This window comes from Pyrus communis, chromosome 12, assembly GCF_963583255.1.
Source record: "Pyrus communis chromosome 12, drPyrComm1.1, whole genome shotgun sequence".
Lineage (NCBI taxonomy): Eukaryota > Viridiplantae > Streptophyta > Magnoliopsida > Rosales > Rosaceae > Pyrus > Pyrus communis.
Window position 1 is genome coordinate 2090370 of NC_084814.1, and position 122806 is coordinate 2213175.

General features: G+C 37.0%; 1 pseudogene; it reads right to left on the bottom strand.

Annotated features, from left to right (window-relative positions):
* Positions 1–50798: 50798 nt before the first annotated feature.
* On the bottom strand, positions 50799–121527 carry LOC137711287 (myb family transcription factor PHL11-like; annotated as a pseudogene).
* Positions 121528–122806: the final 1279 nt, after the last annotated feature.

The following is a 122806-nucleotide window of genomic DNA, read 5'->3' on the forward strand; positions in this document are numbered from 1 at the left end:
CATTTTTTGTTGGCCAAAAATCGCTCAATGGAAGGATGTAAAATATTCAATTTTGGCGGAGAACGTAAATAAAAAGTAATGTAAACATACATTTTAATTCATTAATTCATTAATTCCATTTAACTTCCTCTAATTATTATACACATTTTAATTCATTAATTCCATTTAACTTCCTCTAATTAGTGTATTTAAACGTTTTCAAAGCCGATTTGTCCTATTTTGATCCCAAGATTAACAAAAAGGGTCATTTCTATCTAGTTCTCTTGAATTAATCATACTTAATACAACTATAGTAATGTGAATAGAGAAAAATGGTGTGGGCTTATCATTGATTGTAAATACTATCAAGCCCTTTTAAGTGGCAATACTGGAGACGCTTACAAGGGGGATTCTTATAGTCACCGACCAGGATCATAGCGATATTTTCACAACGGAGGTTTCACCAAATAACTCTGAATACGTGAATATAAAGCACTTTGAAACCAACTTATACTTGACAGGGGCACAGAATGAACAAGTGTGGTGGATCGTGGCCACCGCTCACACACCAAACGAAAATAGGCATAATCAAAATTGCACATTGTTCAAGCCTGAGTGTGTCGGACCAAATGACTTTTGAATAAGACATGCGTTCATTCAACATTATTTAAAGGCCTTACAAGGTTATAGATGGTTAGAAAGTCCTCTACGCAATCAGCTCAAGCCAGAACCCTAAGAGGGAGGAGAGAGACTGCCACACAGAGAGAGGGAGAGAGAGATGTGTTAGGCCAAGCTTTGGGCTTTCTATTGGGCCAAGTAGGCATATTCAATCTCTATGCCCCCCAACCCATTACATCCTCCAAGGCATAAAGTCGACATTTGAGGAATTGGCAACTCCTTCCCACGACATGAAGATGAGTATCGCCAACCATGGGAAAAATGAGCCAATCACCGACTTCAAGAAGGACAAGGTGTTCGCTCCGAAGGCAAGACTAGGAAGAACTCGTCCCATCAGGATCTTCTATGGGTTTAAAAGGTATGTTGTATGCGGTCAATGCAATCAAGTTTCCTACGAAAGTGGCATTAATTGTCATCACTAGTTTTTCTTAATATTTTGTTTCTAAGTATTTTAGTTCACTGTATTGCGTGTGTGTTAACCAACAATCACATATCATATTAGCTACGTGATGATGTCCTTTGTGTAGTAGTGTGTTCAATAAAAGTTGTGTTTGTTAGGAATTCATTCTTTTTTTTTTAATGGCGTAGTATGACTTTAATTCCATATTTTGAAAAGTACTAAATAAACTAATTAAGAAACCGAGAAAGGAACTAGAAACTTTTTACTCTATTCTAAATAAGGGAAAAGAGAAGTTTGATATCTTGCATCTACTTAGGGGTTTTATCAGATGGAGTATTACAAGGCAATCCATTTTGAAGCATCTTTAACCAAACAATATGACAGGCCCGAGAAGATTTCGTGAATATAACCTATAAAACTTTCGTGGATGTGTCAATAGTTTTCAATTTTCCGTAAAGTTGTCCATATTTCACATAATATCAGCAGTTAATAGTTTTATGTTTTTAAAATGCAAATGGCTTCCATAAAATGTTGAAAGGGGTGATTAGGTACTCATTAGTATTTTTTTTTTTTTGAACAAACAATATTATCATTATTAATGGAGAGGGGGTTGGACTTAGACTCACAATAGACTAGCTAGCAATAATGTGGTTCGAATTCACCTTCGGCAAGAATTGAACCTAAAACTGCTCACTAACAAGTAAAGAAGAATATCACTAGACCGTAATACTAAGTGACAGTATTGATTAATAATTAACTCCGTAAAAAACTTCCTAAGCTAATTTCAAGAATTTCAAAGATTGTAAGGGGTGATTGTTATTGCAAATATTACTTCATGTTCTTAATTTCTCTGAAAGGAGGCCAAAATGGAAACGGAATGTTCAAACTCTTGACTCTTTAAAAAAAAATTATATAAGCCAATTCCATGAATTCAAGTAATTTTGAAGCTGTCACAACTGAGAAGATTTTGCCCCTTGAAGCAATTTGATTAGTCTTCATCAAGTGAAAAGATATAAAAACAAGGTAAAATTAGGTTTTGATTTACATTTTCAATCTAAGGTGGATATTTTACATCTCTTTTTGGAGATGCTCTAAAATGCCTTGACATTAAAATTTTACTTTTTTTGTTGGCCAAAAATCTCTCAATGGAAGGATGTAAAATATTCAATTTTGACACTAAAATTTTACTTTTTTTTTACATCTTTAACGGACTTTGTCAGTTATAGAGGAAAAAAAAGTACCAAACTTACACCCCCTTCATTTGATTTGAATCCACATTCACATCTTTTGGAAATTCAAAATGAGAAGTAAATGTGCTTTTACGTCTCATATTTGCATCTTTGCACTAGAGATGCCGGTGTACTTTTACAACTCTATATTTCTATCTTAATTTTCTCTAAAAGGAGGCAAAGACGGGAAGGGATTGTTAAAACTCTTGGCATGGAGGAGGGGAATGCTTGAACTCTTGGCTAAGTTCAAAACTCACTAAGCCAATTCTGTGAATTCAAATAATTTTCAAGTGAATTTTTGCAAATTTTGATTGTTTTTGCAAATCTCTATTTTGTGTCTTTTCTTTGGGATGGGGGCCAGAATGGAAGGAAAATGTTCGAAACCCTTTGCTTGGGTGTGGAATCAATGCTTAATAACATTAAAATTAAACATTTTCTTATCCGTTTTACACAGTTGTGGAAAGATTTTCTCAATCAACAAGTGAATGATTGAACGCTTGAATGTGTCTTCGTGTACATACAACATGATTAATCCATAATATCAACTATTCAATGACTTCAGCTATTCAATGACGTAGTATGACTTTAATTCCATATTTCGGAAGAAACTAAATAAAATAATTACGAAACCAAGAAAGGAACTAGAAACTTTTTACTCTTTTCTAAATAAGTGAGAAGAGAATTTTGATATCTTGCATCAACTTAGGGGTTTTATCAAATGGAGTACTACAATGCAATCCTTTTTTATGCATCTTTAACCAAACAATATGACAGACCCGAGAAAACTTTGTGAATATAACATATAAAACTTTCGTGGATGTGTCCTAGTTTTCAATTTTCCGTAAAGTTGTCCATATTTCACATAATATCACCAGTTAATAGTTTTCAATTTTTAAAACGCAAATGGCTTTCATAAAAAATTCTAAGGGGTGATTAGGTACTCATTAATATTTTTTTGTTGAACAAAAGATATTATCAATAATAATGGAGCGGGGGTTTGGGCTTAGACTCACAATGGACTAGCTAGCAATAATGTTGTTCCAATTCGACTTTGCGCGAATTGAACATAAAAGCTGTTGTTGACAATTGAAGAAGAATACCACTAGACTGTAATACTAAGTAACGGTTCTCATTAATAACTAACTTGGTAAAAAACTACCTACGCTAATTTCAAGAATGTCAAAGATTGTAAGGGGTGATTGTTATTGCAAATATTACTTCATGTTCTTAATTTCTTTGAAAGTAGGCCAAAATGGAAACGCAATGTTCAAACTCTTGACTCGTTGAAAAATTGACATAAGCCAATTCCATGAATTCAAATAATTTTGAAGTTGTCGCATCAAAGAAGCTTTGGCCACTTGAAGCAGTTTGATTAGTCTTCATCAAGTGAAAAGATGTAAAAACAATGCAAAATTAGGTTTGATTTACATTTTCAATCTAAGGTGGATGTTTTTGTATCTCTTTTTGGAGATGCTCTAAAATGCCTTGACATCGAAACTTTACATGTTTTGTTGGCCAAAAATCTCTCCATGGAAGGATATAAAACATTCATTTTTGGCAGAGAATGTAAATGTAGACCTATAAATTTCATTGCATACAAATGATGCATCACAAAGCTCCACGTGGCATATGACTCATCACAAATGGACAAGTCATCAATGACATGGCATAAATCAAGCAAGGGAAGTATAAAACATTCCCAAAAACTAGACAATCAAGGGAGAATCTCTCTTATATTTGGCAAGGGATCAGAATACTCTCAAAACCGGAAAGGAAGTTAAGGCATTTTCATAAAGCAAGCAAAAATTGAAGATTGCTCACAAAATAGGCAACAAGGCCTCATAATTTTGGCAATGGGAGTAAAGATGGATGAAATTAAAAACATCCCTAAATTCTCCCATGGATGAATTAGGACATAAATCAATGCCAAATCCACCCAAAGGTAAGCTTTGAAAAGCCTATAAATACAAGGTTCTTCCACAGGCATAGGGATTGAAAAATCTCTACACAGAAGGACCTCTGCCAAACCTTTGAAGACTAATACGTTTCCAAAAGCTCTTTTTGAAGAACATTCAACCAAAGTCGAAGCTTTATCTCGACCAATGCCGAAGCACTTCCTTGAAGAATCAACAAGCGCTCATGCCAATTCCTTCAAGACTTTGTTGCAAGCTTTTAAACTTGTAGCAACATTAGTTCCAAGATAAAGTCGCCAGGGCTCTTGAAGCAATGAAATCCCGCATCAAACACCATCTTTGCCTCACTCTTGAGGTGAAGACCATCTACGCATTGTTTTCAAGCTTAAAACTTGAAGCAATCATTCAATCATTTGTTCAAGAACATGTCATCACAACCCTTGAATCAACAATCAACCATCTACATCAAATTTGAAGAATGAATCAAAGGAAAATTGTAAATAGAGATAGTAACCCACAAATTCAAGCCAATACAAATCTACTTTGTACATGTATTCTTGTTTCATTCGTTACAGAATTTTCGTGTTTACAAATTTGGCACGCCCAGTGGGACATCTCTGCCTCTCATCTTTGTCTTCAAATCCGCAAAAAGTATAAATGGCATCAAGAAAGGATCAAGTTGTTCCCGCTACCAACGTCAAGAAGGCATCCTTACCGCAAGTGGTGGCACTTTGGGCGTCACAAACCAAAGCAAGGCAAGAACTCTCTATATTGTGCCTTTCACCCCTCCATAAACTCTGTGGAAGGAGCAAGAGCACGTGAGGCACGAACCTGTGATTTCCTTGGCCTCACTAAGAGCGTAAAAGGAAGAAAGCCCAATGAGGTACCCCGAGTCTTTGACTTTTGATGCTGACTTAAGTAGCTCGCATCCCGTAGCCAAACAAGTCATGACTACTGGCGCAAAATCCATCGAGGAGTAGCTGGCTCAAATGAGCGAAGCAATTGTAAGACTTACAAGGACCGTGGAGAAAAATGACTTACAAATTGCTACACTCGTCAACCGTCTAGATAAGAAGCACGACGACAAACCTAACCCGAAGGTTGATCCACCAAATAAGGAAACCGATGAAAAGGAAGAGCATCTAGTGGAGAAAGCAGAGGAGAAGCTAGACCAAGCAATAACGCTTATAAGATCTCTCTCTATTCAACAGTTGCAGAAGATGATCACTAGCACCATCAAGGCGCAATACCAAGGAAGCTCGCATAATTCCGTGCTATACTCAAACCCCTACTCCTAAGAAGATTGACGCCTTGAGGATGCCAAGGGGTTATCAGCCGCCAAAGTTCATGCAATTCAATGGAAAATGGCAAACCTAAACAACATATTGCCCATTTCATTGAAACTTACAACAATGCTGGGACGTTGAGAGACTACCTCGTCTAGCAATTCATGCGCTCATTAAAAGGTAATGTCTTAGACTGGTACACCGACCTCGAGCCTAATTCCATTAACAGCTAGGACCAGCTCGAAAGGGAATTCCTCAACCGCTTCTACAGTACTCGACACACTATAAGCTTGCTGGAGCTGACAAGTACGAAGCAATGGAAGGATGAACGGGTCATCGACTACATCAACAAATGGTGTTCATTAAGTCTAGATTGCAAGGATCGACTTTATGAAACCTCCGCCGTTGAAATTTGCATTCAAGGCATGCTTTGGGGGCTACACTACATCCTCCAAGGCATAAAGTCGAGGACATTTGAGGAACTGGCAACTCGTTCCCACGACATGAAGATGAGTATCGCCAACCATGGGAAAAATGAGCCATTCATCGACTTCAAGAAGGACAAGGTGTTCGCTCCGAAGGAAAGACTAGGAAGAACTCGTCCCATCAGGATCATCTATGGGTTTAAAAGGTATGTTGTATGCGCTCAATGCAATCAAGTTTCCTACGAAAGTGGAATTAATTGTCATCACTAGTTTTTCTTAATATTTTGTTTCTAAGTATTTTAGTTCACTGTATTGCGTGTGTGTTAACCAACAATCACATATCATATTAGAAGTGCGATGATGTCCTTTGTGTAGAAGTGTGTTCAATAAAAGTTGTGTTTGTTAGGAATTCATTCTTTTTTTTAATGACGTAGTATGACTTCAATTCCATATTTTGAAAAGTACTAAATAAACTAATTAAGAAACCGAGAAATGAACTAGAAACTTTTTACTTTATTCTAAATAAGGGAAAAGACAAGTTTGATATCTTGCATCTACTTAGGGGTTTTATCAGATGGAGTATTACAAGGCAATCCATTTTGATGCATCTTTAACCAAACAATATGACAGGCCTGAGAAGACTATGTTAATATAACCTATAAAACTTTCGTGGATGTGTCAATAGTTTTGAATTTTCCGTAAAGTTGTCCTTATTTCACATAATATTAGCTGTTAATAGTTTTATGTTTTTAAAATGCAAATGGCTTCCGAAAAATGTTCAAAGGGGTGATTAGGTACTCATTAGTATTTTTTTTTTTTTAAACAAACAATATTATCAATATTAATGGAGAGGGGATTGGACTTAGACTCACAATAGACTAGCTAGCAATAATGTGGTTCCAATTCACCTTTGGCGAGAATTGAACCTAAAACCCCTCACTAACAAGTAAAGAAGAATATCACTAGACCGTAATACTAAGTGACGGTACTCATTAATAATTAACTCCATAAAAAACTTCCTAAGCTAATTTCAAGAATTTCAAAGATTGTAAGGGGTGATTGTTATTGCAAATATTACTTCATGTTCTTAATTTCTCTGAAAGGAGGCCAAAATGGAAACGGAATGTTCAAACTCTTGACTCTTTAAAAAAAATCACATAAGCCAATTCCATGAATTCAAATAATTTTGAAGCTGTCACAACTGAGAAGCTTCGGCCACTTGAAGCAATTTGATTAGTCTTCATCAAGTGAAAAGATATAAAAACAAGGTAAAATTAGGTTTTGATTTACATTTTCAATCTAAGGTGGATATTTTACATCTCTTTTTGGAGATGCTCTAAAATGCCTTGACATTAAAATTTTACTTTTTTTGTTGGCCAAAAATCTCTCAATGGAAGGAAGTAAAATATTCAATTTTGACATTAAAATTTTACTTTTTTTTTTACATTTTTAACGGACTTTGTCAGTTATAGAGGAAAAAAAGTACCAAATTTACATCTCCTTCATTTGATCTGAATCCACATTCACATCTTTTGGAAATTCAAAGTGAGAAGTAAATGTGCTTTTACGTCTCATATTTGCATCAGTGCACTAGAGATGCCGGTGTACTTTTACAACTCTATATTTCTACCTTAATTTTCTCTAAAAGGAGGCAAAGACAGGAAGGGATTGTTCAAACTCTTGGCATGGAGGAGGGGAATGCTTGAACTCTTGGCTAAGTTCAAAACTCACTAACCCAATTATGTGAATTCAAATAATTTTCAAGTGAATTTTTGCAAATTTTGATTGTTTTTACAAATCTCTATTTTGTGTCTTTTCTTTGGGATGGGGGCCAGAATGGAAGGAAAATGTTCGAAACTCTTTGCTCGGGTGTGGGCTTAATAACACTAAAATTAAACATTTTCTTATCCGTTTTACACAGTTGTGGAAAGATTTTGTCAATCAACAAGTGAATGATTGAACGCTTGAATGTGTCTTCGTGTACATACAACATGATTAATTCATAAATTCTACATGTACAAAAATCAAAAGAGTTCATTTTCCACATTGTTTCTATCGGTTACCCGCCATTGTCCCCACAGTAGTTAAAGCCCAACAATAACATCAACTATTCAATGACTTCAGCTAATTAAACAACTTAGTTCTTGAAAACATGGCAAATACATATATACCTCAAAAATATTTTATTTGTTATTTTGTGTAAGGAGAGAGAGATTAATTAATGACAAATAGAAGCTATTCTACTTCCATTGCATAGGATTTGTTTTCGGTATTTCAATCGGAACAGGATCCCCTCCTGAGCTTTAGGAGGCTTAGCCTCCTGAGCAACCCATCCTAGTCGTTGAAATTTGATCCAACGGCTGAAATTATTATAACTTTTAGAGGGGCCCCTCGTTTGTAGCCGTTTGATCAAATTTCAACGACCCAGATAAATAAAACTCTAAATAATAAACGATGCATTCTGTCAAAGAAAAAAAAAAGTTAAATAAAAGTATACAAATAAAAAATAGTCAAATTTTTTTCTCGTTTTGCAAACATGTATGATATATTATAGCATTTAGCAACTTTTCTTATGCTTCAATTCTCATCTGAAACTTTCTTCTGAACCTATTTTAAAAAGTAGCAACAACAATTAGAAGATGAGCCGTATGTATGACTCACGGTCCGATTTACTTTGGTCCAAGATCGACTCAATTTTGTGCATCGAAAAATTTGAATAAAATAAAGTGTAAAAAAATAAAGACGACAGCAAGTAAATTTTCGGGGTGATCCGAAAGATATGGATGTCAACAAAATATCCAAAGCACCACTAGAGGAGGGCTGTTTATACGAAATGCATAAATAGGAATGCAAAGACGAGACGCTTATATCAAAATGTCCCTTTTAATTAAGAAAAAAAATCAAAGACAAGGTGCCTATATCAAAACATTCCATTTTAATAGCAGTTAAGTACTCATAAACCAAACTGTAATCAAACCGGAGCTTATAAGTACTAGTTTCAGGTACCCTTGTTGTGAAAAGCTTCTCATAAGCAACAGGTAACTGATTGAGCACTTAAATATGTCTTCATGTACATACAGCACTGATAGGAGCATATTCATGCGACTTAATTAGCTTGTTCTCGTGCATTTATGTTGTGTTTACTTAGCTATTTTAGTGTTTAAGGCTACTTTTGTGTGTTTTCAGATTATAAGGCCAAAGTGTGCAAGAAGATGCAAATTGGAGTATTTTGGAGCGAAAGAGGAATGAATGAGTTGAAGATTTGAAGAAACGACGAATTCCTACTCCAACGATGAATTCTTACCAAAACGAGGAATCCTACTCAAACAAGGTTTCCTACTTGAAGTAGGAAAGTTAACCCTAAGTTTCCCGTTTTGGTAACCTTTCCTAAACTTAAACGTCCGTATTTTCTAGCTACTTTGAAGGCCTTGTAAGCACTTTAGGACACAAAACCAAGGCCCTAGCCCAATTACACAACCTAGCCGCACCCTTTAATCTTTCCCTCTTTAATTTCTGATTTTATTTCCTAAATTCTAGAAGCCTTTGAATTTATTTTCGTTAATAAAAATAAGCTAGGAACCAAACATATTTAAAACCCTAGGTTTTACATACTTAGCCGCACCTTTCCATATCCTCCCCTTTAATCCGTAGCCTTCCATTTTATTTTCATTTTTATAATAAAACAAAACAGCCATTGCATCCAAAATTACCCACCTTGGCCGTGCATCCTATCACCAAAACCTAAAGCCGTGCATCCCATTATGAATTAAACCTAATACCCCAAAAATAACATGCTGCCGTGGACTCCCATTATTCAACCCTAGGCCGTGATTATTCAGCCACATATTGACGAAAAGCTTTTCAGCACAATTGACATCACAGCCGCATTCCCCTTCCATTCCAGCAGCCTCCCATTATTGCCGTGCCTTCCTCCACCTTCCCAGCCACCTTCCAAACCTTCCAAACCTTCCAAACCTTCCTACACCACCCCATAACCTTGCCGCACCACCAAACCTCCCTAAACCCATTCCCAAACCAGAAAAACATCCAAAACTCACCTAGACTTTCACTGCCGCAGCAAGGAGAAGAAGAAGGAGGGCTTAGACGCGCAGAAATTCAAGTGGATTCGTTGTGCGTTCTAGGTGTAATCCATCCTTTGTTCTTTATGTTTAAATTCAATTTTATTTTTCTTGTTGTGAACATGAGAGGCTAAACCCCTATTTAGCTAGGGGGTGATTCGAAACCATGTTTATGCTTGCAATATGATTTGATTACTTTTGGTTGGAATTTCATGAATGGTGATTCCAATTTGTTTAACTGCTTGATCGATAACTTATTTATGTATGTTGATTGAGAGTGCACGCTTAATTTTCATGCATGAATATGACGCTAGAATATAAGTGAATTTCACCTAATAGTTATGAACTTATATTCACAAGTAGTGGAGGTTGCTTATAAACAATCGCGTTAAATAAATTCTTGGCATAAGTTTCATGCAATCATAGTAACGAATGCCTCGTCAACACTTATAGTTTTCATGATGCTTAATGATTCTTGCTTGTATCTCTATTATGCAATTCATGTAGGGAACTTGTGGGGAATGCTTTGGGTTGTCGCATGCAATCATCCAATTCATTAACTTAAGGAAAACTTGACGGTTAATTTAAGCGGACCTAATTAACCCGGGGTGTTGAGTTTCATAATTCATCGAAAGACCAACTAAAAATCAAATTGTATGCAAGTGTGACATGTGTGGAGAAGAACCTTCTAGCTAGCATTCATCCATATTTTCATCACATTCATATTTACATTCTGCCTTTAAATTACAATCTGTGTATTTAGTTTAATTTCGTCAAAACCTCAATCCCCCTTTACCTTAGTGTCTAATTTAGTTAGAAAGTGTCTTAGTTTGTGTTTATAAGTGTTTTGTATTCTTTGAGTCTTTTGATTTGTTTTAGTGTTTTATTGTTTAGTTTTGTATTCTTTGAGTCTAGTTTAGTGTTTTAACGTTTGTTTTACATTTTTGAGTCAGTTTCCAAGTGATTTAGTAATCCCTCCTAATCCCCGGTCTAGAACGATCCCTACTTGCATCTTTACTACAATTGTCACAAGAGGGTTTTAATTTGTGTGCTTAATTAGGTCGCATCAAATTTTTGGCGCCGTTGCCGGGGATTAGCAACTTTGCTAATCCCTTGGTTCTTTTCTTTTTGGTTTAGTTGTTTTCGTTTTAGTTTCTAACTTAGTGTTGTTTTCTTTGTTTGTTGTTACTTTTGATATTTGATTTAGTTCTCTTTCTTTGGATTTTAGGTACTAGAGAAGTAAGATATGGATTTTGCTAGCATTCAAGCTCAATTGGCAAATCTTACTTCTCAATTGTCGCCGTATGCCGAAAGGACCACAATGCAGAGTGTCCCTACATTTGAGCACTTAAATATGTCTTCATGTACATACAGCACAATCAATTTATGAATTTCACACGTAGGAAAACTAAAAGAGTTCATTTTCCACATTGTTTCTTTCACTTACCTGCATTGTCCCCACATTAATTAATGCCCTGCAGTGAGATCAGCTATTCAATCAAATCTGGCGTCAGTCCAGGGACTTCGGCTAATTGAACAACTCGGTTGCTGAAAACAACGCAATTTTATGTAATTGTCTTTGAGACAATGGATTTGGGTACATGTGAAAACTCTAGGATTAGGGCTCTGTCCTAAACAACATATCAGATAACAACACTAGGACTCTTCTATATGAATTAAACACTAAGAACTAATAAAAAATTGCATTATTTTGCTGAAAGAACAATAAAATAAAAACTCCTTATATGCGAAACCATTATTAGTGTGAACACATAATGTGAATAGAGAAACATGACGTGGGCTTATCCTTGATTATAAATAGAGTAGCAGGTTCGAAGCTATGAAGCGGAGCAAGTAAATCACACGAGAAAGAGAGAAGAGGGAAGGGAGAAAAAAAAGAAGAGAGAAGTGAGAGTGATCATCCCATTTAACATGGCACCAATACTACCAAATCCTTTTGCGTGGCAATCTAACCGCAACAACAAGTTCTTGCGCTTAGATGGAGAAAAACGAGATGGGACTCTCAAATTCACCCAGGATGACACCAACTATGTTTTCAAAACGGTGGATGCACGTAAATCTGGATACGTGAAAATCCAGCTCACTGAAAACATGTTATTCTTGAAAGGGGTGAAAAGTTCAACTTGTGAAAATTCCACATGGTTGATCGAGGCCACTGCTGACAATGAAACGGATGATGAAGATTCCGTTTTGTTCGAGCTTAAGAAATCCGAACCAACCAACGACACAAAAGTGACCTTCCGAGTGCGCCATGTGAACAGCAACCTCTATTTAAGGCCAGACGAATTTGAAGTCCTCCGCGCAGTCAACGAAAAACCTGACGCTTACGATGAGGATCTCTTTACAGCCATTGGGCGTTCATGATCATAACTATCACATGATGTTTGTGGGTAACGTCTCTGGAAACCCTCACGAGACTTCACTCGTCCCATTTGGGTCACCTATGGGTTTAAAAGGCTTGTTGCATGCGCTCAATGCAATCGAGTTCCCTGCGAAAGTGGCATTAGTTTTCATCACTGGTTTTTCTTTTTCTTTTTTTCTAAGTATTTTAGTTTCACTGTATTACGTGTGTGTTAAACCGATAAAACAGATCGTATGAGCTGTGTGGTTATGTCTTATGTGTTGTAGTGTTCAATATGAGTTGTGTGGTTATGTCTTATGTGTTGTAGTGTTCAACAAAAGTTGTGTTTCTTTATAGTTCTTACTTTTACTGATGTATGTATGACTTTAATTCCATATTTTGGTAGCTTTGAGTACTAAACAAACTAATTAAGAAATCGAGAAGGAGTTTGGGCGGTTGTGGAGGTTCTTGGGGGCGAGGTTGGGTGGTGCGGGTCACGCACGGGTGGTTGATGGGGGAGAAGAGAAAAAGATGGGATTTTTGGATTGAAAGCCTTCTGAAATCCATGGAAAAATGCATGTGATTAGCTCTTCTGGGTAAGTCGCTTTTGTGGGTTTCAGTGTAGGGTTTATCAGAGTGAAGCTCCCATGGAATTTTGCTTTGAGATTTAGAGGATGCGGAAGAGCCACGATGCTAGAGAGAGAGAGAGAGAGAGAGAGAGAGAGAGAGAGAGAGAGAGAGAGAGAGAGAGAGAGAGAGAGAGAGGGTCTTTGAGGTTTGCTATTCTGATCTGGCCCTTGTGGGTTTAAGGCTGTGCCGCAACGCAGAAGGCACAAGCAACAACCATGTCAATGTGGTAAAATCAGGGTGAGAGGGAGGAGAGACACTGCCACACAGAGAGAGGGAAAGAGAGATGTGTTAGGCCAAGCTTTGGGCTTTTTATTGGGCCAAGTAGGCATATTCCAACTTTAGATGCTCCCAACCCACTATGTATTTATCTTTTTTATTGCATCCCTCAATTTATTTTTATATTTTTAACTTTGATTGTTGAAGAAGATTAAAATTTAATAAAAATTGGGTGGTAAATTACACATTCATTTTAATCCTTTAATGTGTACTTAATTCAAATTTATATTATTTTTTTTGTTTTTGTATTTAATAGATATTTTATTTAATCCCTCCAAATTAAATTTTAAATTTATTATTATACACATTCTAATTCTTTCATTTTATTTAACTTCCTCTAATTAGTGTACTTAAACGTTTTCATAGCCAATTTGTCCTATTTTAGTCCCAAGATTAACAAAAAGGGTCATTTCTGCCTAGTTCTCTTGAACTAATGATATTTAATACAACTATAGTGTGAACACATAATGTGAATAGAGAAAGATGGTGTGGGCTTATCGTTGATTATAAATACTATCAAGCCTTTTTAAGTGCCAATACTAAAGATGCTTACAAGGGGGATTCTCATAGTCACCAACTAGGATTATAGCGATATTTTCACAATGGAGGTTTCACCAAATAACTCCGAATACGTGAATATAAAGCACTTTGAAACCAACTTATACTTGACAGGGGCACTGAATGAACAAGTGTGGTGGATCGTGGCCACCGCTCACACACCAAACGAAAATAGGAATGATCAAAATTGCACACTGTTCAAGCATGAGTGTGTCGGACCAAATAAATTTTGAATAAGACATGCGTTCTTTCAACATTATTTAAAGGCCTTACAAGGTTGTAGATGGTTGGGAAGTCCTCTGCGTAATCAGCTCAAACCAAAACCCTGAAGGAGTGGATCCTTTACAATCATGGGGAGTTGAAGATCATAACTATCACATGATGTTCGTGGATAACGTCTCTGAAAACTCTTACAAGACTTCATTCGTCCCGTTAGGATCATCTATGGGTTTAAAAGGCATGGTGCATGCAATCAAGTTTCCTGCGAAAGTGGCATTAATTGTCATCACTAGTTTTTCTTAATATTTTGTTTCTAAGTATTTTAGTTCACTGTATTGCATGTGTGTTAACCAACAATCAGATATCATATTAGTTGTGTGATGATGTCCTTTGTGTAGTAGTGTGTTCAATAAAAGTTGTATTTGTTAGGAATTCATTCTTGTTTTTAATGATATAGTATGACTTTAATTCCGTATTTCGAAAAGTACTAAATAAACTAAGGCCAAATCGAATAAATAGTACTCGTGGTCATAAGGTATTCGGATAATTGCCCATGTGGTAAAAAAATTCGGATATATACCTTTGTGGTAAAATCTGTTAGGATTTGTGCCCAAAACTTAACCTTCTTCTTCCTCCGTTAGTCTGCATGTAAGTTTCTTCGCCCAAACAGCTGCGCTCTCTTGAGATTGTTTTCCGCAAAACCTTAAACAATCAGAACGAATCAACAAACACAACAGAAACTCACTTTCTTCTCTATCTCTCACGGTCTCACCCGGGATCACAGCACGAGGGTAAGAAGGAAATATGGGTTCTTTCCCCAAATCCCTAAATTCTGAAGCATGGGTATTCATCCTCTGCGTTGTAGTCATGGCGCTCCTCCTCCCCCTCCCTACCAGCCGATCTCCGTCATCAAGCATCTATGACCACCTACGGAAAACAACATGCAGAAATGATGCAGGAATTGTTTTGTTTGCTTTCTTTCCAGTTTCAAGGAGATGTCTCCAGCATCATAAAGAGGACTAGAAAAGAAACCAGGCACCTTTAAAGCTTTCGACGGGTGCTGCGAATGCAGGTTCTGGGTTCCAACTTTTGCACACAATCTACTTTTGGGATCCCTTATTGCAGACTAACGGAAAAGGACGGAAGTTAAGTTTTGGGGCATAAATTTGAATAAACTTTACCACGAGGGTTCAAATCCGAAATTTTTTACCACATAGTCTATCATCCGAATACCTTAGGACCACAAGGACTATTTATCCGATTTGGCCATAATCTAATTAAGAAACCGAGAAATGAACTAGAAACTTTTTACTCTATTCTAAATAAGGCAGAAGAGAAGTTTGATATCTTGCATCAACTTAGGGGTTTTGTCAGATGAAGTATTACAATGCAATCCATTTTGATGCATCTTTTACCAAACAATATGACAGGCCCGAGAAAACTTCATGAATATAACCTATAAAACTTTCATGCATGTGTCAGTAGTTTTCAATTTTCCGTAAACTTTCGTGGACACCCCATTCCCCTGGTCTTAGGCTTGCTCACGGTTGTTTTATCATTTTGCAAGTTGCTCAAGTTTACTCGGATTTGTGCTCAACCACCACTCATGAAGGTGTGCATATTTGGTTCCAATAATTGGTTCTTTCATTGGGAGCCCCATATTCCTCTCGATCAGACCACTCCACCACCTGGTATATCAAAAAGTTCAGTCAATAACGAAAGCCCAACCATCTCCCCAGACGACACCCATCAAGGGCACAATGGCATCACCTCCATTGAGAAGATGTAGGAAGATGTCATGGATATTTGTCTATCCTTGGATGTCGTTCGACACAACTCGCTAACGAAAGAACCCATCCAACTCATTGATATAAGGGCCCACACCAAAGATCTCCAAGAATTAGTTTCTCACTTTGAGAACCTAGCTACTCGAAGGATGGAGGTGATCAATTTGACATTTGCAGAGTCATCTCGAAGTTCCTTCCTAGAAAAACATTGTAAGAAATCCAAGAAGCTTCCTGAGCTTCACCTAGTCCAACGCCCAGGGTTATAGCGTCCTTTGAGATTAATTGCATATATGGGGAACAAGAATACCTAGAAAACACCAAAAAACAAATGAAGACAGCTTGCAAGAAACCAAGACTGGTTACCAACATCAACAAACTGCTGGCCATTGACCCCAACATCTTGATGTTTTTTGATCCAGATGTGGAAAATGTCCACTTGCCTCATGATGATGCCATCGTCATTAGGTCTAGATCTCAAACGCCTTAGTCCTCACACTTCACATTGAAACGACTCTTCGATTATGCCCTCATCATTACACTTCACAATGAGACGGCTTTTTGAAGATGCATCGACTGTTATTGAAAATTCCCTTCAATCGCTTTCAATTGAAGCCTTGTCGAGAGATCGTGCTTGTCGACAAAAAGGTCACCTTCTTTAATATTCGGTTTCTAATCCGGGTTTCCGTCGACACCATAAGCTTGCCTTTTCACACAATTATCATAATTGTCATCAATTTATTAGGATCTTCTGCAACTGTACTTGTCTTCCGCTTCATGTTTCGGACAGATGCACCTCCGTAGTACGTACGTTGGCGGCAGAAGAAGTCAGTACTTCAATTATTGCTTCAAAGCATAATGGGACCTTAGTGGGAGATCGGTTCATACTCGCCGACATGTCGAGTATCGAAACATATATAGGTGTCACCCTTGTAACAATAACTGCCCAACTATACTCCAAAAATATCGGATGTCACTATCGTCCCAAATAGTCACATGTTTGTTTCCACGCGACCCCCTTGGAAATGAGTAGGCAAGAGTAACCATGTCAATACCAGTACATGCGATCTTCAAAACAATCTCCAAAAAATCCATCAATTTTATGGATTTAGACACAACAACTCCTTTTTCTTCACTGCCTACATACTCTTTTTCCTTATCAAATGTAACTCACCTCCCACTATGACAAAGCATTACATGTATTTCCCTTGCACCAGCCTGAAATTACATATAACATCCGTGCATCAGAACTAGCGAACATCTCACTTGTTATATTAAGTTACAGCCATGCAAACCATTCACACTATATGCACACTGTATGCACCCAATACCTACATGACAATTTTTTTTTTCTTTTCAAACTTCTGCAATTGGACACTTGAAACAGAATCTGGAACATACCTCGTATTCTAGCACGTCAAAAATCAAAATTTTTCCACAACCCATAACCCCCAACATGAAACAAAAACCCTACTTTAACTTCAAAATTTCGCTACAAATAACTCATATATTCCATAACTAATTGATATAAGAACTTAGAATTAAACAACCCACCTTAGTAGCCTCCAAAACTGAGACGATGCCTGGGGTGCCACAATATGCTGGCTGAAGCTTCAGTGACCAGAAAAAATGAAAACTTTCCGGCCAAAACTGGAAAATACAATATTAATTTGAGCTCAAACCCGGAAACCTCTCCACTTCCCTCATTTCAAAATCAAAGCTCATAAATGTAACATCAACCCAAAACCCCAATAGCTCACAATTCTCACTCTCCACATCCCCAACTTCAAAAAACATAAAATGACTCCATTACTTGTGATTTTTTGTTATTTATATTTGGGTATTTTTTTCATTTCGGTTTTGTGAACAGTGTGCATGGAGTATGCATAGCCAATTTGTTCTATTTTGGTCCCAAGATTAACAAAAATGGTCATTTCTGTCATATTCTCTTGAATTAATCAGACTTAATACAACTATAGCATGAACACATAATGTGAATAGAGAAAGATGGTGAAGGCTTATCCTTGATTATAAATACTATCAAGCCCTTTAAGTGGCAAATGCTGGAGATGCTTACAGGGGGGATTCTCGTAGTCACTGACCAGGATCCTAGCGAAATTTTCACAACGGAGGTTTCACCAAATAACTCTGAATACGTGAATATCAAGCACTTTGAAGCCAACTTGTACTTGACAATGGCACTGAATGAAGAAGTGTGGTGGATTGTGGCCACTGCTCACATACCAAACAAAAATAGGAATGATCAAAATTGCACATTGTTCAAGCCTAAGTGTGTCGGTCCAAATAACTTCGGAATAAGACATGCGTTCATTCAACAAGATTTAGGCCATACAAGGTTGTAGATGGTTGGGAAGTCCTCTGCACAATCAGCTCAAACCAGAACCCTTAAGGAGTGGATCCTTTACAATCACTGGGAGTTGATGATCATAACTATCACAAGGTATTTGTGGGTAACGTCTCTGAGAAACCTTTCCAAGACTTCACTTGTCCCATCAGGGTCATTTATGGGTTTAAAAGGTGTGGAAATTTTCAGGTCGACAAGCCGAGGGCCCACTCCAACAACACCGATACTGTCCCCACTTAACCACCTGCACAATCCTCAGGTGTGGGGTTTTATCACAAAAGGCCTCGGTGTTAATTAGAGAGGGGTATTTCTATTTAAAGCACTCTTCTCTTCTCCCTCTGTCCGATGTGGGACTGGGCATTCCAACAAAAGGCTTATTGCATGCACTTAATGCAATCGAGTATCCTATGAAAGTGGCATTAATTGTCTTCACTAGTTTTTCTTAATATTTGGTTTCTAAGTATTTTAGTTCACTGTATTGCGTGTTTGTTAAACCAACAAACACAGATCGTATCAACTGCGTGATTATGTCCTTTGTGTAGTAGGGTGTTCAATAAAAGTTGTGTTCGTTGGGAATTCATTCTTGTTTTTAATGACATAGTATGACTTTAATTCCATATTTTGGAAAGTCTAAAGAAACTAATTAAGAAACCAAGAAAGGAACTAGAAACTTTTTACTCTTTTCTAAATAAGTGAGAAGAGAAGTTTGTTATCTTGCATCAACTTAGGGATTTTATCAGATGGAGTACTACAATGCAATACATTTTATGCATCTTTAACCAAACAATACGACAGGCCCGAGAAAACTTCGTGAATATAACATATAAAACTTTCATGGATGTGTCCTAGTTTTCAATTTTCCGTAAAGTTGTCCATATTTCACATAATATCACCAGTTAATAGTTTTCTATTTTTAAAATGCAAATGGCTTTCGTAAAAAATTCTAAGGGGTGATTACGTACTCATTAATATTTTTTTGTTGAACAAACAATATTATCAATATTAATGGAGAGGGGGTTTGGGCTTAGACTCACAATGGACTAGCTAGCAAGAATGTTGTTCGAATTCACCTTTGCGATAATTGAACATAAAACCTCTTGCTAACAAATGAAGAAGAATACCACTAGATCGTAATACTAAGTAATGGTACTCATTAATAATTAACTTGGTAAAAAACTTCCTAAGCTAATTTCAAGAATGTCAAAGGCTGTAAGAGGTGATTGTTATTGCAAATATTACTTTATGTTCTTAATTTCTCTGAAAGTAGGCCAAAATGGAAACGGAATGTTCAAACTCTTGACTCATTGAAAATTTGACATAAGCCAATTCCATGAATTCAAATAATTTTGAAGCCGTTGCAACTGAGAAGCTTTGGCCACTTGAAGCAGTTTGATTAGTCTTCATCAAGTGAAAAGATGTAAAAACAAGGTAAAATTAGGTTTTGATTTACATTTTCAATCTAAGGTGGATGTTTTTACATCTCTTTTTGGAGATGCTCTAAAATACCTTGACGTTGAAACTTTACATGTTTGGTTGGCCAAAAATATCTCCATGGAAGGATGTAAAACATTCATTTTTGGCGGAGAATGTAAATGTAGACATGTAAATTTCATTGCTTACAAATGATGCATCACAAAGCTCCATGTGGCATATGACTCATCACAAATGGACAAGTCATCAATGATATATGGCATAAATCAAGCAAGGGAAGTATAAAACATTCCCAAAAACACGACAAACAAGGGAGAATCTCTCTTATATTCGGCAAGGGATCAAAATACTCTCAAAACCGGAAAGAAAGTTAAGGCATTTTCATAAAACAAGCAAAAATTGAAGATTGCTCACAAAATAGGCAACAAGGCCTCATAATTTCGGCCATGGGAGTAAAGATGGATGAAATTAAAAAAATCCCTAAATTCTCCCATGGATGAATTAGGACATAAATCAATGCCAAATCCACCCAAACGCAAGCTTTGAAAAGCCTATAAATACAAGGTCCTCCCACAAGCATAGGGATTGAAAAATCTCTACACAGAAAGACCTATGCCAAACCTTTGAAGACTAATACATTGCCAAAAGCTCTATTCGAAGAACATTCAACAAAAGCCGAAGCTTTCTCTCGACCAAAGCCGAAGCACTTCCTTGAAGAATCAACAAACACTCGTGCCAATTCCTTCAAGACTTTGTTGCAAGCTTATAAACTTGTAGCAACGTTAGTTTCAAGATCAAGTCGCCAAGACTCTTGAAGCAACGAAATCCCGTATCAAACACCATCTTTGCCTCACGTTGGAGGTGAAGACCATCTACGCATTGTTTTCAAGCTTAAAACTTGAAGCAATCATTCAATCGTTTGTCCGAGATCAATTCATCGTAACCCTTGGATCAACAATCAACCATCTACATCAAATTTGAAGATTGAACCAGAGGAAAATTGTAAATAGAGATAGTAACCTACAAATTCAAATCAATACAAATCTACTTTGTACACGCGTTCTCATTTCATTCGTTACAGAATTTTCGTGTTTACAAATTTGGCACGCCCAGTGGGACATCTCTGCTTCTCATCTTTGTCTTCAAATCCGCAAAAAGCACAAATGGCATCAAGAAAGGATCAAGTTGTTCCCGCAACCAACGTGAAGAACAAAGGCATCCTTGCCGCAAGTGGTGGCACTTTAGGCGTCACAACCCAAAGCAAGGCAGGAACTCTCTATGTCGTGCCTTCCACTCCTGCATAAACTCTGTGGAAGGAGCAAGAGCACTCAAGGCATGAACCTGTGATTACCTTGGCCTCACTAAGAGCATTAAAGGAAGAAAGCCCGATGAGGTACCCCGAGTCTTTCACTTTTGATGCCGCCTCAAGCAGCTCGTGTCCCGTAGCCAAGCAAGTCATGACTACTGGCACTAGAAAACTTCGTGAATATATGGCAGGCCCGAGAAAACTTCGTGAATATAACCTATAAAACTTTCGTGGATGTGTCAATAGTTTTCAATTTTCCATAAAGTTGTCCATATTTCACAAAATATCAGCAGTTAATTAACAGTTTTCTATTTTTAAAATGCAAATGGCTTTCGTAAAACGTTCAAAGGGGTGATTACGTACTCATTAGTATTTTTTTTTTTTTGAACAAACAATATTATCAATATTAATGGAGAGGGGGTTGGACTTAGACTCACAATAGACTAGCTAGCAATAATGTGATTCGAATTCACCTTTGGCGTGAATTGAACCTAAAATCTCACACTAACAAGTAAATAAGAATACCACTAGACCCTAATACTAAGTGACGGTACTCATTAATAATTAACTCCGTAAAAAACTTCCTAAGTTAATTTCAAGAATTACAAATATTGTAAGGGGTGATTGTTATTGCAAATATTACTTCATGTTCTTAATTTCTCTGAAAGGAGGCCAAAATGGAAACGGAATGTTCAAACTCTTGACTCTTTAAAAAAAAATCACATAAGCCAATTCCATGAATTCAAATAATTTTGAAGTTGTCACAACTGAGAAGCTTTGACCACTTGAAGCAGTTTGATTAGTCTTCATCAAGTGATAAGATATAAAAATAAGGTAAAATTAGGTTTTGATTTACATTTTCAATCTAAGGTGGATATTTTACATCTCTTTTTGGAGATGCTCCAAAATTCCTTGACATTAAAATTTTACATTTTTTTGTTGGCCAAAAATCGCTCAATGGAAGCATGTAAAATATTCAATTTTGGCGGAGAATGTAAATAAAAAGTAATGTAAACATACATTTTTTTTTTTTTTACATCTTTAACGGACTTTGTCAGTTATAGAGGAAAAAAAAGTACCAAATTTAGATCTCCTTCATTTGATTTGAATCCACCTTCACATCTTTTGGAAATTCAAAATGAGAAGTAAATGTGCTTTTACGTCACATATTTGCACCTTTGCACTAGAGATGCCGGTGTACTTTTAGAACTCTATATTTCTATCTTAATTTTCTCTAAGTTCAAAACTCACTAAGCCAATTCTATGAATTCAAATAATTTTCAAGTGGATTTTTGCAAATTTTGATTGTTTTTGCAAATCTCTATTTTGTGTCTTTTCTTTGGGATGGGGGCCAGAATGGGAGGAAAATGTTCGAAACTCTTTGCTCGGGTGTGGGATCAATGCTTAATAACACTAAAATTAAACATTTTCTTATCCGTTTTACACAGTTGTGGAAAGATTTTCTCAATCAACAAGTGACTGATTCAACGCTTGAATATGTCTTCGTGTACATACAACATGACTAATCCATAAATTCTACATGTACAAAAATCAAAAGAGTTCATTTTCCACATTGTTTCTATCGGTTACCTGCCATTGTCCCCACATTAGTTAAAGCCATGCAATAACATCAACTATTCAATGACTTCAACTAATTAAACAACTTAGTTCTTCAAAACATGGCAAATACATATATACCTCAAAAATATTTTATTTGTTATTTTGTGTAAGGAGAGAGAGATTAATTAATGACAAATAGAAGCTATTCTACTTCCTTTGCATAGGATTTGTTTTCGGTATTTCAATCGGAACAGGATCCCCTTCTGAGCAACCCATCCTAGTCGTTGAAATTTGATCCAACGGTTGAAATTATTATAACTTTTAGAAGGGCCCCTTGTTTGTATCCGTTTGATCAAATTTCAACGGCCTAGATGAGTTGCTCAGGAGGCTTAGCCTCTTAAGCTCAGGAGGAGATCCGGTTCCATTTCAATCTACTAAGAAGTCTTACTTTTTAAACAATTTTTACTGGTCGATTTCTTAGAATCAAATCTCCAATGTTAATTACCCGTTTCTTAATAACAGGCAATAATAAAGCGCATTAGTTCAAACATGCAAATTTATGTTAATTAACCGTTTTTTGAGAATGATTAGAGTAATGTCACAGCTGGGAAGCTTTGTCAACTTGAAGCAGTTTGATTAGTCTTCATCAAGTGAAGTTCATCTCCTTAGGAATAGCAGGCAATAATAAAGCGCCCACGTGAAGCGTAGATTCTGTTGAGAGAACTCCCGGGTTCTTCTTCTTCTTTCATAACCCGAGCTTGGGGAAGGAAGAGATACGAGAGAGAAAATCCACAGATTGTAGTTAAATTATTCTTTCAAGGAGGCCATAAATCAATAATCCTTATCATACTGGCTTAACAGGCCAGTTGTCATTTGATAGCTACAACACCTGCTCCTGCTTTATGTGTCCCAAACTTGCGTTTGTTTAGATGAAATATAGATAGAGATGGGAGTGAATTTAGATAGGAGATGGGGTTGTAAATAAATAAAACTCTGAATAATAAACGATTCATTCTAGAGGATGCGGAAGAGCCACGATGCTAGAGAGAGAGAGAGAGAGAGAGAGAGAGAGAGAGGGTCTTTGAGGTTTGTTATTGTGATGTGGCCCTTGTGGGTCTAAGGCTGTGCCGCAACGCAGAAGGCACAAGCAACAACCATGTCAATATGGTGAAATCAAGGTGAGAGGGAGGAGAGAGACTGCCACATACAGAGAGAAAGAGAGAAATGTCTTAGGTCAAGCTTTGGGTTTTCTATTGGGCCAAGTAGGCATACTCCCACTCTATGTACCCCCAACCCACTACACATTCAGCTTTTTTATTGCAACCCTCAATTTATTTTTATATTTTTAATTTTCATTCTTGAAGAAGATTAAAATTTAATAAAAATTTGGTGTTAAATTACATATTCATTTTAAACCTTTAATGTGTACTTAATTCAAATTTATATTATTTTTTTGTTTTTATATTTAATAGATATTATATTTAATCCCTCCACATTAAATTTTAAATTTATTATTATACACATTTTAATTCATTAATTCCATTTAACTTCCTCTAATTAGTGTATTTAAACGTTTTCAAAGCCGATTTGTCCTATTTTGATCCCAAGATTAACAAAAAGGGTCATTTCTATCTAGTTCTCTTGAATTAATCATACTTAATACAGCTATAGTAATGTGAATAGAGAAAAATGGTGTGGGCTTATCGTTGATTGTAAATACTATCAAGCCCTTTTAAGTGGCAATACTGGAGACGCTTACAAGGGGGATTCTTATAGTCACCGACCAGGATCATAGCGATATTTTCACAACGGAGGTTTCACCAAATAACTCTGAATACATGAATATAAAGCACTTTGAAACCAACTTATACTTGACAAGGGCACTAAATGAACAAGTGTGGTGGATCGTGGCCACCGCTCACACACCAAACGAAAATAGGAATGATCAAAATTGCACATTGTTCAAGCCTGAGTGTGTCGGACCAAATGACTTTTGAATAAGACATGCGTTCATTCAACATTATTTAAAGGCCTTACAAGGTTATAGATGGTTAGAAAGTCCTCTACGCAATCAGCTCAAGCCAGAACCCTAAGAGGGAGGAGAGAGACTGCCACACAGAGAGAGGGAGAGAGAGATGTGTTAGGCCAAGCTTTGGGCTTTCTATTGGGCCAAGTAGGCATATTCAAACTCTATGCCCCCCAACCCATTACATCCTCCAAGGCAAAAAGTCGAGGACATTTGAGGAATCGGCAACTCCTTCCCATGACATGAAGCTGAGTATCGCCAACCATGGGAAAAATGAGCCAATCACCGACTTCAAGAAGGATAAGGTGTTCGCTCCGAAGGCAAGACTAGGAAGAACTCGTCCCATCAGGATCTTCTATGGGTTTAAAAGGTATGTTGTATGCGCTCAATGCAATCAAGTTTCCTACGAAAGTGGCATTAATTGTCATCACTAGTTTTTCTTAATATTTTGTTTCTAAGTATTTTAGTTCACTGTATTGCGCGTGTGTTAACCAACAATCACATATCATATTAGCTATGCGATGATGTCCTTTGTGTAGTAGTGTGTTCAATAAAAGTTGTGTTTGTTAGGAATTCATTCTTTTTTTTTAATGGCGTAGTATGACTTTAATTCCATATTTTGAAAAGTACTAAATAAACTAATTAAGAAACCGAGAAAGGAACTAGAAACTTTTTACTCTATTCTAAATAAGGGAAAAGAGAAGTTTGATATCTTGCATCTACTTGGGGGTTTTATCAGATGGAGTATTACAATGCAATCCATTTTGAAGCATCTTTAACCAAACAATATAACAGGCCCGAGCAGACTTCGTGAATATAACCTATAAAACTTTCGTGGATGTGTCAATAGTTTTCAATTTTCCGTAAAGTTGTCCATATTTCCATAAAATGTTGAAAGGGGTGATTAGGTACTCATTAGTATTTTTTTTTTGAACAAACAATATTATCATTATTAATGGAGAGGGGGTTGGACTTAGACTCACAATAGACTAGCTAGCAATAATGTGGTTCGAATTCACCTTCGGCGAGAATTCAACCTAAAACTGCTCACTAACAAGTAAAGAAGAATATCACTAGACCGTAATACTAAGTGACGGTATTGATTAATAATTAACTCCGTAAAAAACTTCCTAAGCTAATTTCAAGAATTTCAAAGATTGTAAGGGGTGATTGTTATTGCAAATATTACTTCATGTTCTTAATTTCTCTGAAAGGAGGCCAAAATGGAAACGGAATGTTCAAACTCTTGACTCTTTAAAAAAAAATCATATAAGCCAATTCCATGAATTCAAATAATTTTGAAGCTGTCACAATTGAGAAGATTTTGCCCCTTGAAGCAATTTGATTAGTCTTCATCAAGTGAAAAGATATAAAAACAAGGTAAAATTAGGTTTTGATTTACATTTTCAATCTAAGGTGGATATTTTACATCTCTTTTTGGAGATGCTCTAAAATGCCTTGACATTAAAATTTTACTTTTTTTGTTGGCCAAAAATCTCTCAATGGAAGGATGTAAAATATTCAATTTTGACATTAAAATTTTACTTTTTTTTTACATCTTTAACGGACTTTGTCAGTTATAGAGGAAAAAAAGTACCAAATTTACACCCCCTTCATTTGATTTGAATCCACATTCACATCTTTTGGAAATTCAAAATGAGAAGTAAATGTGCTTTTACATCTCATATTTGCATCTTTGCACTAGAGATGCCGGTGTACTTTTACAACTCTATATTTCTATCTTAATTTTCTCTAAAAGGAGGCAAAGACGGGAAGGGATTGTTCAAACTCTTGGCATGGAGGAGGGGAATGCTTGAACTCTTGGCTAAGTTCAAAACTCACTAAGCCAATTCTGTGAATTCAAATAATTTTCAAGTGAATTTTTGCAAATTTTGATTGTTTTTGCAAATCTCTATTTTGTGTCTTTTCTTTGGGATGGGGGCCAGAATGGAAGGAAAATGTTCGAAACCCTTTGCTTGGGTGTGGAATCAATGCTTAATAACATTAAAAACATTTTCTTATCCGTTTTACACAGTTGTGGAAAGATTTTCTCAATCAACAAGTGAATGATTGAACGCTTGAATGTGTCTTCGTGTACATACAACATGATTAATCCATAAATTCTACATGTACAAAAATCAAAAGAGTTCATTTTCCACATTGTTTCTATCGGTTACCTGCCATTGTCCCCACAGTAGTTAATGCCCTGCAACAACATCAACTATTCAATGACTTCAGCTAATTAAACAACTTAGTTCTTGAAAACATGGCAAATACATATATACCTCAAAAATATTTTATTTGTTATTTTGTGTAAGGAGAGAGAGATTAATTAATGACAAATAGAAGCTATTCTACTTCCATTGCATAGGATTTGTTTTCGGTATTTCAATCGGACCAGGATCCCCTTCTGAGCTTGAGGAGGCTAAGCCTCCTGAACAACCCATCCTAGTCGTTGAAATTTGATTCAACGGCTGAAATTATTATAACTTTTAGAGGAGCCCCTTGTTTGTAGCCGTTTGATCAAATTTCAATGGCCCGGATGAGTTGCTCAGGAGGCTTAGCCTCCTAAGCTCAGGAGGAGATCCGGTTCCATTTCAATCTACTAAGAAGTCTTACTTTTTAAACAATTTTTACTGTTCGATTTCTTAGAATCAAATCTCAATTGTTAATTACGTTTCTTAATAACAGGCAATAATAAAGTGCATTAGTTCATACATGCAAATTTATGTTAATTAACCCTTTTTTGAGAATGATTAGAGTAATGTCACAACTGGGAAGCTTTATCAACTTGAAGCAGTTTGATTAGTCTTCATCAAGTGAAGTTCATCTCCTTAGGAATAGCAGGCAATAATAAAGCGCCCACGTGAAGTGTAGATTCTATTGAGAGAACTCCCGGGTTCTTCTTCTTCTTTCATAACCCGAGCTTGGGGAAGGAAGAGATACGAGGGAGAAAGTCCACAGATTCTAGTTAAATTAATACGAGGGAGAAAGTCCACAGATTGTAGTTAAATTATTCTTTCAAGGAGGCCATAAATCAGTAATCCTTATCATGTTGGCTTAACAGGCCAGTTGTCATTTGATAGCTACAACACCAGCTCATGCTTTTTGTTTCCCAAACTTGCGTTTGTTTCGATGAAATATAGATAGAGATGGGAGTGAATTTAGATAGGAGATGGGTTGTAAATAAATAAAACTCTGAATAATAAACGATTCATTCTAAAGGATGCGGAAGAGCCACGATGCTAGAGAGAGAGAGAGAGGGTCTTTGAGGTTTGTTATTGTGATGTGGCCCTTGTGGGCCTAAGGCTGTGCTGCAACGCAGAAGGCACAAACAACAATCATGTAAATGTGGTGAAATCAGGGTGAGAAGGAGGAGAGAGAGACTGCCACACAGAGAGGAAGAGAGAGATGTGTTAGGCCAAGCTTTGAGCTTTCTATTGGGCCAAGTAGGCATATTCCTACTCTATGTCCCCCCAACCCACTACACATTCATCTTTTTTATTGCAGTCCTCAATTTATTTTTATATTTTTAATTTTCATTCTTGAAGAGGATTAAAATTTAATTAAAATTTGGTGTTCAATGACATATTCGTCTAAAACCTTTAATGTGTACTTAATTTAAATTTATATTATATTTTTGTTTTTATATTTAATAGATATTTTATTTAATCCTTTCACATTAAATTTTTAATTTATTATTATACACATGTTAATTCAAGTATTTATCAATATAGCAAAAAATTAACTCTTAATTTCAAAAATGTCACTTTTGATAAAAACTTTCAAATATATCCAAAATTTCACTTAAATGGACACAAATACCCTCAAATTTAACAATTAAATAAATTAAAGACTTTTTAGCTACTGTCGCCTCAACCACGGGTCCACCTTCACCTTCACTTCTACTCTCCACCACCACAACCCTATCCCTTTTGACGCCCTCATAACCGACATTGAGCACCACCGCGGTCTTCGCAAGTGGGAGCAACAGAATTTCAAGCAAGCCTTCAACGCCTTTTTTCTTTCAATGCATTTTTTCTTACTAATATCACTTTTAGTTTTAAATATAAAAATTGTTTTTAAAATTAATCCACATTTTGTTACATGATTGTATTTGTAAGACCCACGTGGCGCCACATCATCACACTAACTGAGCAATTGACAGATTAATGATCACTAATAGGATTTTTATCACTTGCAATAGTAGGGATAAGCACACATACAATACTGCAAGAGAACAAGGTACTTGTGGTATAAAAGTAAGGTCGTTTTCCATAAGGATTGAATGAATAATTTGTGTTTAAAACCAACTCTTAATTAATTATTTAAAACAAAGTTCGGAAAATGATGAATTTAGTATTTAAAATAATAAAAACGAATTTAATAAAAAAAAACAAATTAAGAAATCAATTTAAAGAAACACTATTTGTAAAAGCACTAGGGTTCGGTCATCATCTTAACAATCCTACGTAATTCTTTCAATGACTTATGAATTATCCATTCATATTTTGAAGGTTAGGTTTTTCTAATATATATTCTACTTGGAACCTTACTTATGAATTATCCATGCATATTTTGAAGGTTAATTTTTCCTAATATATATTCTAGTTCGAACCTCCACCATAAAATGTATATTTGACATGCAACCGTCTAGACTTTCGGATCAAATGTGAACATAAAACACTTACTAAGTTTTATGAAAACCCTTTGAAAAACCATGCAACCCTTAGGACAAAATTGCATCAAATTACTTTTTTAAATATCCTAATGGTCACAAATCACTAAGACAACTAAATAGTTTAAAACGGTGATTAATAATTCAAAACACACATGCATATTATCATAAGTAAATTGAAAGGAAACTACATATTCATGCTAATGCTCAAGGCTTCGCCCTAGCAAAAGAAACTAGTTACCGACAATCATAAAACAAAATATTATTAAGAACAATGATAGAAAACACCTAGAAAATAAACTTGAATCATCAAAAGCTAAGTATCGTGTGTCCTCCCCCTTCTGAAACCCTAATGGCTAAATATCTTTATTTATACTACTACAAAATAAAACCCTAAAAAGTCTTAAAATAAAACTAGGAAACATAATAAAATAATAAAAACAAAAAATGAAAGGTTTCCTATTTAAACTGAAGTTCAGACTTCTCATGAAATCAGACTTTTGATTGACCAAATCAACTCTGATTTGGTTCCAAAAGGTCTCGTTTGAAAGCTGAAAACGTCCCCTAGAAATCCTTAGAATTAATCTTCCTCAAAATATGCCATCTTGACCTCCAATCACATATCGTATTAGTTGTGTGATGATGTCCTTTGTGTAGTAGTGTGTTCAATAAAAGTTGTATTTGTTAGGAATTCATTCTTGTTTTTAATGATATAGTATGACTTTAATTCCGTATTTCGAAAAGTACTAAATAAACTAAGGCCAAATCGGATAAATAGTACTCGTGGTCATAAGGTATTCGGATAATAGCCCATGTGGTAAAAAAATTCGGATATATACCCTTGTGGTAAAATATGTTAGGATTTATGCCCAAAACTTAACCTTCTTCTTCCTCCATTAGTCTGCATGTAAGTTTGTTCGCCCAAACCGCTGCGCACTCTTGAGATCATTTTCCTCAAAACCTTAAACAATCAGAACGAATCAACAAACACAACAGAAACTCGCTTTCTTCTTTATCTCTCACGGTCCCACCCGAGATCACAGCAAGAGGGTAAGAAGGACAGATGGGTTCTTTCCCTAAATCCTAAATTCTGAAGCATAGGTTTTGATCCTCTGCGTCGTGGTCATGGCGCTCCTCCTCCCTTTCCCTACCAGCCGATCTCTATCATCAAGCATCTACGACCACCTGCGGAAAACAACATGCAGCAACATGCAATTTTGTTTGTTATGAACGCATGAATCCTGTATCTAAAACGATGCAAGAATTGTTTTGTTTGCTTGCTTTCCAGTTTGAAGGAGATGTCTCCAGCATCATAAAGAAGACTAGAAAAGAAACCAGGCACCTTTAAAGCTTTCGACGGGTGCTGTGAATGCATGTTCTGGGATCCCAACTTTACATACAATCTACTTTTGGGATCCCTCATGTGCAGACTAACGGAAAGGGACGAAAGTTAAGTTTTGGGGCATAAATCCGAATAGACTTTACCATGAGGGTTCAAATCCGAATTTTTTTACCACAGGGCTATCATCTGAATACCTTAGGACAACAAGGACTATTTATCGGATTTGGCCATAAACTTATTAAGAAACTGAGAAAGGAACTAGAAAGTTTTTACTGTATTCTAAATAAGGGAGAAGAGAAGTTTGATATCTTGCATCAACTTAGGGGTTTTGTCAGATGGAGTATTACAATGCAATCCATTTTGATGCATCTTTAACCAAACAATACGACAGGCCCAAGAAAACTTCGTGAATATAACCTATAAAAATTTCGTGCATGTGTCAGTAGTTTTCAATTTTCTGTAAACTTTCGTGGACACCCCATTCCCCTGGTCTTAGGCTTGCTCACGGTTGTTTTATCGTTTTGCAAGTTGCTCAAGTTTACCCGGATTTGTGCTCAACCACCACTCATGAAGGTGCGCATATTTGGTTCCAACAATTGGTGCTTTCATTGAGAGCCCCATATTCCTCTCAACCAAACCACTCCACTGCCTGGTATATCAAAAAGTTCAGTCAACAACAAAAGCCCAAACATCTCCCCAGACGACACCCATCAAGGGCACAATGGCATCACCTCCATTGAGAAGACGTGGGAAGATGTCATGGATATTTGTATATCCTTGCATGTCATTCGACACAGCCCATTAACGAAAGAACCCATCCAACTCTGTCATATAAAGGCCCGAACCAAAGATCTCCAAGAAGCAGTTTCCCGCTTTGAGAACCTAGCTACTCGTAGGATGGAGGTGATCGATTTGACATTTGCAGAGTCATCTCGACGTTTCTTCCTAGAAAAACATCGTAAGAAATCCAAGAAGCTTCTTGAGCTCCGCCCAGCTTACTCTGAGATTAATTGCATATATGGGGAACAAGAATACTTGGAAAACACCAAAAAACAAATGAAGATAGCTTGCAAAAAACCAAGACTAGTGACCAACATCAACAAGCCATTGGCCATCGAAACCAACATCTTGATGTTTTTTTATCGAGATGTGGAAGATGTCCACTTGCCTCATGATGATGCCCTTGTCATTAGGTTTAGATCTCAAACGCCTTAGTGTTCACACTTCACATTGAAACGACTCTTCGAATATGCACTCATCCTTACACTTCACAATGAGACGACTTTTCGAAGATGCGTCAACCGTGTATTGAAAATTCCCTTTATTGCTTTCAATTGAAGCCTTCCCGAGAGATCGTGCTTGTCAACAAAAAGGTCACCCTCTTTAATATTGGGCTTCTAATCCGCGTTTCCATCGACACCATAAGCTTGCCTTTTCACGCAACTATCATAATTGTCAGCAATTTATTAGGATCTTCTGTAACTGTACTAGTCTTCCACTTCATGTTTTGGACACATACACCTTCATTGGGTTGTATTTCATTATTGTTAAGCATCGACATGACATGTTCACTTGTATACCTGTTCACGGGAGTTGAACCAATTTTGTTCTGCACCATGGTAAACTAATATATGTCTTCGCCATCTTCAAAATGCACCTCCGTAGTACGTACGCTGGCGGCAGAAGAAGTCATTACTTCAATTGCTGCTTCAATGGATAGTGGGACCTTAGTAGGAGATCGGTTCATACTCGCTGGCTTGTCGAGTATCGAAACTTATATAGGTGTCACCCTCGTAGCAATAACTGCCCAACTATACTCCAAAAATACCGGATGTCACTATCGTCCCGAATAGTCACATGTTTATTTCCACGCAACCCCAAGATTAACAAAAATGGTCATTTCTATCGAGTTCTCTTGAATTAATCAGACTTAATACAACTATAGCATGAACACATATGTGAATAGAAAAAGATGGTGTGGGCTTATCCTTGATTATAAATACTATCAAGCCCTTTAAGTGGCAAATACTAGAGATGCTTACAAGGGGATTCTCGTAGTCACTGACCAGGATCATAGCGAAATTTTCACAACAGAGGTTTCACCAAATAACTCTGAATACGTGAATATCTAGCACTTTGAAGCCAACTTGTACTTGACAGGGGCACATTGTTCAAGCCTAAGTGTGTCGGTCCAAATAACTTCCGAATAAGACATGCGTTCATTCAACATGATTTAGTCCATCCAGTTGTAGATGCCTAGGAAGTCCTCTGTGCAATCAGCTCAAACCAGAACCCTGAAGGAGTGGATCCCTTACAATCACTGAGAGTTGATGATCATAACTATCACATGATATTTGTGGGTAACATCTCTAAGAAACCCTTCCAAGACTTCACTTGTCCCATCAGGGTCATCTATGGGTTTAAAAGGTTTATTGCATGCACTCAATGCAATCGAGTTTCTTGCGAAAGTGGCATTAATTGTCTTCACTAGTTTTTCTTAATATTTGGTTTCTAAGTATTTTAGTTCACTGTATTGCATGTGTGTTAAACCAACAAACACATATCGTATCAGCTGTATGATTATGTCCTTTGTGTAGTAGTGTGTTCAACAAAAGTTGTGTTCCTTGGGAATTCATTCTTGTTTTTAATGATGTAGTATGACTTTAATTCCATATTTCGGAAGATACTAAATAAACTAATTACGAAACCAAGAAAGGAACTAGAAACTTTTTACTCTTTTCTAAATAAGTGAGAAGAGAATTTTGATATCTTGCATCAACTTAGGGGTTTTATCAGATGGAGTACTACAATGCAATCCTTTTTTATGCATCTTTAACCAAACAATATGACAGGCCCGAGAAAACTTCGTGAATATAACATATAAAACTTTCGTGGATGTGTCCTAGTTTTCAATTTTCTGTAAAGTTGTCCATATTTCACATAACATCACCAGTTAATAGTTTTCAATTTTTAAAACGCAAATGGCTTTTGTAAAAAATTCTAAGGGGTGATTAGGTACTCATTAATATTTTTTTGTTGAACAAAAGATATTATCAATAATAATGGAGCGGGGGTTTGGGCTTAGACTCACAATGGACTAGCTAGCAATAATCTGGTTCCAATTTGACTTTGCGCGAATTGAACATAAAAGCTGTTGCTGACAATTGAAGAAGAATACCACTAGACCGTAATACTAAGTAATGGTTCTCATTAATAATTAACTTGGTAAAAAACTACCTACGCTAATTTCAAGAATGTCAAAGATTGTAAGGGGTGATTGTTATTGCAAATATTACTTCATGTTCTTAATTTCTTTGAAAGTAGGCCAAAATGGAAACGCAATGTTCAAACTCTTGACTCGTTGAAAAATTGACATAACCCAATTCCATGAATTCAAATAATTTTGAAGCTGTCGCAACAAAGAAGCTTTGGCCACTTGAAGCAGTTTGATTAGTCTTCATTAAGTGAAAAGATGTAAAAACAATGCAAAATTAGGTTTTGATTGACATCGAAACTTTACATGTTTTGTTGGCCAAAAATCTCTCCATGGAAGGATATAAAACATTCATTTTTGGCAGAGAATGTAAATGTAGACCTGTAAATTTCATTGCATACAAATGATGCATCACAAAGCTCCACGTGGCATATGACTCATCACAAATGGACAAGTCATCAATGACATGGCATAAATCAAGCAAGGGAAGTATAAAACATTCTCAAAAACTAGACAATCAAGGGAGAATCTCTCTTATATTTGGCAAGGGATCAGAATACTCCCAAAACCGGAAAGAAAGTTAAGGCATTTCAATAAAACAAGCAAAAATTGAAGATTGCTCACAAAATAGGCAACAAGGCCTCATAATTTTGGCAATGGGAGTAAAGATGGATGAAATTAAAAACATCCCTAAATTCTCCCATGGATGAATTAGGACATAAATCAATGCCAAATCCACCCAAAGGTAAGCTTTGAAAAGCCTATAAATACAAGGTCCTTCCACAGGCATAGGGATCGAAAAATCTCTACACAGAAGGACCTCTGCCAAACCTTTGAAGACTAATACGTTTCCAAAAGCTCTTTTTGAAGAACATTCAACCAAAGTCGAAGCTTTCTCTCGACCAATGCCGAAGCACTTGCTTGAAGAATCAACAAGCGCTCATGCCAATTCCTTCAAGACTTTGTTGCAAGCTTATAAACTTGTAGCAACGTTAGTTTCAAGATCAAGTCGCCAAGGCTCTTGAAGCAATGAAATCCCACATCAAACACCATCTTTGCCTCACTCTTAAGGTGAAGACCATCTACACATTGTTTTCAAGCTTAAAACTTGAAGCAATCATTCAATCGTTTGTTCGAGAACATGTCATCGCAACCCTTGAATCAACAATCAACCATCTACATCAAATTTGAAGACTGAATCAGAGGAAAATTGTAAATAGAGATAGTAACCCACAAATTCAAGCCAATACAAATCTACTTTGTACATGTATTCTCGTTTCATTCGTTACAGAATTTTCGTGTTTACAAATTTGGCACGCCCGGTGGGACATCTCTGCCTCTCATCTTTGTCTTCAAATCTGCAAAAAGCACAAATGGCATCAAGAAAGGATCAAGTTGTTCCCGCTACCAACGTGAAGAACAAAGGCATCCTTACCGCAAGTGGTGGCACTTTGGGCATCACAACCCAAAGCAAGGCAAGAACTCTCTATATTGTGCCTTTCACCCCTCCATAAACTCTGTGGAAGGAGCAAGAGCACCTGAGGCACGAACCTGTGATTTCCTTGGCCTCACTAAGAGCGTAAAAGGAAGAAAGCCCAATGAGGTACCCCGAGTCTTTGACTTTTGATGCTGACTTAAGTAACTCGCATCCCGTTGCCAAACAAGTCATGACTACTGGCGCAAAATCCATCAAGGAGTAGCTGGCTCAAATGAGCGAAGCAATTGTAAGACTTACAAGGACCGTGGAGAAAAATGACTTACAGATTGCTACACTCGTCAACCGTCTAGATAAGAAGCACGACGACAAACCTAACCCGAAGATTGATCCACCAAATAAGGAAACCGACGAAAAGGAAGAGCCTCTAGTGGAGAAAGCAGAGGAGAAGCTAGACTAAGCAATAGCGCTTATAAGATCTCTCTCTATTCAACAGTTGCAGAAGATGATCACTAGCACCATCAAGGTGCAATACCAAGGAAGCTCGCATAATTCCGTGCTATACTCAAAGCCCTACTCTTAAGAAGATTGACGCCTTGAGGATGCCAAGGGGTTATCAGCCGCCAAAGTTCATGCAATTCAATGGAAAATGGCAAACCTAAACAACATATTGCCTATTTCATTGAAACTTACAACAATGTTGGGACGTTGAGAGACTACCTCGTCTAGCAATTCATGCGCTCATTAAAAGGTAATGTCTTTGACTGGTACACCGACCTCGAGCCTAATTCCATTAACAGCTAGGACCAGCTTGAAAGGGAATTCCTCACCACTTCTACAGTATTCGCCGCACTGTAAGCTTGCTGGAGCTGACAAGTACGAAGCAATGGAAGGATGAACGGGTCATCGACTACATCAACATATGGTGTTCATTAAGTCTAGATTGCAAGGATCGACTTTATGAAACCTCCGCCGTTGAAATTTGCATTCAAGGCATGCTTTGGGGGCTACACTACATCCTCCAAGGCATAACGTCGAGGACATTTGAGGAACTGGCAACTCGTTCCCACGACATGAAGCTGAGTATCGCCAACCATGGGAAAAATGAGCCATTCACCGACTTCAAGAAGGACAAGGTGTTCGCTCCGAAGGCAAGACTAGGAAGAACTCGTTCCATCAGGATCATCTATGGGTTTAAAAGGTATGTTGTATGCGCTCAATGCAATCAAGTTTCCTACGAAAGTGGCATTAATTGTCATCACTAGTTTTTCTTAATATTTTGTTTCTAAGTATTTTAGTTCACTATATTGCGTGTGTGTTAACCAACAATCACATATCATATTAGATGTGCGATGATGTCCTTTGTGTAGAAGTGTGTTCAATAAAAGTTGTGTTTGTTAGGAATTCATTCTTTTTTTTTAATGACGTAGTATGACTTTAATTCCATATTTTGAAAAGTACTAAATAAACTAATTAAGAAACCGAGAAAGGAACTAGAAACTTTTTACTCTATTCTAAATAAGGGAAAAGACAAGTTTGATATCTTGCATCTACTTAGGGGTTTTATCAGATGGAGTATTACAAGGCAATCCATTTTGATGCATCTTTAACCAAACAATATGACAGGCCCGAGAAGACTTCGTTAATATAACCTATAAAACTTTCGTGGATGTGTCAATAGTTTTGAATTTTCCGTAAAGTTGTCCTTATTTCACATAATATCAGCTGTTAATAGTTTTATGTTTTTAAAATGCAAATGGCTTCCGTAAAATGTTCAAAGGGTTGATTAGGTACTCATTAGTATTTTTTTTTTTTAAACAAACAATATTATCAATATTAATGGAGAGGGGATTAGATTTAGACTCACAATAGACTAGCTAGCAATAATGTGGTTCAAATTCACCTTTGGCGAGAATTGAACCTAAAACCCCTCACTAACAAGTAAAGAAGAATATCACTAGACCGTAATACTAAGTGACGGTACTCATTAATAATTAACTCCATAAAAAACTTCCTAAGCTAATTTCAAGAATTTCAAAGATTGTAAGGGGTGATTGTTATTGCAAATATTACTTCATGTTCTTAATTTCTCTGAAAGGAGGCCAAAATGGAAACGGAATGTTCAAACTCTTGACTCTTTAAAAAAAAATCACATAAGCCAATTCCATGAATTCAAATAATTTTGAAGCTGTCACAACTGAGAAGCTTCGGCCACTTGAAGCAATTTGACTAGTCTTCATCAAGTGAAAAGATATAAAAACAAGGTAAAATTAGGTTTTGATTTACATTTTCAATCTAAGGTGGATATTTTACATCTCTTTTTGGAGATGCTCTAAAATGCCTTGACATTAAAATTTTACTTTTTTTGTTGGCCAAAAATCTCTCAATGGAAGGATGTAAAATATTCAATTTTGACATTAAAATTTTACTTTTTTTTTTTACATTTTTAACGGACTTTGTCAGTTATAGAGGAAAAAAAAGTACCAAATTTACATCTCCTTCATTTGATCTGAATCCACAATCGCATCTTTTGGAAATTCAAAATGAGAAGTAAATGTGCTTTTACGTCTCATATTTGCATCTTTGCACTAGAGATGCCGGTGTACTTTTACAACTCTATATTTCTATCTTAATTTTCTCTAAAAGGAGGCAAAGACAGGAAGGGATTGTTCAAACTCTTGGCATGGAGGAGAGGAATGCTTGAACTCTTGGCTAAGTTCAAAACTCACTAAGCCAATTTTGTGAATTCAAATAATTTTCAAGTGAATTTTTGCACATTTTGATTGTTTTTGCAAATCTCTACTTTGTGTCTTTTCTTTGGGATGGGGGCCAGAATGGAAGGAAAATGTTCGAAGCTCTTTGCTCGGGTGTGGGCTTAATAACACTAAAATTAAACATTTTCTTATCCGTTTTACACAGTTGTGGAAAGATTTTCTCAATCAACAAGTGAATGATTGAACGCTTGAATGTGTCTTCGTGTACATACAACATGATTAATTCATAAATTCTACATGTACAAAAATCAAAAGAGTTCAATTTCCACATTGTTTCTATCGGTTACCCGCCATTGTCCCCACAGTAGTTAAAGCCCAACAATAACATCAACTATTCAATGACTTCAGCTAATTAAACAACTTAGTTCTTGAAAACATGGCAAATACATATATACCTCAAAAATATTTTATTTGTTATTTTGTGTAAGGAGAGAGAGATTAATTAATGACAAATAGAAGCTATTCTACTTCCATTGCATAGGATTTGTTTTCGGTATTTCAATCGGAACAGGATCCCCTCCTGAGCTTTAGGAGGCTTAGCCTCCTGAGCAACCCATCCTAGTCATTGAAATTTGATCCAACAGCTGAAATTATTATAACTTTTAGAGGGGCCCCTCGTTTGTAGCCGTTTGATCAAATTTTAACGGCCCAGATGAGTTGCTCAGGAGGATTAGCCTCCTAAGCTCAGGAGGAGATCCAGTTCGATTTCTTAGAATCAAATCTCCATTGTTAATTAACCGTTTCTTAATAACAGTCAATAATAAAGCGCATTAGTTGATACATGCAAATTTATGTTAATTAACCGTTTCTTGAGAATGATTAGAGTAATGTCACATCTGGGAAGCTTTGTCAACTTGAAGCAATTTGCTTAGTCTTCATCAAGTGAAGTTCATCTCCTTAGGAATAGCTGGCAATAATAAAGCGCCCACGTGAAGCGTAGATTCTGTTGAGAAAACTCCCGGGTTCTTCTTCTTCTTTCATAACCCGAGCTTGGGGAAGGAAGAGATACGAGGGAGAAAGTCCACAGATTGTAGTTAAATTATTCTTTCAAGGAGGCCATAAATCAGTAATCCTTATCATACTGGCTTAACAGGCCAGTTGTTATTTGATAGCTACAACACCTGCTCCTGCTTTATGTGTCCCAAACTTGCGTTTGTTTAGATGAAATATAGATAGAGATGGGAGTGAATTTAGATAGGAGATGGGGTTGTAAATAAATAAAACTCTGAATAATAAACGATTCATTCTAGACGATGCGGAAGAGCCACGATGCTAGAGAGAGAGAGAGAGAGAGAGAGAGAGAGAGATGGTCTTTGAGGTTTCTTATTGTGATGTGGCCCTTGTGAGCCTAAGGCTGTGCCGCAACGCAGAAGGCACAAGCAACAACCATGTAAATGTGGTGAAATCAGGGTGAGAGGGAGGAGAGAGACTGTCACACATAGAGAGGAAGAGAGAGATGTGTTAGGCCAAGCTTTGGGCATTCTATTGGCCCAACTAGGCATATTCCCACTCTATGTCCCCCCAACCGACTACACATTCATCTTTTTTATTGGAGCCCTCAATTTATTTTTATATTTTTAATTTTCATTCTTGAAGAAGATTAAAATTTAATAAAAATTTGGTGTTAAATTACATATTCATTTTAAACCTTTAATGTGTACTTAATTTAAATTTATATTATTTTTTTTTTATATTTAATAGATATTATATTTAATCCCTCCACATTAAATTTTAAATTTATTATTATACACATTTTAATTCATTAATACCATTTAACTTCCTCTAATTAGGTTATTTAAACATTTTCAAAGCCGATTTGTCCTATTTTGGTCCCAAGATTAACAAAAATGGTCATTTCTATCTAGTTCTCTTGAATTAATCATACTTAATACAACTCTAGTAATGTGAATAGAGAAAGATGGTGTGGGCTTATCATTGATTATAAATACTATCAAGCCCTTTTAAGTGGCAATACTAGAGACGCTTACAAGGGGGATTCTTATAGTCACCGACCAGGATCATAGCGATATTTTCACAACGGAGGTTTCACCAAATAACTCCGAATACATGAATATAAAGCACTTTGAAACCAACTTATACTTGACAGGGGCACTGAATGAACAAGTGTGGTGGATCGTGGCCACCGCACACACACCAAACGAAAATAGGAATGATCAAAATTGCACATTGTTTAAGCCTGAGTGTGTCGGACCAAATAACTTTTGAATAAGACATGCGTTCATTCAACATTATTTAAAGGCCTTACAAGGTTCTAGATGGTTAGGAAGTCCTCTATGTAATCAACTCAAGCCAGAACCCTGAGAGGGAGGAGAGAGACTGCCACACAGAGAGAGGGAGAGAGAGATGTGTTAGGCCAAGCTTTGGGCTTTCTATTAGGCCAAGTAGGCATATTCAAACTCTATGCCCCCCCCCAACCCACTGCACATTCATCTTTTTTATTGCAGCCCTTAATTTATTTTTATATTTTTAATGTTGATTCTTGAAGAAGATTAAAATTTAATAAAAATTTGGTGTTCAATTACATATTCATTTTAAACCTTTAATGTGTACTTAATTTAAATTTAAATTATATTTTTTTTATATTTAATAGATATTTTATTTAATCCCTCCACATTAAATTTTTAATTTATTATTATACACATGTTAATTCAAGTATTTATCAAATATAGCAAAAAATTAACTCTTAATTTCAAAAATGTCACTTTTGATAAAAACGTTCAAATATAACCAAAATTTCACTTAAATGGACACAAATACCCTCAAATTTAACAATTAAATAAATTAAAGACTTTTTAGTTACTGTCGCCTCAAGCTCAAGTCCACCTTCACCTTCGCTTCTACACTCCACCACCACAACCCTATCCCCTTCGACGCCCTCATCACTGACATTGAGCACCACAGCAGTCTCCGCAAGTGGGAGCAACAGAATTTCAAGCATGCCTTCAACGCCTTTTTTCTTTCAATACATTTTTTCTTACTAATATCATTTTTAGTTTTAAATATAAAAATAGTTTTTAAAATTAATCCACATGTTGCTATATGATTGTATTTGTAAGACCCACGTGTTACCACATCATCACACTAATAAAGCAATTGACATTTTAATGATCACTGAGAGGATTTTTATCACTTGCAAAAGTAGGCATAAACACACTTAAAATATTGCAAGAGAACAAGGTTCTTGTAGTATAAAAGAAAGGTCGTTTTCCATGGGGATTGAATGAATAATTTGTGTTTAAAACCAACTCTTAATTAATTATTTAAAAAAAAGTTCGGAAAATGTTGAATTTAGTATTTAAAATAATAAAAACGAATTTAATAAAAAAATTTAAGAAATCAATTTAAAGAAAATCAATTTAAAGAAACACTATTTGTAAAAGCACTAGGGTTCGGTCGTCACCTTAACAATCCTACATAATTCTTCCAATTACTTATGAATTATCCATTCATATTTTTAAGGTTAGGTTTTCCTAATATATATTCTACTTGGAACCTTACTTATGAATTATCCATGCTTATTTTGAAGGTTAATTTTTCCTAATATATATTAGGTTGAACCTCCAACATAAAACGTATATCTAACATGCAACCGTCTGGACGTTCAGATCAAATATGAACATAAAAGACGTGGTGTTCATCTTAAGTGAAATTACAATTATTAACCACAAGAAGCCAGCGCCAATTTCAGGGAAACTTCCAACCGAAATTGCATCAAATTACTTTTCTAAATATCTTAATGGTCACAAATCACTAAGACAATTATGTAGTTTAAAACGGTGATTAATAATTCAAAACATGCATGTATATTATCATAAGTAAATTGAAAAGAAACTACATATTCTTGCTAATGCTCAAGGCTTCGCCCTAGCAAAAGAAACTAGTTACCAACAATCATAAAACAAAATATCGTTAAGAACAATGATAGAAAACACCTAGAAAATAAACTTGAATCGTCAAAGGCTCAGTAGTGTGTCTCCTCCCCCTTCTAAAACCCTAATGGCTAAATATCTTTATTTATACTACTAGAAAATAAACCCCTAAAAAATCTTAAAATAAAACTAGGAAACATAATAAAATAATAAAAACAAAAAAATAAAAGATTTCCTATTTAAATTGAAATTCAGACTTCTCATAAAATCATACTTTTGACCGACTATATCAACTCTGATTTGGTTCCAAAAGGTCTCGTTTAAAAGCTGAAGACGTCCCCTACAAATCCTTAGAATTAATCTTCCTCAAAATATGCCATCTTGACCTCCAAAATATTAAAAATGTCCAGAAACGTCAAACTGGAAAAACTGCTCGCTGGGCCTTTATTTCATTACCACGGTCAAACGGCTAAGTAGAAAATCTGAAACTTTGAGAGTCATCTTGAAAGACTCACAAACCTCCTCCAATTGGAATCACTCCAAAATTCATCCATTTGATTACTCTTCGCTCAAGAGGAAGTCGAATGTCCTACATTAGGAATATAATTCAAAGTATCAAAATCTCAACAAAATAATCAATACAGTAATACTAAGATTACGGTAAAATATATAGTAAAATATTGACTCATCGATCACAATGGACAAATTCAAAGAAAGACTCATAATAGCCTATTTGGACTCATAATATATCAAAATGCAGATAGGAAAGTGTAGAATAAGATTATACCTATTTGGAAGCCCAATGGTTGCCGGAGATGGCCAGAAAATAGCCTGAAAGGTGAAACTGGAAAATTCGCCGAAAACTGGGTAAACTTTAAACGTTCATAGCTTCTTCAATATTCAACCTAATCGAGTGATTAAACAACAAAAATAATACTTCTTGACGAGACGAAGAGAATGGTGCCTTTTTTGAAGGCTAACTCGCCGTGGTTTGGTCAGACAATGGCTCGAAAGTGGCTAACCATTATCGAGTTAGCAGATTTCGAGCAGTTTTCAGGCCAAACCACGGAGAGTTAGTAGTAAAGAAAGATACCGTTCTCTTCATCTCATCGAGAAGTATGATTTTCATTTTTCAATCACTCGATTTCGTTGAATATTGAAGAAGTTATGAACGTTTAAAGTTTACTCAGTTTCCGGAGAGTTTTCCAGTTTTTCTGCGGACCAGTCACATTTCAGGCTATTTTCTGGCCATCTCCAACAATCATTAGGCTTCCAAATAGGTATTAACTTGTTCTATACTTTCTTATCTTCATTTTGATATATTATGGGTCGAATTTGGTTAAGAATCGATTGAGTTATGAAGCTTTGAAAATTGCCCAAAGAGTTTTTAACGGAAGGACCAAAATTATGGAGGGTGGACAATCTCAAGGACCATTTCTATTGATCATGCAAATCTCAGGGACCATTTTGTATGATAACCCAAAATGATTCACGATAACCAAATTCAAAAACACTACTATTGATTATCATTAATTGTTAAGGACCAGATTAAGGGGTTATGTCAATGTCACGAATCATTTTGGCTAAAAAGCCTTTAATTTATTTGATTGTTAATTTTGAGGGTATTTGAGTCTATTTAGGTAGAATTTTGGATATATTCGAAAGATTTTATAAAAAGTGACATTTTTTTAAACTAAGTGTAAATTTTTTGCTATATTTGATAAATACTCTGTTAATTCATTAATTTTATTTAACTTCGTCTAATTAGTGTACTTAAACGTCTATATTATAGTATTTTTTTCTAAACTTGTGTAATGAAATGTCTTTACCTAAATGTATTGTAATGAATTAGTGGCACAAAGAAAATATGCAAAAACATAAGTGTACCATAAAATCCGTACCTAAACATATTATATTAACTAGTGTACCGAAATGTCCGTACCTAAATATATTGTAATGAATTAGTGGCACATGAGAAAATATACAAAAAAATAAGTGTACCGAAAAGTCTCTACCAAAATATTTTCTTAATTATATAAGATACTTACAATAAATTGATGATGGAAAATGTCAACAAATAAAGTTAATTCGTTAGAGTTTACAATATTTTACATAAAATGTAATTCATGGACACCATAAAATTATAAAAGAAAAACAATAAATGCATATGCTGGCATTAAATATAGTTTAGAGACTAAAATCAAATTTTAATCTTGGACAAGACATTTTTATAAAATTTATCTTATTTAAAGATTAAAATTTAATTTTATAGTTTAAAACTTTAACCAAATAAAATCTAAAAGTACCAAAGACAAAAGAAAGTATATTTTCGAGGTGATCCGAACGACATGGATGGCAACAGCAACATCCAAAGCACCAGTAGATGAGGGCAATGTACACGAAATGGGTAAACAGGAATGCAATTACAATAGCATCCAAAACACCAGTAGAGGAGGGCTATATACACAAACAATGAAATGGATGATGAAGATTCCACATTGTTCGAGCTTAAGATATCCAAATCAACCAACGACACACAAATGATCTTCCGAGGCCGCAACGACACACAAATGATCTTCCGACTCCGCCATGTGAACATCAACCTCTATTTAAGGCCAGACAATGATACAGATGGTTTGGACGTAGTCCTCTGCGCAGTCAAGAGCCAGACCTTGACCCTTACGGAGTGGATCTCTTTACACCCATTAGGCTTCCATGATCATAACTATCACATGATATTTGTGTCTAACGTTTCCAAAAGCCCTCACGAGACTTCATTCGTCTTATCAGGATCACCTATGTGTTGGATTTGGTATGAAATTTGAATTGTATTCCTAACTAAAGTAGGAATCCTAGTTGTAATGAGTATAGGAAACTTGGACGCAAGTTTCCAGGTGGTGTTTGGATTCTAACTTAGTTTGGGATTAGGTTTGTGGCTAGGTTGTCTAGTATAAATATGCGTAAACCTTAACGTTAGGGTGTGTGAATTTGAGAGACTTAAGAGGCAAGAGAACTGTTGTGAAGTTTATTGTGAGTTCTTTTGTAATCCTTTATTGATTAATAAAGTGAGCCTCCGTTGTTCATATCTTTGTGATTGTTTTGGTTTAGTCATCTTGCTTGTGGTATAACAAGTGGTATCAAGAGCTTGGTTCAGTGATTAAGCCAAAACAATGACAAAACCTGAAGACTCCAGCAAGAGTGGAGATGATGGGGGCACTAAGGTTACCAAAACATCGATGCAAAGTGCTAGGCTCGAGATCGAGAAGTTTGTCGGGAGCAATAACTTCGCTATGTGGCTGTGTGAAGTTAAGGATGTGTTGATACAACAAGGACTACTTGTAGTACTTGAAGATATGCCTATGTCGATGAAGAAGGAGGAATGGCAGCGACTGAATGCGCATGCATGTTCCACAATTCGGTTATGTCTTGGCAAGGCACAAAAGTATGGTGTGATGAATATTTCATTGGCCAAAGAACTATGGGATACACTGGAGTCCAAATATTTGAAAAAGAGTGTAGAAAATAGGCTTTATCTTAAGAGTAAGCTTTATCGTTTCCAATATAAGGAAGGAACAAAGATGATTGATCATCTCGAAGAGTTTAACAAAATGATTGCTGAATTGTTAAATTTAGAAGAGACAATCAAGGATGAAGACAAAGCGTTGATCCTGATGAATTCTTTGCCTGAATCCTATGAATCATTTGTTACGACATGGATTTATGGTTGAGAAACTATTAAATTTGATGAGATCTCAAGTACTGTGATGAATCATGAAGTTCAAAATCTTGATAGACAAGAGAGGAACAACTCTAAAGCACTAATGGTGAGAGGAAGATCAAAGGAAAGAAAGTCTACAAATAGGAAGAAAAGCAAGTTTGGCACAAGAGATAACTCAAGCAACAGAAAATTATTGGATAAAGATAAGTGCACTTTTTGCCATGAGAAGGGACATTGGAAGAAGGATTGTCCTAAAATCAAGGCTAAAAACAAGGATAAGAAATATGAGGATTCAGAGGCAAACATTGTTGAAGATGATGATGAGGATTTTGTTTGTGCCCTAACAGCAGCGGAAAGCATAGACTATGTAAATCAATGGGCTTGACACTGGATGCACTTATCATATGACTTCCCAACGTCATAGGTTCTCATCTTTCAAAATTATCACTGGAACTGTGTATATGGGTGACGATAATCCATGTTCAACGCAAGGGATTGGCAATGTTATGATTAAGCATCATGATGGTGTAGTTCGAGAGTTACAAGGAGTAAGATATGTTCCAGACCTTAAGAAGAATTTAATTTCCTTAGGCACCCTTGAATCCTAAGGTTGCAAAATTTTATTCCGAGAATACATACTTAAGGTAGCTAGAGGGGCATTAGTGAAAATGAAGGCTCCAAGAAGAGGTTTGCTTGACTTGTTGGAGGGCAAAACCATGGAAAAACAGGTGGATATGGTGCAAAAGGTGATCAAGAGGATACATCTTCTCTATGGCATATGAGGTTAGGGCATGTGGGAAACAAAGCACTGCAAGGGTTGATTAAACAAGGGATTTTAAAGGGAGCCAAAAGTGGAAAAATAGATTTTTGTGAACACTGTGTTCTTGGCAAACTAACAAGGGTAAAATTTGGCACTGCAATACATCAAACTGAGGGTATATTGGAGTATGTACACTCAGATGTCTGGGGACCTGCAAAGAATGAATCTTTAGGAGGGAAGAGATGGTTTGTGTCCTTTATTGATGATTACTCACGAAGATCATGGATTTATATGATAAAGCACAAACATGAGGTGTTGAATATTTTTTTGGAATGGAAAACACGGTTGAAAAGAAGATTGGCAAAAAGTTGAAAGTCTTAAAAAGTGATAATGGCGGGGAATATACTTCTGATCCCTTCTTCAAGATATGCAAAAAGGAAGGTATTACTTGTCACTGTAGTGTTAGAGAAACTCCCCAACAAAATGGTATTGCAGAGATGTTGAATCGAACATTGCTGGAAAATGTGAGATGTATGCTTTCACAAGCAAAATTGCATAAAAGATTTTGGGCAGAAGCATTAAATTATGCATGCCATATTTTGAATCGTCTACCTTCTGCAACTTTAAATGGTAAGACTCCAATGGAATTATGGTCAGGAAAAATAGCTCAAGACTATGAAAGACTAAGGGTTTTTGGGTGTGATGCTTACTACCACGTGAAAGAAAACAAACTGGATCCGAGAGCAAGGAAAGCTATCTTTTTAGGGTTCAATAGTGGTGTCAAGGGATTCAGGTTATGGAGCACAGAACTCAAGAATGTAGTAGTGAGTAGAGATGTGACGTTTAATGAATCCCATATGAAACATAGAGAGGACAGGAATGTTGTCCATGAGGTGGAGCTATCAACAGATAATTCTCAAAAAACAAGCATCAAGAATGACGAACAAAATTGTGTCGACCAAGAAGAAAGACAAGACGAAGAAGTTGTGGTTGATGATATTCAAGCCCAAGAAGAGTGCATGGCCAAGAGGAGAGGAAAAAGAGATGTTGTGCTTCCTGCCAGATTCAAAGATTGTGTTGCATGTATGGCATACGTGTTACTAGTAATCCAAGTTGATATCCCTACAAGTTTTACTGAAGCAGCGAGTAGTGGAGAATCAAAGCATTGCCATAAAGCTATGGATGACGAGATGTTGTCACTCAAGAAGGATAAAACCTGGGAATTGGTGGAGTTGCCTAAAGTAAGAAAGGCCATTGGGTGCAAGTGGGTATATGCAAAGAAGGATGGAATAGATCAGCAAGTCCAATGAGGTTCAAAGCCAGACTAGTGGCTAAAGGTTATGCTCAGAAAGAAGGAGTAGATTATAACGAAATCTTTTCTCCTGTAGTGAAACACTCATCCATCCGAATTCTACTTGCATTAGTGGCACAATTTGATATCGAGTTAGTCCAATTAGATGTAAAAACTGTTTTTTTACATGGAAATTGTCTAAAGAGATTTACATAAGGCAACCTGAAGGTTATGAAGAACAAGGAAAAGAGGCAATGGTATTTGATGTTTGATAAGTTTATGAAGGATCATGACTACACTAGAAGTCATTACGACCATTGCGTGTATCACAAGAAATTAAGTGGAGGTACTTATGTCTACTTATTGATTTAGGTGGATGATATGCTTATTGCCTCTAGTGATATAACTGAAATTACAAAGCTCAAAGCTCAGATGCAGAAAGAGTTTGAGATGAAAGATCTTGGTGAATCAAGGAAGATTTTAGGGATGGAGATCACTCGAAACAGGAAGGAGGGACTAGTGTATTTATCGTAGAAACAGTACTTGGAAAAATTGCTACACAAGTTTGGCATTAGTGAGGAAACCAAATCTGTGAGTACACCCCTTGCTCCTTATGTTAAGTTGAGCACTCAACTATGCCCTAAGCGTGATGAAGAAAAAGCTAGGATGAAAGATGTTCCTTATTCCAGTTTGGTTGGAGGGTTGACGTACGCTACGGTATGTACTCGGCCGATATTGCTCATGCAGTGGGAATTGTAAGTAGGTTTATGCATAATCCTGGAAAAATGCATTGGGATGCTGCTAAATGGATATTGAGATATCTTCATGGAACAAGGAATACAGGAATTTGTTTTGAACAGAATGGCAGAGAAATTGATAAGTTCTCCATTGGTCATGTGGACTCTGATTTTGCTAATGATTTAGACAAAAGAAGGTCTACCACAGGGTATGTATTCACTATGGCGAAAGGTCCTATATGTTGGAGATCAATACTACCACCAACCGTTGCTTTATCAACCACAGAAGCTGAATATATGGCGATGGCTGAGGCTATTAAGGAGGCTATTTGGAGAGTTGGTTTGATAGAAGATTTGGGTGTAAATCAACACAAGTTGGATGTGTATTGTGATAGTCAATGTGCCATTTACTTGGCAAAGTATCAAGTACATAATGCGAGGACCAAGCATATAGATGTGTGATATCATTTTGTTCGAGAGGTTATAGCTGAAGGTGAGATTCTTGTTAAGAAGATTGCTACGGCTGATAATCCTGCTGATATGTTAACAAAGGTAGTTGGTGTATCAAAATTCAAGCATTGCTTGGATTTGGTGCACGTTAGACAAGTTTGAAACTTGACAATGGTGGAGCAACAGAAGCAGATGAAGTCTCTGATGGAATTTCTTACCAAGGTGGAGATTGTTGGATTTGGTATGAAATTAGAATTGTATTCCTAACTAAAGTAGGAATCCTAGTTGTAATGAGTATAGGAAACTTGGACGCAAGTTTCCAGGTGGTGTTTGGATTCTAACTTAATTTGGGATTAGGTTTGTGGCTAGGTTGTCTAGTATAAATATGTGTAAACCTTAATGTTAGGGTGTGTGAATTTGAGAGACTTGAGAGGCAAGAGAACTGTTGTGAAGTTTATTGTGAGTTCTTTTGTAATCCTTTATTGATTAATAAAGTGAGCTTCCGTTGTTCATATCTTTGTGATTGTTTTGGTTTAGTCATCTTGCTTGTGGTACAACACTATGTGCTCAATGTAATCAAGTTCCCTGCAAAAGTGGCATTAGTTTTACTGGTTTTTTTTTTTTTTCTAAGTACTTTAGTTTCACTGTATTACGTGTGTGTTAAACCAGTAAAATCAGAACGTATGAGCTGTGTGGTTGTGTCTTATGTGTTGTAGTGTTCAATAAAAACTGTGTTTCTTCAAAGTTTTTAATTTTACTGATGTATGTATGACTTTAATTCCATATTTTGGTAGCTTTGGGTACTAAATAAATTAATTAAGAAATCGAGAAGGAACTTGAAACTTGCTACTCCATTCTAAATAAGTGAGAAGAGAAGATTGGTATCTTGCATCAACTAGGGTTTTATTAGATAAAAGTCAATTTTTTATCTCGTTAAATAAAAGTATACAAATAAAAGCCAATTTCTATAAAGGAAAATTGTATTTAGACCCACTTAACTTATCTCTACCCCCAGTAATTTTTTTTAAAATTTTATGTTCCCATTATGCCCTAATGAAAAAATGGGTGTCGAAAGATATTATCAACTAGCAAATGGGTGGGTCGAAGTGGCCTTGAGAGCCCCAATTGGTGGTTGGGTGGGTTGCCGGAAATTGAAAAGAGGGATTAACGGAGGGTGGTGAAGAAGTAAAATGATACTGGAGGAGGGTTGTGGCCTTCGACGAAATGATATTGGCGGTTGGGTTCGTCAGAAAATATAGGGCTTCTGATATAGATATCGATCACTCTCTCTCTCTCAAATTTTGATCTCTCATCAATTCCCTCTTCACCCAATTTCAAATGACTACCAGCTTTGTCATCCCTAAAAGCATATATAGCTTTTTAACTTGTCCACGTTTGGGACTGCATCCTTATTCCACGAATTGCAAGATCACACCGGTCTGCAATTTGCTAGGTTTTTTTTTTAATTGGTTCATTAAGTTTTAAGGAAATAGTAGTCGGACCAAAATCTAGCCCCATAAAGATGAGCATGAAGAATTGACGAGATAAATAGTAGGTCGGCGACGACAATTTTTGGAATGACAATCGGAATCAAGTCCGATTACTACCACAGTAGGTGGTTGGGTGGGTTTACGTGTTTGTGTTCTTTTTTTTTTTTTTCTTTTTTTTTTTTTTTTTTTTTTTTTTTTTTTTTTTAAGTTTGTCAATTTTGTATTTGAGGGTAAAAAAGTAAGTTTGCAGGACAAAATTTTCAAGTTGGGTGTGAAGAGAAGATTATTGAGTGTGAATAAAATTTTCCTTCTATAAAACTTTGAATAATAAACAGTTCTGTCAAAGAAAAAAGTTCAATAAAATTATACAAATAAAAGCCAATTATTTTTCTGGTTTTGCTAACATGTATAATATATTAGCATTTAGCAACTTCTTTCAGATAGAATACAAGCACCTATGTGAACAAAAGAAAAATTATAGGCATCCAAAAGAGTGTTAAAAAGTCTTTGTCATCAAAGTGTTGTGGTTTCTAGTAAACGAAAGCTTCTTGTTTCGAATTCACCCCCCATTTGGACCAACATAATCATAGCTTTCTTTACTATTTAAGTCAAAATGTATGGAACCCCCCTCAATCTTAAGCTTTGTATCTTTATTTTCTCCTCTTATTCCCTGTTCATAAATCTGAAAAGTTGATCCATTGTTCTTCTTATAAGCATCATTCATCATCTATGCTGTGCTTCCTCCTCGATCTTGTTCGCTCATATTCTCCATAAAATTCGATCTTGTAATCCGTTAATTGTGCTCTTGTCGCTTCTATATTATGGGGTGAGACCCCTTTGGGCCTTCTCCAATATGGCTTGCAAGTACTGCTCTTGAGCTTCAATTTTCATCTGCTTTTTCTTTTGAACCTATTTTAAAATGTAGCAACAATGATTAGAAGATGAGCCGTATGAATGTTGAGGTGCTATCCAAAACGAATTAGAAATGGGAAGTGGCCCTCCTTAGAAGCCACTGCAGGGCTTGTTAAACCTTCGATGTGGGATTTGCCCTTCACATCGTCACAAGTAAAAGCTAGAAGATTATATGGACACTAAGTTCGGGTTTAGGTAAACGACAGCAAAGCAACATACCTCAAGCTGCTCTTGCAAGCTGTTTTGTTCTTCAATCTGACACTTGAGAGCCTCCAATAACGGAATGGTTCTGTTTTTAGTATATTACCGTTAATTAGCATCCAGGCGCTCGAAACAATCGAAACAGAAAATATGTGATCATTATGTAGACATGTAAATTTCGTTGCATCCAAATAATGCATCACTAAGCTCCTCGTGGCATGTGACTCATCACAAATGGACAAGTCATCAATGACATGTGGCCTAAATCAAGCAAGGGAAGTATAAAACATTCCCAAAAACTTGGCAAACAAGGGAGAATCCCTCTTGAAAAAATGACCAAATTGAAAATTTCCGTCCCTTTGACTAAGAATTGGTTTCATTTGTTTCCTTGTTGTTGTTTTTTTTGTTTTCTTAATTAGTTTTGTTGACTCTAAAAAAATAAAAAAAATAAAAAAAAAAGAGAGAAAATTCTAAAAACGAAAAATTCAAAAATAGTCTTATTTTCTTTATTGTTTTGAATCAGATTTTTTTTTGTTAGTTTCCCGACCCAATGATATAATTGGATTGAATTTGAACCACGGTGATCAAGAACTTAGTAAGCATGTATTGTGTAAAATTCCTTATTCTCTTGTTAGCCTTGTACATGTTTAATCTTCTTTGAAAAACCAAATGCACATAGCCTTGTTGATGTGAAACTAAAGCATGACTTAAAGCTTCGTATGTGAACATAGTGGCCATATACAACCTATGTGAGTTTTTTAGCCTATTGAAAGTGTGTGCATTTTTCATACACGCCTGTTCTTTCATGTGTGATGAACTTATGTGACTTACATCTTTAGAACTTTCGTAACGATCTTTCGAAATTTTTGTCATTGATTGCATGAACTTGAAAAGGATAGAGGCATTAGGTTTATCACCATGGCCCAAATAAGCATGTTTCCTAAAGAAAAATGATACCATTAGATTGCCAATTTGAGCCATATATGTTAAGCCTTTTATTTCTTATCACCAGATATGTCTGCCCTTATACCTTAAACATTTTTCCTTACCCTTTCCAAGCTAGCTAGTGAGCAATGTGAGATTGTCTTATGACAAATGTTAGAGCTTGAGTTCTTATAAATCTCAACAAGAGAATTGCTTGCAATGTAGCTTGGAACTTGTGTTTACCTTTTATTTCTATAACCCTCTCCCTAAGCTTCATTACAACCAATAAAAGTCCTCTTGATTTTAGTTTTGCAATTATGATTGTGGAGATGAGATCTTTATGCAAGCTTATGGTAGATCTTTCACATTTGATTCTTTGAGTGAAACACGTTAAACTAAACATATGTGTGATTGAGTATATGTCCCGTGAGAAGGTCATTAGTTTGCATGTGGTGTTTTAAAAAAAAAAAACTTGAAATTGCATTAGCATGGCTATTACACACACTACACTTCAAGGATGATTAAAAGGTAGTTGTTAACATTTGAATAAGGAAGATGAGCTTGGATTAGCTTGTTTGATGCTAGCTAAGGTTCTTGATGATTTGTTTCTTGAATGAAATTCTATGAGGGTCACATAGGGGGAAGCTAATGTTTTTCATGTTGCTACTTTTTTATGTTTTCTTTGTTTTGCTCGAGGACTAGCAAAAGCTAAGTGTGGGGGTATTTGATAAGCTCATATCTATATATATTTTACATCAAATTCACTTGTCTTTTCTTAGTTAGTTCCTTATATTTGCAGCTTTTGTGGCCGGAAAATATTGCTCCAAGAATGCTTGCTTCACCTGGTTCCATGTGTTCATTGATCCCGGAGGTAAATTGTAAAGCCACTCCTTTGCCTTAGCTTCTAATGTAAATGGGAATGCCCTCAACTTGACTTGCTCTTCATCCACATTGGCTAGTCTCATTCCCGAGCATACCACATGAAACTCCATGAGATACTTGTTGGCATCCTCTGTTGAGAAGCCATGGAACTTAGGCAAGTAGTGAATCATGCCGGACTTAAGCTCAAATCCCCCTTCTGCATTTGGATATGTGATGCACAATGGTTGTTGGTCCGTATTAGGTGTTGCCAACTCCCTCAAAGTCCAGTTATCAGCCATGCCTTCTTGTGGTTCTTCCTCCTCTTCCAAACTCAAATGTGGTGGAGAAGATGGTGGTAAAGACACCGATGCACGCTTCTGCTTGATTGTTCCTCGAAGCTTTCGAAATGTTCGTTCAACCTCAGGATCGTAGGAAGCTAGATCAATGCTCTTGGACCTTCGAGTATGCATATACTTCGAAGAGTACCTGAAATAAAAACAAAAACAAAAACACTAATTAGACAAGAAAAGAAAACAATAAAAAATAAGTAATTAGAAATAACAATCCCCGGCGACACGGCGCTAAAAATTTGATAGGATTAAAAGCACACCACAAAGTAGCACACAAATGTCCTATTAATTTTCCTTATTAACAATAAGATTTGTCAATTGTAGCATATGAAAATAAGGGTCTTTCCCGCAGAAGTTTGTTTTATCTAACTACTTAAAATGTCACAAAAACTGGGTTGTTGTCCCTACTGACCAGCCACCGAAAAATAATTATTAGACTAACTTACACTTATCTAAAGTCTACGAAATTTTATATGAAGATACGAGACACATAGAGCTACACTCACACAAATTTTGGGGATTTTTGGAGTTGATTTGCTATTTAAATTAAATCGAACAAAAACAGAACAAAAACAGATTTTTAAGTAGTTCACAAATTAAGAAAAAACGAGTTAGGGGAATTGCTATCCACCACCAAATAATCATGCAAACATGTTATGTTTCATTCAAATTTCTTTTATTTTTGGATGAAGATGCTCAAGTTGGCTCAATGTTAGAACTCAACCTATTACTCTTTCTTATGTAGTATGCTAAGAGAATGGCGTTTTCAACTTAACTTAGTCCCTAACATGCAATCTCGAATGGCGTGTTCATAGATTTAACAAGTAGAAATCATTAAGAATGAAAAGAGTTTGAGTCATCACAAGGCATCATAAGTACTAGCATTGTCTTACTAATCCTAGAAATTGGTTCACATGTTAATCACAATTAACAAGTACTACTCTAGAACATATGTAGGTCCTCATTTGACAAGGGCAGGCACACACATATTCATAGCATTAGAATCCTAGATATGCTTACTAAGTATGCATCCGTAGAAAACACATAAAGAATTCATCAATGAGACAAGTAGTGAAACAATTTTCATCCATTCATAAAAGTAATTCAAACGAAATGTCATAACAAACTTGCAATCATATATGGGGCTTCAAAACAGCCCCTAACTACTAAAAATTAGTTGCACATAATTCTAAAATTAAACCAAAAGAAAGACATGAGTTTGAGAAGATAAAACCGAGAGAAGAGAATGCCAAGATTTCCTCCTTCCTTTCCTTCTTTCCCCAACGCAGCAGCCTTGCCTTTTTTCCTTGCTTTCCTTCTTTTTTTTCTATCTTTTTTTCACACTTTTTTTTTTCCTCTTTGCTGCTGCAACCTGTAGCCCTTTTCTTCTTTTCTGCTGCCAAAGTTTTTTCTCCATAACTCACCCCACTAACAGCCATTTAGTGATGACAATAAGTGAGAGGAAATACTAAAACAATTGTAACTTTTTGGGCAGCCTTTATGCCCATTACTTTCACTTAATTTTCCATTTCCTCTGATATTTGAATAGGTGTTAGCTGGCTTGTTCTTGGCTGCATCAGTTTTGGCTGTTAGTTTTATTGGATTTATTGCTTTCAGTGCTTTCTTGTCAGTTACAAACTGCTCAGCCTCTTGGGAACCTTTCAGTGTTAAAACGACCATAACTTCTTCTAGAAAAATGATATTAACAATCCACGAAATGCTCCAGAAAATAGACATCCGTAGCTTTCCAATCATATAAGGTTCATTCTCTAATTCATTCTGAGCTGTCCGAAACGTGCTTCCAAAGTCAGCGGACGTGCACAGGCAGTTTTGACGAATTTGTTACTTAAAATTCCACTTGTACTATTTTTCTTTTCTTTACTTGACAAATCCTACAAAACACAAAAACAAAGTAAATAGCTCAAAAATATAAGGAACTAACTAAGAAAAGACAAGTGAATTTGATGTAAAATATATATAGATATGAGCTTATCACCTCTTAAATTCGGCAAGGGATCAAAATACTCTCAAAACCGGAAAGAAAGTTAAAGCATCTTCATAAAACAAGCAAGAATTGAAGATTGCCCACAAAATAGGCAACAATGCCTCAAAATTTCGGCCAAGGGAGTAAAGATGGCTGAAATTAAGACACAAAACATTCCTAAATTCTGCCATGGACAAATTAGGACATAAATCAAAGCCAAATCCACCCAAAGAAAAGCTTTGAAAAGCCTATAAATACAAGGTCCTCCCACAAGCATAAGGGTCGAAAAATCTCTACACAGAAAAACCTCTGCCAAACCTTTGAAGACTAATACGATGTCAAAGCTCTCTTTGAAGAACAGTCAACCAAATCCGAAGCTTTCTCTCGACCAAAGCCGAACCACTTCCTTGAAGAATCAACAAGAGCTCGTGCTAATTCCTTCAAGACTTTGTTACAAGCTTATAAACTTGTAGCAACGTTTGTTTCAAGATCAAACACTACCTTTGCCGGACCCTTGAGGTGAAGATTATCCACAAGTTATTTTCAAGCTCAAAACTTGAAGCAATCGTTCAATCGTTCGTTCGAGATCAAGTCATTACGACCCTTGGATCAACAATCAACTATCTACATCAAATTTGAAGACTGAATCAGAGGAAAAGTTGTAAACAGAGATTGTAACCTACAAATTCAAATCAATATAAATCTACTTTGTATATGAGTTCTCGTTTCATTCAATACAAGAATTTTCGTGTTTACACGTTAACTAGCTTAACCATCTTTTGTGAATGGTTGAACTTTAAACAAATACAATGTAAAAGAACAAAGACAAAAGCAAGTAAATTTTCGGAGTAATCCGAAAGACATGGATGGCAACAACAGTATGCAGAGCACTACTAGAGGAAGGCTATACAAAATGCATAAACAAGAATGCAATTTTAATAGCAGTTAAGTACTGGTAAACTAAGCAGTAATCAAAGTAGAACCAAGAAGTGCTGGTTTCATGTACCCTTGTTCGGTTTTCCCACCTCCTAATGATTTGATGCCAAAACTTGTGGAATGAAGATTACTAAAATGTACATATGAATCCCCTAGAATTTTATAATACAAAGGCATTAGTAGATTATGAAGTTTTGAAATCAATTACTTGTAGTAACTTGAGCAAGGAATCTAATTTGTTTCTAATAGTTAGTATTTTGCTCACCGTTATTCTCTCGGCTTTGTTCTTCGATGGAGTTGTGTTTCCGAGCATGCTGTCCAAGCCTATACTATTAAGGATAGAATAGGACCACCAACTAAGTCTATGCCTAATTAAAAGCTTTCTTAGTTGTTAAGCTATAGCTATTAGAGTAGTTGGTGACATAACCAATTGTATCTATTTACATTGGATTGTACACATTCTGTTTGGGTAATGAAATCATTTCATTCAACAACTTCTCTCTCTACAATTCCCGCTCTCTCTATTTCTCTAACCTTTCTTCTATAGAGATATGAATTTCTACATGGCATCTTCGCCATAATCCATCGACTTTGATCCACCGTTTCCATTTTCTTGAACTTTCTCACCATTTCCCGCCTTCCAAACAGATCTTGCTCACCCTAATTTCTTTAATTTCTTTAATTTCTTCTCCAATCTTGATCTTTTGATGGCGACTGTGATGAACTCGGCGAACTCCTTTTCGTCGACTGCTTTTGTCTGGCTATCATGGCGATGTTACGAATCTGTCTGTTGAATCTCTTTCTTCGATTAGTGTTCAAAATATTACCAGTATGGTGTCGACAAAACTAACTCGTCACAATTACATCACCTGGCCCAGTCTCTTCATCCCTATCCTGAAGCGATTCAAGCTTTTAGGGCTCGTCAACGGCACTGATGTGTGTCCTCCTCAATTTGTGATTGAATTTTCTGGATCCCAAGTTCCTAATCTAGCATATGAGACTTGGTGTGAACGAGATCAAATCTTGATGGTTTGGATCAATTCGACCTTATCTGAAAATCTCCTTCCATTGACGGCTGGCATAGATGATTTCAGATCTCTATGGCAATCTCTCGAGCGTCGTTTTTCTAGTGCCTTTCGCACTCATATCCATAGCTTACGCTCGAAGATCCAAACTATCCAGAAAAAAAACTTTTCGATGACCGATTATGTCAATTCTGTTAAGGAGATTTCTGATAAACTCGTTGCAGCTGGTGATCCGATCTCTAAATCTGATCTTGTTGCCTACATGTTTTCTGGTATCTCTAATAAGTATGGCTGCTTTGTTGATTCTATTAAAACAAAAACTGAAGTGTTGATACTAATGAACTACATGGATTACTTCTTAATAAGGAGATTTCTCTTCAGAAACAAAAGGCCAGAGCATCTTCTTCTTCTTCTGCACCATTTCATGCCTATACGGCTCAACAAGCATCTTCTAGTGCCAAAAATTACTAAGGCAATTCTCGTGGCCGCTTTCAGAATCATAATCGATATAATCAAAATCGAAATTTTGGAGGTAGTCATACCTACAATAACACCTAAGGTAATCTTCTTAGACTTGGTCCCAATTCAAGATCCACATTTTCTGGTCAGCCCTCCAATACTTACAATTCTAGAAGGTTTCTTCAATGTCAATTATGCCTCAAATCTGGTCATGAAGCTCTCTAATCTTGAGAAACTATCTCAGTTTGCCCCTCAAATATCACACATTGGACCTCCTATTAGCATGACTGCTAGTATTTCTCCTCCACCAAGCTATTGGTTAACTGATAGTGGTGCATCTCATCATGTGAGACCGGATCCAGCTTCTCTCAACTCTGTCATTCCCTACACTAGCAGTGATCAACTCTTTGTTGGTAATGGTAAAGGTCTATGTAGTTTTCATACTGGACCTACTTTAATTCGTACTATGAATGCTACATTTAAACTTAATGATGTGTTGTTAGTTCTAAAAGATTCACATAACTTGTTATCAGTTTACGAGTTTGTCTGTGATAATTGGGCTTCTATGACCTTTGATCCATTTGGGTTCTATATAAAAGACCTAAGAACTGGGAAGATGCTCTTCCATGGCCCTTATGAAGGTGACTTATATCTTTTCTACTAGGATGCATCTAATGGTACTTCTGGAATTGCTCTCTCCCTCCTCAAGCATTGATGATAACTAAAGCGGATGCTCATATCTGGCATAAACATCTAGGTCATCCATCGAGTCTAGTTTTACATAGTGTTGTGAATAAAAATCAGCTACGTATTATTGGTTTTGTTAATACAGGGTCTATTTGTACTGATTGTAAGTTGGGGAAGGCTTCTAGACTACCATTTTCTATTGTGCCTTATACTTCCACTAAGCCATTTCATTTACTACACACTGATGTTTGGGGACATTCTCCCACTCATTTATGTACTAGTTATAAATACTACCTCATTATGGTAAATGATTACACTAAATACAGCTGGTTATATCCAATGTTCTATAAATCATATGTTTACTCAATCTTCAAAACTTTTGTTCACAGAGTTCAAACGTTTTTTACTGTAAAATACAATGCCTAAGGTCAAATTCAGGCGGTGAGTTCTTAAGCAAGGATTTTCAAAACTTTCTAAAGGAACAAGGTATTACACATCAATTAAGTTGTCCTCATACACTTGAACAACACGGGTGTGCAGAAAGGAAACATAGGCATGTTGTTGAAATGAGCATGATTCTTCTTTCTCATAGTGGTTTGGCAACAAAATTCTGGGTAGAGGCTTATCAAACTGCAAGGTATCTCATCAATAGACTGCCTCCTCAATCATCTTTTGTTAGTCATTGAGAGAAACTGTTCAAAGCAACTCCTAAGTATCATAATCTTAAGGCATTTGGTCGTGCTTGTTATCCCTGGTTACAATCCTACTCATCTCATAAACTGGATACAAAGAGCCAACTTCGTGTATTTCTTGGGTATAGTCTCAATCATAGTGGTTACAGATGCTTTGATCCTGTAGCTAATCAAGTTTAAGTCTAACGGCATGTAGGCCTGGCAAACGGATCGTGTCTGTCGTGTTCGTGTCGTTTTCGTGTAACACCCGTTATCTTAACGGGTCGTGTCGTGTCACACCCGTTATCTTAACAGGTCCTTAACAGGTCGTGTCACTTTACCCAACGGGTAAAGTGACCCGACCCGTTATGACCCGTTAAGAAAAATATATATTTTTTTACAATTTGCACATACCACACATTGCGACATAAATATTACTTGAAAACATTAAAACATTTCTCGTTCAAGTACTATATCTACACTCGAAAATGAAAGCCTAATAAAAAAAATAATACATACACTACTAATCTATTACAAATATTAAATGTATATAATTATTAATATTATAGTTGATTCATACTTTTATTAAGTATATAAATTCCACTAGTGTAAATATTTTAAATTGAAGATCAAATTCATTCTTTGTATTCATATAGGGTCAAGGAGTGTAGCTGTTAAAATTCATCAAAATCAGAGTTAAAATAACCGTTAAATCTTGATTTTTTGTTTATAACCGTCGAAAAGCTTTGTCCCGTTACTTGATCTCTGAATGTTTTTTTTTTGTGATTTTTTGCTGATGTGATCTCCAAGCATATACAAACAATTTTGACGGTTTGGATCGTTGAAATTAGTTTTGGAGAATTCGTAAAACGATAGATTGACTAACACTTAGAGTTTATTTATACTTTCATTAAGTATAACATAAGATTTTGTGGTATCCACTTGTGTAAATATTTTAAATTGAAGATCGAATTCATTCATTGTATTCATATAGGGTCAAGGAGTGTAGTTATAAAAAATCATCAAAATCGGAGTTAAAATAACCGTTAAATCGTGATTTTTCGTTTATAACCGTCGAAAAGCTTTGTCCCGTTACTTGATCTCTGAATGTTTTTTTTTTTGTGATTTTTTGCTGATGTGATCTCCAAGCATATACAAAAAATTTTGACGGTTTGGATCGTTGAAATTAGTTTTGGAGAATTCGTAAAACGATAGATTGACTAACACTTAGAGTTTATTTATACTTTCATTAAGTATAACATAAGATTTTGTGGTATCCACTTGTGTAAATATTTTAAATTGAAGATCAAATTCATTCATTGTATTCATATAGGGTCAAGGAGTGTAGTTATAAAAAATCATCAAAATCGGAGTTAAAATAACCGTTAAATCGTGATTTTTCGTTTATAACCGTTGAAAAGCTTTGTCCCGTTACTTGATCTCTGAATGTTTTTTTTTTGTGATTTTTTGCTGATGTGATCTCCAAGCATATACAAACAATTTTGACGGTTTGGATCATTGAAATTAGTTTTGGAGAATTCGTAAAACGATAGATTGACTAACACTTGGAGTTTATTTATACTTTCATTAAGTATAACATAAGATTTTGTGGTATCCACTTGTGTAAATATTTTAAATTGAAGATCGAATTCATTCATTGTATTCATATAGGGTCAAGGAGTGTAGTTATAAAAAATCATCAAAATCGGAGTTAAAATAACCGTTAAATCGTGATTTTTCGTTTATAACCGTTGAAAAGCTTTGTCCTGTTACTTGATCTTTGAATGTTTTTTTTTTTGTGATTTTTTGCTGATGTGATCTCCAAGCATATACAAACAATTTTGACGGTTTGGATCGTTGAAATTAGTTTTGGAGAATTCGTAAAACGATAGATTGACTAACACTTAGAGTTTATTTATACTTTTATTAAGTATAACATAAGATTTTGTGGTATCCACTTGTGTAAATATTTTAAATTGAAGATCGAATTCATTCATTATATTCATATAGGGTCAAGGAGTGTAGTTATAAAAAATCATCAAAATCGGAGTTAAAATAACCGTTAAATCGTGATTTTTCGTTTATAACCGTTGAAAAGCTTTGTCCCGTTACTTGATCTCTGAATGTTTTTTTTTTTGTGATTTTTTGCTGATGTGATCTCCAAGCATATACAAACAATTTTGACGGTTTGGATCGTTGAAATTAGTTTTGGAGAATTCGTAAAACGATAGATTGACTAACACTTAGAGTTTATTTATACTTTCATTAAGTATAATAAAAGATTTTGTGGTATCCACTTGTGTAAATATTTTAAATTGAAGATCGAATTCATTCATTGTATTCATATAGGGTCAAGGAGTGTAGTTATAAAAAATCATCAAAATCAGAGTTAAAATAACCGTTAAATCGTGATTTTTCGTTTATAACCGTTGAAAAGCTTTGTCCCGTTACTTGATCTCTGAATGTTTATTTTTTATGATTTTTTGGTGATGTGATCTCAAAGCATATACAAACAAGTTTGACGGTTGGGATCGTTGAAATTAGTTTTGGAGAATTCGTATGCCATCAATCAAGTTCCGTGTGTGTGTGTGTGTATATATATATTTATTAAGTAGATTTAAATCTATTTATTTTGTACGTATAAATTATAATTGACTGGTACACGGAATAGTACATACATCACGTGTCACGTGTGTCATTATAAAAATAGTGAGATATGTCATGACAGTCATGTGTGTGATAAAAAGTTAATAACTTAAAAAAAAAAAAAAATTTCTCACCACCTCTATTAATTTTCATTTTTCCCTCTTTTTTTTGTTTCCTTTTCAACTTTTTCTTATCATTTTCACTTTTCCCTCCAACATCTTTTCCTAATTCCTTCACTTTTTTGTTTTATTTTCAACTTTTCTTAACATTTTCATTTTCCCTCCATTTTTTTTTTCAAAAAGGGCGGCAAGTTGGCAAATGCATGATCATGATTCATGCATATTAAATTATTAATTAATATGCATTATAGTTTTTATAAAATTTAATATATATATATATATAATTAGTATAGATAGACTTAATATTTTGGGGGTATAATTATTATAGTATATATAATAATTATAATAATTATAAATTTTATAGTTAATTTAATATATATATATATATATATATATATTTATTATAATTTTTAGGGGTATAAAATTGTAAAATTAATGTATATAATTATTACAGTATTTTTTTAGGGTTATAAAATTATAAAAATAATATTCTGCTTATCGTGTATCGTGTTTACCCACGTGTATACCCGACCCAACCCGTTATCTTAACATGTGCTTATCGGGTTACCCGATAAGACCCGATTCGTTATCGTGTTGACCCAAACACCTGTTAATTTCGTGTCGTGTCGTGTCGGGTTATCGGGTCGTGTCAGAAATTGCCAGGCCTAACGGCATGTTACCTTTGATGAACAATTGTTTCCTTTTAAGAATGGCATGTTCTCAGGTTCTACTCCATCTCCAGTTGCTCCCTCTACAAATTCAACTCCTATTACTGTGACTATTCCAGTTCCCTCCGCAACAAGTACTTTTCAGACTGCTAACCAAGGCAGTTTATCACAGCATTAGGTCTCTTCAACGTCTGATGATTCCCTATCTAATACTTCTAACATTCCAACAAATTGTCAACGGCTTACTCACATCTCAACATCTGCACTCGTGCCTAATAATACGCATCTTATGATTACAAGGGCTAAAGCTGGAATTCACAAGTCAAAGGTCTTAACTGCAACTAAACACTCTCTTCTAGCCTCTGTTGATTCAATTACATGTCTTCTTCCAACACCTACCACTTTTTTACAAGCTTCAAATAATCCAAACTGGATAGCAGCCTTGAAGGCTAAGCTTTAAGTTTTGCAATCCACTGAACTTGGGAATTAGTTCATTTTCATCTTAGTTTGAACTTGGTAGGTTGCAAATGGGAGTTTAAGGTCAAGCATAGACAAGATGGTTCGATAGAAAGGTACAAGGCTCGGGTAATGGCTAAAGGGTTCCATCAACAAAAGGGTTTTGATTTCTCTGAGACTTTCAGTCCGGTTGTTAAGCCTACAACTATAAGAATTCTATTATCCATTGTTGTTTCTTATGACTGGTTTATTCATCAACTTGACGTAAGTAATGCTTTCTTGCATGGTACTTTAAAGAAGGATGTCTACATGATCCAGCCATATGACTTTGTTGATCCAACCAAACCTCAACATGTTTGCAAGCTCAAAAAGTCTTTATATGGCTTAAAACAGACACCTAGGGCTTGGTATCAAGCATTTTACAAGGCCATTCTGTCATTGGGATTCTCATATTCCTACTTTGACACCAGTTTGTTTATCACAAAGGATTCTACCATCACGTATATCTTAGTTTATGTCAATGATATCATCATCACTAGTAGCTCTACCTCAGTCTGCAACATCATTATTTCTCAGTTACTGACTATGTTTCCTGTTAAGGACTTGGGTGATATTCATTACTCCTGGGTATTGAGGTTCACAAATCTGCTACAGGTCTGTTTCTTAATTAGTATAAATATGCCATTGACTTGTTAAAGAATACTAATATGGTTGGTGTCAAGCCTTGTTCCACTCATGTTGGTTCTACAAAACTAGATCACTCAGGTACTCTTCTCTCGGATCCTAAGTTTTATAGATCAACAGTTGGGGCTTTACAGTATCTCACATAGACAAGACCCTGATTTGGCGTTTGCTGTTAACCAAGTATGTTAGTATATGCACTCTCCTCGGATAATTCATTTGCAGGCAGTCAAACAGATACTTCGTTATTTGAAGGGTACCCTTGATTCAGGGTTATGTTTTACTAAAGGTTATCAAAGCCTCAAAGCGTGGTCTGATGCAGATTAGGCAGGTTGCCCTATTGATAAGCGATCAACTAGTGGCTACTGTGTTTTCCTTGGTCCTAATCTCATATCTTGGAGTGCAAAAAAGCAAAGTATTGTTGCACTGTCATCTATTGAAGCCAAGTATAGGTCTTTGGCTAATACAGTTGTAGAACTCAATTGGATATATAAGATCCTACAAGATATCTCATTTCCCATTCTCAAAACTCCTGCGATTTTCTGTGACAACAAGAATGCAATTGCGCTAGCCTTCAATCTTGTCTTCCATGCTTGGACCAAATGTTGACATTGACTATCATTATATACAGGAAAAAGTTCTTAGTGTACATCATGTTACATCTGTTCTTCAACTGGCAGACATTTGCACCAAATCTTTGATGTCTTATATTTTTGCCGAGTTGACTTCCAACCTTTCAGTTAGATCCCCTAACTTTAGCTTGAGTGTAACAACCCGTTTCAAAAATTACGTTTTAATTAATTCGAATTACGAAAATACCCCTAACTACCGAATGGTTGACTTTTGTTGACCTTCGTTAGTAGACATATTAGAATTTTTCTCATATTTTATTCTTATAGCACTCGTCAATACAAACGCGCATGCACAATTGAAATCAAATTCGGTGTTAAAGCGAAGCTTGTATGAATTTTTTAACGTAGGGCATTTTGGTAATTTCACAAGTGGAGATTTTCTCCACATTAGACCACTTCAAAGGTGACACATGACACCCCATTTCTGGTGCCTTTTTTCCCTCTTTCTCCCGTGACTTTCTTCTTTCTCTCTAGAATTCTCTATATTTCTCTTTCTCTCGTTTATACTCTCATCACCTTTCCGGCGAGATCACACACACACACCCATACCTACATATTCACAGATAGCTACCACACCCTCATCACCACCATCTGGACCCTTATTCTCTCCCTCACCCTTTCGAGTTATCTCTCTCTCTCATTTTCAGCACTATGCATCGTCACTGTGCACGTGTTTTTCCAACGAGGTATGTTGAACTCACCCTTAAATATTCCTAGATCGGGTTTGGTAAGGTGTTTAGGCAGTGTTTGAGACTTTTTGGTAGTGATTTAATTCAGGAACAACTCAGGAAGCATTCTTCATACTTTCCGATGAACCCTGTAGGTTTTAGGCCATTTTCCAGCCGATCTCGACTTCAACTCCATCCCATTTTGGTACAACTCGAATCCTTATTCTCTTATCTTCAATTCGGCTTCTGAATGATAGATTTTAATTAAGGTTCGACCCCGGATAGAGCCGAGGAAGTTCTCCTGGCGAAAACCCAAAAACTTGGTGTCCTTCTTCGGTGCTTTTCGGTGGCCAATAAAGCAATTGGGCCGATTCATCCCATAGCCCAAATGGGTGCCTAACCCAGCTGTTAGGCCAACCCACTGAACCGGCCCAACCCTTTTATCCTTAGCCCATTAACCCAGGCCTAACATTTGGGCCTAGCAACCCATTAGCCTAGGCCCTACCCATTTCCCCTAGCACATGCCCAAACCCTTAAACCAACCCACTAACCTTTGGGCCAGCCCAATCCAAACCCAAAAGCCCTAAATCGGTCTAACGCACTAACTATTCACTTGGATCGAACCAGCGATGGCCAGACCGGACCGTTGACCTAACCCGATCGTTGACCATTGACCGTTGACTTCGAGTTGACTTTTCGAGTTCGGATAGAACCCTTCTCAAACTAATTTCGAAGTCCTGATTCCAAATCTACACTCCGTTTTCCCAAATTCCAATGTTTTGGTAGAGTTTTATTAAATGTACTCTCCTTGTGTTTAGGTGCAACGGAGGGAAGCGATCCAATCCATCCTAGTACGAGCGGCTCTCCGGTAGTGGAGTACTTGTGTGTGGACCCCTTCTAAACTTACATATTTTTATAAAATATTAGCCTAGCATGCATTCATATTCATGATTTAAATATGTTTTATAATATGATTTACGAATTTTTATAATTATGATTTATCGAAATTACATTTTTACGAACGGTTATGGATTGTTGGATTCTCGTATATGAAGTTCTATGGCATATGGATTTGTGATTATTTTATGGATTTATAAATATGATTTGCTATGGATTCTCGTATATGAAGGTTAATTTTTCCTAATATATATTCTAGTTGGAACCTCCAACATAAAATGTATATCTAACATGCAACCGTCCGGACATTCGGATCAAATATGAACATAAAAGACTTATTAAGTTTTATTAAAACCCTTTGAAAAACCATGCAACCCTTAAGACGTGGTGTTCATCTTAAGTGAAATTACAATTATTAACCAAAAGAAGCCAGCGCCAATTTCAGGGAAACTTCCGACCAAAATTGCATCAAATTACTTTTCTAAATATCCTAATGGTCAAAAATCACTAAGACAATTAGATAGTTTAAAACGGTGATTAATAATTCAAAACATGCATGCATATTATCATAAGTAAATTGAAAAGAAACTACATATTCTTGCTAATGCTCAAGGCTTCGCCCTAGCAAAACAAACTAGTTACCAACAATCATAAGACAAAATATTATTAAGAACAATGATAGAAAACACCTAGAAAATAAACTTGAATCGTCAAAAGCTAAGTAGTGTGTCTCCTCCCCCTTCTGAAACCCTAATGGCTAAATATCTTTATTTATACTACTACAAAATAAAACCCTAAAAAGTCTTAAAATAAAACTAGGAAACATAATAAAATAATAAAAACAAAAAATAAAAGATTTCCTATTTAAACTGAAATTCAGACTTCTCATAAAATCAGACTTTTGACCGACCAAATCAACTCTGATTTGGTTCCAAAAGGTCTCGTTTTAAAGCTGAAGACGTCCCCTACAAATCCTTAGAATTAGTCTTCCTCAAAATATGCCATCTTGACCTCCAAAATATCAAAAATGTCCAAAAACGTCAAACTGGGAAAACTGCTCTTTATTTCATTGCCACGGTCAAACGGCTGAGTAGAAAATTTGAAACTTTGATGCAGTCATCTTGAAAGACTCACAAACCTCCTCCAATTGGAATCACTCCAAAATTCATCCATTTGATTACTCTTCGCGCTCAAAAGGAAGTCGAATGTCCTACATTAGAAATATAATTCAAAGTATCAAAATCTCACCAAAATAATCAATAAAGTAATACTAAGATTAGGGTAAAATATATAGTAAAATATTGACTCATCGATCACGATAGAAAAATTCAACGAAAGACTAAAATGATTGGGTTATTATACAAAATGGTCCTTGAGATTTGCATGATCAATACAAATGGTCCCTGAGATTGAAAATCAATAGAAATGGTGTGACATCCCACATCGCGCCAGGGGAGTGATCCTTATATGTATATCCCATCCCTACTTAGCACAAGGCCTTTTGGGAGCTCACTAGCTTCAGGTTCCGTAGGAACTCCGAAGTTAAGCGAGAAGGGGGCTAGAGCAATCTCATGAAGGGTGACCCACTGGGAAGTTGCTCGTGAGTTCCCAAAAACAAAACCGTGAGGGAATGGTAAGCCCAAAGCGGACAATATCGTGCTACGGTAGTGGAGTCAGGCCCGGGAAGTGGTCCCGCCCGGGCCGGGATGTTACAAATGGTCCCTAAGATTGTCTGCCATCCATGATTTTGGTCATTCCATTAAAAACGATTTTGGGCAATATTTAAAGCTTTGTAACTCAATCGTTTCTTAACCAAATTCGACCCATAATATATCAAAATGAAGATACGAAAGTGCAGAATAAGATTATACCTATTTGGAAGCCCAATGGTTGCCGGAGATGGCCACAAAATAGCCTAAAAGGTGACTGGTCCGCGGGAAAACTGGAAAACTCGCCGGAAACTGGGTAAACTTTAAACGTTCATAACTTCTTAAATATTCAACCAAATCGAGTGATTAAAAAATGAAAATAATGCTTCAAGACCAAGAGAAAGGTACCTTTTTTGAAGGCTAACTCGCCATGGTTTGGTCGGACAACGGCTCAAAAGTGGCTAACCATTTTTGAGTTAGCCACTTTCGAGCAGTTTCAGGCCACACCACAGAGAGTTAGCCTTCAAAAAAGGTACCATTCTCTTGGTCTCGTCAAGAAGTATTATTTTCGTTGAGTATTGAAGAAGTTATGAACGTTTAAAATTTACCCAGTTTTCGGCGAGTTTTACAATGTTCCCGCAGACCAGCCATCTTTTAGGCTATTTTCCGGCCATCTCCGCCAATCATTGGGCTTCCAAATAGGTATAATCTTGTTCTACACTTTCTTCTCTTCATTTTGATATATTATGGGTCAAACTTTTCATGATCCTTTCAGCCGTTTGAAGAAATATTTTCACAACCAACAAATGGATGTTTGAGTGATTGAATGTGTCTTTGCATACATATTGCGTCACCAATCCTTGCACATGCATTGGTTAGCTGTAAGAACGATGACATCCAGTTAGTCAAGGATAATGCACAATAGTTGATACGTGCATATTTATGTTAATTAACCGTTTGATTAGACTTCATCAAGTGAAGTTCATCTCCTTAAGAATAGGAGGCAATAATAATGCGCCCACGTGAAACGTCGATTATGTTGAGAGAACTCCCGGGTTCTTCTTCTTCTTTCATAACCCGAGCTCGGGGAAGGAGGAGATACGAGGGAGGAAGTCCACAAATTGTAGTTAAACTATTCTTTCGAGGAGAGCATAAGTCAGTGATTCGTATAATACTGGCTTAACAAGCCAGTTGTCATTTCATAGCAACAACACCTGCTCCTGCTTTATGTGTGTACCAAACTTGCATTTGTTCGGATGAAATATAGATAGAGATTGGGAGTGGATTTAGATAGGAGATGGGGTTGTAAATAAATAGAACTCTGAATAATAAACGACGCATTCTGTCAAAGAAAAAAAATAAGTTAAATAAAAGTATACAAATAAAAAAAAGCCAAATTTTTTTCTTGTTTTGCAAACATGTATGATATATTATAGCATTTAGTAACTTTTCTTGAGCTTCAATTCTCATCTGAAACTTTCTTCTGAACCTATTTTAAAAAGTAGCAACAACAATTAGAAGATGGGCCGTATGTATGACTTACGGTCCGATTTAATTTGGTCCAAGATGGACTCAATTTTGTGTATCGACAAATTTGAATAAAATAAAATGTAAAAAAAATAAAGACGACAGCAAGTAAATTTTCGGGGTGATCCGAAAGACATGGATGTCAACAAAATATCCAAAGCACAACTAGAGGAGGGCTGTTTATACGAAATGCATAAATAGGAATGCAAAGACAAGACGCTTATATCAAAATGTCCCTTTTAATTAAGAAAAAATCCAAAGATAAGGTGCCTATATCAAAACATTCCATTTTAATAGCAGTTAAGTACTGGTAAACCAAGCTGTAATCAAACCAGAGCTTATAAGTACTAGTTTCACATACCCTTGTTGTGAAAAGCTTCTCATAAGCAACAAGTAACTGATTGAGCACTTAAATATGTCTTCGTGTGCATACAGCACAGTCAATTCATGAATTTCACACGTAGGAAAACTAAAAGAGTTCATTTTCCACATTGTTTCTTTCAGTTACCTGGCATTGTCCCCTCATTAGTTAATGGCCTGCAGTGAGATCAGCTATTCAATCAAATCTGGCGTCAGTCCAGGGACTTCGGCTAATTGAACAACTCGGTTGTTGAAAACATCGCAATTTTATGTAATTGTCTTTGAGACAATGGATTTGGGTACATGTGAAAACTCTAGGATTAGGACTCTGTCCTAAACAACATATCAGATAACAACACTAGGACTCTTATATATGAATTAAACACTAAGAACTAGTAAAAAATTGCATTATTTTGCTGAAGGAAACATAAAATAAAAACTCCTTATATGCGAAACCATTATTAGTGTGAACACATAATGTGAATAGAGAAACATGACGTGGGCTTATCCTTGATTATAAATAGAGTAACAGGTTCGAAGCTATGGAGCGGAGCAAGTAAATCACACGAGAAAGAGAGAAGAGGGAAGGGAGAAAAAAAAGAAGAGAGAAGTGAGAGTGATCATCCCATTTAACATGGCACCAATACTACCAATTCCTTTTGCGTGGCAATCTAACCGCAACAACAAGTTCTTGCGTTTAAATGGAGAAAAAGGAGATGGGACTCTCAAATTCACCGAAGATGATCCGAACTATGTTTTCAAAACGGAGGATGCACGTAAATCTGGATACGTGAAAATCAAGCTCATTGAAAACAACTTATACTTGACAGGGGTGAAAAGTTCAACTTGTGAAAATTCCACATGGTTGATCAAGGCCACTGCTTCCAATGAAACGGATGATGAAGATTCCGCATTGTTCGAGCTTAAGAAATCCGAACCAACCAACGACACACAAGTGATCTTCCGAGTGCGTCATGTGAACAGAAACCCCTATTTAAGGCTAGTCGATTTTGAAGTCCTCCGCGCAGTCAAGCTAGAACCTGGCCCTTACGATGAGGATCTCTTTACAGCCATTGGGCATCCATGATCATAGCTATCACATGATGTTTGTGGGTAACGTCTCTAGAAACCCTCACGAGACTTCACTCGTTCCATCCGGGTCACCTATGGGTTTAAAAGACTTGTTGCATGCGCTCAATGCAATCGAGTTCCCTGCAAAAGTGGCATTAGTTTTCATCACTGGTTTTTTTTTTTTTTTTTTTTTTTTCTAAGTATTTTAGTTTCACTGTACTACGTGTGTGTTAAACCAATAAAACAGATCGCATGAGCTGTGTGGTTATGTCTTATGTGTTGTAGTGTTCAATAAAAGTTGTGTTTCTTCATACTTCTTACTTTTACTGATGTATGTATAACTTTAATTCCATATTTTGGTAGCTTTGAGTACTAAATAAACTAATTAAGAAATCGAGAAGGAACTTGGGCGGTTGCGGAGGTTCTTGGGGGCGGGGTTGGGCGGTGCGGGTCACGCACGGGCGGTTGATGGGGGAGAAGAGAAAAAGATGGGATTTTGGGATTGAAAGCCTTCTCAAATCCATGAAAAAATGCATGTGATTAGCTCTTCTGGGTAAGTCATTTTTGTGGGTTTCAGTGCAGGGTTTATGAGAGTGAAGCTCCCATGGAATTTTGCTTTGAGATTTAGAGGATGAGGAAATGCCACGATGCTAGAGAGAGAGAGAGAGAGAGAGAGGGTCTTTGAGGTTTGTTATTCTGCTGTGGCCCTTGTGGGTTTAAGGCTGTGCCGCAACGCAGAAGTTACAAGCAACAACCATGTCAATGTGGTGAAATCAAGGTGAGAGGGAGGAGAGAGACTGCCACACAGAGAAAGGGAAAGAGAGATGTGGTAGGCCAAGCTTTGGGTTTTCTATTGGGCCAAGTAGGCATATTCCAACGCTATGTCCTCCCAATTCACTATGCATTCATCTTTTTTATTGCAGCCTTCAATTTATTTTTATATTTTTAACTTTGATTGTTGAAGAAGATTAAAATTGAATAAAAATTTGGTGGTAGATTACACATTCATTTTAATCCTTTAATGTGTACTTAATTCAAATTTATATTATTTTTTTGTTTTTATTTTTAATAGATATTTTATTTAATCCCTCCACATTAAATTTTAATTCATTAATTTTATTTAACTTCCTCTAATTAGTGTACTTAAACATTTTCATAGCCGATTTGTCCTATTTTGGTCCCAAGATTAACAAAAAAGGTCATTTCTGCCTAGAATAGAACTTTTACTGGAATATCTTTATTATTGCTTCTTTAGAAATATATATATATATATATATATATATATATATATATATATATATATATATACATACAATCAGTGTTCAACTAGGAAACTAAATAAAGCTTATAAACAACCTACTTAATAAAGGACTCCTACTATTTACATTCTTTTTTTTCCTAATATTGACTCATGACTAACACTCCCCCTCAAGTTGGTGCATAGATATCACACATGCCCAACTTGACAAGTGAGTCATCAAACTTTCGACTACCTACTGCATGAGTTAGAACATCTGCAAGTTGCTCCTCCGAATTCACAAAAGGTATTGACACAATCTTCCTTTCAAGTTTCTCTTTAATAAAATGTCGATCAACTTCCACATGTTTTGTCCTATCATGCTGTACCGGATTATCAGCTATATCTCTCGCTGACTTATTATCACAGTATAGTCTCATGGTCTCCTTTGGCTTGAACCCAAGCCCCTCAAGGAGTTTTCGAAGCCAGAGAATCTCACAAATGTCGTGAGCCATCCCTCGATACTCAGCCTCAGCTGAGGATCTTGATACTACCTTCTGTTTTTTACTTCTCCATGTAACCAAATTTCCTCTTACAAAAGTAAAATATCCCGAAGTAGACCGTCGGTCACCCACACTTCCTGCCCAATCAGCATCTGTGAACCCTTCAACCCTCAAATGTCCATGCTTCCGATATAAAACTCCTTTCCCAGGTGCAGACTTCAAATATGCTAAGATGCGCATAACAGCAGCCATATGATCTACACTTGGTGAATGCATAAATTGACTTACTACACTCACTGCATAAGCAATATCAGGACGTGTATAAGCCAAATAAATTAGTCTCCCTACAAGTCTCTGATATCTTCCCTTATCAATAGATTTCTGATTCGGATCTAAACATAGATGGTGTTTTTCAACAATAGGAGTATCTACTGGCTTACATCCCAGCATACCAGTTTCTTTTAACAAATCCAAAACATACTTACGTTGTGACAAGAAAATACCTTTCAAAGATCGAGCAACTTCGACTCCAAGAAAATACTTCAAATCCCCTAGGTTCTTCATTTCAAACTCAGCCGCAAGATTTTTCTCCAACCTTGAAATCTCATCAAAATCATCTCCAGTAATAATCATGTCATCTACATAGATGATTAAAGCTGTCACTTTCTCATGCCTCTGTTTAATAAACAATGTATGATCAGAATGACTCTGATAATACCCAAACTTTTTCATAACTCGAGTAAACCTATCAAACCATGCACGAGGCGATTGCTTAAGCCCATAAAGAGACTTACGCAACCGACATACTCCGGTATTTCTGCCAGCACTGTATCCAGGAGGAAAATCCATATATACTTCTTCCTCCAAGTTCCCGTGGAGGAAAGCATTTTTCACATCAAACTGTTTTAATGGCCAGTCCATATTAGCAGTTAAAGATATCAGAACACGTACCGTATTCATCTTGGCAACTGGAGAGAACGTTTCTTGATAATCTACACCATATGTTTGGGTGTATCCCTTAGCTACCAACCCTGCTTTGTACTTGTCTAATGATCCATCGGCTTTGTATTTGATAGTAAACACCCACCGACATCCAATTGTTTTTTTTCCTTCTGGTAAGAACATCACCTCCCAGGTATTATTCTTCTGTACTGCCAACATTTCTTCATCCATTGCTTTTGCCCACTTTGGATCCTTTAGAGCCTCCTCCACACGGGTTGGTACTCGAATAGCCTCCATATTGTCCACCAAGGTCTTGCGTTCTGGTGCAAGACCATTGCAGGAGACATAGTTGGCTATTGGATACTTCACTTTGCCTTCCGGAGAAAACCTGTCAGGTGGCACACCCCGATTTTGTCTCGGTGGCAGCTTATATGCATTTACATCATTACTCGCGTTAGTTACATAATCATCCACAATACTCACCTCAGGTATATCCAGAGAAGATTCATTGGGCAGCACTATGGAGCTAGAGAGAGAGGGGGTTACGTTCGCAGACTTGTCAACAATCTGCCCTGACTGCAGATCACTATCACTCTCGGCTGCAATCACTCCTGACTGCATGCCGCTCTGGGCAACAATCTGCCATGGCATTCCAGCCCCATTATCACGCACGGCATCTATGATCACTGCCTCATTATGCACGGCATCAGCTACAATGTTCCCTCCCAAGTCCAACCATTCCAGATCACCACTACAGCTCTCCCCCTGGTGATCTGAAGATGAAGATACGGGAGCATAAAAATACTCTGATTCAGAAAAGGTCACATCCATGGTAACATACATATGCCGAGTCTCAGGGTGATAACATTTATATCCTTTTTGGTGAGATGAGAAACCAACAAACACACATCGGAGGGCACATGGATCCAACTTAGTGCGATGAATTTTCTGAATATGCACATAAGCCACACACCCAAATACCCGGGGGGTGAGAGTATGAGTAGATACCACTGGAACATGGTGAGTGAGGGCTTGAAGAGGAGTGCGAAAATCAACCACCCGAGATGGCATACGATTAATCACGTAGACGACATAAGTAACTGCTTCAGGCCAAAAACTCTTAGGAACCGATGCGCCCAGAAGGAGAGCACGTGCCGTTTCTAAGATATGGCGATTTTTCCGTTCAGCCACCCCATTTTGCTGTGGAGTATAAGGACAGGTTGTTTCATGGAGAATGCCTTGATCACACAGAAACTCTGACAACTCACAATTAATATACTCACCCCCATTATCAGAACGGAGAACTTTAATCACATACAAGTATTGTGTCCGAATCATCTGAAAGAAAAATCGAAATACCAGACCAACATCACTTTTATTTTTTAACACATACAGCCACGTCATACGAGTGCAGTCATCCACAAACGTAACAAACCACTTAATCCCAGAAGAAGTAACAACAGGGGAGGGTCCCCAAACATCCGAGTGCACAAGTTCAAATGGTAAAGCTCTTTTATTCATACTAGGAGGAAACGAAGCACGATGGCTTTTAGCAAGAATACATACTTCACAATGTAAGTCTGATTCATTTATTCCACTAAATAGACTAGGTAACATATGCCGTAAATACCCAAAAGATGCATGCCCTAACCGACGATGCAACAACCACACTTCTTGTAAATTACTAGACCGGGACGCTCGAACTGCATTAGCTCTACCAGAAACAACGTCGTCCACATAGTACAACCCCTCTCTCTTAGTGCCACGCCCAATTTATCTCCTTGGTCTGAATATCCTGAAGTAGACAAAAGGACGGATACATTAGAACAACATAATCCAATTGTTCAGTAACCTGTGGTATGGACAACAAGTGATGGGATAAAGAAGGAACAAGCAAGCAATGATGTAAGGGAAGTGACGGGGTGAGATGCACAGTGCCGGCACCATACACGGGTGCCAAAGTACCATTGGTAGTTGAGATATTTTTTCTGTGAGATGTAGTCATGTATTGAAACATATTTTTATCATATGTCATATGATCAGTTGCCCTAGAGTCCAGAATCCAACCTGTATGGTGCTGAATTTCGGAGGCTAAGAGAACACGTCCCACGGTACCTGTGTCGGAAGACGAGTCACCTCGAGTACGAGTCAACAAATTGTGACTAGAGTCACTTGGGCTAGGCACGGCTTCCTGGACTGTTGGTGTGGCCGTAGCAAGGGAGGCACGGCCTCCACTGGACCCGGCTGCTCCACGCTCCTTGGCACGCAATTTTTTCTTTAATTCTAGAAACCAATCAGGCACCCCATGCTTAGTAAAGCATGTATCTTCAGTATGACGGGTTTGTCCACAAAAAGTACACTTCAAATCATCTTTATTTTCTCGGTTGAAGGGACGAGAATTTAAAGATTGAGTAGAAGAATTACTAGGACGAGAAACACCAACTGGCCGAGAGATCATGGCCATGGACGGCAACCCTCCGTGATTATTATTTCCACCCATCATAGTAGCATGTCGTTGAGCTTCACGCCGAACAACAGAAAACACCTCCTTAACAGATGGTAGGGGCTGAGTACGTAAAATATCACTACGCACTTTATCAAACACATCATCCAAACCCGCCAAAAAAGCATACACACAATCAATCTGACGTTCTTCTCGAAGTGTCTTGAGATCCACAACACATTCCATCTTGATTGGTCTCCGTTGATCTAACTCCTGCCAAACGGACTTGAGATCAGCATAATACACGCCAACTGGCCGGCCCTCTTGACGAAGTCTGAACGATTTAACCTTCAATTCATAAATCTGAGAAATATCTGAGCCATCATAATAAGTCTGATCCACCTCTTCCCAAATTTCTTTAGCGGTACGCAGGTGAATAAAAAATCCCATGATAGCAGGTTCCATGGAATTGATCAACCACCCTTTTACAATTGCATTCCCTGTCTCCCACGTCTCATACTCAACACTATTCTCAGCAGGCTCCTTGGTGCTTCCAGTCACAAAGCCCTTCCTACCGCGTCCAGCAATGTGCATCTCCAAAACTTTGGACCAAAGAGGATAATTTGATCCATTTAATTTCACGGTATTTGGTACAGCAGACGCATCACTCTGAATAACAACCGGATTCAATACTGGATTATTGATTGAGTTACTGCCCTCTAACTTCAACATGTCACTGCCTCCTTCTGATGCCATTCGACTTTACTCACACAAAAAAAAAATAAAGCAAGACTGATACTGAGATTCACCACACTGCAGAAAACACTGCAGAAAAACCACACTACAGAAAACACACTGCAGAAAACCACACTACAGAAAATCACACAGCAGAAAATCACACTGCAAAAAACCACACTGCAGAAAATCACACTGCAGAAAACCACACTGCAGAAAACACACTGCAGAAAATCACACAGCAGAAAACCACACTGCAGAAATCGCAGCAATACCACACACAGTACCACTGTTTTCTGCAGAAAATTTGCAGAAAAACAGTCAACCAAGCACATCGAAAAAACTAGGGTTTCGGCGCTCTTGATACCAAATAGAACTTTTACTGGAATATCTTTATTATTGCTTCTTTAGAAATATATATATATATATATATATATATATATATATACATACTTGTATCTTATCTGCATTTCTTAATCGTCGGTCCTCAGTTCTTCTTTCTTCCAGCCAAACAGTAAGACGTGGTCCAAACAATAAGTCCCAGGAGAGGCATGAGCGGAGCGCATGAGCGGGGGAAGAGACTAGACATACGAGGAAGGTGAATCTTTTAAGTCTTGCATATAGTATACTTGTTTTGTGCATTTCATGAGTAGATTATTTAGATCTAGTTCAATGGCCAGCACTAGCTCTAGATCCACCTTAGGAACTATACCTGACATTGTCAATGAAGAACAAAAACTGGATTTTCAAACAGACGAAAGTATTGATTTTTCCAACTGGAACATTCCAAAAGTTTCAACCCAAAATATTTACAAGAAAAAATGGTCTTTGACCTCTTTTAAATCCGAACATCACGTCAAAACAGTTGAGAAGGCTTATGCTCTTAGCAAAGAACATGAGACTTGTCAATTATTTTCTCCAGTACAAATCAAAGCGCATCGCAAAAACGGTCATAACTATCTTCACATTGGTTTAGTTCAAATCGCTGTTAAACCTTTAACACGAAAAGGTCTTAATACGTCTATTCTTTTATGTCTTCGTGACGCCCGATTTACTGATTTTAACGATAGCATTCTTGGAATGATTGAATCAAGTCTTTATAACGGACCTATCCATTTTGATTGTTTTCCAGATCTCACAATAAGTCTTTCAGACCCACATGTTTTCCAGATCTCACAATAAGTCACTGGCACAAACATGAATTTTCAAGCTTTGAACAAAAGTCCTCGCGACCACACTCTATTAATCCAAACAACCCAAGAAAGCGCAAACATTAGAGTACCAAGAACCATTAGGTGGTCAGACATCAGTCTCCCCTCAGATTGGTGTTTAATTAATGAAAGTAAGCCGGTTTCCGTCCAAAACAGTCTTGTTAATCTCGACAACATTGAACAATATTTTGACGGCACAGTTAAAATCAATTTTGATCGTCCAGCAAGAAAATCTTGTGAATCAGTTTTTTCACACAAATCTTTTGCTCCTAGCAGACAGTCTTTTTCTGGATCCACGTCAACCGATAGACTGGGTCGAGATCAAGATTTGATCAAATCGTTAGTAAACAAAAAATTAAAAGAGCAGGAAACTGCACAACAAGATTTAATCAATGATTTGCTCAAATTAAAGTCTGTCGACACTTCTTCACAAGTTGCACATCCTGTTTATCATCCTCCAAACCAAGAAGAACCCACTTCTCCAACTGCTTCTGATTTTTGAAACAACATCGGTGAATCACCAATTACTTGTTTTAAACAAACCACATAAAATCCGATGGAGGAAGCTTAAAGCTGACATCGCTTCTGAGGAAAACATCCCTAGAAGAAATATTTTTAGAAAAAAGTATTGTGATGAAGAAAAGCTAGCCATATATTGTACCATTCTCTCCATATTGGAAAATTCCTTTCTGAACTCGAATGGGGAATTCCCCTTTATCACACAAAACCCCTCCATACTCAGCATGTTCTCATCCCGAATAACCACTACAATTATTATGATTACATCCAAGCATGGACCAACATTTTTCTTCATCAGACAGAAGATTTCAGCCATTCATGGTTCATAACTTTTGATAAGAATTTCAAACTTCGGTTTCCCGCCTGGTTTCCAGATTGGTGGGCTTCTCATGGCCCAAGTTCTTCCATCATTCCAGAAGACCTCCGTCATGTTCTCATCAACAATTTCCAGCCCAGATTTGATAGAAGTCGATTCGACAACAGAGTTACTATTTTCTCACTTCTCATGGCCAAGTACAAAACCCCTTGGATTCTCAAATGGAACTTTGAAGTTGATACTGGTGGAATTTACAGAACCCGATGGGTAAAATGGTGGGACAAATTCAACCACCAAAAAATTATTGATTTTGTAAAAATGGAATTTCCTCAAGTTTCTCCTCAGGCACAGCCAATCAAGATTTCAGCTTCTTCATCACAGGCTTTGCCAGAAAATCAGCAATTTCCTGAATTACCAAAAGCTCAGGAACTAGTTCAGTCCTTACAAGACATTAGTCCATCTTCCTCTCTCAAAGGAATTTCCAAGTCAGCCAAGTCCTCCAGCTCAAAGAAAGAAAAAACTACCCAACTGCTGGATATGGCTCAGCTGCTAATGGCAGAAGCAGCATTGCTGCAAAAGAAAAAAGGTTCAGACTCAGATTCAGATAATTCTGTTGCCTCGTCTCAGCTTCCCTCCAAATGGGCTGATCAAGCAGATTTTCAAGATGCCCATGACCCATTTGATATCTGAGACACAATATTTGCCCATGTGATTGTGTCAGCCCAGCAACATCATCAGCAGTAGCTGTTTTCATCTCTTCCGCAAAAGACAAAGCATTATTCTTCAATGGTGAAAAACAAAAAGGTCACTATTCACAATCGTGAAAACAAAAAGGTCACTATTCACAATAGTGAAAAACAAAAAGGTCACTATTCATTTAACTTTTGTAAAAGAATCAAAGCATCTTCACTATTCATTCACCCAGCTTTAGCAGACAGCGGGATTCCCGGATCAATTGGCCAAGCCTCATTCAGTCTCCTCGCTCTATATAACGAGGACTCATCTTCAGAAGAAGGATATAAGTTTTTAACTCAAGAACAACTCAGTTCAATATCATCTCTCTGAGATTATTCAAACACTTGTAGTACATATATATTATTCAGGATGCCTGCGAGCTCCATCTCTTTGATTACTTGTTTCATCTGCCATTAGGCAATACCTGTTTGTTATCTGCATTGCAGTAAGTTTTCAATAAAACTTATTTTCCAAATATATTTGCATCATTACGTTTAATTCATTATTTTGACATGCTACTCTGTTTTTATATGTTTTATTTCCGCACTTTAAATTCTATGGACGGCTATGCCGCCTGCAGCTATTTTATGTTTTACTTCCGCACTTTACATTCTATGGCTGGCTTTGCCGCCTGTTGTTAGTTCCGCCCCATAGTTAATGTTTTATCAATGGTTTACCAAATCTTTTTGCTCACAAAATTCGAAATGTTTTAGTAAATGAAGAAGGTGTCATACCTTATCATACCCTTACTTATGGTAACATAGTTAATGTTATTCAAAAGGAAGGATTGAAAATGTGTATCAACATGAAGATTTCAAAGCAAGTTCATAAAGATAAATCTATTGCTAAATACGAACTTGGAACATTTTGTGAACAATATGGTTAACCTCCAATCGCTCCTTCGAGTAAAAAGAAAAAAGCCCAACAAACCAGCAAGTTTTCTAAACATCAATCCAGATTTTATAAAAACAAAAGATCTTCCAACAAACCTTTTCAAACAAATAAATTTTATGAAAAACCATCTTCAAACAAAAAACCTTTTCGAAAGTCTAAAAAGGATTTTCAAAATAAAAAGGGAAAATGTTACAAGTGTGGTAAATTTGGTCATTATGCAAATGATTGCAAGGTTAAAAAGGTTATTAACCAACTAAAAATCTCTGAAGAAGAGAAAGTTCAAATTATTCAGGCTTTAGAAATTAGAAATACCGACTCTAGTCAATCTGATAAAAATCCCGATTTTTCCGTCTCCGACTCTAGCAGTTCTAGCGACGTCTCCTCGCCAAACATTAAGTTTGGATGCACGGACACTTGTTGTAATAAAATTTCAGTGCTTAATAAGCAAGAAGAACAAGAAGAGTTTTTAATGGAATTAATTAGTAAAGTCGATGACCCTGATTTAAAATCTTTTTATTTGAAAAAACTCAAAAATTTGATTTCTTCTCATGAACCTGGCACTAGTCAAACTTCTTCTCAAAAGATTTCCCTCAGTACCACTTTGGAACGTTTTAATAAACCCAAAAAGGAGATCACCCTCAAAGATTTGCAAAAAGAAGTTAATCAAATCAAATCGGAAATTAAGTTTTTAAAATCCGAAAATACCGAAATTCGTTCACAACTCAGTAGAGTACGTACGCAAGAACTCGTCCAAGAACAAAATGGTTCTTCCTCAAATTCCGATTCCGACGCTCACTCGGCTAAATCTTCTTCTTCAAAAGAACTTGTTTTAAGTCTTTTAGATAAAATAAGAATTCGAAAATGGTATTCTAAAGTTACGATAGTAATCGAAGATTTTCATTTAGAAACCATCGCTTTAATTGATTCAGGTGCAGATTTAAATTGCATTCAAGAAGGATTAATACCTACTAAATATTTTCACAAGTCTACGGAAACACTTAGCGCTGCAAATCAATCCCCGATGAAATTAAAATATGAAATTCCCAAAGCCCATGTTTGTCAACAAAATATTTGTTTTAAAACTCCATTTGTTTTAATCAAAAATATTTCTGATCCAGTTATTTTGGGACTCCCTTTCATTGCATTAATTTATCCTTTCAAAGTTCATCATAACTGTATTTCTACCAAGGTTTTTGGCCAAAAAATTACTTTTGAATTTTGCATGGAAACAGATCTTAAAAAGTTAAAACAACTTCAAAAAGATAATGTTTCGAAAACTCTCAACCAGATTACTGCAAAATCCCAACAAATTGCTTTTTTACAGGAAGAAATTCTTCACAAAAGAATTGAAGAACAATTAACAAACAAATCTTTATTAGATTCTATTCGCCAGTTTTCTGATAAGCTTACTAAAGAAATTTGTTCCGATCTTCCAAATGCTTTTTGGCACAGAAAACAACATATTGTTAAACTACCTTACGTTAAAGATTTTGTTGAATCAAAAATCCCCACAAAAGCACGACCGATTCAAATGAACCAAGAAGTTTTAGAGTTTTGTAAAACCGAAATTAATCAACTTTTGGAAAAAGGAATTATCCGTAAAAGGAAATCTCCATGGTCTTGCCCTGCTTTTTATGTCCAGAAAAATGCAGAATTAGAACGCGGCGTTCCACGATTAGTTATTAACTACAAACCCTTGAATGATGTTTTAGAATGGATCCAATATCCAATTCCTAACAAAAGAGATGAAAGCAGCTACTGCTGATGATGTTGCTGGGCTGACACAATCACATGGGCAAATATTGTGTCTCAGATATCAAATGGGTCCTGGGCATCTTGAAAATCTGCTTGATCAGCCCAATTGGCGGGAAGCTGAGACGAGGCAACAGAATTATCTGAAACTGAGTCTGAACCTTTTTTCTTTTGCAGCAATGCTGCTTCCGCCATTAGCAGCTGAGCCATATCCAGCAGTTGGGTAGTTTTTTCTTTCTTTGAGTTGGAGGACTTGGCTGACTTGGAAATTCCTTTGAGAGAGGAAGATGGACTAATGTCTGATAAGGACTGAACTGGTTCCTGAGCTTTTGGTAATTCAGGAAATTGCTGATTTTCTGGCAAAGCCTGTGATGAAGAAGCTGAAATCTTGATTGGCTGTGCCTGAGGAGAAACTTGAGGAAATTCCATTTTTACAAAATCAATAATTTTTTGGTGGTTGAATTTATCCCACCATTTTACCCATCGGGTTCTGTAAATTCCACCAGCATCAACTTCAAAGTTCCATTTGAGAATCCAAGGGATTTTGTACTTGGCCATGAGAAGTGAGAAAATAGTAACTCTGTTGTCGAATCGACTTCTATCAAATCTGGGCTGGAAATTGTTGATGAGAACATGACGGAGGTCTTCTGGAATGATGGAAGAACTTGGGCCATGAGAAGCCCACCAATCTGGAAAGCAGGCGGGAAACCGAAGTTTGAAATTTTTATCAAAAGTTATGAACCATGAATGGCTGAAATCTTCTGTCTGATGAAGAAAAATGTTGGTTCATGCTTGGATGTAATCATAATAATTGTAGTGGTTATTCGGGATGAGAACATGCTGAGTATGGAGGGGTTTTGTGTGATAAAAGGGAATTCCCCATTCGAGTTCAGAAAGGAATTTTCCAATATGGAGAGAATGGTACAATATTTTGTTTTGATGGGTGGTACTGTAAATTGGCTTACTAGCAATGCTTTCTGTTTCTGAAAGGATAGCCTGGTAATATTTTAGGCTTTTATAGGATTCAGTTGGTAAGAAATGAAAATTTGGTGGAAGGAGTAATTTGGCAATGCGCTCTGGGGGTTGGTTTTTGTCAATATGAAGAGGAATGCTAAAAAGCTTTTCAGAATGAGGGTTCTGGACATATGGTGATGTTTTAGCATAGCTAGGTGTTTTTGGTTGTGAGGGAGCTGGAGAACGAACTGATGAGTAAGGATCATAAGGGGTGGCTAAGGCCGTTTGGTAATTTGGTCGGATATTTCCTACTGTTGATCCTAAGGGAGTAAATCTGTTTGTAATGGCAAGGGCCGAAGAAGAGGCGGGAATAGACTCTTGTTTTACTGGTGCTGGGGTTTGGGTAAGGGTGGTTGGGAGCCTTCGTTGCTGAGTAGGATTAGTACCCATTCTTCCCCTGCAAAAATTCTATATATATATACAATCAGTGTTCAACTAGGAAACTAAATAAAGCTTATAAACAACCTACTTAATAAAGGACTCCTACTATTTACATTCCTTTTTTTCCTAATATTGACTCATGACTAACACCTAGTCCTCTTGAATTAATCATACTTAATACAACTATAGTGTGAACACAAAATGTGAATAGAGAAAGATGGTACGGGCTTATCATTGATTATAAATACTATAAAGCCTTTTTAAGCGGCAATACTAGAGACGCTTACAAGGGGGATTCTCAAAGTCACTAACTAGGATCATAGCGATATTTTCACAATGGAGGTTTCACCAAATAACTCCGAATACATGAATATAAAGCACATTGAAACCAACTTATACTTGACAGGGGCACTGAATGAACAAGTGTGGTGGATCATGGCCACCGCTTACACACCAAATGAAAATAGGAATGATCAAAATTGCATAGTGTTCAAGCCTGAGTATGTCGGACCAAATAAATTTTGAATAAGACATGCATTCATTCAACATTATTTAAAGGCCTTACAAGGTTGTAGATGGTTCCTCTGCGCAATCAGCTCAAACCAAAACCCTAAAAGAGTGGATCGTTTACAATCACGGGGAGTTAAAGATCATAACTATCACATGATGTTTGTGGATAACATCTCTGAAAACTCTTACAAGACTTCATTTGTCTCGTTAGGATCATCTATGGGTTTAAAAGGCATGTTGCATGCGCTTGATGCAATCAAGTTTCCTGCGAAAGTGGCATTAATTGTCATCACTAGTTTTTCTGAATATTTTGTGTCTAAGTATTTTTGTTCACTGTATTGCATGTGTTAACCAACAATCACATATTGTATTAGCTGTGTGATGATGTCCTTTGTGTAGTAGTGTGTTCAATAAAAGTTGTATTTATTAGGAATTTATTCGTGTTTTTAATGATATAGTATTAAATTCCGTATTTCGAAAAGTACTAAATAAACTAAGGCCAAATCGGATAAATAGTACTCGTGGTCATAAGGTATTCAGATAATAGCCCATGTGGTAAAAAAATTCGAATATATACCCTTGTGGTAAAATCTGTTAGGATTTGTGCCCAAAACTTAACCTTCTTCTTCCTCTATTAGTCTGCATGTAAGTTTCTTCACCCACACCGATGCGGTCTCTTGAGATCGTTTTCCTCAAAACCTCAAACAATCAGAACAAATCAACAAACACAACAGAAACTCACTTTCTTCTCTATCTCTCACGGTCTCACCAGGGATCACAGCATGAGGGTAAGAAGGAAAGATCGGTTCTTTCCCCAAATCCCTAAATTCTGAAGCATGGGTTTTGATCATCTGCGTCGTGGTCATGCTGTTCTTCCTCCCCCTCCTTACCAGCCGATCTCTGTGTCGAGCATCTACGACCACCTGCAGAAAACAACATGCTGCAACATGCGATTTTGTTTGTAATGAACGCATGAATCCTGTATCTGAAACGATACAGGAATTGTTTTGTTTGCTTATTTTCCAGTTTCAATGAGATGTCTCCAGCATCATAAAGAAGACTAGAAAAGAAACTAGGCACCTTTAAAGCTTTCGACGGGTGCTGCAAATGCAGGTTATGGGATCCCAGTTATTCCATACGATCTACTTTTGGGATCCCTCATATGCAGACTAATGGAAAAAGACGGAAATTAAGTTTTGGGGAATAAATCCGAATAGACTTTACCACGAGGGTTCAAATCTGAATTTTTTTACCACAGGGTCTGTCATTCGAATACCTTAGGACCAGAAGGACTATTTATCCAATTTGGCCATAAACTAATTAAGAAACCGAGAAAGGAACTAGAAACTTTTTACTCTATTCTAAATAAGATAGAAGAAAAGTTTGATATCTTGCATCAACTTAGGGGTTTTGTTAAATGGAGTATTACAATGGAATCCATTTTGATGCATCTTTAACCAAACAATATGACAGGCCCGAGAAAACTTTGTGAATATAACCTATAAAACTTTTGTGCATGTGTTAATAGTTTTCAATTTTCTGTAAACTTTCGTGGGCACCCCATTCCCTTAGTCTTAGGCTTACTCACAGTTGTTTTATCATTTTGCAGGTTGCTCAAGTTTACCCGGATTTGTGCTCAACCACTGATAGGAGCATATTCATGCGACTTAAATGGCTTGTTCTCGTGCATTTACGTTATGTTTCTTTAGTTATTTTAGTACTTTAAGCTATTTTCGTGGGTTTGTAGGTCCAAAGGGCTAAAGGAGCAAAAAGATGCATTTTGGAGACTTTTGGAGCACTTTTGGGCTAAGGATGGATAGCTTATGCTTGGAGCCAAAGTGTTGGACGAAATTGAAGACCTAATTGAAGACCAAAGTGTTGGAACCTTGTTCCCTTTAGTTTTAGGACATTTAAACCTTTCCTATATCCTTAGCCGTGCATAACATTCCAACACTCCACTCCTTCATTTCAGCCACACTCCCACATATCATTACTTATCATCACCACTTATCACTTATCATAATCACATATCATACACTTATCATCACCACTTATCACTTACACAATCAGCCACATGCATTCCATCCTTTAAAACATTGCACATGCACTCATCATCATAACCTAGCTGTCATGTTTCCGCTTTCATCATTCCCTCACATTCTTTAAATCAGCCAACACATGCATCCACCTTTCTCCCATCAGATTTCCAACATTGCACATGCATTCCCCTTACAATTTCAGCCATCCTAGCTGTTTTGCACATGCATTCACTTAACCTAGCTGTCATGTTCCCTCTCCCATCCATTCATCTCCCTATAAAAACCATACACACTTCACACAACATTGATTCATTCTCATTCACTCTTCCATATTCCAGAAATTCGTCAAAACCTCTCCACACCCTTGCAGCAGCCACCAAAACACTTTTCTCCTCCATTGCAGCCACTCCAACCACTCCCCAAACCATTCACACCATCAAATTATCCTTAGACCTTGTGCTACAACGAAGAGGAAGAGAAGAGTGCCTAAACATTCATACAATTCAAGTTTGAGTTGTTGGAATGTTTAGGTGTTTCTTTGATTTCAATGTTTAATTTCAATACTCTTTGTTTTGTACAAATGAGGAATGGAAGAGAAGAGGGCCTAAACGTTCATACAACTCAAGTTTGAGTTGTTGGAATGTTTAGGTGTTTCTTTGATTCTTTTTGTTTTGTACCATGAGGAACTAAACCCCCCTTGGCTAGGGGGTAATTTGAAATATATGTTTATGCTTGCATTTTGATTTGATTACTTCTAATTGCGTTTCATAAGTTGTGGATTCAATTTGTTTAACCGTTTGATTGATAACTTATTTATGTATGTTTATTGAGAGTGCACACTTAATTTTCATGCATGAATATGACGCTAGAATATAAGTAAGTTTCACCTAATAGTTACAAACTTATATTCACAAGTAGTGGAGGTTGCTTATAAACAATCGCGTTAAACGAATTCTTGGCATAAGTTTCATGCGTATTCCATAGTAACGAATGCCTCGTCAACACTTATAATTTTCATAGAGCGTAATGATTCTTGCTTGTATCTCTATTATGCAATCATGTAGGGGACTTGTGGGGAATGTTTTGGGTTGTCGTATGCAATCATCCAATTCAATAACGTTAAGAAGATTTGAAAGTTAATTTAAGCGGACCTAATTAACATGGAGCGTTGAGAATTAATGGTTTATTGAAATGTAATTGGAAATCGTTTTATTATGCAAGTGTAACATGTATGGAGATGAACCCCTTAGCTATTCTATCATCCATTCATTCTATTTACAACAATTTCAATTTTCGTCAAATCCTAAATCCCCCTTTACTTTAATGTCCAATTTAGTTAGAAAGTGTATTAGTTTGTGTTTATAAGTGTTTTGATTCAATTTGTTTCACAAATTCGTCCAAATTCACCAAAGTGCTCAAAACTGCCCAGAAAGTGTTTTTAAGGCAGTTTTGAGTGTTTTGGGTGATGTTTGAGTCTTTTGGTTTGTTTTAGTGTTTCAAGCATTTAGTTTCGCATTCTTTGAGTCTAGTTTAGTGTTTTAAACTTTATTTTACGTTTTTGAGTCAGTTTCCAAGTGATTTGCAATCCATCCTAATCCCCGGTTAAGAACGATCCCTACTTACATACTTACTACAATTGACAAAAAGAGGGTTTAATTTGTGTGCGTATAAATCTCGCATCAAATTTTGGCGTCGTTGCCGGGGATTAGCAAATTTGCTAATCTCTTGGATTGTTCGTTTCTGTTATGTATTTTAGTTTTAGTTTTTGAATTGTGTTTTGTTTGTTGAATTCAAGTACTAGAGAAGAACAACATGGCACTTGATAATGCTTCTCTTTTGTCACAGCTCATGGAAAGGTCCCAAATGCAAAGTGTTGGTACATTTGATCTTCAATCAAGGAATAATGTGTTTTCCAATACTTACAATTCGGATTGGAGTGATCATGCAAACTCTATGTGGTGGGAACCTCAAAATGTTCAACAAGAAGGATATTGGCATCCATATGAGGAGTTTTATTCAAGACCTATGCACCCACCACAACCTCATATTCAATATGCCCAACCAAACTCAAGTTCGTCAATAGATTATAATCAAAAGCTTAATGAATTAATTTGTTTGGTGCAGGGCTCACAAAATCAAGAAAATGAGGCTCGACAAGAAGACAAAAGGTTGGACCACTTGGAAAAGCAAATTGGGCAGATAGCGGAGTTCGTAGGACAATTTTGCGACCAAGGCAAACTCCCTAGTTCAACCATTGCAAATCCGAAGGGAGAATTTGAAACTGCCAAGGAAATCATGTTGAGAAGTGACAAGGAGGTTGGAACGGACCCTCAACCATCAAAATCAAATCACAAGGAAGAGGAATACACCCAACCCACGACAAGGGTGGAAACACCTTTACCGGAGGCACCTATTGCTCCTATGCCATCTAATTCAGGTATGGTTGTTCCAAATTTCATTATTTTTAACCCCGTTCCAACAAGTATCCCTATTCCTTGCAGATTCATGACTTCCAAGGAAGAAGAAGGTGAAAAAGACATCTTGGAAGCCCTTCCAAAGGTGAAAAGTAGGGAATGTCATGAATTCATCAAAGAGGACGTTCTTGAAACCACAAAACCCAAAGAAGTTGAATTTGATGACATTGGACAAGTCATAACCATCACATGCAATCTGGCCAAGTCCAATATCCCTGAAACTTTCAAAGGAGTGGTGTTTGTCATTGAGTTCTTGTCGGACAAAACAAGTAAGTCATCTTTTCCAAATTCCATTACATTTTATACTAACTTGCTGTTTTTTATGAATCAGGCACCTACACTAGAATTCAAACCAATGCCGGTTCACTTCAAGTATCACCTTCCATTCAAGGACCAATTCCATGCCGTTTGATTTGATTTAAAAAAAAAAAAAGAAAAATAAAAAAGAAAAATAAAAGAATGTAACTTTCACAAAGGTTGTTTGCTTGAAGCCCCACTACGTGGCAATACTCTTGAAGCGGAAGGCGTAGGAGCAGAAGGCATAGAAGCAGAAGGCATAGAAGCGGAAGGCATCGAAGCGGAAGGCATCGGAGCGGGAGGCATCGGAGCTAGAGTATTCCAGGCCTCAATACTTGGCCAAGCGCTGGATGACCCAGGAAAAAGGTGCCTCTGGAGATAAGCCGCAAGCCTTTGACGGTCACTTTGAATTCGACCCTCAGATTCTTGCAGCTCATCAAGCTTCCTCTTCATGCCCGACGAATAGTTATTTGCAAGCACATGCAAACTTCTATTCTCGTACTTAAGCTGCTGGATCTCTTGCTTAAGACTTTCCACCTCTGCCATCAATGATTCCACCTGACGGGAGCGGGCAAGCAAGCGTTGGCCCATGTTGGACACAGAGCTCGCACACTGAACACTAAGAGCGAGGGACTCTTGAACGGCCAACTCATCGGACCGTCCTGACAGCAGCCTACTATCTTTTGGAGTGAGGAGGTTTCTAGCTACTATTGTAGCTGTTGTGGCGTCCTGCATCACGGAGTCTTCACCTGTAAGAGGACCGTTAGAAGATAAGAAAGAAGGGCGCCATACGTTACCTTGACGCGGCGCGGCCGTATCACTGCTGAGACTCAATTCTAAGCTAAGGTTCGATGGGTTTTGCCATTTTTTTCAAAAGTGTTCAAAGAGAAGGGGTGGATGGAGTTAAAATTTCAAAGGGCCGGAGACGATGTTCAAGAATGGGAAATCTTCAGAGTGTGTATGTTGGCGGTGATCGATACCTCTATAAGAAGCCAAGGCGACGCGTCCACCGATTCAAAAAGCCGGAATTTCCGGCGTAAGTTAGGCGACGCTTTCTCGGCTTTTCAGAAGACGCGTTCAACTTTGTCAAAAGATATCTAACAAAGTCGAAAACACGTGGAGGCCATTATCGCAACTACACGTCTTTAGCCGACAAGCGCAAAGTTCGGCGACGCTGTCTCTGCTTTTCAGAAAACGAGTGCAGCTTTGTCAAAAGAGCCGCATCCGCACTACTACGTGTCGTTCAAAAAGCGAAGAGGCGCCTGCTCAGAAATCGAAGAGGCGTCGTTCAGAAATCGAAGAGGCGCCACTATTTCAAAAAGCCGGATTTGCGGGATCAAAACGTTTATCGACAAGGGTAAAAGACCAGTACCACCACTTGATATTATCTCTATATATGTCGACCTTCATCTTTTATGGCAAGGCAGACCTGAAGAAAATGCCCAACTCTTCCTCAACTCTGAGGGTGCACTCCCAGCAAAGCCTTTCGAAATACTCAATTTTTTCTTCTTCCCCAAAGATGATACCAGATGCCTGGAGTACAGATGACCCAGGAGGAAACGGTAGACAAGCACAACAAATACATGTGCTGATTCATTCACCGCTTCTTCAAAAGCAAAGGTATCTCATATCATCAAGGTCAAAAGCAAAAGTATCTCATATCATGCTCTTTCCCTGTCTTTTCCTTTGTCCTTGTTATTACTCGCATAGCAAAGTGAAAGAAGCAATCAGCCGGCACTTGGAGTCAGTCTTCCAATCTGGAGCCAACTGCTTGGAATCTATTCCTGATTGCTTACCTAGCGTTGCTCTCGAGTAGTCATCTTCAACGGTTGATACACTTCCAGAGAAGGGACCACTTCTGCAAAGGGGAGTAAGTAAGGCAAGTGAAAATGATACACTGAAGCATGTGGAGACAAACAACAACTGCATATGCTGAGCTATCCTCTAACCCTTTTCAATACGAATTGGAAAGATTGAACAAAGAAACAGATAAAAAGAGGAAGCTCAGACCTTCAGGGGAGAACAAAAGAATCCTGCTGCCCAGTTCAAGAGTAGCACAAAGGAAAATCAACGATGGGAGAACTAGTTCAAGAGTAAGCCTGTGGAATCACCAAGATCAATGCCTCAATGCAATCACCAAGGAGAAGAGGGAATATACACTCCATAACCAGATTTGCGTCCCTAAACTCTTTTCTTTGTTAGTTACATTCTGCCATGTTTACTACGTTTAGTTGTTGTTTGTGTGTTTACTTATGTTTTGTGTGAATCTATGCTTAAAACATTGAGGACAATGTTTGATTTAAGTGTGGGGGGGTAACTAAGTATATTTGATGCAAATTCGTGGGATTTTATCACCCATAACTTCAAATGTTGTTCCTTGTTGTTTTAAGGTGTTTTTAAGTTGTTTTAGAGTGTTTCAGTATGTTTTGTTTTTTAACTCCGAAAATCACATAAAAATTTGAAAAACATGTTTTGAAAAGCCTAAAAAGAGTGTTTTGAGTCGTTTTTGTGTGTTTGTGTCTTAGGGTACCTTCCAACACAATGATAAGGATTTGGTTTGTAATTGCATGACTGTTAAAAAGAGTTATAAACATAGAGAAAAATTTGATTTACTCTTGGTATATGCTTGGTTATGGTTATAACGTATGACTTCACATGCAATCATAAAAGAAAAATTCGTTTTTGTAACATGCTTGAAGGAAGAAACTCAAACAAAGGCTACATCCCTGTGAGACTCGAGCTATTACTTTCTTTGGAGAGTTATAATCTGTGATTCTTTGTTTTCTAAAGTTGTTGCATGATCTCATTATTCCTTGCTTGGTTGCTACTTAGAATGCAATTGTATCATGATAGAACTAAATGCTAAAACTTATATCCGTTTCATTCAAAGCATGACATTGAATTGCATAACACATATCATGATGAAGTTGTATAATTGCCACCATAACCAAATAGCCTTACTTCCCATATTTTGTATTTGTTGTAAGTTTTAACCCCGTTGAGCCTTGTTTGGCCTTTATTCTTTGTTTACCCACATTATCCTCATCTAGCCTAGTGTAGGACAGTCCACACCCTTGTTCTTAAATGATAGTGAGCATGACTTAAATGAATTCCTTTTGAGTACATTATGAAAGAAAATAAGTGTGGGGGAGAATGTTTTGTTCTTAAGCATTTATGTATGTTTTGAGAGTAAAGAAAAGAAAAAAAATTGTGAAAAACATATGAAAAAGAAAAACAGAAAAGAAAAGAAAGAAAGAAAGAAAAAAAGAGCTTGTTCTCCCTTTTTGTTCAAAAGTTGAGTTTTCATTCAAAAGTGAATTCTAAGTTAATTCAAATGCTTTGCTTGCTATTTCTTTAAGAACCTTTGTTTTCCATATCCCTTCTTTGTTAGCCAAACACCTTTAGCCCCGTTTCAACCCTTATGCTTCTATCTTGATCGTTATGTGTTCAATAATGTGGAGTTTGGAATTGATATGAGCTTATGGAATCACTGGTTCTCATTCTAAGTAGTAGCATTCCATTCATGAGATCATATTCATGTCATTATCGTAAATCCAGAAAATGCTTTCTTTGTTATAACATATGTGAGATACTAGTCTTTCATGTTTACATCAATCTCTCACATATAACTAGTGTAGGGTGTGTAGTTAGAAAATCTGTGTGAAAAACGAGTGCATATCTTGTAAGGATTTGAGCAAATTCTCTAAGGCATGTTACTACATTCGAAATGTGTTTTAAATGCTTAAGTGTGAACTAGTATGTGGTGACTATGATTAAGAATGTACTTAAGTGTAGAGAGGGGTAAAATCTGTGGGAATAATGATTTTTAACTTGTCATGTGCATTGGAAATCCCTAAGACGATTGTTGGAAGGTGTAGGTGGTGTTTTGTTCGTTTTGTCTAGTTTCGTGTTCTTTTGTTGTTTTGTTTTGCTCGAGGACTAGCAAAAGATAAGTGTGGGGGTATGAGAAGTGAGAAAATAGTAACTCTGTTGTCGAATCGACTTCTATCAAATCTGGGCTGGAAATTGTTGATGAGAACATGACGGAGGTCTTCTGGAATGATGGAAGAACTTGGGCCATGAGAAGCCCACCAATCTGGAAACCAGGCGGGAAACCGAAGTTTGAAATTTTTATCAAAAGTTATGAACCATGAATGGCTGAAATCTTCTGTCTGATGAAGAAAAATGTTGGTCCATGCTTGGATGTAATCATAATAATTGTAGTGGTTATTCGGGATGAGAACATGCTGAGTATGGAGGGGTTTTGTGTGATAAAGGGGAATTCCCCATTCGAGTTCAGAAAGGAATTTTCCAATATGGAGAGAATGGTACAATATTTTGTTTTGATGGGTGGTACTGTAAATTGGCTTACTAGCAATGCTTTCTGTTTCTGAAAGGATAGCCTGGTAATATTTTAGGCTTTTATAGGATTCAGTTGGTAAGAAATGAAAATTTGGTGGAAGGAGTAATTTGGCAATGCGCTCTGGGGGTTGGTTTTTGTCAATATGAAGAGGAATGCTAAAAAGCTTTTCAGAATGAGGGTTCTGGACATATGGTGATGTTTTAGCATAGCTAGGTGTTTTTGGTTGTGAGGGAGCTGGAGAACGAACTGATGAGTAAGGATCATAAGGGGTGGCTAAGGCCGTTTGGTAATTTGGTCGGATATTTCCTACTGTTGATCCTAAGGGAGTAAATCTGTTTGTAATGGCGAGGGCCGAAGAAGAGGCGGGAATAGACTCTTGTTTTACTGGTGCTGGGGTTTGGGTAAGGGTGGCTGGGAGCCTTCGTTGCTGAGTAGGATTAGTACCCATTCTTCCCCTGCAAAAATTCTATATATATATATATATATATATACAATCAGTGTTCAACTAGGAAACTAAATAAAGCTTATAAACAACCTACTTAATAAAGGACTCCTACTATTTACATTCCTTTTTTTCCTAATATTGACTCATGACTAACACCTAGTCCTCTTGAATTAATCATACTTAATACAACTATAGTGTGAACACAAAATGTGAATAGAGAAAGATGGTACGGGCTTATCGTTGATTATAAATACTATAAAGCCTTTTTAAGCGGCAATACTAGAGATGCTTACAAGGGGGATTCTCAAAGTCACTGACTAGGATCATAGCGATATTTTCACAATGGAGGTTTCACCAAATAACTCCGAATACATGAATATAAAGCACTTTGAAACCAACTTATACTTGACAGGGGCACTGAATGAACAAGTGTGGTGGATCATGGCCACCGCTTACACACCAAATGAAAATAGGAATGATCAAAATTGCACAGTGTTCAAGCCTGAGTATGTCGGACCAAATAAATTTTGAATAAGACATGCATTCATTCAACATTATTTAAAGGCCTTACAAGGTTGTAGATGGTTGGGAAGTCCTCTGCGCAATCAGCTCAAACCAAAACCCTAAAAGAGTGGATCGTTTACAATCACGGGGAGTTAAAGATCATAACTATCACATGATGTTTGTGGATAACATCTCTGAAAACTCTTACAAGACTTCATTTGTCTCGTTAGGATCATCTATGGGTTTAAAAGGCATGTTGCATGTGCTTGATGCAATCAAGTTTCCTGCGAAAGTGGCATTAATTGTCATCACTAGTTTTTCTGAATATTTTGTGTCTAAGTATTTTTGTTCACTGTATTGCATGTGTTAACCAACAATCACATATTGTATTAGCTGTGTGATGATGTCCTTTGTGTAGTAGCGTGTTCAATAAAAGTTGTATTTGTTAGGAATTTATTCGTGTTTTTAATGATATAGTATTAAATTCCGTATTTCGAAAAGTACTAAATAAACTAAGGCCAAATCGGATAAATAGTACTCGTGGTCATAAGGTATTCAGATAATAGCCCATGTGGTAAAAAAATTCGAATATATACCCTTGTGGTAAAATCTGTTAGGATTTGTGCCCAAAACTTAACCTTCTTCTTCCTCTATTAGTCTGCATGTATGTTTCTTCACCCAAACCGATGCGGTCTCTTGAGATCGTTTTCCTCAAAACCTCAAACAATCAGAACAAATCAACAAACACAACAGAAACTCACTTTCTTCTCTATCTCTCACGGTCTCACCAGGGATCACAGCATGAGGGTAAGAAGGAAAGATCGGTTCTTTCCCCAAATCCCTAAATTCTGAAGCATGGGTTTTGATCATCTCCGCCGTGGTCATGCTGTTCTTCCTCCCCCTCCTTACCAGCCGATCTCTGTGTCAAGCATCTACGACCACCTGCAGAAAACAACATGCTACAATATGCGATTTTGTTTGTAATGAACGCATGAATCCTGTATCTGAAACGATACAGGAATTGTTTTGTTTGCTTATTTTCCAGTTTCAATGAGATGTCTCCAGCATCATAAAGAAGATTAGAAAAGAAACTAGGCACCTTTAAAGCTTTCGACGGGTGCTGCAAATGCAGGTTATGGGATCCCAGTTATTCCATACGATCTACTTTTGGGATCCCTCATATGCAGACTAATGGAAAAGGACAGAAATTAAGTTTTGGGGCATAAATCCGAATAGACTTTACCACGAGGGTTCAAATCTGAATTTTTTTACCACAGGGTCTGTCATTCGAATACCTTAGGACCAGAAGGACTATTTATCCAATTTGGCCATAAACTAATTAAGAAACCGAGAAAGGAACTAGAAACTTTTTACTCTATTCTAAATAAGATAGAAGAAAAGTTTGATATCTTGCATCAACTTAGGGGTTTTGTTAAATGGAGTATTACAATGGAATCCATTTTGATGCATCTTTAACCAAACAATATGACAGGCCCGAGAAAACTTTGTGAATATAACCTATAAAACTTTTGTGCATGTGTTAATAGTTTTCAATTTTCTGTAAACTTTCGTGGGCACCCCATTCCCTTAGTCTTAGGCTTACTCACAGTTGTTTTATCATTTTGCAGGTTGCTCAAGTTTACCCGGATTTTTGCTCAACCACCACTCATGAAGGTGCACATATTTGGTTCCAACAATTGGTGCTTTCATGGAGAGCCCCATATTCCTCTCGACCAGACCATTCCACCGCCTGGATATGAAAAAGTTCAGTCAACAACAAAAGCCCAACCATCTCCCCAGACGATGCCCATCAGGGGCACAATGGCATCACCTCCATTGAGAAGATGTGGGAAAATGTCATGGATATTTGTCTATCGTTGGATGTCGTTCGACATAGTCCACTAATGAAAGAACCCATCCAACTCGTTGATATAAGGGCTCGCACCAAAGATCTCCAAGAAGCAGTTTCCCGCTTTGAGAACCTAGCTACTCGAAGGACGGAGGTGATCGATTTGACATTTGCAGAGTCATCTCGATGTTCCTTCCTAGAAAAACATCATAAGAAATCCAAGAATCACCCAGTCCAACGCTTGGGGTTATAGCGTCCTTTGAGATTAATTGCATATATGCGGAACAAGAATACTTGGAAAACACCAAAAAACAAATGAAGATAGCTTGCAAGAAACCAAGATTGGTGGCCAACATCAACAAGCCACTGGCCATCGACCCCAACATCTTGATGTTTTTTGATCGAGATGTGAAAGATGTCCACTTGCCTCATGATGATGCCCTCGTCATTAGGTCTAAATCTCAAACGCCTTAGTCCTCACACTTCACATTGAAACGACTCTTTGAATATGCCCTCATCCTTACACTTCACAATGAAACGGCTTTTCGAAGATGCATCGACCGTGTATTGAAAATTTCCTTTAATCGGTTTCAGTTGAAGCTCATAAATGTAACATCAACCCAAAACCCCCATAGCTCACAATTCGCACTCTCCACATCCCTAACTTCAAAAAACACAAAATGACTCCATTACTTGTGAGTTTTTGTTATTTATATTTGGGTATTTTTGTCATTTCAATTTTGTGCATGGAGTGTGCATAGCCAGTTTGTTCTATTTTGGTCCCAAGATTAACAAAAATGGTCATTTATGTCGAGTTCTCATGAATTAATCAGACTTAATACAACTATAGCGTGAACACATAATGTGAATAGAGAAAGATGGTGTGGGCTTATTGTTGATTATAAATACTATCAAGCCCTTTAAGTGGAAAATACTGGAGATGCTTACAAGGGGATTCTCGTAGTCACTGACTAGGATAATAGCGAAATTTTCACAACGGAGGGTTCACCAAATAACTCTGAATACGTGAATATCAAGCACTTTGAAGTCAACTTGTACTTGATAGGGGCACTGAATGAAGAAGTGTGGGGGTCACACACCAAACGAAAATAGGAATGATCAAAATTGCACATTGTTCAAGTCTGAATGTGTCGGTCCAAATAACTTCCAAATAAGACATGCGTTCATTCAACATGATTTAGGCCATACAAGGTTGTAGATGGTTGGGAAGTCCTCTGCACAATTAGCTCAAACCATAACCCTGAAGGAGTGGATCATTTACAATCACTAAAAGTTGATGATCATAACTATCACATGATATTTGTGGGTAACGTCTCTGAGAAACCATTCCAAGACTTTACTTGTCCCATCAGGGTCATCTATGGGTTTAAAAGGCTTATTGCATGCACTGAATGCAATCGAGTTTCCTACGAAAGTGGCATTAATTGTCTTCACTAGTTTTTCTTAATATTTGGTTTCTAAATATTTTATTATGTCCTTTGTGTAGTAGTGTGTTCAATAAAAGTTGTGTTCTTTGGGAATTCATTCTTGTTTTTAATGACGTAGTATGACTTTAATTCCATATTTCAGAAAGTACTAAATAAACTAATTAAGAAACCGAGAAAGGAACTAGAAACTTTGTACTCTTTTCTAAAAAAGTGAGAAGAGAAGTTTGATATCTTGCATCAACTTAGGGGTTTTATCAGATGGAGTACTACAATGCAATCCTTTTTTATGCATCTTTAACCAAACAATATGACATGCCCGAGAAACTTCGTGAATATAACATATAAAACTTTCGTGGATGTGTCCTAGTTTTCAATTTTCTGTAAAGCTGTCCATATTTCACATAATATCACCAGTTAATAGTTTTCTGTTTTTAAAATGCAAATGGCTTTCGTAAAAAATTCTAAGGGGTGATTACGTACTCATTAGTATTTTTTTTTTTGAATAAACAATATTATCAATATTAATGGAGAGGGGGTTGGACTTAGACTCACAATAGACTAGCTAGCAATAATGTGGTTCGAATTCACCTTTAGCGACAATTAAACCTAAAATCTCTCACTAACAAGTAAAGAAGAATACCACTGACCATAATACTAAGTGACGGAACTCATTAATAATTAACTCCGTAAAAAACTTCCTAAGCTAATTTCAAGAATTTCAAAGATTGTAAGGGGTGATTGTTATTGCAAATTTTACTTCATGTTCTTAATTTCTCTGAAAGGAGGCCAAAATGGAAGCGGAATGTTCAAACTCTTGACTCTTTAAAAAAAATCACATAAGCCAATTCCATGAATTCAAATAATTTTGAAGCTGTCACAACTGAGAAGCTTTGGCCACTTGAGGCAGTTTGATTAGTCTTCATCAAGTGAAAAGATATAAAAACAAGGTAAAATTAGGTTTTGATTTACATTTTCAATCTAAGGTGGATATTTTACATCTCTTTTTGGTGGATATTTTACATCTCTTTTTGGAGATGCTCTAAAATTCATTGACATTAAAATTTTACATTTTTTGTTGGCCAAAAATCTCTCAATGGAAGGATATAAAATATTCAATTTTGGCAGAGAATGTAAATAAAAAGCATGTAAACATACATTTTTTTTTACATCTTTAACAGACTTTGTCAGTTATAGAGGGAAAAAAAGTACCAAATTTACATCTCCTTCATTTGATTTGAATCCACATTCACATCTTTTGGAAATTCAAAATGAGAAGTAAATGTGCTTTTACGTCTCATATTTGTATCTTTGCACTAGAGATGCCGGTGTACATTTACAACTCTATATTTCTAACTTAATTTCCTCTAAAAGGAGGCAAAGACGGGAGGGGATTGTTCAAACTCTTGGCATGGAGGAGGGGAATGCTTGAACTCTTGGCTAAGTTCAAAACTTAATAAGCCAATTCTCTTAATTCAAATAATTTTGAAGTGAATTTTTGCAAATTTTGATTGTTTTTGCAAATCTCTATTTTGTGTCTTTTCTTTGGAATGGGGGCCAGAATGGGAGGAAAATGTTCGAAACTCTTTGCTCGGGTGTGGGATCAATGCTTAATAACACTAAAATTAAACATTTTCTTATCAATTTCACACAGTTGTGGAAAGATTTTCTCAATCAACAAGTGATTGATTGAACGCTTAAATGTGTCTTCGTGTACATACAACATAATTAATCCATGATAGGAGCATATTTATGCGACTTAGTTAGCTTGTTTTCTTGCATTTACATAGCTAATTTCTACTTGTTAGAGTGTTTTAAGCTATTTTCGTGTGTTTTTAGGTTCAATTGACAAAGTTGGCAAGAAAGTGCAATTTGGAGCATTTTAGAGCAGTTTTGGGCTTGGAATGGATTGCACATGCATGGAGCAAGGTGGATGAACGAATTTGAAGATCAAGAGAGGCTAGGAATGTGATTAACATATGGAAGAATTAAATTAAAGACTTGGAAGATAAGGAATCAGCTACAAAGAAAGAATATTATCCAAATTTCCTTATCTTATCCAAACCTTATCCAACCTTATCTTATCTTATCCTATCCTAATCTTTTCCTGCCCTAATTCCAGCTTCAAAGAGGACTCCTTTTCACATTAAATCACCTAAATATCAGGTTCTAGAAGCCCTATTTTCGTGCCCTAAGTTTATGCTATATGTAACCCTTCTAGAAGTTCTAGAATCTACCATAAGGACCATTCCTTGTCCTCCTTGGAATCTAATTGAAAGTGTCCTTGTTCTTTGGTGATTTGGAGTCCTAATTCCTCTCCTTTTCAGCCCAAATTCGTGCCTTCCCTTCACCATATAAATACATGATGCCGCAACACTCATCGACCACCACCCTCTACCACAATTTCACACCACACCATCCACCACACCTCAAGAACCTAAATTCACACAAATCCCCATTGTGGGTAGCAAGGAAGGAAGGAGGAGCCACCTAGAGTGTTTCTAGGTGTATTCTATCTTTGTTTTTAAGGTTTAAGTTTAATTATCTTTGTTTTGCGAAGTTGAGGAGCTAAACTTGTTTTAGCTAGAGGAGACTTTGAAACCATGATTATATTTGCAATATGAATTGATTTCATCCAATTATTGTTTCATAAATCATGAATGCGATTTACTTATCTGTTTGATTGATAACTTATTTTTGTATGTTGATTAAGGAGACCTACTTAGTTTGCATGCATGAATTTGATGCTAGAATATAAGGGAGTTTCACATAATAGTTATTCACTTATATTCACAAGTAGTGGAAGTCACTAGTCATGATTGTGTTAAGTGAATCCTTGGCAGGAGTCTCATGCGTTTCATAGTGATGAATGCCTTGTCAATGCTTATGATTTTCATAGAACTTAATGACTTTTGATATGTATCCCTATCATGCGTTTCTTATAGGGAACTTGAGAAAGATAATTTGGTTGTAATGCGTGTTCATTCAATTCAATGAAATAAGGAAAATCTAATGGTTGGTTGTGCGATGCAATTAACTTGGGGCATTGTCATTCATGGTTTAAAGGAATAATAACTGGAAATCAATTTGTATGTAAGTGTGTCATGTGTGGAGAAGGACCCTCTATCTAGCTTATCACCTATAGTTTTCCCTAATTTCGTCCAAAGTTGTTTAAGTCTTTAAATCTATTTGTTTTTACTTTAATTTCGTCCAAATCAATCTCCCATTTAATTAAGTGTGTTAGATTAGTTAGAAACTTGTTCAAATTTGTCCAATTTAGTGTTTTTAGTCTTAATAGTCTAAAATTCATCCAAATAACTTCTTAGAGTCTATTTTGAGTCAATTTAACTTAGTTTATGTGTTTTTAGTCTTTTTAGTTTGTTTTGAGTCATATAAGTCTAGTTAAGTATTTTTAAGTTTTGTTTTGTGTTTTTAAGTTCGTTTAGAGTAGATTAGCATCTCTTCTAATCCCCGGCCTAAAACGATCCCTACTTTCATATACTACAATCATAGGGTTTTAATTTGAGTGTTAGAATATTTCACATCAATCCATAAATTCTACATGTACAAAAATCAAAAGAGTTCATTTTCCACATTGTTTCTATCGGTTACCTGCCATTGTCCCCACATTAGTTAAAGCCCTGCAATAATATCAACTATTCAATGACTTCAGCTAATTAAACAACTTAGTTCTTGAAAACATGGCAAATACATATATACCTCAAAAATATTTTATTTGTTATTTTGTGTAAGGAGAGAGATTAATTAATGACAAATAGAAGCTATTCTACTTCCATTGCATAGGATTTGTTTTCGGTATTTCAATCGGAACAGGATCCCCTCCTAAGCTTTAGGAGGCTAAGCCTCCTGAGCAACCCATCCTAGTCGTTGAAATTTAATCCAACGGCTGAAATTATTATAACTTTTAGAAGGGGCCCTTGTTTGTAGCCGTTTGATCAAATCTCAACGGCCGGAATGAGGTGCCGTGGAGGCTTAGCCTCCTAAGCTCAGGAGGAGATCCGGTTCCATTTCAATCTACTAAGAAGTCTTACTTTTTAAACAATTTTTACTGTTCGATTTCTTAGAATCAAATCTTCATTGTTAATTAACCGTTTCTTGAGAATGATTAGAGTAATGTCACAACTGGGAAGCTTTGTCAACTTAAAGCAGTTTGATTAGTCTTCATCAAGTGAAGTTCATCTCCTTAGGAATAGCAGGCAATAATAAAGCGCCCACGTGAAGCATAGATTCTGTTGAGAGAACTCCCGGGTTCTTCTTCTTCTTTCATAACCTGAGCTTGGGGAAGGAAGAGATACGAGGGAGAAAGTCCACAGATTGTAGTTAAATTATTCTTTCAAGGAGGCCATAAATCAGTATTCCTTATCATGCTGGCTTAACAGGCCAGTTGTCATTTGATAGCTACAACACCTGCTCCTGCTTTATGTGTCCCAAACTTGCGTTTGTTTAGATGAAATATAGATAGTGATGGGAGTGAATTTAGATAGGAGATGGGGTTGTAAATAAATAAAACTCTGAATAATAAATGATTCATTCTAGAGGATGTTGAAGAGCCACGATGCTAGAGAGAGAGAGAGAGAGAGAGGGTCTTTGAGGTTTGTTATTGTGATGTGGCCCTTGTGGGTCTAAGGCTGTGCCGCAACGCAGAAGGCACAAGCAACAATCATGTCAATGTGGTGAAATCAGGGTGAGAGGGAGGAGAGAGACTGCCACATACAGAGAGGAAGAGAGAGATGTGTTAGGCCAAGCTTTGGGCTTTCTATTAGGCCAAGTAGGCATATTCCCACTCTATGTCCCCCCAACCCACTACACATTCATCTTTTTTATTGCAGCCCTCAATTTATTTTTATATTTTTAATTTTCATTCTTGAAGAAGATTAAAATTTAATAAAAATTTGGTGTTAAATTACATATTCATTTTAAACCTTTAATGTGTACTTAATTCAAATTTATATTATTTTTTTGTTTTTATATTTAATAGATATTTTATTTAATCCCTCCACATTAAATTTTAAATTTTTTATTATACACATTTTAATTCATTAATTCCATTTAACTTCCTCTAATTAGTGTATTTAAACGTTTTTATTGTACCAAGAACAAAAAGGGTCATTTCTATCTGGTTCTCTTGAATTAATCATACTTAATACAACTGTAGTAATGTTCATAGAGAAAAATGGTGTGGGCTTATCGTTGATTATAAATACTATCAAGCCCTTTTAAGTGGCAATACTGGAGATGCTTACAAGGGGGATTCTTATAGTCACCGACCAGGATCATAGCGATATTTTCACAACGGAGGTTTCACCAAATAACTCCGAATACATGAATATAAAGCACTTTGAAACCAACTTATACTTGAGAGGGGCACTAAATGAGCAAGTGTGGTGGATCATGGCCACCGCTCACACACCAAATGAAAATAGGAATGATCAAAATTGCACATTGTTCAAGCCTGACTGTGTCGGACCAAATAACTTTTGAATAAGACATGCGTTCATTCAACATTATTTAAAGGCCTTACAAGGTTGTAGATGGTTAGCAAGTCCTCTGTGCAAGCAGCTCAAGCCAGAACCCTAAGAGGGAGGAGAGAGATTGCCACACAGAGAGAGGGAGAGAGAGATGTGTTAGGCCAAGCTTTGGGCTTTCTATTGGGCCAAGTAGGCATATTCAAACTCTATGTGCCCCCAACCCACTACACATTCATCTTTTTTATTGCAGCCCCCAATTTATTTTTATATTTTTAATTTTGATTCTTGAAGAAGATTAAAATTTAATAAAAATTTGGTGTTCAATTACATATTCATTTTAAACCTTTAATGTGTACTTAATTAAAATTTATATTATATTTTTGTTTTTATATTTAATAGATATTTTATTTAATCCGTCCACATTAAATTTTAAATTTATTATTATTCACATGTTAATTCAAGTATTTATCAAATATAGCAAAAAATTAACTCTTGATTTCAAAATTGTCACTTTTGATAGAAACTTTAAAATATATCCAAAATTTCACTTAAATGGACACAGATACCCTCAAATTTAACAATTAAATAAATTAAAGACTTTTTAGCTACTGTCACCTCAAGCTCGGGTCCACCTTCACCTTCGCTTCTACACTCCACCACCACAACCCTATCCCCTTCGACGCCCTCATCACTGACATTGGGCACCACCGCAGTCTCCGCAAGTGGGAGCAACAAAATTTCAAGCATGCCTTCAACGCCTTTTTTCTTTCAATGCATTTTTTCTTACTAATATTATTTGTAGTTTTAAATATAAAAATAGTTTTTAAAATTAATCCACATGTTGTTATATGATTGTATTTGTAAGACCCACGTGGTGCCACATCATCACACTAATAGAGCAATTGACAGATTAATGATCACTGATAGGATTTGTATCACTTGTAAAAGTAGGCATAAACACACTTAAAATATTGTAAGAGGACAAGGTTTTTGTAGTATAAAAGCAAGATCGTTTTCCATGGGGATTGAATTAATAATTCGGTTTTCCCACCTCCTAATGATTTGATGCCAGAACTTGTGGAATGAAGATTACAGAAATGCACATATGAATCCCCTCGAATTTTATAATACAAAGGCATTAGTAGATTATGAAGTTTTGAATTCAGTTACTTGTAGTAAATTGAGCAAGGAATCTAATTTGTTTCTAGTAGTTTGTATTTCGCTCACCGTTATTCTATCAGCTTTGTTCTTCGATGGAGTTGTGTTTCCTAGCATGTTGTCCAAGCCTATACTATTAAGGATAGAATAGGACCACCAACTAAGTCTATGCCTAATTAAAAGCTTTCTTAGTTGTTAAGCTATAGCTGTTAAAGTAGTTGGTGACATAACCAATAGTATCTATTTACATTGGATTGTACACATTTTGTTTGGGTAATGAAATCATTTCATTCAACAACTTCTCTCTCTACAATTCCTGCTCTCTCTATTTCTCTAACCTTTCTTCTATAGAGATATGAATTTCTACATGGCATCTTCGCCATAGTCCACCAACTTTGATCCACCGCTTCCATTTTCTGGAACTTTCTCACCATTTCCCGCCTTCCAAACAGATCCTACTCAACCTAATTTCTTTAATTTCTTTAATTTCTTCTCCAATCTTGATCATCTGATGGCGACTACGATGAACTCGGCAAACTCCTCTTCTCCGATTGCTTTGTCTGGCTCTCATGGCGATGTTACGAATCCATTTGTTCAATCTCTCTCTTCGATTACCGTTCAAAATATTACCAGTATGGTGCCAACAAAACTCACTCGTCATAATTACATCACCTGGCACAGTCTCTTCAACCCTGTCCTAAAGCGATTCAGGCTTTTAGGGCTCATCAATGGCACTGATGTGTGTCCTCCTCAATTTGTGATTGATTTTTCTGGATCTCAAGTTCCTAATCCAGCATATGAGACTTGGTGTGAACAAGATCAAATCTTGATGGTTTGGATCAATTCGACCTTATCTGAAAATCTCCTTCCCTTGACGGTTGGCATGGATGATTCCAGATCTCTATGGCAATCTCTTGAGCGTCATTTTTCTGGTGCCTCTCGCACTCATATCCATAGCTTACACTCGAAGATCCAAACTATCCAGAAAATAGACTTTTCGATGATCGATTATCTCAATTCTCTCAAGGAGATTTCTGATAAACTCGTTGCAGCTGGTGATCCAATCTCTAAATCTGATCTTGTTGCCTACATGCTTTCTGGTATCTCTAATGAGTATGACTCATTTGTTGATTCTACTGAAACAAGAATTGAAGTGTCGATACTAATGAACTACATGGATTACTTCTTAGTAAAGAGATTTCTCTTTAGAAACAAAAGACCAGAGCATCTTCTTCTTCTTCTGCACCATTTCATGCCTATACAGCTCAACATGGATCTTCTGGTGACAACAATAACTGAGGCAATTCTCGTGGCTGCTTTCAGAATCGTAATCAATATAATCAAAATCGAAATTTTAGAGGTAGTCATACATACAATAACACCTCAGGTAATCTTCTTAGACTTGGCCCCAATCAAGATCCATATTTTCTGGTCAGCCCTCCAATACTAACAATTCTAGATGGTTTCTTCTATGTCAATTATGCCTCAAATTTGGTCACGAAGCTCTCCAATTTTGAGAAACTCTCTCAGTTTACCTCTCAAAGATCACACATTGGACCTCCTATTGGCATGACTGCTATTATTTCTCCTCCACCAAGCTATTGGTTAACTGATAATGGTGCATCTCATCATGTGACATCGGATCCAGCTTCTCTCAACTCTATCATTCCCTACACTGGCAGTGATCAACTCTTTGTTGGTAATGGTAAAGGTCTATGTAGTTTTCATACTGGACCTACTTTAATTTGTACTACGAATGCTACATTTAAACTCAATGATGTGTTGTTAGTTCCAAAAGTTTCACATAACTTGTTATCAGTTTACGAGTTTGTCTGTGATAATTAGGCTACTATGACCTTTGATCCATTTGGGTTCTATATAAAAGACCAAAGAACTGGGAAAATGCTCTTCCATGGCCCTTGTGAAGGTGACTTATATCCTTTTTACTGGGATGCATGCAATGGTACTTCTGGAATTGCTCTCTCTCTCCCCTCAAGCATTGATGATAACTAAAGTGGATGCTCATATCTGGCATAAACATCTAGGTCATCCATTGAGTCTAGTTTTACATACTGTTGTGAATAAAAATCATCTACCTATTATTGATTCTGTCAATACAGGGTTTATTTGTACTGATTGTAAGTTGGGGAAGGCTTCTAGACTATCATTTTCTACTGTGCCTTATACTTCCACTAGGCCATTTCATTTACTACACACTGATGTTTTGGGGACATTCTCCCACTCATTTATGTACTGGTTATAAATACTACCTCATTGTGGTAAATGATTACATTAAATACAGCTGGTTATATCCAATATTCTATAAATCATATGTTTACTCAATCTTCAAGACTTTTGTTCACAAAGTTCAAACGTATTTTTACTGTAAAATACAATGCCTAAGGTCAGATTCAGGGGGTGAATTCTTAAGCAAGGATTTTCAAAACTTTCTTAAGGAACAAGGTATTAAACATCAATTAAGTTGTCCTCATACACCTAAACAAAATAGGTGTGCAGAAAGGAAACATAGGCATGTTGTTGAAATGGGTAGGATTCTTCTTTCTTATAGTGGTTTGGCAACAAAATTCTGGGTAGATGCATTTCAAACTGCAAGGTATCTCATCAATAGACTGCATCTTCAATCATCTTCTGTTAGTCATTGGGAGAAACTATTCAAAGTAACTCCTAAGTATCATAATCTTAAGGCATTTGGTTGTGCTTGTTATCCCTGGTTGCAGTCCTACTCATCTCATAAACTAGATACAAAGAGAAAACTGTGTGTCTTTCTTGGGTATAGTCTCAATCATAGTGGTTACAGATGCTTTGATCCTATAGCTAATAAAGTTTATGTCTCACGACATGTTACATTTGATGAACAATTTTTTCCTTTTAAGAATGGCATGTTCTCAGGTTTTACTCCATCTTTAGTTGCTCTCTCTACAAATTCAACTCCTATTACTGTGACTATTCCAGTTCCCTCAACAACAAGTACTTGTTTATCACATCATCAGGTCTCTTCAACATCTGATGATTACCCATCTAATACTTCCAGCATTCCAATAGATTGTCAACGGTCTACTCAATCCTCAGCACTTGAACTCGTGCCTATTAATACCCATCCTATGATTACAAGGGCTAAAGCTGGAATTCACAAGTCAAAGGTCTTAACTGCAACTAAACACTCTCTTCCAACCTCTGTTGATTCAATTACATGTCTTCTTCGAACACCTACCATTTTTTTACAAGCTTCAAATAATCCAAACTAGATGGCAGACTTGAAGGCTAAGTTTCAAGTTTTGCAGTCCACTGGAACTTGGGAATTAGTTCATTTTCATCCTAATTTGAACTTGGTAGGTTGCAAATGGGTGTTTAAGGTCAAGCATATACCAAATGGTTCGGTAGAAAGGTACAAGGCTTGGGTAGTGGCTAAGGGGTTCCATCAACAAGAAGGTTTTGATTTCTCTGAGACTTTCAGCCCTGTTGTTAAGCCTACAACTATAAGAATTCTATTATCCATTGTTGTTTCCTATGACTGGTATATTCATCAACTTGATGTAAGTAATGCTTTCTTGCATGGTACTTTAAAGAAGGATGTCTACATGATCCAGCCATATGGCTTTGTTGATCCAACCAAACCACAACATGTTTGCAAGCTCAAAAAGCCTTTATATGGCTTAAAACAGACACCTAGGGCCTGGTATGAAGCATTTTACAAGGCCATTCTGTCATTGGGATTCTCATATTCCTACTCTGACACCGGTTTGTTTATCACAAAGGATTCTACCATCACATTTATCTTTGTCTATGTCAATGATATCATCATCACTAGTAGCTCTACCTCAGTCTGCAACTCCATTATTTCTCAGTTACAGACTATGTTTCCTGTCAAGGACTTGGGTGATATTCATTACTCCCTGGGTATTAAGGTTCACAGATCTGCTACAGGTCTGTTTCTTAATTAGTCTAAATATGTCATTGACTTGTTAAAGAATACTAATATGGTTGGTGTCAAGCCTTGTTCCACTCCTGTTGGTTCTACAAAACTACATCACTCAGGTACTCTTATCTCTGATCCTAAGTTTTATAGATCAATAGTTAGGGCTTTATAGTATCTCACATAGACAAGACCCCGATTTGGCATTTGCTATTAACCAAGTATGTTAGTATATGCACTCTCCTCGGACAATTCATTTGCAGGCAGTCAAACAGATACTTCATTATTTGAAGGGTACCCTTATTCAGGCCTATGGTTTACTAAAGGTTATCAAAGCCTCAAAGCGTGGTCTGATGCAGATTGGGCAGGTTGCCCTATTGATAAGCGATCAACTAGTGGCTACTGTGTTTTCTTTGGTCGTGATCTCATATCTTGGAGTGTAAAGAAGCAAAGTACTGTTGCACTGTCATCTACTGAAGCCAAGTATAGGTCTTTGGCTAATACAGTTGTAAAACTCAGTTGGATATGTAAGATCCTGCAAAATATCTCATTTCCCATTCTCAAAACTCCTGCGATTTTTTGTGACAACAAAAGTGCAATTGCACTAGCCTTCAATCATGTCTTCCGTGCTCGGACCAAACATGTTAACATTGACTATCATTATGTACAGGAAAAAGTTCTCAGTGTACATCATGTTACATCTCTTCTTCAACTAGCAGACATTTGCACCAAATCTTTGCTTTCTCATAGTTTTGTCGAGTTGACTTCCAACCTTTTAGTTAAATCCCCTAACTTTAGCTTGAGTGTAACAACCAGTTTCGAAAATTACGTTTTAATTAATTGAAATTACGAAAATACCGCTAACTATGGAATGGTTAACTTTTGTTGACCTTCTTTAGTAGACATATTAGAATTTTTCTCATATTTTATTCTTATAGCACTCGCTAATACAAACGTGCACGCACAATCGAAATCAAATTCGATGTTAAAGCGAAGCTCGTACGAATTTTTGAACGTAAGGGTATTTTGGTAATTTCACAAGTGGAGATTTTTCTCCACATTGGATCACTTCATGGGTGACACATGACACCCTATTTCTGGTGCCCTTTTTCCCTCTTTTTCCCGTGACTTTCTTCTCTCTCTCTAGAATTCTCTATATTTCTCTTTCTCTCATTTATACTCTCATCACCTTTCCAACAAGATCACACACACACCCATACCTACATACCCACAAATAGCTACCACACCCTTATCACCACCATCTGGACCTTTATTCTCACCCTCACCTTTCCGAGTTATCTCTCTCTCTCATTTTCAACACTATGCACCGTCACTGTGCACGTGTTTTTCCAACGAGGTATGTTGAACTCACTCTTAAATATTCCTAGATCGGGTTTAGTAAGGTGTTTAGGTAGTGTTTGAGACTTTTTGGTAGTGTTTTAATTCAGGAACACCTCGGGAAGCATTCTTCATACTTTCCGATGAACCCTGTAGGTTTCAAGCCATTTTCCAGCCGATCTCGACTTCAACTCCATCCCATGTTGGTACAACTCGAATCCTTATTCTCTTATCTTCAATTTGGCTTCTGAATGATAGATTTTAATTAAGGTTTGACCCCAGATAGAGCCGAGGAAGTTTTCCTAGCGAAAACCCAAAAACCTGGTGTCCTTTTTCGATGCTTTTCGACGGCCAATGAAGCAATTGGGTTGATTCATCCCATAGCCCAAATGGAAGCCTAACCCAGCTATTGGGCCAACCCACTGAACCGGCCCAACCCCTTTATCCTTAGCCCATTAACCCTTTTAACCCAGGCCTAACCTTTAGGCCTAGCAACCCATTAGCCTAGGCCCTACCTATTTCCCCTAGCCCATGCCTAAACCCTTAAACTAGCCCATTAACCTTTGGGCTAGCCCAATTACCGAGCCCAATCTAAACCCAAAAGCCCTAAATCGGTCTAACGCACTAACTATTGACCTAGATCGAATCAGCGTTGACTAAACCAGATCGTTGACCTAACCCGATCGTTGACCATTGACCGTTGACTTTGAGTTAACTTTTCGAGTTCTGACGGAACCCTTCTTAAACTAATTTCCACGTCCTGATTCCAAATCTGCACTCCGTTATCCCAAATTCCAACGTTTTGGTAGATTTTTATTAAATGTACTATATTTGTGTTTAGGTGCAATTGAGGGAAGTGATCCAGTCCATCATAGTACGAGCGGCTCTTCGATAGTGGAGTACTTGTGAGTGGACCCCTTCTAAACTTACATATTTTTGCAAAATATTAGCCTAGCATGCATTCATATTTCATGATTTAAATATGTTATATAATATGCTTTACGAATTTTTATAATTATGATTTATCGAAATTATGTTTTTACGAACGATTATGGATTATTCGATTCTCGTATATGAAGTTCTATGGCTTACAGATTTGTGATTATTTTATGGATTTATAAATATGATTTGCTATGGATTTATGAGACAAGATTTGAGCTTTTGAGCTCTGATGTTTTAACATGAGATTTTGATGTACGTTTTTGGTACTTATCTAGAGGGTTATCATACGGTACATCCGCACACCACGGGTATAGATGTCTATAGCCATAGCACACCGATGATGGAGGAGCGATGAAGACTACGACCCAAGCTTTTAGGCTTTCCCCTACCAGTGATCCTGCTTACTCCCATTTATGTATGTTTTTCCTTGACTCTTGTAATTTGATGTTTATCTTTCTTTGGCACTCTGTTTTTTGGTATGCTCTGGACATATTGCATCTTTTACTCCTAATTTGTAATCATTGATCTTTCTATTCGTTCCTTTAGATTTTGCATCATTATTATTGTCACTTCACATTTATGGTTCCGTATCATTTCTACTTGTTTATGATTTTTAGTTACAGGTCATTTTATATTCTCACTTGCTCCCTATCATTCATGTTCACACACTTAAGGCTTTCGTCACTCTTGAGTGTCAACCCTGAAGGATATTATTTTTGGAAACTAGTTCATTTGAGCAACATCTATGCATGCTATTAACAATTAAAAGGCGGAATCATGCTTGTATGCACTCAAAAACAAAACTTTGACCATGAAATTCAAAGCCTAGTAGTTATGGTGAACCAAGACTCAACTCAAAACAAAGTGAGTTAAGAAATCTTATACCTTTGTTGATTCCTTTTTGCATAAGGAAAGGCTATTCACACATGTGAGGTCCTTCTTTCCTTAGTCTCCTTGCTCCTTGACTCCATGGATGTGGATGGAGGAACTTTGCTTCTTGGCTCTATGACTTCTTGGATGGATGAAGGAATGGATTCTCCAAGTTCCCAAAATAGGGAACCTCTAAGTCTCCACACCAAGGAGAGCATTGATGAAGAGATGAGTGACCTAGAGGACGGAAGATTGCTATCTATGTTCCTCTAGGGTGGTAAGCCTTCATTAGAAAAGATAGAGCTTTGTGTTCTCTTATCTTCCCTTAGAAAATCCTATGAATGAAATGGCTATAAAGTTGCCTTTATACCACCTCACAATGGAGTGGCAAACGTGCAATTAACACAAGTTTGCCTACCCTTCACCCTATGGACGACCTTGATGGGTTTATTGGGCTTTGAAGCCCTGTGTGTTTTCAAGTTGTCATACAACTTGAGTCAATAGGCTTGACATTCAAATCCCTTTGGGCCTTGCTGCCCAAAACTAACTCTAGGTCTATAACGAACTTATTCATTTGATTAATTAACATATTAATTAATCCTAGCCATAAATAATTAATGCATTTAATTATCTTTACTCATCTCCATTGTTTTTTCAATCTCTAGCTTACTCGGTGTACGATCCATTAGGTTCCTTTTAGCGAGGTAGTGGGCGATTAGAACTCTTCAAATCGATTGTGAATTGAAACATACTTTCAATTCTCCCTTTAGTGATTATACACCTTTAGGGCTTCCACAAATCATGAGTGACACTTAGCAGTTTATCATGGCTACCTAAGCTAATCAGAAGAGGTGGAGAACCTATTCAGTTTAGGATTGCAATGTAATACGGTCTTTCTCTAATACAATACTCTTGGCCACATTGTTTGGTTTGATAGTTTATTCATGTCTATTATCCAATGTGATTCATTTACTTATATGATTACCTTGAATGTGATTTGGAACGACTTTCTAAATCACATTCATACTCTGGCCAGAGATTCTTAATCATATCATAAAGTATTCTCCCTCAAACAGTTTGAAGGTTAGAGATCCCTTGTTGCGCATTCACTTGCCTCCATGGCTAAGTGACTTAACCCAACTATGTCGTGGACACCCTTTGACGTAGTGACTTTGACATAGTCAAAGATCAAAGACCTAACCACAAGACAATTATGATGCCTTAGGTCAAATGACTACTTTGCCTTATCCCAACCATGAGTTCTCATGTGATATGAGTATGAGAACTCATTGTTGATCACGTTCAGTGAACTTATTCTCTATTGAGCACCCATTAACTCCTTTAGATCACATTCTCCCAATTACATATTCCTTGGACTTATCGTTTAAGCATATAACATTTATATGAGACAACTTTAAACAATAATCTTTGCCCTTTTATATTAAACTAGATTAGTTTAACATGTGAAATGTCCGTAAAGTATCATAGGGCACATTTCCAACAGGCCCGCACGTGCCTTCTAGGTATCATCTAGATATCTAGGTTGGGGCATGTTAGTTTAGTATCAAAGCTTTGTTGATTTGGTTTTATTTAGTTTATCCTATTGGTTTACTTTATTAATCTGATTTCGTTGGTTCCATCCTGTTATTTCACTGTTGTTGGTCCAGAGCATATGTATTATTTCATACTCTTCTCTTGATTGTTACTTCCCTTCATTAACTATTGTTGCCTTTCGTCCTCGATTTTTCTTGAATTAATTATTTCCTTCCCATGATTATTATTTCTTCAATTGATTGTTGTATTCTTTCATTAATTGTTATTTCTTTCCGTTGAGTGTTATTCCCTTCTATTGATTTATATTTCTTTGTATTGATTGTTATTTTCTTCGTTAATTGTTATTTCTTCTATGAATGTGGCTTCCTTTTACGCTTTTTCATTCCCTTTTATTTCCAAGTGGGAAATTTGTACTTCTTTCGCTTTTGATTACGAGCTATTTTGTTATACTAAACTCCATTTTTGGTTGTTTCTCAGAATCATGAACACTCATGGTGGTAATATTCCTCGACGTCCACGTACTGGTGTGTTAGGTGGATTCCAGTAGTTGGTTACTACTCTACTCCGGGCAATCCCTGGGAACCGCGGCCAGAGCCGCACATATGTTGAGATTGTCTGTAATCACAGGGTGACAGATTTGAATATTGTGGACGCTTGTGAGGAGGTAAAGGAGTGGCTGGAGAAAGTCGAAGATGTTTTTGATGTCATGCAGTGTCCTGAGGTGGGTGGGTAAAGACAACTGGTCATTTCCTTATAGGTGATGCCAAAACCTGGTGGGACTCTATTAAGGGATCTCTGTCTCCTAATACACCAATTACATGGAGGACATTTCGGGAACTCTTTTCTGATTACTTCCTCAATCCTCTGTACATCACCAAAAAAATATAGGAATTCTATGCTCTGCGCCAAGGTAACATGTCAATTACCGAGCTTGATAGTATATTCAAACGTTTAGTGAAGCATGTCCCCTCAGTGGCTGGGAATCAGTAGGAGATAATGTACCATTTTGACATTGATGTATTAGATGAGATATGCCCTTTCTTGTCAGTGATGTCGTTTGATTCTTACGAGAGTATGGTTCATACAACTTTACGGATAAAACGCTCGTTCTTGACTTCCAGCAACATAAGCTAGTTTCGGGGTCAGTTTTCTTGGGGTTGAGGATTTTGATCACAGAGCTATAGAGAGTGATCTTCATCATCTAGCATCGGCTCGAAACACTCTTATTCGTTCAAGCGCCATGGACAGAGGTAAGGATTTTCCAGCGAGGGGTCAGGTATTGAGGTAGCGAGACAGTTGTTCAATCATTTCCCATCCGCTACTCCAATGTGCATACGATGTGGCAATCACCATCGGGGTGATTGTTTCAACACGTCTAATTCGTGTTATAATTATGGTGGCATAGGGCAATATGCCCATGACTGCCCTACCGGCTGACCTTTTGAGAGTATTGCATCTGACTTAGGCTATGATGGAGCTAGCAGTTTAGGCTACAGTGGAGCAAGTGGTTTAGGCTATAGTAGAGTCAATAGTTTAGGCTATGATAGAGCTAGTAGTTTGGGCACATAGCAGCAGAGCCAAGGACATCAGCAAGGCTCAGGATGAGCTTCTGGTAGTCGTACCTAGGGTGGTGCCGATGGTTGCAGTGGTCGTTCAGGTCGTAATAATCAGGGTGTTCACACCCGTGGAGGTCGAGGAAACAGTTGAGGACATCAGGTGACTGGCTATATCAACGCTATGACACAGCAGAAGGCCCAGCAGAATCCTCAAGTCATCACGGGTATGTTATTCACCTTCGATCGCTGGGTACATGTTTTGATTGATCCGGGTGCCATATTTTCATTTATATTATCCCTATTGGCAAAAGTTATGAACCTACAACCAACCGAGATTGGTTATGATATACTAATAGAACTACCTCCTGATGAGATATTTTGTGTGCAGTGGGAGTGTAGACATTGCCCAGTTTATGTAGAAGGTGTATTATTTGAGGTGACTCTCATTCCTTTTAAATTGGTAGTGTTTGATCTCATACTAGGGATGGACTTGTTATCTAAGCACGATGTGCATGTGGGTTGTACGAGTAAAATAGTGACCTTTCTCCGACCTAGACAGCCGGATATTGTATTTCAAGGAGAGCGAAGAATTCTTCAGAACAATATTATTTCTGCCCACAAGGCAATGAAGTCCTTCTAGAAAGGTTATGAAGGGTTCTTGGCTTATATAGTTGCACCTGGTAAGTCTTTTATTAGTGTTGGGGATGTGTCTATAGTAAATGAGTTTGTCGATGTGTTCCCTGATGACCTACTTGGACTGCCACCTACACGAGAAATCGAATTCACTATTGACGTGCTTCCAGGTACTAACCCTATCTCCTTGGCACCTTATCGTATGGCACCAGCCGAGCTACAAGTGTTAAAAGTAAAGTTACAACAACTCGTTGATAAAGACTTCATTCAGCCAAGTATGTCCCATAGGGTGCCCCTATATTATTTCTTAAAAAGAAAGATGATTTGATGCGACTATGTGTCGATTATCGACAACTTGATCAGGTGACAATAAAGAATCGTTATCCGTTACCTCGCATCAACGACTTGTTTGACCAGTTAAAGGGCGCTCGTGTATTATCCAAAATTAATCTTCGTTCTAGATATCATCAGTTATTGATCCGGAGAAAGATGTTTGGAAGACTGCATTTCACACTTGTTATGGGCATTATGAGTTTCGCGTAATGCCATCCGGATTAACGAATACACCTACGGCCTTCATGGATTTGATGAATCAAGTGTTCAAACCATACCTTGATTGATTCATCATTGTATTCATCGATGACATCCTAGTCTACTCCAAGAGTGAGGTAGAGCACGCTAGACATCTGAGGATGGTGTTGGAGAAGCTGAGAAAACATCAATTGTACGCAAAGTTCAGTAAATGTTAGTTTTGGCTAGATCAAATTAGCTTTCTTAGACATGTCATCTCTGCTGAAGGCATAGTGTAGATCGTCAGAAGGTATCGGGGGTTGCAGCATGGGAGCAACCCAAGAACGTCACTAAAATCAGAAGCTTTCTGGGCTTAACAGGCTATTATCGATGTTTCGTACAGGACTTCTCAACCATTGCTTTGTTGCTTACCAGGTTAATTCAAAAAGGCATGAAGTTCGAGTGGGATGAAGACTGTGAGCGAAGCTTTCAAGAGCTCAAATGCTGCCTTACTCACGCCCCTGTTCTTGCCCTCCCAAAAGATGGCAGTGAGTTCGAGATTTACAGTGATGCTTCTGCATCAAGTTTGGGTTGCCTGTTGATGTAGCATGGAAAGGTCATCGCATATGCTTTGAGACAGCTTAAACCGCATGAAAGAAATTATCCCACCCACAATCTTGAGCTAGAGGCAGTGGTGTTTGCACTAAAAGTGCGGCGACACTATCTATATGGTGAGAAATGTCATATCTTCACATATGACAAGAGTCTGAAATATGTATTCACACAAAAAGAGTTGAACATGAGATAAAGGAGATGGATGGAACTTATCAGCAATTATGATTGTACGATTGAATACCATCATGGGTATACTAATGTTGTAACCTATGCGCTTAGCCAAAAATCTCACAGGCAACTTGCCTCTCTTTGGGCCGTGCATGTTCCCTTATTATTTTCTCTACGGGGGATTGGTATTTCCCCGACGCTTAATCCACAGAAAGCAATTTTGGCTCATCTACGTGTTCGATCAATGTTTGGAGATTTAATTCAATAGGCTCATAACAAGATTAGCAGTGTGCATAACTGAAAGAGCAAGTGCAGGATGGGCTCATACAGGATTTGAGAATCCATAAAGATGGGATGTTAATGCATAGGAACATGGTATTTATGCCTAGAAATAATCAGGAGGTAAAGACGGTGATCCTCGATGAAACGCACCAGTCAGCATATGCTATGCATCTTGGTAGCACGAAAATGTACCAAACCATCCGCCCCTATTATTATTGGTATGGTATGAAATGAGGAATCGCCGACTATGTGAGGAAGTGTATAGTTTGTCAACAGGTTAAGGGAGAGAGGTAGAAACCTGGTGGATTACTACAAAACCTCCTGATTCCAGCTTGGAAATGGAAAGACATCATAATGGATTTTGTTTATGGGTTGCCAAAGACTCGGTCAAATTTTGATGGCAACAAACTGACTAAATCTACTCACTTTATACCCGTCCAAAAGAACTATAAACTGGAGAAATTAGCAAAGCTATTTATTGAGAATATTGTCATGTATCACGGCATACCGGTCACTATTGTATCAGATCAGGATCCGAGGTTTACTTCCAGATTTTGGAAGGCATTTCATGACGCTCTGGATACTAAATTATTGTGCAGCACTGCTTATCACCTGCAAACGGATGGTCAATCTGAGAGAACGACACAAACCCTTGAAAATATTTTGAGGGCTTGCGAACTTTAGTGGAAGGGTAATTGGGACGAGTATTTATCTTTGGCGGAGTTCGCATATAATAACTGATATCACTTCAGCATCGGTATGGTACCATTCGAGGGGTTATACAACAAGGCATGCAGGACACCATTATGTTGGACCGAGGTTAGCAAACGTGTGTTGGTAGGACCAGAGATCGTGGATACTACAAATGCCAACATCCTACTGATAAAGAGGAATTTGAAGTCTGCCCAAGACCAACAAAAGAGTATTGCCAATAAACATTCCACGGACCGAGAATATGGAGTTGGTGACTATGTAGTCCTGAAGTTGTCACCTTGAAAGGGTGTTTTGCGTTTCAGCAACCTAGGAAAGTTAAGTCCACGATATATTGGGCCTTACCGAATTTCAGAGAGAATCGGCGTTATTGCATACTGGTTAGAGATGCTACCAGAGTTGATGCAGATACACGACGTGTTTCACATATCTATGCTTCAGAAGTATGTGTCAGATCCGTCACACATCCTACAACCATAACCATTAGAAGTGCAACCAGATATGAGTTATGTAGAGGAACTAGTGGTGATTCTTGATCGACAGGATACAGTGTTGAGGAATAAGGTCATTCCGCCAGTAAAAGTTTTATGGAGGAATCATGCAGTCGAGGAGGCAATGTGTCTGCTGTAGCAAAACTAAACGGAAAAAAAATAAAAAAAACGACCTGTTTCAAAAATTACATTTTAATTAATTGGAATTACAAAAATACCCTTAACTACAAAATAGTTGACTTTTGTTGACCTTCGTTAGCCGACATATTAGAATTTTTCTCATATTTTATCTTATAGCACTCATCAATACAAATGCTCACGCACAATTGAAATCGAATTCGGTGTTAAAGCGAAGCTCATACTAATTTTTTAACGTAAACGCATTTTGGTAATTTCACACATGGAGATTTTTCTCCACATTGGACCACTTCATGGGTGACACATGGCACCCCATTTCTGGTGCCTTTTTCCCCTTTTTCTTCTATGACTTTCTTCTCTCTCTCTCTCTCTCTCTCTCTCTCTCTAGAATTCTCTATCTCTCTCACTCTCTTGTTTATATTCTCCTCACCTCTCCGGTGAGATCACACACACACACCCATACCTACATACTCATGGATAACTACCACACCCTCATGACCACCATCTGGACCTTCATTCTCTCCCTCACCCTTCCGAGCTTTCTCTCTCTCTTTTTGTCACTATGCACTTGTTTTTTCGATGAGGTAATTCGAACTCACCCCTAAATATTCCTAGATTGGGTTTAGCAAGGTGTTTAGGCAGTGTTTGAGACTTTTTGGTAGTGTTTTAACGCAAGAACACCTCGAGAAGCATTCTCCATACTTTCCAGCGAACCCCGTAGGTTTCAGGCCATTTTTCGGGCTGATCTCGACTTCAACTCCACCCCATTTTGGTACAACTCAAATACTTATTCTCTTATCTTCAATTTGGCTTTTGAATGATAGATTTTGGTTAAGGTTTCACCCCGGATCAGAGTTGAGGAAGTTTTCCCGGCGAAAACCCAAAAACCCGGTGTCCTTCTTCGATGTTTTCTGGTGGCCCGCAAAGCAATTGGGCCAATTCGTCCCACAGCCCACATAAGAGCCCAACCTAGCTGCTGGGCCAACCCACTAAACTGGCCCAATCCCTTTAGCCTTAGCCCATTAACCTTTTTAACCTAGGCTTAACCTTTGGGCCTGGCAACCTATTAGCCTAGGCCTAGCCTGTTTCCCTTAGCCCATGCAACTGACTCACTAACCTTTGAGCCAACCCAATCACCGAGCCCAACCCGAGCCCAAAAGCCCTAAACCGATCCAACAAACTAACTGTTGACCCAGACCGATCCGGCGTTGACCCAACCGTACCCGACCGGATCGTTGACCTAACCCAGCAATTAACCGGCGACCGTGACGTTAATTGTTAATGGTTGACTTTTTCAGGTTCGGACAGAACCCTTTCAAGACTAATTTTGACGCCCTGATTCCAAATCTGCACTCCGTTTTCCCAAATTCCAATGTTTTGGTAGAGTTTTATTAAATGTACTCTCTTTATGTTTAGGTGCAACGGAAGGAAGTGATCCAGTCTATACAAGTACGAGCGGCTCTCTGGTAGTGGAGTACTTGTGAGTCGACCCCTTCTAAACTTATATGTTTTTATAAAATATTAGCCTAGCATGCATTCATATTTCATGATTTAAATATGTTTTATAATATGCTTTATGGATTTTTATAATTATGATTTATCGAGATTATGTTTTTACGAACGGTTATGGATTATTGGATTCTCATATATGAAGTTCTATGGCTTACGGATTTGTGATTATTTTCTGGATTTATGAATATGACTTGCCATGGATTTATGAGATGAGGTTTGAGCTTTTGAGCTCCATTGTTTTAATATGAGATTTTGAGGTACACTTTCGGTACTTATCTAGAGGGTTATCATACGACACATCTGCACACCACGGGTATAAATGTTTATGGCCCTAGGACACATATGATGGAGGAGTGAGATATGATATATTACATACCCCCAACTTCACTTCCGAAAGCAGTGTCGGACAGCTTCACTAGCCACAGCTAGTGTCGGTGTGGATGTAGGCTATTTTATTCAGCTTCACCTTTGAGTGATGAACAAGTTATACAGCTTCACCTTCGGGTGATGGATAGGTTAATTATTCAGCTTCACCTTTGGGTGATGGACAGGTACTACCTTCGGGCAACTAGGATACCCCTAGTTGAGTACATCACGGTTACAATTTACATATGTTTTACGAATGTTTTACATGGCATGCTAGGGTTTTTATAAAACCTATATGTAGTATTATATATGTGTTTTCAAAATAGAGGGTTAGTATGTTCTAAAATAGAAGGGTTTTCGTACTATTTGTATTATTATAAATTATGGTCCACTCACCTTTTCTAGTTTGTGCCCCCTCAGGACATAGCAACGAAGAGTACGACCCAAGCTTCGAGGCTTTCCCCTACCAATGATCCTGCTTACTCTCATTTACATATGTCCGTCCTTGAGTCTTGTAATTTGATGTTTATCTTTCTTTGGCACTCTGTTTGTTGATATGCTTTGGACGTATTGCATCTTTTACAACGGATTTGTAATCATTGATCTTTCTATTCATTCCTGTAGATTTTGCATCATTATTATTGTCACTTCGCATTTATGGTTCCATATCATTTCTACTTGTTTATGATTTTTAGTTACAGGTCATTTTATTTTCTCATTTGTTCCGTATCATTCATGTTGTTCACACACTTAGGGCTTGCGTCACTCTTGAGTGTCGGCCCACACGTGCCCTCTAGGTATCATATGGATATCTAGGTTGGGGCGTGTCATTGAGGGAATGTGTTAAGCATACAATAGGACCACCAACTAAGTCTATACCTGATTAAAAGCTTTCTTAGTTGTTAAGCTATAGCTGTTAGAGTAGTTGGTGACATAACCAATTGTATCTATTTATATTGGATTGTACACATTCTGTTTGGGTAATGAAATCATTTCATTCAACAACTTCTCTCTCTACAATTCTCCCTCTCTGCAATTCCCGCTCTCTCTATTTCTCTAACCTTTCTTCTACAGAGATATGAATTTCTACATATACTTCTGTGAATTGATGAGTTTAGTAATATGAGAGTGAATGAAGCTAAGTGTTAAAGTGAACAAAATAAAACAAAGAAAGAATAAGCAAAGAAAATACCTGCAAATGGCTTTTCAGATTTAATCCCTTCAATCCCGTGACCCTCAAGACAGACTTTGGAGTTGCTTCTGAAAACAGATTAAACTAACTGGATTAATTAGAGAATTAGAAGTAAGGCTGGTTTCGGTTTGGTAAACCGAAAAATTGGATAGGGCTTTGTTTATTAGGCTGGATTTTTGGCTCTCCCAATTGAATCCCATATTTAAGTGACTTTGAGTGCCAAATTTTGAGGTAATTTAAGTGGCTTAATGTGTTTTAAAATTTGAATGGATTAAACTGCTCAAGAACAAAGTAGAGACAAAATCTAATACACACTCAAAGTTTCACCATGAGCATAAACATTATGCACGATTTGTGATGCTACTCATATTTTGTCTTGTAAAATAGTCTAACATGTTATATTCTCAGAGTATGAATTGAGATGAAAAGTATGCCAGATAAAGTATTGCTCAAAATTCAAATGTGTATATCGTCCAAACATGATAACATCCCCTATTCATTCAAATGGTTCCTACCCAAAATTCAACCAAATAACAGGCTCAAAAATCCCAAAGAGTTCATTGGAGTAACAAGAAGTAAAAGAAACAAGTCGTTGAAAAACAGAAATTCATCCTTAAGAAAAATAAGAAGACACTGTCAGGGCCACCGAGTTTAGTTATAGCATCGACAAATCTGTCGTGAAGATCCAGCGTCCACCTTAAACTTGGTTTGGGGTCTCTTGTCATCATCAGCCCATTCTCATAACCACAATTCCCTTCCCCTTCACTACTAACATAAACATTCCTCTCCATCAATTATTCAGATTAATTCTTCTAGCTTGTTGCAGCTGCTTTTGCTTTTCCGCCAGGTGATTCTCAGAAACGCAGAAAGTAGCTCCTGAGAAAGACTGATCGGAGTGGAAAGAAAGACAGAAAGCAGAAGCATTAAGAAAAAGAAGGAACATAGAAACAGTAGCAAAAACAAGAATGCGTTGTTTTCAAGTGGTATATTTATACTTATTTATTCAAACAGCATATGTTTGTAATCTAAGTAGAACTGTAAAGATTTCGTAGCGTTTAATTAAGTTGGTCTATGCAGTATACTCCGCTTTTGCATTCGTTGAGTTTAGATTGTGTCCCCTAGTTAAAGATTAAACTACAGGAGCAGCGGAGCTCTCAAACCCCAACTAGGTAGCTACTTAATACGCCACTAACCACATCTTCGTAGTACATTTTTATAATAATCGCTAACTAGTTAGTGACGTAATACGGCGTGATCCAAACCGTTCATTGTATTGCATTGTATTGCATATTTCTATCGGAGAGAAAAGTTCGGCAACGAATCTGAAGACGAAGCAGCAATGATTCCCTCAATAATAAAAGGTTTGGCTGGCGGGCTGGCTGATTCGACGGCAAGTCATGGTTTCTAATAAGGGTTGCATGTGCAGAGAAGGACACGTTACGAAATCTCCGCATGCGACGGGACTGCGAGAATATTATCAGTGCCTTCCGGTAGGGTGGGTACCTGCTGGAGACCATTGATTTATGTCCGTGAAAAGCTGTCTCTGTCCATCCATCCCCCTTCTTCCTCTTAGATTTGGTTGACATATTATTTTTAAGAAAAAGAATGGTGCATTCATTGTTGAGAATCAATGTCACCCCAAAACCATAAGTAATCCACAACCCAATCTAAAGTCCAAGTCCATATCTAGTTTGATGATGTAATTGCTTACAATTGCAAAGTTAGGCAATGTTAGGTATGGTTGAGTGGAAAAAAATTAGGTGCAATTAATGGGTTATGTTAGGTATGGTTGAGTGGAAAAAATTAGGTGCAATTAATGGGTTTTGTGTGGTAGTAAATAATCTTAGTTTAATTAAGTGTGTGGTGTAGCTTTCATTTGGTTTGCTATAAATACCCAAGTCCCCAAGCATTGTATATTATCCAAGGAAAAACAAAGCCTAGAGCTAAATAAGAAAAGCTTTGCTAATTAGTTTGTTTTGTGAGCTTTCTTTAAGAGTGTGCTCTATTTTCTTCTTCTTGGGATCATTGGAGTTATCTTGGATACTTTTCTTATTCATCAATTGGTATCAG